At 41.5% G+C, this 144,179-nt stretch overlaps 2 protein-coding genes and 1 long non-coding RNA gene across 3 annotated transcripts in view; 2 read left to right on the forward strand and 1 right to left on the reverse strand.

Moving 5' to 3' along the window:
- The first annotated feature begins 2,451 nt into the window (after positions 1-2,451).
- Positions 2,452-74,972, forward strand: hectd2 (HECT domain containing 2). The gene is made up of 22 exons (XM_085182412.1): positions 2,452-3,009; positions 11,076-11,217; positions 18,044-18,182; positions 18,295-18,397; positions 18,558-18,647; positions 19,228-19,292; positions 19,577-19,622; positions 23,727-23,836; positions 25,574-25,722; positions 25,819-25,942; positions 28,462-28,558; positions 28,680-28,787; positions 32,013-32,145; positions 37,941-38,029; positions 45,030-45,094; positions 45,323-45,416; positions 47,715-47,789; positions 53,252-53,339; positions 55,617-55,723; positions 63,102-63,217; positions 64,058-64,201; positions 65,930-74,972. Exons 1-22 carry the CDS (start codon positions 2,926-2,928, stop codon positions 66,048-66,050), a joined length of 2,289 nt encoding a protein of 762 aa, XP_085038538.1. The 5' UTR covers positions 2,452-2,925; the 3' UTR covers positions 66,051-74,972.
- Positions 74,973-121,090: 46,118 nt separating this feature from the next.
- LOC146505848 (protein phosphatase 1 regulatory subunit 3C-B-like) lies at positions 121,091-123,523 on the reverse strand. The gene is made up of 2 exons (XM_085183127.1): positions 123,331-123,523; positions 121,091-123,048 (listed from the first exon to the last, which is right to left on the reverse strand). Exons 1-2 carry the CDS (start codon positions 123,342-123,344, stop codon positions 122,025-122,027), a joined length of 1,038 nt encoding a protein of 345 aa, XP_085039253.1. The 5' UTR covers positions 123,345-123,523; the 3' UTR covers positions 121,091-122,024.
- A 17,922-nt stretch (positions 123,524-141,445) lies between these two features.
- Positions 141,446-144,179, forward strand: part of LOC146505849 (uncharacterized) — a 10,638-nt gene continuing 7,904 nt past the window's right edge. The window contains exon 1 of the long non-coding RNA XR_014877639.1: positions 141,446-143,657. This is a non-coding gene — a long non-coding RNA (uncharacterized LOC146505849). The remainder of the gene's footprint in view (positions 143,658-144,179) is intronic.

Consider the following 144,179-nt stretch of genomic DNA (forward strand, 5'->3'; position numbering starts at 1 on the left):
AACAGACTCTGAGCTCGGAAAACAAACAGAGCTCGAGCCGACGGCGAGACTCGACCAATTTTAGAAAAGCTGGTGCCTGAAAGCTGCTTTCGCTTCCTCTACAAAAACAAACTGCTTGTCCAAAAAGTCCATTTTTACCCAGCAGCTGACCACCTCTGTGCGATGAGTGAAGCTCGACAGAAAGTTCTCCACTTCATGTTCACGTGTTCCTCGGGTTATTCTGTTGTCACGGGTAAGTCAAAGACGGGGACACAATATTAGGAACCTTACTTTTATTTCATTCAGATTTATTACAGGAATGTTGCCTATAACGCCTCGAGCATCATTGCTCTCCTTTAGCAGGTTGTAGTTGTTGTTGAGGAGCTTGAAAATGTTTGAAACCTGAAACACATCTTTAGTTAGTCACATAGAAAGTTTGCAGACTTCTACAGCTTTTCAACCCGGCTTTAGCCTGAAAAAGATGTGGGCCCGCCACCCCCAGGAGGGGTCGTACAGGTTCAACGCTCTTTGAATCAGTCAGAGATGGAGGTCCTCGAGGCCCAATCCATCAGTTCCAAACCGGCTGAAACACTAGTTCATGCATTTATTACTTGCCAGGCTGGACGACTGTGATTCATTATTATCAGGAAGTCCTAAAAACTCCCTAAAAATCCTTCAGCTAATCCAAAATGCTGCAGCAAGAGTCCTGACAGGGACTAGAAAGAGAGAGCAAAACGAGGTTTTGAATAGAATCAGGCCCCATCTTTTCTGAAAGTCCTCATTTACCGTATCACCCCAATAGAGCACTACTTAAAAGTAGAATTGGAGGCAGAGCCTTCAGCTGCACCTCTTCAGTGGAACCAGCTTCCAATACTTTTAATATTAGGCTCAACTTTCCTTGTGACAAAGCATATGGTTAGGGACCGATCAGGTGACCCTGAATCCCCCTTCATTACCCTGCAGTAGGTCTGGGTGTGTGTTTCGGTCAGCTGCAGCATTTCAAGCTGACATTTCATCAAATCAAGATGTTAACCAACTAAAAAAAGGATGATACAGAAGATGTGATTGGTTGGAGCTGCATCCACTGAAACTTAGCGTACACTTAAACCTATATTAACCTATAAATACAAGACAAAAATACACACTGTGGCACTCGGCTTGTCCCCTAAATTGCAACTGGCACTGCGAGGTCCCAGCAAAAGCAGCACGTTGTCACCACTAACCATATATTTCAGCTGTGCTTCGTTTGATACAAGCCTCAGTTGTCTGACTTTATATTGGCCTTGGAATAAAAGTGAGTGCAAAAGAGCAGAGCTTGCATTATGAGAATATCTGATCTAAAAATGTGTTCAAGGCTTTTCCAGGACCTGCAGAAAGACTGGAGCTGTTTTTAGGAAACCAGACGGAGAGTTCAGATGATCTCAAGCTTACCGAGAAAACCACACACACACACACACTCACACACACACACACACACACACACACACACACACACACACACACACACACACACACACACACACCAAACTTGAGGAGCTGTTCAGTTTCTTATGTTCAGTGAGAGTTGGCCTGTAGCCCAGATCCAGTTTCTCTAATTATGGACAGAAGTTAAATTGTGGCGGTGACGCAGAGTCTGCAGCTCCACACAGTCAACGCAGGAGGAATCACATGCTCCTTACTTCCCTTCAGCTTCCTTTCAAAACAAAAGTACCAGTATAAGTATACAATACATTTAGATGTATCATCAGAGACACAGATGCTCAGTGCTCACAGTGTGCCAGTTATTTTCTGACCACTTGTTTGATGTCCATAAATAAATCTCACAGAAAACAGAAATTCTGATAATAAGAAAATTAATGAGGAGAGAGAAGAGAAAAAAGACCAAACAAAGTGTGGGAGAGAGCAGGCAACAGGCTTTTATATCTCACAAAGAAAATGCCTTTAAAAATGTTTGAAACCCAAAAACAGATAAACGAGGAAATATTTTCTTTCTCGTTGAACAGATTTCTGTTCTACCAAGCAAAGGACAACATGTCCCTCCCACCTGCTGACGAAATAGCAGATGACGATTTTTTGACATAAATCACAAGATGATCACTTTATGTTATATAAATTAAATTATTGGTTTCTTAACTTTAAGCAATGTGATTAAAAACAAAAAATTAATGAATGCACTTATTTATGTAATAATTATTTTTAATTACGTATTTTCTATTCTTACTTTTTTGATTGGACCTTTTTTTGCAGGTATTATATTATATTGATTCTTGTTGCGTTTATATTTGCTTGAATTGCTTAGATTCACAGAGATCGTGAAAGTTTCAGCGCCAACATGTGTTTATTCTTTCGTTCTCTCTTCTGAAGCTCATGTTGCCCACTGTCCTGCCGTTATTTCCTCCTCTCTCTAGCTCTCTCTCCCGTGTGTGTGTGTTGTGTGTGAGAGAGAGAGAGAGCTGTGCTCTCCAGGCGCCTCCTCCTCCTTCTCCAAACATGGCGCCGGCCCGCAGCTGTGCTGCCTCCCCGTCAGACGACGCAGAGAGGGAGAGAAAGAGAAGAAGAAGCGGGTAGAAACTCGCCCCAAACTTTAGGAAAAAAAAACTTAATTTAAAACCAAACACTGCTTCGTGCTTTTTAAAGTACATCGGAGACTTTACGCGCCGCTTTTGGAGACGTTTACGCGTCAGGCTGTGCGCGTAACGGAAAGCCCACCTGTCCGACGAAGGTAGATTTCACTCCGTTTCTCGTAGGATGTGAATCTTCCTGATTTTTGTGAAATAACGGAGCAGAGCGAGCAGGCAGCCGGGGGACTCGGGGTCAGAGCTGGCTCTGCTTAAAAACATGTGCAGCCCTGCGACCAACAGCAGCGCAGAGGCTGTAGAGGAGTGAGTCTTTCCAGGGGACGGGGGAAAACGCAAAGCAACGTTTCCACTCTTCCACACTCGGAGGATGGATGGAGAACATTCTGCGCTGTCAGGAGTTGAGAGGGAGAGAGAGAGGCTCCCACCAATTTACAACAGCTCCCCTCCTGCTGTAAGAAACCCGCCTTTTATCTTTATCTACTACAACAGAGCGATCCCTGTCATCATCTGTTTGTTGCACAGAAAACATGTTTCACGCGCTACTGGTTGTTCTGCTGATAATGAGGCATATTCAAAAAAGTTATAAAAATAATAAGCAACGTTTGAACATTACAGGTAGAAATGTTAGACATCAATATCCGGTTTGAAAAAGACAATATATGAATTCAGGTTGAGGTTTTTCATGCATTTGCTTTAAAAAGACAAACCAATGAGAGGTTTTTAGGAAGCTGGTGCAGGTTCAGGAACAGCACTGGGGTCTGTGTGCCCTACTGTTACATTCAGGACTGATTGTTTGAGTTTTACTGTGTAATAATAGATATCAGGCGTTTTCATTGTGCATTTATTGTACAGGCAGCTTTGCACTCACACAGACTTTTCTAATAATAAAAAAACGTTATGCAACACAAACCACCGTAATTAGAGCAAAAGATTTTACTGCAGGTCATCACTGCATGAGTCTCTGAGCGTGCATCTTCTTTAATGCACTTTCACGTTCCACTTGATCCAAAATCATTTTGTAATAAGACAAAAATCTTCACTGTTTGTACTTCAGGAATCAGGTACATGGATGTGAACTTGTGTAAAGTCCCCTAAACTTCCTGATAGATAGAAAGGTGACATTTAACAAAAAAAGACGGCACTTTTGTTGCTTTTTGGAAAAAGTGATGCCCCTGCCTTACATAATGACGCCTGACTCCAGCTCTCCAGCAGTGATGTAATCATCCGAACACAGAGCCGGGCGCTCGCCTCGCTCGTTGGGCTTTTCACCGGCGTTGTGTTCGGTTTGGTTCTCTGTGTCACTCTGGAGCAGACTGGCGGGCTCGCTGGCTGCTCCGTTGATGTCATCTACATTGTGTCAGGGAGCAGGAATGTGCAGATCAGAAGGTTCGGGGCTAATAAACAGTCTGTCACTGCTGAGACCCACTCTGTCTGGAAATGCCATAAAGTGGCCGCATGCGCTTTTTTGGCCTGACTAATTCTGATTCTTCTTCAGAAGTTTTCTGGCTGCTTAGGCTCAGTGCGAGCTGCAAAGATTCAGGCTTCAAGTTTGGAGAAACAGCTCCTGGAGACAGTGGCTGCCATTGTTTTACCCACCAGTAAAAACAGACCAATTGAAGGCAGCTGGTGCTCACTGTTTTTATTTTTTACCTGATCCAGAATTCTTGTTTCTGAGAGTTCCCGATGATGAGAAAGCGTGTTGTTATCTGGAAGACTTTTTCCAGACCTCCAAGAGTTTGATGAGCTGATGGTTACTTAAGATTAAGTCAAGTAAAACCTGACTCAGCAGATTCATGGCAAACATGTTTTGGGTTTCATGCTTTGATTGTTGGGTTCTGCTGTTTTCTCTGAAAGTATTTTCAACGTTGGCTTATTGCATATAAAATCAGCCAAAATCTGAAATAAAGCCGGTTTAAAGGTTTTAATTCCTTGACTGAATAGAAACTCGACCTTTACATGTGTTACAAGTTGTGTTAATTGTTATATTGAGATTGAAATAAAAATAGTTTCTCTGGAGCTTCAGAGTTTAGCACTGTGAGCTCACAGGTGGACGCTCCTCCTGTTCTCCCAGGTTTGTCCTGGAGCTGGCTTAGTTCTCGGCTCAGGGAATTCTTAAACGCTTTGCTTCCAGGTTTAAAAAAATCTTTGATAGACTTCCGTTTATATGTTTCCACTCCACACAAACGTTCACAGCAGCATCTCTGTAGATGTAGACACACAGCATTTCCAGCATGTAGCCACACGGGTGTATTTGAGCATTTCCATCATCCATCTGACGCCGTCCACGATTGTTTTGATGTTGTTCAGTCTCCTTTGTCTTTGTTTAGCAGTTCAGTCGCTGGTAAGCAGCTAGGCCCCGCCCTTTATTCTTTCATGTTTTCTCTGTTGATCATTGCCACGGCAACGTGTTTCAAGTACCTGCTGATTGGCCTATTAAGAAAAGCCTTGAAGCATAAATTAAGTGGCACACGCTGAGTGCGATTTGATTTGCAGATGACTTTCCGAGAATGCCTTCGACAGACCTGGCTAATCCATCCATGATAATCCATAACCAGGGAATTCAGTTTAAAATGAATTACATGTGGATTTGAAGATGAGATTCCCAGTTTGCAGGAGAAAATGTTTGTCAGACAGAAATGCTTTTTTCTACAGATTGCCTGGGTGACATTCGTGTTTATCCATAGCAAACAGCCGGCGTGCTAACTGAATCTTCGCTGACAGCTCGCTAGAAATTGAAAGAGCAGCAGTGCTTCAGTGAGTGTGTCTGTGTTTGTGTTCATCTCAGCTTCAGACTAAACGCCACAGAAACTCTTGGTGTTCCCCTAGTTTCCCTTTAGCCCAGGGTGACATGGGGGCTTTCCTGTGACTTTGAAGACAACATGCCGGCTCTGAGCTTCAGGTTCTCTTTGAACACTCAGTGCACATCTGATTTCTGCGTCTTAAAGAAAGAGCTCAACTTTATTTGCTTTGCCACGGCAGACAGCGCGTCCTCAGCATAAGCAGGACTGATCATCAGAGCATGTGACCCCGGTGTAACCTGCAGTGTTTCACGTCACTTTATGGTATAATCTCAGCTCGCTTCACATCTCCAGCAAGGTGGTACTAAATAACAGTGTTGGTCAAGTTACTTGAAAAAAGTAATCAGTAACTAATTACTGATTACTTCCCCCAAAAGTAATCCCGTTACTTTAATGATTACTTATTTTCAAAAGTAATTAATTACTTAGTTACTTAGTTACTTTTAAAAAACACGATTTACAACCTGAATAGGTGATAAAGTGATAGATCTTTCAGCCCAATTCTACTTTTTCTACATAATCATCATACAAAATGTAATCAAATGAAAAGTCTATTTTTAAAACTTGTTTTATTAGTTTTAATCTTTTAACTTTATGCATCAAACAAAATTTAATTATATGCAACATTCTCTGACTGGAAGAAATTAGTTTAACATTAAACCTATTTCTGCACATTCCAGCACATAAAATAAAATATTTTGTGTGTTTACACTCAGTCTTTCAAATAGATGCAAGTAAAACACAGCAGAAAATAAATAAAGTCAAAGACTAGCGGTCCTGTTGCTCTATTTTCACCTGTAAAGCAGGAGTGGGGCAGGCGGAGGGTTACCCTGGTGCAGGTGTGCAGCGGTCAGTGGAAGAATCCGCGAGTTTCTCTGTGAGTTTCCCATTACGTCGTAGCTACTCGGTGCTTGTTTGGAAGTTTAGGGGTTTTTTTTTCGCTGTAAAAAGAAGTTTTCTTCCCACGCACAACGGACACTAATGTTTTTGTCACTTTTTATGGAATCAAACTCAAAGTAAGGTCAGTACTTCCACGCTTTAAACGCTGCACGCTCATACTCTCTCTGCACTCGATATATGATCCATTGTTGATCTGCACACAGCTGTTGTCACGAACGTCGCACTCGCTTACGTCACTGTCATGAGACATTCTCGCAAAAAATCACGGTTTTAGTAACGCAGTAACGCAGCGTTCCTACGGGAAAGTAACGGTAATCTAACTACCGTTTTTGCAATAGTAATCCCTTACTTTACTCGTTACTTGAAAAAAGTAATCGGATTACAGTAACGCGTTACTGCCCATCTCTGCTAAATAACGACGCTACTGGGAACTGTGCACGATTGCTAAACCAAAGCCAGCTCAGAGCCAGGCAGTACTGGGCCACTCTGTCAGTGGTTTGGGGAGTTTTTCTTCAGATATTGGCGCTTGGTGAAAAATACTAACGGGACTAATGCTTGCTTTATTTTGCCATGACCGGTCTCCAAACTGATGCCAGACTTGTGGTGATGATGCTGATGATGATGCACCAGAATGAGCTCACTGATCCTGCGAGTCATCTCGGATAAACGTCGGCTGCTCACTGGAGCTGATTTCAGCCTAAATCAACCCAAACCAGCTGACTTGAAGTTTAAATCTGGGATCCAGAGTCAGACTAACATCTGGTGCTGTGCTTCTGAAGCTCAGCCAGATGTGGCACCATTAAGCTGCACTTACTCAAACTTGATGAGGAACAATGTCTGTGTGTTTGGAAACCATTTCTAACAGACTGTTGAGTCTCTGTGTTCAGGAAGCAGACTGCACATCAGCTGCAGGTCAATCTGCAGGATGAGATCGTGAACTGAAGCATCTATAGCTGGTGTAAAGACAGTGCTTCACGTTTATATACAGTATATTAGACCTGATTAGAGATGAGCAGCTGACAGAGGCGAGGCTGAGCAGAGTGTGTGAGACACAGTCAGACGCTGAGCTCTTCGTGGCGTGGTTTCTCTCTGCATGACAGCATTTCCTCTCAGACTAAATGACCGAGCAGAGCCGGACACGACGGAAATCACAAGACTGCTGCTGAAGCCGTTTAATTACTGTCAGATGTGAAGCGGGATCTAGTTATCGAGAAAAGTTGAGTAGGAATGATTTGTTGACAGACTCCTTTCCTTGATCGAGTTGTTTATGCTGCACGCTTTCCGGGACATCACCTGTCAATCAGCTGGCGTGGGCGGGCCTGTGGCGATGATGAAAGAGTGAGTGATGTGGCTTCACTGGGAGAGGACTGTAATTATACACACATCACTTCTAAGGGAGGGATGTAGGAAAGCAGCTCTGCGTGAAGAGAACGGAGACGTTTACAGCGGCGCTTCGGTCTCTGTGAGGTCTTCATGTCGATATTTAGCATCTTAGTTTGGCTTTTTAGTGCATTAATTAGCACCATTTATGATGCAAATATACTTATATACAGCATATATATCATATATACAGCAAACTGATGTCAGTGTCGTTAATTTCATGAATATTTATCAACAAAAATGTTCTTAATGGAAACAGCTGAGCTGATAAATGATAATAAATGCAGGTAAAAAATGTATAAAATATCTCAACAGTGTCGTTGTTGTATAGGTCACAGTTATGGGATAGCTTGCCCACAGTTCTTGCCCATCTGCCGGCTGCTTTGCAACCCACCTCCACCTTTAGCTTAAGATCGTTTTTGATTCTGGGCACAAAAGCAGTGCTGAGCAGTCAGGCTTGCAGCGTTATACCTGTTTCCACTGTGGCCACAACATTTGTCTCTGGAGTGCTCGTTTTGGCTCAACCCTGTTTTATTGGGGTTTGCTGCTGATTAAAGGGGAAAATAGGTCTAAAGGAACCGTTCAAAAGATTTAAGTTAATGCATATCAGTATCTGTTTTTAAAAACTTTTTAACACCAAATTGTCCTCTGAAGATTGATAAGATAGAGTCCTTACAATGTTCTAGAGAGAAGCCCCAACAATAAGAAGATCCTTTGGAGATGACGGGGAGGAAGAACTTCCTTTCAAGAGGAAGAAATGGTAAATGGCCTGTATTTGTATAGCTAAGGACCCCAAAGTGCTTTACACAACCATTCACACACTGGTGATGGCAGCTACATTGTAGCCACAGCCGCCCTGATTTCAGTGTCTGCTTTTGTATTGCTGCATTAATTCTGGGTTTTCAAAAGGTGTTTGATCTGATTTGAGTGAAAAACCTGTTGCATCTCATTAACACTGTGGAACGTCTGAGCTGAGAGATGAAAGGGCACGTGTTGGCTCGTGTGTGTGTGTGTGTTGTACTACTTGTATTCTGTGTGTGACACATAAGACCAGTGTTGGGGAGTAACGGAATACATGTACCGCCGTTACGTATTTAAAATACAAAATATGAGTAACTGTATTCCGTTACAGTTACCGTTTAAAAAGGTGGTATTTAGAATACAGTTACTTTGTTGAAATAAATGGATTACACGGCGGTACTTCCCTGTTTCATATTGTGGCGGGTCAGGACTGTTTGGGTTTTGTTTGACAGCTACGTTCTGTTGTTCCAGGCGGCAGCGTTACGGTTGCCATGGTTACAGGGTGCCGCTCTCTCTCTGCGTGTTTCCTGGGTGAGAGAGCGCCTGTTGTTGTTGTGCTAAGCTAATAGGCAGAATGCTACAGGTATAGCTCTAAAGAATGTAGCATCATGGGCAGTGTAGTCCGTGCTGCAGGGAGAATGGACTGCCATACACGTTATGTGTCTGTGAGCGAGGGAGGGAGAAAAAGGAAAAGTACGAGCTGTCATCGAGCAGAAACAGGAGCTGGAAGCATGTAAATATAATAATAACCACTGCAGCCAAGAAGAGAGCCTGACGAGCCCAGCTGTAAGTAAGCTACTAAGACTCGACTGTACACCGTGTTCGTGTTTTCCTCTGAAACAATAAGTTCTGTTGGAGCAGCCTTTCAATGCCTCTCTCTGTCTCTGCTAGCAAAGTTGACCCAGACAACAAAGTAAAGCTAGTTTTCAGCTACGAGCCCGATACAGAACCCACCGTATTAGCCAGAGGTCCCTTTACTACGGTTCGGAGCCGCGGACCTTCAGTAACAGTAATAAATCACAGCAATAGTACATTCATGTAGTTGTAAACAGCATGATAATATATTAAGTAATCCAAAGTATTCAGAATACGTTACTCTCATTGAGTAACGTAACGGAATACGTTACAGAATACATTTTGGGGCATGTAATCTGTAATCTGTAATGGAATACATTTTAAAAGTAACCTTCCCAACACTGCATAAGACTGCACATACACAAATGAGCCACAACATTAAAAGCACTGCTGGGTGAATCACCTTGTTACAATCCAGTGTGCATTAAGAAGACCTCCTAACTTTGAGCCTGTTCAAATGGACTAGTTATAAAAATCTGAACCACTACCCAGTTGTGATGAATGGGGAAACTATCCATAGAGACCAGAGAGCATTTTTCTGTGTGTAAGACTGTAAACGTCTGTATTTCTACTGTGAAGTTGGGTATTTTTGCGTTGGGGTCTATTGGGACTGACTTTGGAAGCAGCCTCAAGTGGACGTTAGAGGAACTGCAGCTACTGGCACTCCCACATTACAGGCCTCACCCACAGCCCACAGGACTGTAAGCTGCCTCAGTAGCACAAGAGACACATGCAAAATGAGACAGGTGGTTTTAATAATGTGGCTGATCGTCTATGCCATCATCGTAATCCTTTTTTTTTTTAAATGTAGCATGTACCTGTTTTTCTGTTCTTTTTAGTGCTTTAGAGAAAATACCATGGAAAAACAACTGTGTGTGTGTGTGTGTGTGTGTGTGTGTGTGTGTGTTTGCGGCTGTCATGAGCGGCTGCTGTGCATCTGTTGAACTCTCCACCTCCTCTTCCTTCCACCTCTCGAGCCTCCTCTACGATCTCTTCTCTCCATCTGTTCTTTCATTTCCATTTCTTCACTGACTTCCTGTCTCATATCCTCCTTCATTTTTCCCCACTTTCTCCCATCTTTTCTGCATTACTTCACTTTCCCTCACTTATCCTTCTTTCCTGCTCTCTCTTTTCAACATGCTTTCTCTCCTCTTCTCATCTTGTTACCACATTTTTCTCATTGCACTTGTGGTTCACAGACACCCAAAACTCATCAAGTACCAAAACGATTAGAAGTGTGATTCATCACGGAGAAGTTCATTCACTCGGTTCAGGTCATGTTGTCATTGTCTGTTCATGCAGCTGAAAACCTGATTTCATGTAGAGGTTCTGACTCCAGAAAGAAAGAGCTAGAGCACCACTAAGTGCTGGTTTCTTGGTGTTATGGGTGAAATCTGGGCTTAAAACCTGGCCTAACCTGGATCATCTAGAAGAGATGAGATGGAGGTCGTGTCTGGTTTCAAAGGGCTCCGTAGTTCTGTTTTAGTTTGTATGTGATTGGATCTCGGAAAATAAACAGAGCTGGTTTTCCATAAAGTTTTGGAGTAAAAGGTTTGTGTGTGTAGCTGAAGTCATGTCCGGTAGTCTCTCACTAAAGCTGGCATCTCCACTTTGATTCTCCACGTTTCTCTCAAGGTGACGTTATGGAGTTACAGACTGAAGCGTTTGAGACTTCAGGACGGTTCAAAAAGATAAAACAAAGCAGGAGATAACTGGTCGGTTGTGTGTGCATGCAAAAAACCTTCTCTCCACTCGTCTTCATCATCGTGTTTTTGTGTGGTAGGGTCTGGGGCGAGGAGCCAAGCAGCCTTTTCCATCTCTGGGCACCTTCATCTCCACGCTCAGCCAGAGGAGGGACATGGCTGGACGTGGACTGGCTGGTGGCATCATGGGCAACTTGACCGGTAACCACGGACTCAGACACGGTGAGTTCAGACACAACTTATTATTATTTCAGCAAACAGAGTGCTTTTGCCCCTTTTCTGTCTTTCTTTGCACATCGAAAAAGGAAATTGAATCTAATTTCCCAAAATGCCGTCGCTATCGTCCATTCTGTGTTCGTGCCTTTAGTCCAGACCAGATTAGAGCTTTGGCTTTCAGGAAATGACACCGGACTCGAGCTTCATAAAACATTATGAGTAAAAATCATTTAAAAAACAGTTAAAAAAAAACCTCCATCCATCTTCTTCCGCTTAGCAGGCTCGGGTCGCGTGGGCAGCAGCCTACGGAGAGAAGCCCAGACCTGCCTGATCGTGGTGGAGAGGTTTGTGTGTCGCAGGGATCCCTGGACTTTGCTGTCTGGGGGCTTTTGCCACCTGGCAGGGTCTCCCATGGCAAACTGGTCCAGACAAAGAGCGATTCAGAAGAACCCTATGAGTAGAACACCAAGGGAACAGTTCACCCTTCCTGGGATAGAGTTACCGGGGCCCCGCCCTGGAGTCGGGCCCGGGAAGGGGGCCGAATGCGAGCGTCTGGTGGCTGGGCCTTAGTCCATAGGGCCCGGGCACAGCCCGAAAAGGGGACACGGGCCCATCAGCAGCCAGGACCGAATTAAAAACTGTTTTGGCAAAATGTGCCTGTTGAAAGAACCTGACTGGAGAAACACTGCTCTGTAAACCCGAACGCTAAAAGGATTTAAATAGGAGAATTATTTGGAGTTATTTGTTGCATTCTCCCTTTTTTCCATCATTTTAAGCCAGACTTTAAAAAAACGTGTAATGTGCATCTATGTTCCTGCAAGAATGCTGAAGCGTTCCAGCAGAATTAGACTGTTGAGCTGTCATTGGGACAGACACAGACATTCACACGGCACCACTGTGACAACTGATTCATATTAATGAAAAATATTTGAACTGACATAATAAGAACTTTACCACAGACATCATACAGACATCCAGAGATATGACACTCACAAAGCCAAACGATGAAGATGGTGTGATGTTGTGAAACAGCTGCTGCTACAAACTGTTTAAAACCTGATTTAGGGGCAAAGGTGCCAAACCTCTGAAGTGTTGATATGAAAGGTTTGGCTTTCTGCTGGCATATTTAGATCGGATTAAGTTTTGAGACTTGCTTCCAGAAGCACTTTAAATATTTGATTACGTGCAATATGCACTACTTTACTGCAAAAAACATTGAAACTCTTAGAGCTTTTAATGTTTAGGTTCTTCACCATAAAAGCAATTGTGAGGCTTCTCTGTGGGTTTAAACGTGTAGATGGAAACACTTTGCCTTTAGCATCTTTAGTCAAATTGAATTTTTTTACTTCTACTTGTGCAACAAGCTTTGCTCCGACTTCCTGTCGTCTGAATCGGCACTGCTTCATTCCAAAGCAGTAAAGCTGCTCAGTGTTTCGTAATATTGTTCGCCGCCTCTTTGCTCTCGTGGAAGCACCGATCCCCGTCCTCGTCTGCGATGTAATGATGTGTTACTTCCTCTGTTTACACTGTGCTTGATGTATGCACTCACACTCTGTTTATGCTGCCTGCAAATGATGACATCGCTACTCTGAAATGAAAAGCTTTGAAAAGGAAGAAGAGAAAAAGCTGTGCGGCTCTCGCAGTGTGAGCAGATCAGACGCCTTCACTAATAACGAGACACTTACAGACATTTTTAAGGGGTGATTCAGATCTCAGCTGACTCACAGTTGAAGCTCAAGTCATTTAGACTCAAGAGCTGGAAACAACTAATAATTACAAATGGTTTGTTCTCCTGCACGTGAGGCATAAAAACATGTTTAGATAAGCTTTTTAGTTTCTCTTACTAAATTAGCATCGCAGTTATCAGATTGCGAGCTTTTCTGCGTGGCTTTAATTACTTTTTCATTGTGAGTGTTTTGACGGTAAAGGGGATGCTGCTTCCTGTTAAAGGCGAGGTTGTTTTTAAATGCCGCGTGAGAACAGAGACCCGGCGGAGCACCCACCAGCCCACTTTGTCACCGCGGCTACTGATGCCAGAATAATTATACAAACCTCCGCCCCAAATGAAAACCATATGAAAGTGAAAACCATCAAGACGCACACATGAGATATTGTTGCATTCCTCGGGCCTGTTACAGTCGGCCAGCCTGCTGGATAATCACCACAATTTGCTACTTCATCTGTAACGTGTTACGGGTTTTTGTAGAGATTTGTCAAAATAAAAGTGGAGTTTGGTCTCACAAGGAACGCTGTTCCACTGCAGCATGATACGACTCAATGCAGTAAATATATAAAGTGGCTAAATTGGTTGTACAAAGTGCAAAAGTCTATTTTCTTTGTATGTACTTCTGATGAGCTTTCTCGTCATTTTTTAAAGTGGTCTTGATTAACAATTCTCGAGGCTTCTGCAGGTCTTCTTTGGACTTTGCTTTTGGACTCGTTTTCAGTCCCAGCCTGGTGATCAGTTTCAGAGAAGTGTCTGTTGAAACAATCAGATATAAAAAGTAGCTAACTTAACAGACAATATAGCAAAAAAATAAATAAAAAACAAATTTTAAATCAAATCTTTAGGAACTGTTTTACTTGTGGCAAAAATACATCATATGTTCCTGTTTCTTTTGCTAAAAATATGAAACATGTCAACGATATCACAGTGTGACTGAAACAACATTTTGCACCAATGCGGTGATTTCCAAAGAACTTTAGCTGCCATGTCTCAGAATCCTTAAAAAAGTTGTGGAAACTATTTTCAATTCAATTCAATTCAATTCAATTTTATTTATATAGCGCCAAATCACAACAAAAGTCGCCTCAAGGCGCTTCATAGATACAGAGAAAAACCCAACAATCAGATGACCCCCTATGAGCAGCACTTTGGCGACAGTGGGAAGGAAAAACTCCCTTTTAACAGGAAGAAACCTCCGGCAGAACCAGGCTCAGGGAGGGGCGGGGCCATCTGCTGTGATTGGTTGGGGTGAGAGAAGGAAGACAGGATAAAGACATGCTGTGGAAGAGAGACAGAGGTTAATAACAGATACGATTCAATACAGAGAGGTCTGTTAATACATAGTGAGTGAGAAAGGTGACTGGAAAGGAAAAACTCAATGCATCATGGGATTTACATGGAAGACCAATGAAGAAGTTTACATATCCACCAAATTGTAATAAACAGTAGTCATGTAGTCACGTTCTCACACATAGAGCAGGTAACCAGCAATCATATTTTGCTGTGACGTGACTGAATAAGAAGCTATCACTGTGCAACTTACCCCACAAACCAGGGTGCATGTCAGGTACAAGGTGCACACATCATCTCCAGTCTGATGCTTGCTTTGTTCAGAAAGCTCTGCAGCAATGAAAGCAGGATTTAATGGAAAGCACTTGAAAACACTTTGGGAAGATCTCTCTCACCCATCATCAAGAGACATCAAAGTAAACTCTGGAGAAAGAAAGAGAAGGAGGAAAAAGATGAATGTGACTCTTGTGATCAAAAGGTGTCATGGCAACAGATGCTTGTTGTTGTCAGCCCTGCGCTCAGTGATATACGAGCTGACAAAGCAATGATAATTAGGATGGTGTGAAGGAGGAAGGTGAGAGACGGGAGTGAAGATGGGAGGTGAGATGTAACAATATGTTCTTCTCCTTATTGCAGCTTTTTATTTCACTGAGGCTGAGAAAATCACAACGAGTGATGAAATCGAAATTTCTATTTGAAATCTACTTCTACACATTTTTTTCACTATTGGATTAATTACTTTTTCTAAACCAAGGATTTCTTCATTGTAGCATCTTTCCTCGCCCTCGGGACAAAATGCAGACATTTAGCTGTTCTGTTGGTGGATGAGAGGAGTTTTTCTGTGATGTAACACGTGCCCATCTCTGTTCTTGTGTCCCTTTTATCTTCTGCTTGCACAATCCTTCCACTTCTGCAGAATGAGCATCCACAATGCACCTGGACTGGCTGCGCCTGCCTATTGTTAGTGTTGGGATTGAGGCTAATTATAAAGAGAATGGATGGATGGTCATCAGTGTGGGAGGATAGATGAATGCATGTGTGTTATGCAGCGCAGCCTGGCCTCTGTGATTGCACACTGATTGGGGTTAATAGCTGTTGTTGATTAGTTTCTCTGTTTGTGGAGCTCTTTTACTCCCAGCACATATTCCCTACACCTACATGTTCCGAGAAACATTCAAAACAGGCCCAACGTCTGTTTTGCAGTTGTTGTTTTTATTTTCATTTTCACTCCATGTGTCAGTTTAAACGCTGTCGAGCTGCAGATCTACAGCTGTGATTTACAGTTTGTTTTTATTGAATCCACCCACCCACCCATCTTTATCCGTCCATCCCTCTTCATCCATCCATCCATCCATCATCAATCATCCATCCATCCATCCATCTTTATCCATCCATCATCAATCATCCATCCACCCACCCACCCATCTTTATCCATCCATCCATCCATCCATCATCAATCATCCATCATCATCAATCATCCATCTTTATCCATCCACCCCTCTTCATCCATCCATCCACCCCTCGTCGATCATCCATCCATCATTCATCCCTCTTTATCTATCCATCCATCCATCCATCCATCATCAATCATCCATCATCATCAATCATCCATCCATCCATCTTTATCCATCCATCATCAATCATCCATCCACCCACCCACCCATCTTTATCCATCCATCCATCCATCCATCCATCCATCCATCATCAATCATCCATCATCATCAATCATCCATCTTTATCCATCCACCCCTCTTCATCCATCCATCCACCCCTCGTCGATCATCCATCCATCATTCATCCCTCTTTATCTATCCATCCATCCATCCATCCATCCATCATCAATCATCCATCATCATCAATCATCCATCCATCCATCCATCCATCCATCCATCATCAATCATCCATCATCATCAATCATCCATCTTTATCCATCCACCCCTCTTCATCCATCCATCCACCCCTCGTCGATCATCCATCCATCATTCATCCCTCTTTATCTATCCATCCATCCATCCATCCATCATCAATCATCCATCATCATCAATCATCCATCCATCCATCTTTATCCATCCAACATCAATCATCCATCCATCCACCCCTCGTCGATTATCCATCCATCCATCTTTATCCATCTACCATCCATCCATCCATCCATCCATCTTTATCCATCCATCGATCATCAATCATCCATCCATCCATCTTTATCCATCCATCGATCATCAATCATCCATCCATCCATCCATCATCTTTATCCATCTACCATCCATCCATCCATCCATCTTTATCCATCCATCCATCATCAATCATCCATCCATCCATCTTTATCCATCCATCGATCATCAATCATCCATCCATCCATCCATCCATCATCTTTATCCATCTACCATCCATCCATCCATCCATCCATCTTTATCCATCCATCGATCATCAATCATCCATCCATCCATCTTTATCCATCCATCGATCATCAATCATCCATCCATCCATCCATCCATCCATCTTTATCCATCCATCGATCATCAATCATCCATCCATCCATCTTTATCCATCCATCGATCATCAATCATCCATCCATCCATCTTTATCCATCCATCGATCATCAATCATCCATCCATCCATCCATCCATCCATCCATCCATCTTTATCCATCCATCGATCATCAATCATCCATCCATCCATCTTTATCCATCCATCGATCATCAATCATCCATCCATCCATCTTTATCCATCCATCGATCATCAATCATCCATCCATCCATCCATCCATCATCTTTATCCATCTACCATCCATCCATCCATCCATCTTTATCCATCCATCGATCATCAATCATCCATCCATCCATCTTTATCCATCCATCGATCATCAATCATCCATCGATCCATCTTTATCCATCTACCATCCATCCATCATCTTTATCCATCCATCGATCATCAATCATCCATCCATCCATCTTTATCCATCTACCAATCCATCCATCCATGTTTATCCATCCATCATCAATCATCCATCCATCCATCTTTATTCATCTACCATCCATCCATCATCTTTATCCATCCATCGATCATCAATCATCCATCCATCCATCTTTATTCATCTACCATCCATCCATCATCTTTATCCATCCATCCATCATCAATCATCCATCCATCCATCTTTATTCATCTACCATCCATCCATCATCTTTATCCATCCATCGATCATCAATCATCCGTCCATCCATCTTTATCCATCTACCATCCATCCATCCATCCATCCATCTTCATCCATTTACCTTGGCCAAGACACTTCACCTACCGCCTACTGGTGTTGGCCAGAGGGGCCGATGGCGCGATATGGCAGCCTCGCTTCTGTCAGTCTGCCGCAGGGCAGCTGTGGCTACAACTGTAGCTGCCTCCACCAGTGTGTGAATGTGAGAGTGAATGAATAGTGTAATTGTAAAGCGCTTTGAGGGTCTCGAAACAGAGATTGCATTGCATAATTAATAATAATCTGCACATAAAACAAGATGTCTTGAACCAGATATCTGCTTTACATTATGAACATTTAACGAGCAGACTTGATATTATATTATGACCGTGATTAGGCCTTTGTGAGTGCTGCTATAGCTGAGAAAGCTTTCACTGTGTAGCTCACTAGGCTGAGAAGATGAGAGGATGTGGCTTCCTGTAAAATTCTACTTTGGCATCCAGTTTCCTTTTTAAACTCTTTTTTCGTTAAAGAACTCCTTAAGTCGTGTTTTCTGTGCAGATGGTCAGTGTTACTGAGAGCGTGCTATAGTTGAACTGGTTCCTCTTCTTTATTTTCCTCTCCTGCAGGGAGAGAGCTGCCTCCGATATGCAGCGATGTTCGTCAAAAGCATCGGCTCTCCATCGACACTCTTCCTCCAGAGGTCAAAGCTCCATTCCCCTCCGACCCCATCATCCCCCTGCGCACCAAGACTACCAAGGAGTTTCAGTAGGTGTCAGTTCGCTGGAGCTTTAAACACACTTTAAACATGCAGGAAACATCCTTAAATCAAAGGTAAAGAGGTCGGTCTCCGTCAAGTCTTTGGTGTGTGTTCTGCTAGGGAGGACATGGAGCGTGCCCTCCAATCAGGAGACTGGAGGGAGGTCCGGGAGTTTTACCTGACAACCTTTGACTCCTTCATAGAAATCAACGCTGCCTTCAAGGTATATCACACACAGAATCTGGTTCTCAGCGAATGGCCTGTTGTGAGAAAACACTTTTAAATGCTGGTAAAAATTTCACAGAACTGTTTTACGATGTGGTGCGATGGGAAAGCAGTTTTCACTAACTCTCTCCGTGTGTTACTCTGCCTTCGTTTCCCAGCGAGAGGCGAATGGATTGTTTAACACGATAGAGGACTCAGGAGTCAACACCAAGTTTGTCAACGCTGTTTATGACGCACTGCTCAACACGGTGAGACCACACCTTCAGACATGCTTACATACGCTCAGAAATGAGGAGAAAATACTCTGAAATTCTTCTGTTGGCTGTTTGCAATCACGATAGTTTTCCTTTAATCACATTTGAATGTAAAATATTTTACATCTGATGGGGCCTCATCAGCCAACACCTTGTGTGCAACTGCTGCAGCAAATCCCAGCAGTTGATCAACTGCTGGGATCAGCTTAAGGCTTTTCTGGGAGCTTTTAGGAACTGACTATAGGGAACGACAATACTCCAGCATAGACGTGAACTAGTTTTTTAGCATCACTCTGAAACAGGATGTTTCTAATTTGATCAGTAATGCACATATTAAACAAGGCAGTCATGGAGATTTTTTGGATGTATTAAGAGATATATCCTGGTCAAAACTGACTCCAGGGTTCCTCGCAGTAGTACTGGAGTCGTCCACACCTGGTGAGCGTTTTCTCAATTTAAAAGTAGAACAAATGACCTTCCTGTTGTGGTGAAGGTTAGATGAATATGCCGTTCAGTGTTTTTATTTCTCTTTGTAGGCCTCTGCACACTAAGCTTGTTTCGGTTGTGTTTTTAGCCTCAGGACATCCAGAAGTCAGTGCTGAAAGGGATCATTAACAGCTTGCTAAGGGAGTGGAAAGGGTGAGACGAGCTCTCTGCATCTTTGTGTTATCATGTTCCACTTATGAAGTTTACTATACATGCTTTTATGAAAGGAAATTATTAACATTTCATTGGTATTTTTCACATTCTAATCGCTGATGTTGGAATTCTTGTTCATTTATATTAAATTGTAGTAAAACAGCTTAAAGTAATACCTTGAATCTCGGTTTTGTACCTCTTTGCTGGTGTAATTATTTGTTATTGTGGGACTATTTGTTGACAGTGGCTCACTGTGTTCTGGGTTTTGTCTGTTCTTTTTTCAGGCCTCGGACAAAAGATGATCTGCGAGCTTACTTCATTCTCGTTCAGGTACGATTGTGGGGAGGAGCCAGAAGGCCGCTTACGGTGAACTAATCTTCATCACAAATCAGTGAAGAAATCAAATAAATGAGAACAGAGAGTACAGCTGATTAAGTCAGATACAGCATGAAAGTGGGAGCTAGAGTGTAGGTGGGTTGCAAAGTGGCTGACAGACTAAAACAGTGCGCCCTGTTGGCAACTTTTTGCTTAAACATGCATCATGTCTTGATGCATGTTCAATCATCCAGGTAAGGAAATCCCAAAAAGTAGATTCTGTTGATTTGGACATGTTTTCATTCAAGTGACTTCTTCACTATCTGCTACATCCAAATGAACAGAATCAGCTTTTGGGGATTGTCTGCAAACACTTGCTAAGAAACCACTGAGTGACTATGAAACTGCGACAGTAAAAGGAGGTTGTTCAAATTACCTGAAAGACCTTCAAAATAAAAGTTCTCCCTTTCCGCTGAAACCAGGATGCTTCAAAAGGCTTAACTTTTACTTTGACGGTGAATGGTCTCCTGTTCTGGTTTGTTCCGTTTCACAAGTGTTTGCAGTCGGGGTCTTCCATATAAGCTGTTGGTGCCTTCGAGCTACCGAAACAACAAGGTTTTCGGTGTAGCACTGTTTACCTCTTTGCCACCAGTTTTACGTAGCAACAGTCATCAAACGTTTACACATTTTTGTCCCCTAATAATCAGTAGTTACCATGGGCTCAGTGACTGGTTTTTAAGCCTACGTCACTGGGACTTGAGAACATTTGTTAAATTTGGTAGTTTTTGCCCATATTTATTCTTATTTAACAAAGACATTTTCATCAAAATGTTTTCTTTTTGAAATTTCCCTTTGCTATTCTTCTTAATCTTGCCTCTTGTTTTCATTCCAGTCTTCTCTCTTTTTGGGGATCTTTCTTTGATGCTATTTTTCATCTCGGTCTGTCTTTCGTTCTCTCCGTCCAGTCTGATTCCCATATATGGTTTTGGGGATCAGCATCAGATAAAGACAGCAGTCTACAGTAGTCCCACTGTGGTTCCAGCCTCCATCTCACACACACAGCTGAGCCAAACTTCTGATTTTGCTCCATTTGACTTTGAGGACTTGCCTCGTCTTTCAGCTCTCATGAGAACATAACCACGCACACACAAACACACAGATCGGGACTGGATGAGGTCATTTTGCAGTTGAGGACTGTTGGTTTCCTGCCTGGTGATGACTCTCCTTCCTTTATGGGCTCTGGTTGCTACAAATTCATCTCTTTTTCCCTTCATCTGTGCATTATAACCGTTCTCAGACTGAAGTGAGCTTTTCGGGATTATCTCACTCATTTTGTCATTTGTTATTACTTTTATTGCATCCAAACTTGTGCGCGTGTGGTCAAAGTGAAAGTGGGTCACTCTTGAGGAAAAAAAGTAAAGGAATAACAAGCGTTTAAATCCTACTTCAGTCAGGCTTTAGCCCTGCAGTTAGTTGAACGAATGAGAGATTATTGCAGTAAACCAGCCTTCTCTTACAAATATGAACCGTATGTTGAGCATGAAGCATTTTCAATGGAAAACTCAAATATTATGTTCAACTTGAACCGTTGTTTTGTTTTGTTTGAGGCCGTAATGAAGTCCACCAGGGCAGTTAACTCTCGTTTTCATTCTTTCATCTAAACAAATTTGTCTAGAGGGTTGTTTAAGGGTTGTTTGGATGCTTGTGGGAGACCCAGCAGATTCCCTTTAACACATGTTCCCAAATGAAAGGTTTAAGACTGGTGAGTAAATGTTCTAAAAAGTGAAAGGAAACACAAAACTATCAAAATAAGGGGTACTTTCCTCAAAAAAGGTATTTTCTTAGTAATGCAAACTAATGAGATATTTATGGTCACTTTATTTTATCTAAAAATGCACTCAACAACAGAAATAAGGAGATGAATAAGAAATAAAACAGGGAAAATATGCTTATGACAAGCATGCGGTAAAAGCCACTTGGTTATGGTTAGAACATGAATAAAGAATAAACTCCATCAGTCATATTTTCCCACATCATGATGCTCTTAAACTTATTTTATTTTATCCTATCAAGTAATAAAAGAATAAGAAACTCATGTTCCACAAACTTGACTCAGACTCTTGCTCAACACTTCATGGCTTATCCTGCTGATCTGAACAACACCCTAAACAAGCAGCAGTCCACTGGAGAAGGTCCACCTGAGACAGAATCTGCATGTAAATGCTCGTCCATAGTGTTCACAGTTAAAAAGCAGCCATCCAGTAATTGTTGTAGCTCAAGTTTGATGTTTTCCTTTTATTTCTATTCCGTGTTTTTATTGGTTGACTGTCGTCCATGAAAACAACACTGAAAACTGTCCTCTTATGGTCTCGCCTTTGACTTCATTATGTGATGAGTTTCTCTTTCTGTTGGAGTATAAAAGGTAGAAGTAGCCTTAAACTCTAAGTTTCAGAAAGAAGGCTTATATGGGCTATGCCCGTCGGCTAATGAATTGTGATTGACAGTTTGTGAACCAATGAGAATGCAGTTTAACAGTCACAGCCGCCTCTGATGACAAAATCCTCATGTTGAGGCTTCACGATGGAGCTTTGGAAACCAGCAGGTGAGGTTATTAACAAATGTACTGTTTTATTCCTTATATGAGTATATATAAATGAGTAAATGAGCCCATAAAGTCATCAGAAAACTGTTTACTGAGATTAGTCAGGACAGCTTTCACCAGACGAGCATGCTTTAATCCAGCAGTCCCCAATCCCAGTCCACGAGGGCCGGTGTCCCTGCAGGTTTTAGATGTGTCCTTGATCCATCACAGCTGATTTAAATGGATAAATGACCTTCTCAACGGTCGTGTCCAAATTCATGGGCTGCTTCCTCCTGAGACCGCATTTGTAGACCGATTACGTCACAGCGACGCGCCGAAGGCTGTCCAAATTCGTAGACTCCTCCGAATGCAGCCGACAAATGCGTCCTCCTTTTCCCCGAATTTGAAGGATGGGTCGGGTGTGTCCTTCTTGGCCTACCATATCCCAGAATTCACAGCGCGGCCCAGCCAAGCTCCAGTTTCCGGCAATGGCGGCCGCTACTAAGTTTTAAAATTACTCTTATTAATCTTTCTGGGCCACAAAATAAACTTTAAACATATTTTCAGGCGAGAATGTGGGTTAGCTCGTTGATAATTAAAAATGAACACAAAAAACGGAGAAAGATTTCGGGTCCATTTTCGATTTTCGTGCCGTGGCGCTGACAACTGGAAATACTCTGAATTAAGGGCGGGAGTAGATCGAGAAGGCTAGACCGTCCAATTCCATAGCCGTTTACTTCCGGCCTACCCGACCTCCTGAGGACCCGGCCCACATAGACCGCGAAGGCCGGGTCCTCAGGAGGATGCAGCCCATGAATTTGGACACGACCAACATGTCCTGAAGTTCTCCAGAGGCCTGGTAATGAACTAATCATGTGATTCAGGTGTGTTGACCCAGGGTGAGATCTGAAACCTGCAGGGACACCGGCCTCGTGGACTGGGATTGGGACCCCTGCTTTAATCAGTCAACTCAAATTAACCCTTTCACGTAGCGGTCACTACAGTGGACAGCTATTCAAAGGCTGTGTCCTTGTATTTGTGTCAGTGTTGATGGTATACTTGCACATAAACCACTACATAGGACGCTGATGTGTCACTCCATGCCCTGCCACCCAGTCAAAACGTATGTTGTCCACCTAAGTGGACGTGTAAAAAACGACATGTTTAAAAAAGTGAATTTCAAAAATGGTTAACATGGTTAACTACTACAAGTAAAATGAACATGTGGTTCATTACCTTAGCATGTTCCCAGCATAAATAACAGTTATTTGTAGTATATATTGACTCACATACTATTTAATACAAGACAGTACATGCATAAATGTTTACAGAGGATACCTTGAATTGTGTGCGTTTCCATGGTTGCCATGTGTGTTCACATGCATCCAGGCACTAAGTTGCTGCTCTATCAATTTGTCCTGTTAATGTCTCTGTTAGTAGCATCATGCAATACACTTGACATTTGTGTTACGATTTCTGTCTCAGTTCACATGTTGGATTCTGCCTTTTTAACTGTGTGTGTGTGTGTGTGTGTGTAGAACCCACAGTACTCAAGCACCAGCACCTATGTGATCTATGCTCACCTGCTCAGGCAGATCGCAGCTTTGTCTGAGGCTGACCATCACTTCCTGGTTCACTGGTTTAAAAAGTAAGTCTCTGTGCGTGTGCATGTGTAACCAGTTTGATATTGGTCTGCAGCCAGTAACAAATGGACCTCACTGCAGTTTAAATAAACAATAAAAATGTCAGGTATCATATTCTGATTGATGTCTTTTTACAGCGTCTATAAAGCTACAGAATATTTTCTTTGTCTTTACATTTGAATTTGTCTTTTACTGATTTTCGTCATCCACTCTGGATCTAAGGAGAGAGGATTTTGTATGTTAAAGAGATCGTACAGCCTTCTGTGGAAAATGTGGGATTTGAAGCTTTAAATAACTCGTGGATGTGTGGGCGGATTGGCTCTTGTCATCTTGTTTCTGCAGCAGGGTTAGCAGCTGATAAATTGTGAGATGAGAACATAAATTAGGCAACTACTCTGTTTAGTCTCACTTTCTTAATGCATATCACATACACAGTTTTGAGGTTTTATGAACCTCTGCTGTCGTTTGGTGCAAACCCTAAAATTTGACAAAACGCAGCACTCACATTCTTTTTACATCCAGCTTGGTTTTTGTCTTCAGCTTTGCTTTTCCTACTCTAATCAGCCCACACAGTGCGACCTGCGTGCCAACACTTTCCCGTCTGGAAAAAAAAGTTCAAATGTGTATTTGTGATTAACTTTCAAGTATAATAGAATTTTTCTACTTAAAAGAGTATGCTTAATTACTTGACATCCACCAGGTCACCAATAATCTGTCCACGAGTTTTGTTTTGGCAAAATGTTTCTAGCAAAACTTTAGAAACTGCAAGATGTTACATTTGAAATAAAGAGTCATACATCAGCTGTTGCATCTTTTTTCTATGTGACTGTTCCAAATAAGCATCATATTATATTTAAAAAGGGGGTCAACATAAGCCACACCCTACCCTAACCATAGGTGGGCTGCTAGTGACTGGCCGGATGTTAAATAGTTAAATATATTATATTATATATATTATATAAAATATGGAAAAACATCCTAGAAAAGTTTTATCAGGTCATCTTTCATTATATATTCTTTTGCTAAGAACACGTTTGGTGACTCTGTCAGTGACATACTACATGACTAAAACTGGTGCCAGGCAACATATGACTCAAATAGTTTATACGAGCAAGGAAATGGAAATCTCATTTCAGCTTTTTGTGGATGCTAACAAGGACACATTTGTTTTAATGTTTGAGAATCTGCTTGCAAAAACCCAACAAGCTGTAGTCCAAAGTTTTATTCAGAATAGCTGTAAAAAAAGTCTTAGATCCAGTCCTAAATTTTTCACAATGTCAACACAGTAATCAACAGTAAGAGATTAATAGTTATGGGGCTTATGAAATATTAAACTTCTCTCCAATAGAAAAAAAAGCATGTTTATTAATTTATAAATTTCTTTATCTTATTTTGTTCCTCACTGTCCAAATATAAACTTTGTCCAGCTAGAAGACTTTAAACATCACACACAGCCTGAAAGCACAAATGTAAACCAGCTTCTGTTCGTCTCCCTCTCGGCTTGAATGAGGAACATTTGAATTCATGCTGTTTGCGGTAATGATTTACTAGCAAGCTGCTTCAAATTAGAAGTTCTGTTTAGTTCTGCTCAGATCCAAAAACCAAACTTCTCCAAAGCTGCTATTATTTTTCCTCCTTGAAGTGTAAGCATCTATTTTTGTGCACATGTATATTTCAGGGTGCAGTTTGACTCTGCCAAGCCACCAGTATTAACTCCATGTATCTGTGTGTGTGTGTGTCAGACTATCTGCAAGGCGTTTCAGACAACTGGTAGAGCGCCTCCTGCAGTTCATCTCCACTCGCCTGTTTACAGCAGAACCAGATGAATTTCCTCCTCTGTCCAAGTGCGCCTGGTGGATTCCCTCTGCAACCAAAGTGCTCAGCCTCTTCAGTGAGTCTCTTGCATCCACAAACTAATAACATCTCGATGTCTGCTGCAGATGATTTCTGTCACATTTGACTATTATTCTTGTTTCCCTGTCCTCAGATGCAGCCAACAGTGTCTCCTCCCCTCCAATCATGTCCTTCACTGACTTTTACAACATTACTCTTGAACACATAGATTTTATGGAGGATTATAGGACCTGGCAGAACTATGGCAACTCAAATAGGTCAGTTGTGTTTTTTCTGTATACATTAAACTGTATGAATTTTCCATCTGGTTCGATCATGCTAAATCCTGATGCTTGCAATCATTAGTAAATCTAAAACTCATATCTTGCAATTAGGTTTGTTTTCTTTCAGCCAATACTGGACAAATTACCTGCCAAGAAATTTACCTGAACATGATTTTCAATTTAATCCAACACGTTCTCACTCCCAAAGCGTAACATTTTACGCTAGGTGACAAATCGTCAACATATTACGTTTTCAGCTACCCACCACGTTCCTAAATGACGACCTCGGAAAAATGAGAACCGTATGGACTCAAACTACACATGTTCGCTCTTTTTCTTCAAATTGCTTAGAAACACGCTATTTCACATCATTAAAGTCATGGTTAACCTCAGGAAAAAGGTTATGGTTAGGGCTAGGGATAAGGTTAGGTTTAGGGCTGGAATACAGGGCTGGAACGTCTATTACTGCAGGAGCGTCATTGCACTGGATTTCGGCCATAACCCGCCGTGTACCACAAGAACGCCGAAGGTCTCCTTTCGCGTTCCTCAGGAACGCTGCGGGACGTGACAAAACGTCGGCATGTTACGCCTCGGGAGTGAGAACGGGCTGATTAATCGCAAAATTTAGTGTTCACTTGAACCGTTCTTTAGAGCACCAAAGGCGATAGGATACATTTTACTTCCAGGACTTCATTTGAGTCATTTTGCAATTTAACAATAATCAACTTTTAGATGGACATGACCTTTTTGGTTAAGATATATATATATATATATATATATATATATATATATATATATAAAACTATCATATAGAAAGGGTATGATAGAGGGCTTGTCCTGGTGAAAATCCCGGACAAGCCCCCAAACATTTTCTTAGTCCATAAATTGATAATGTAGTGGAACTAATGGCATATAAGAAGGCACCATCTTGCTGTAATTCTATGAATGTTAAATGATGTAAATATAATTATAAAACACATAAGTTTGAACCAATTTTATTATTAGATTCAGGCTTCTTAACTAATATCTTAACTAACAAACTTTTAAAACCGAATCCAAAAAGTACGACTGCTTGTATCTTCCAACTCAAGTATTAAATAACAAAGAAATTGAAGGACCAAGGCTTACTGTAGTCGACACCAAAGCCAGCCATTCTGACCACATCTGGCTTTAAATGCATGCATAGGCTGATAAGGCATAACTGAAGGAATATTAGGTACCAGAACACTTTGAATATTTCTTTCTTTGTTTGTTGTTATGGGTTGAGATATGTTGTATTACCATATAGATTTGTAGGAATAATTTCTTGCTAGCATAGATGCATTTCTGTTCAAATCAAGCATCTTTACTGCAATTCTACATCCTTTCAAGCAGCATAATAAACTAATAAAACTTTGACATTAAATTTACACCACTGCATGTAATGAAATAGCTGACATCTCTCATTTTGGTGGGGCGTACCTCTTCGGTGACAAACGGGCGCAAACGAGACCCTGTTGTAATTTTGTATGTATTATGCAATTTATTTTCTTTCTTGTAGATCACTGAATATGGTAGTCAGCATGTGATTAGTTGAGTTGTTGCTATGTTACAAGTTTATGGTTGATTGCAGTAGCAGGTTATGCTAGAGCCGCTCATTTCTCATGGATACACAACTTTTCCACAAAGATATGTTCCTGAAAATACCAAAAAGGTAACATATTCTACTTTAACTTGTGATTCAAATGTAGTCATAACCCTGGGTTGCTCTATATAAGAGACTAAATCAATGTCATCTGGATTCAGATTAGTTGACCAATAATACAAAACCTGAATGACTCTGATTCACTTCACTTTTATTATTCAAATCTTCATCAGTTTAGTTTTGTGTAAACTAAACACTCAACAGATTTCAGCAATAAATAGAAAGCATAAAATGCTGCACTACTTTGTAGTGTAGTAAAGTATAGTACAGTATAGTAGTAATGATGGGATGATGAAATAGTCAGTGATGACTGATTTAGACTCGCCTGCAAATTCCTATTAGAATTGCCCCTCCACATTACAGTACATTACCCTGAGTAAGTGCTACTCATGACCGAAAGTCGTCTAACATCCCTTTGAAGATTCCTGGAAGTGAAATTGAGTATCTCCTCATAAGCAGAATGAAATAACGCTTCCACAGCTGCAGTTTATCCAGAACTATGGAAAGACTTGCAGAAGCCGTGAAGTTCATTTCACGCTGTGTCACGGCTCGTTAACGTCTCACAAAGAAATCTGGAGTTTACAGTTGAAATGACCGGCTCTTACAGCCTCTGGCTGGTGCGGTGGGGGATTTGTGGAGCTCATGTGGCTTGGAGGGTGTAGACTTCAGAGCCTGCTCATTAGGGTAAAGTATAGAATTTTGAAAACACTTGAAAGCTGGTCAGGAATGCAGTTACAGAAAGACATATTTATGAAACTGCTGATAGAAAAACACTAAGAAACTCTGCCTGAGAATTATTAATGATTCTTAATTTTTTCCTCTTTTTCAGGTTTTCTTTCTGTCAGTTTCCCTTCATCCTCTCGACGGTGGTAAAGAAAGCCATCATCCAGAAAGACTCGGAGCAACAGATGATCAGTCAGGCCAGGGTGAGTCGCACATTAACAAAGCCTGATTCCAGACTTAAAATGTTGTAATAAGGAAACACGGAGCAGGCAGGTTTGCTGAAGCTGCATATGAGCAACAAATGCTTGTGTTTTTGCTTCACAGCAAAGTCTGGTCAGTAAAGTTTCTCGCAGGCAGAGAGTGGACATGAACCTTCTGTTTCTCAACATTAAAGTACGACGAGCACAGCTTCTCAGCGACTCACTGGATGAGGTTAGTACATTCACAAATTTCAGTTTTTGATGTATAATCGTTTTACAAGATGTTTAAGCTGAAATATGCAAGTTAAAGCATGCAGTGTAGACCGGTGTCATCGGGGCGTTTATTAATTAGAAATAATGTGAATGTTGTCTGATCTTTAATGCATGAAAAACTGCCATGATGATTATTTATTTTTAAAAAAGAAAGATTAAAAAAAAATCTCCTGCAAATTCCCAATGATATCTTTCTGTTTTTTATCAGTTATTTTTATTCCAGTGCGAACTGGAATTTCTAAATTCAGTTTCTCTGATTTTGGTGCTTTATGCTTTATTTTTGGTGATTTATTTTTGGTGGTTTATTTTTGGTGATTTATTTTTGGTGATTTATTTTTGGTGGTTTATTTTTGGTGATTTATTTTTGGTGGTTTATTTTTGGTGGTTTATAAAGGCTGCTTTGGTAATCTTAGTAGAAAGTTCCTTTTAGGGGCAAATTCAGGGGGCAAATTGATAACATGTATGGCAGTTGCATGGAAACCTATTACTGATTACTATGTCTGATTTCTGATTTCTAAAAACAAATCTGGGAGCCCGTTAACCCATCAGCTGACAAACTAAGGGCACAAATACTAGCAGCTGTCTGAGCCGAGACTTCCTGATGTGTCTGCCAATCATAGTTTATGATCGTTAATAAATTAGAAAAAGCTAATAAAAACCTTTGTCCTCTTTAGACAATGCCCAGTGTTTTTGAATTTGAATTTTGGTAAATGCATTCTGTTTTTGCTGTCCATGTTATCAGTTTACCTGGTCAGTACCTGCTCAGACATGATTGGTTATTAAAATTAAGACAAACCAGGAACATTCATGTCCCTAAAAACTCATCCTTTGTCCACCATCTTTACACATATTTATATGCAGATATCTGAAGTGACTTTGAGCCATAACACACTGTGAAGTTACGTTTAGTGTGTTTTAAATGTCCTAATGCAATTTTAGTTGATACCGGAAAGCCAATCAGAAAACAATATGTTCTTTAGAAATACACAAGCACAGATTGGTGCAGGTTCAGTGTCATTTAATGACAGATGTGTTAATGTGCCGTCTCCACTGAAGTACTGAGCAAAGATCGTGAAAACAGAAGGAACCGAGGAGAATCTCATGGGTGTAAACTGGGATTTTTAGGACATCTGAGAGTTTGATAACAACCAAAAACCAAACAACAACCAAAGAATTTCTTAAAATGTTGTTTTAAGCAAGGGGGGGAAAATTGGAAACTTGTGATGTGGGAATGCTGGGAATATTGGCCAGTGAATATATAGACCCTGCCATGAGGATCAGCAAGTATGCCTTTAATGTTTTGCAGTCATGTGTCACCCTCAACCTCCATCAATCCGAAATGTAACCGTAAATCTGAGATAAACACTAAAATCCAAGTCTAAATTATGTGAAATGTTATTTTCTTCCTGCAGTGAGGTTCACACCAAATGTCTTTCATTTTGGTCTTTAATTGCTGGTTCGTCCCTGTGAAGATATTCAGTCTGCAGACACGGAGGAATACGTGATCACAGCATTTTCATACTTTCATTTGAAGAAACCATTTAGCAACTTAAGTAACAGTGTTTATGGGGAATTATAGCAGAGGATGCCATTTTTTACCAATGTCCCAAGTTTTTTTTTTACCCAGAAAATATTTCCGAATCTACTTATTTTCTACTGCTTCTGTCTGTAGCAGCAGTCTGAGCAGACCTGTGCCTAAAGCTCTTGTGGCGTTCTCAAGCCAGAAGAGAACCATAATCTCTCCATCATATCTGCACTGGAATCTTTCCCATGTTGGGTGTGACTGCAACACCTCCACAGGAGGCGTCCAGAAGCACCTGGTCAGCTGATCTGATTTGATGTGGAGGAGCAGCAGTTCTATTCTCAGCACCTCCTGAACCACTGAGCTCCTCACCTAGTCTGGGAGGCAGAGCTGAAAGTGCCTCTGCAGGCTCTTGCTTGCAGTTTTCATAATTCCTTTCATAACTCCTTCCCTCATCATGACCATAGATGTGGGTAGGAGTGTAGATGGACCCGTAAATCAGCTGCTTTTGTCATATCTCTCTTTACCAGAACAAATAGCATCCACATCCCAGCAGACACCGCAACCACTGGTCTGTCAATTTCCTGCTTCATTCTTAACCCACTCATCAATTCAATTCAATTCAGTTTTATTTATATAGCGCCAAATCACAACAAAAGTCGCCTCAAGGCGCTTCATAGATACAGAGAAAAACCCAACAATCATATGACCCCCTATGAGCAGCACTTTGGCGACAGTGGGAAGGAAAAACTCCCTTTTAACAGGAAGAAACCTCCAGCAGAACCAGGCTCAGGGAGGGGCGGGGCCATCTGCTGTGATTGGTTGGGGTGAGAGAAGGAAGACAGGATAAAGACATGCTGTGGAAGAGAGACAGAGATTAATAACAGATATGATTCAATGCAGAGAGGTCTGTTAACACATAGTGAGTGAGAAAGGTGACTGGAAAGGAAAAACTCAATGCATCATGGGAATCCCCCGGCAGCCTACGTCTATTGCAGCATAACTAAGGGAGGATTCAGGGTCACCTGGTCCAGCCCTAACTATATGCTTTAGCAAAAAGGAAAGTTTGAAGCCTAATCTTAAAAGTAGAGATAGTGTCTGTCTCCCGAATCCAAACTGGAAGCTGGTTCCACAGAAGAGGGGCCTGAAAACTGAAGGCTCTCCCTCCCATTCTACTTTTAAATACTCTAGGAACAACAAGTAGGCCTGCAGAGCGAGAGCGAAGTGCTCTAATCAACAAGATCTCTACATTCGTGGGCTCTTTCCCAACCTGGAGACGGTACTGCTCCTTACCATCTCTGTTAAAAAAAGAAGCGCTAACAAAGGGCAGCATTTGCTGACTTATTGTTAGCAATGCACAACTTCCCCTGGTGCTCTACAGGAGCCAAATAACCCATAATAATGGACCTGATACCCCAGATGTCTTAAGCATCTCAAACAGGGCACCATAAGAGCAATCGCACAGCAGTTCCACAAAGCAGATGCAGAACAGCTGGACACAATATTGCCAAGGCGTGTCAGCCAGGATAACCCCACATCAGACGCTTCAGGCGCTGCAACTCTTACCCATCCAAGGGGCACAAAGGTTTCTGCAACAAGTGTTTCTGCAATGCACTCTGAGACTAAATGTGTGTGTTTGTTTCGTCTCTTTGTCGCCGATAGCTGACGAGGAAGCGATGCGATCTAAAGAAGAAGCTGCGGGTGACTTTTGTCGGGGAGGCGGGGCTGGACATGGGCGGCTTGACGAAAGAGTGGTTCCTGCTACTCGTCCGACAAATCTTCCACACAGACTACGGTGAGTCGGGGTTTCAGATTGGAGGTCATTCACACTGAAATATGAGCTGCTGAGCTGCGAGTGTCCACAATCCAGCCTTCATCATGAAAATGGAAAAGCTTTTCTTTGAATAGGTCTCGAGGGAGCAGCTGAGAATAACAGATAAGAGAATCTGGAAGGTAAATCCCGTTTGATACCAAGTCGGTGGAAAGTGAAGCTGGATTTTATTATTGAAGTCGAGCGGAAAAAAATCGTATTTTTATTGGATAAAACGGAAAGTACATTTTTATTAGACGGAGGCCTCGGTGGAGGTGCTTTGTGAGTTTTCGGGTCAGTGAAACTGCAGCGGGAATAAGTGTCAGATGGCTGAGAAAAGTGGCCCGTGTTGGTTTTGGCAACGATATAATTAACCGTCATTTCAGTCTGGAAGAGTTCTTATTATGATGGTCGTCTTCTCTTGTTTCTCGTTTCCTTTTTGTCTGTTCTGGCTGCCTGACTGTAACTATCTCTGTTTGCCATTGCCTCTGTTTACACGATTTATTCCAAATCTAAAGCCAGGCATGGCTAAGTCACTCCTCATTACAGTGGCGTTAGGCTCTACAACGACCGGTAAAACTATCACACATCAGTAAAGTTGCTCGATGTGACAGCTTTAGAATAAAGACACCATTATTATTTAGATGGTTCAGCGTAAGCCTTGCTTTTCATGCGTGTCCCAAGTTTTGACTGGCTCTGTGTTCAGCCTCTCAGCTAGAACTTGTTTTTTTCCCAGTAGCTATTGGCAACTTTTCCCCAGTAGCAAGAATGCTGGACAATGGAACAGCTGGAGAAACTGTGGAAACTTTACTTTTCTTTCAGTAAAAGAAAGAACTCGCCACAAAAAAGGCAATAAAACGGAAAATACAGTCAAATGAGAAGGAAAGGCCTCAGGCAGGCGTTGACTGGACGGAGAGAGATCCTGGACACAAGAGGGTTCACTCCATTATTATCTCTAATGATAGGAATATGAGTATTTTTCCAATACTCTTGACTGATGTTGCAGGTATCACTTTCACCTTATAGTTTAACACTGATTCTGGAGAAGGATGAGTACTTCTAAGGCCTGTAATGCCTGTTAAAGCTGGCTGAAGGTGTCCAGTTTGTAAAATTGCGGCAGAGGGGAGACGGGTGTGACTGTCTGCTGTGCTTAAAACAATCCCTGCACTTCCTTTTCCGACACTGATTATTGTTTTTGTGTAATAGCTTATAGTCGTTAACTGTCAGCGTAGACTTCTTCACACTTAATATCTTTAGTGTCTTACGTGGTCAAACCAACGTCAGCAACCGCAACAAACAACCTCCTCAAGGCCGCTTCTTCCCCATCGTTCCACACGTTTAGCATCTACCTTCACATTCTTCTAAATTGGTCATTCATTGCTCCTCCTTTTATACTCATAAAAAGGCCATTAATCTCTGGCTCTCGTCCACAGCATGTCATTTATCCCAACCAATCACAGCAGATGGCCCCGCCCCTCCCTGAGCCTGGTTCTGCTGGAGGTTTCTTCCTGTTAAAAGGGAGTTTTTCCTTCCCACTGTCGCCAAAGTGCTGCTCATAGGGGCTCATATTGTCAGATTGTTGGGTTTTTCTCTGTATGTATTATTGTAGGGTCTACCTTACAATATAAAGCGCCTTGAGGTGACTGTTGTTGTGATTTGGCGCTGTGTAAATAAAATTGAATTGAATAGAGTTTATTTCTCAGTGGTATTGACGGGTTTTGACCTGCTGTTGTGTTTTGGCCCCAGATACATAAAACTGAATTGAGTTGAACTTGCTGGCTGCTCTGCCTTTCCTTTATAAGGGTCTGTGTCACCAACAGCTGAAGGAACCTGTAGTTCCTTGGCAACTTTCCACACATTAACTAAGATTACGTGGACCTTTGGTGGAAACGCAGCGAAAGACTCACTTCCATGCCCGCTGGTAATGTGGATAAATAAATCTTAAGTAAAGGGCTCAAATATTTCCCTTTGGAAAGGATTCAACAGTTTCCTAAAACAGCTGGAAAGTCTAGTTTTAAGCAAACGTGAAACAAAGTTGAGGAAACGGCACATTTTGGGGACTATTTTCAGTGGTGGATTACTACACGTGCGTGTGGGATTCACTCAGGACAAACTGCAGTGTCTGTTCGTGGTAATTAAAGCTCATGTGGCACAGCAGAGTGCAGCCATGTGTTATTCATAGTTCTTGGAGAACAGCAGCGCACAGATGCATGGGTTATATCTATTGTTGGTCAAGTTACTTGAAAAAAGTAATCAGTAATTAATTACTGATTACTTCCCCAAAAAAGTAATCCAGTTACTTTACTGATTACCTATTTTCAAAAGTAATTAATTACTTAGTTACTTTTTAAAAACACGATTTACAACCTGAATAGGTGATAAAGTGATAGATCTTTCAGCCCAATTCTACTTTTTCTGCATAATCATCATACAAAATGTAATCAAATGGAAAAGTCTCTTTTTAAAACTTGTTTTATTAGTTTTAATCTTTTAACTTTATGCATCAAGCAAACATTTAATTATCTGCAACATTCTCTGACTGGAAGAAATTAGTTTAACATTTAAACCTATTTTCTGCACATTCCAGCACATAAAATAAAATATTTTGTGTGTTTACACTCAGTCTTTCAAATAGATGCAAGTAAAACACAGCAGAAAATAAATAAAGTCAAAGACTAGCGGTCCTGTTGCTCTATTTTCACCTGTAAAGCAGGAGTAGGGTAGGCGGAGGGTTACCCTGGTGCAGGTGTGCAGCGGTCAGTGGAAGAATCCGCGAGTTTCTCTGTGAGTTTCCCATTACGTCGTAGCTACTCGGTGCTTGTTTGGAAGTTTAGGGTTTTTTTTTCTCTGTAAAAAGAAGTTTTCTTCCCACGCACAACGGACACTAATGTTTTTGTCACTTTTTATGGAATCAAACTCAAAGTAAGGTCAGTACTTCCACGCTTTAAACGCTGCACGCTCATACTCTCTGCACTCGATATATGATCCATTGTTGATCTGCACACAGCTGTTGTCACGAACGTCGCACTCGCTTACGTCACTGTCATGAGACATTCTCGCAAAAAAATCACGGTTTTAGTAACGCAGTAACGCAGCGTTCCTACGGGAGAGTAACGGTAATCTAATTACCGTTTTTGCAATAGTAACCCCTTACTTTACTCGTTACCTGAAAAAAGTAATCGGATTACAGTAACGCGTTACTGCCCGTCTCTGGTTATATCAGCCTTTAAACACATACACAGTGCTTCGTAGCGCCATACTTTCATTGTTGCTTTTGCTCTCAGTAAAAATCCTTTAATGTGAAGTCTCGATTGAACGCATTTATCACAAACAGTTATTTTATTCACCGCCTTCCAGCTGCGCTGTGCTGAGTTGCACATTTCACAAATGGTGGCGAGTTGGTGGTTTACAAAAATCATTTAGATCTCAGTCCAAACTGGATTTCTGTGAATTGTGAGGAAAAAAATTTCTCAAGCCTTTCTTCCTCCATTTTTCAATTCAACAAGTGTGTTTCCATCACTGCCGCTCCAACATTTCCCCTGACTGCAAAACGTCACGTCTGGGCAAAACCCCCTTTTTACAATATTGATATAGCATTTTCTCCAAGTTTCGGCCGCGTCCGTTCAGCATTTGTAGTTCAGTATGTTGGAATTTGCATAAAATATACTCGAGTGGAAACCAAGCGAGCGTCTGCTTGTGCATCTGCGTTTTCTGCTCTCTGCGTCTCCGCTCTGGTCAAGTTGTTCTTTCCATCGTCGCTCCATCTTTCCGCGGTCGTCTGTGTTTGTCGGTGCCAGAGGGACGTCGGCCCAAAGCAACACACTCAATGAAAGCTGTGTTCCCCTCATTAGCAGCACCGGGAAATCCCCACCTCTGCACACACACACACACACAGCTGCACACAGACAGGTGTACGCACACGCACACACACACACACACACACACACACACACACACACACACAGGCTCTTTTATACATGAGGTCTTTTCCATTTTGTGTGTTCAGAGATGTGAGTGGTCCAGATGTGAGTCTCCACTCTGAACAGACGGCTGCTGTTTCTTTCAGTCACAGCTGGAAGACTTTCAGCAGCGCTCGAGTCTCAACAACTTGTGTGTTTTAATGATTTATTTATTTTAATTAAATATTTAATATGCTTAGGACGTCAGCAGGGTGCTGCAGTTGCAGAGAAACTCTAATCAGAAAAGAGGTGATGTGACTGACATCCAGCAGATCAGCAGTGAAACAGCAAAGCTTTTCAGGTGGAGGCTAAAGAAGCGTGTGCTATGTGCACACCTACACATTACACCTGCAGCAGCTGCTCGACCACACAGAGCCACGAAGCTCCCAGTACACAGTTTGTATTCTGATGTTAGTGCTGGAGGAGGTTTGGACAGGTTCAGGGACAAGTCAGCAGAGCATTGGTGACTTTTGACATCATGCACACTTTGCAATAATACAGCTTACAGCTGATTGTGGAATATCTGAGAGGAAACTGGAGGTGAGGGGGGGTGATGGACTGCCATTGGACTGTCCTGGTTGACACACCTCTACAACATTGAATGGAAGTTGGGGACAGTGTCCTTTCCTTGCTGAACTGCAGAGGCGCTCACCCTTTGAGAACTTTGAGAACCACTAAGAACGGTGCATGGCCGTTCTTAGTTGGTGGAGCGATTTGTCTGGTTAATTCCGATAACGAACGAGACTCCGACATGCTAACTAGTTACTCGACCCCGTGCGGTCCGAGTCCAACTTCTTAGAGGGACAAGTGGCGTTCAGCCACACGAGATTGAGCAATAACAGGTCTGTGATGCCCTTAGATGTCCGGGGCTGCACGCGCGCCACACTGAGTGGATCAGCGTGTGTCTACCCTTCGCCGAGAGGCGTGGGTAGCCCGTTGAACCCCACTCGTGATAGGGATTGGGGATTGCAATTATTTCCCATGAACGAGGAATTCCCAGTAAGCGCGGGTCAGAAGCTCGCGTTGATTAAGTCCCTGCCCTTTGTACACACCGCAGGGGCAGGGATAGCTCAGTAGGTAGAGTGGTGGCCCCATGATCGGAAGGCCGGGGGTTCGACTCCACTGAACGGCTACCCTGAGGTACCCCTTAGCAAGGTACCGTCCCTACACACTGCTCCCCGGGCGCTGCATTGGTGGCTGCCCACTGCTTCACTGGGTGAATGGGTTAAATGCAGAGGAGTAATTTCCCTACAGGGACTAACACACACAATTCCCTTGGAGGTGGTGCACACCCTCTGATCCCCCTTCTCACAAATTCCAAATGTGCATTTAAAAATTGCACATGAGGAGTAGATGCGAACCAACCTCTAACTCTGATATAGCTCAGTGATGAACCAGGCACTCATTCAGCATCGCATTTCAACTTGCAGTCCAGTCGATACTTTCCCAAACCGCGCTGTTTGGTTTCTCCGCTTGTGTTCAGAGTGACAGCAGTGCTTTTGATTTCAGTGCAGTTTTACTGCTACTTTCTAATTCAACTCAACCTAAATCCCTTTTTCCCCAAGTTTGAACAGTTGATTGAAAGTCCTGAGTTGAAAACTTTATGTGGACACTTTTTAATTTAACAGGGACTCACAACTACATGTACCACGTGTCTTTTTTCTTCTGTCTTTTCTTCTTCAGACCCTCTGTTTGTCGTAAAAATGACCTTTCCTCTTTCTTTTTTTTGCCTCCATCACTTCCTGTATCCTTTTTCTACCAATCAAATGTATCGAATTAAATAAATGTTCAATCTAAATGTAGTACTTTCATTTTTTTTAGGGATGTTTACCTACATGAAGGACTCACGCTGCCATTGGTTCAGCAGTTGGAAGTGTGACAACTACTCTGAGTTCCAGTTGGTCGGGACTGTATCCTTTATGAAGAACAGCAAACATCAGGGTATGTGCGAGCTTTAAATGTTGTTTAAGCGCTTTATAAATGAGCTCTTTGGAGGTCTTAATGAGCCTAACGAGGTCGCCTACGTTATCCGGTTCAAGTTAAAAGAAGGACAATAATATTTGTTTTTGTTTTTTAATGAACGTGCATCGGAGCAGTTTGTTTAGCACCTGCCGCCCCTCCCACGTTAGCGTTTTATTTCATTGTTTTCGTAGCTGCAGAGCAGTTTCACAGCATCTGCTTTTCTGCTCCAGACAAAACTGCTGAGTGTTTCTGGGAGGGTCGGACTATAAATGCGTGTAATGTGCAGACGGGCACAAATAACCACACACACGAGCTTTCCTCGTGCACCGCCCTCTGACGTAGCGAACACTCCTCCGTTTTAAACCGCAGACGAGAAAAAGATACTATAATGTGTGTGTTTAGGCTGCGGGTCTGCACATGTAACAAATACGCCTCGCTCTGTGGAGGCTTTTTCAGCGCAGCACATAAAATCGAATCGACGTGGTCAGAATCATTTTTCCAAAACAAGACCTCAGCAAAGAGCTTCGTAACAAATACAAATAGAATCACAGCAGGTTTGTGTGTTTTTAAATAATAAATCATATTAAAAAAGTTTTTATCACAGACTGTAAACCAAAAATGGACACAGCCTAATATAGAATTACCTTAACCCTTTAAAGCCGGTCGGAGCGGGCACGTTCTGTTTTGCATAACTATTTTTAAATCCCGGTAGCTCTGCAACCACGTGAGCTAGCGCAGTAATTTTTTTTGCATATGAAACTGGAGGAGTTGTACTTACATCTTCTGCCATCAGCTTGTCCTCGGTCACAGTTTCCTTCCACATATAGCTTTGCAAAAACTGCATAAAAAGCACTTGCAGGAACAAAAACATAATATTCCAGAAACACGCTTTGCCGATCCGATCAGCTGTTCGTAACACTTCCTATGTTGGAATAGACGTCAGCGCGAACTTTTGCATGTCCGCCATGACCTGCCCGAAACCGGAAGTGACGTCATTTTCGCGGAAATGTAGGTTTTTTTTACTATCAGGGCCTCATGAGCCTATACTGGTGTTTTTAAAAGTTGTGTTTGACTTTATGACTTTCTGTGTGGTTTCTGGGATGCTTAGGACTCATATTGCACTGCTGGAAATAGTTTATTTTGATGCATATGCTGCTTTTTTGTAAATTTGCACTATAATATTTATTTTCGTTTTTCCTGCAGTATATAAAAATTGGTGTATTTCAAAAATAAAACTATGAAACTATGAAATAAATTTCCTGTGGTGGGAAACTATTTTGTGCAACTTTTTTGTATTTACAGTTTTGAGGGATAAGCCTCTTAAATTTCTCTAACTAGAAATATATGTTAAAAAAACAAAAACGATTTTCAATTTTTTGTAGTTTATTGCACTTTTTTGCAATTTATGTAATTACTATGCACTTAATGCAGACATATTATTAAAATTTAGGCTGTAATGGTTGTATTGATGTATATCAACTTGAAATGCTCCCAAAAATGGCTCCACAGCATGTAAAAATATAATATAAGCTCTGGCGGACTTGGTTCTATGGTAGGTCTTAAAGGGTTAAACCTGCTTTTCATTGGGCAGCAGAGGGCAGAGTTACATGATCAGCCCAGTTATAATAATGACCAGCAGGGGGCGCTTCTTTTGCCTTCCAGTTATAAATCTGTGACCTCAGTAAACAATTCCTTCATGAGTTTTTGGTTCAGTTGCTAGTTTGAAGTTTTACTGATACAACTTTGTAACCGACAATAAAGCATGGCATGCTTTATTGAAGACTAGACATCACTACTTCTGTCTTTTATATACAGTCTGTGTCATTAAGTCAATGCAAACGTTCAGTCAGCAGTGAAGCTCATCACTTATCCTTCTGCTTCAGCCTGAAACGCACCAACGATCAGCTGTTTTGTTCCTGCTGTTTCAGGGTTCTCAAAGCGTGGCTCGCGGGCTACAGGCGGCCTGTAAGTGCAACAAGTACAGACGCACTACAAGCTTTTCATTCATCCACAGTTAACATCATACAGGTCAATCTGAAACAAGTTAACATTCGTCTTCAGTTTCAGGTCAGGAAATTTAACAGCAAGCTGTTCAAACAACAGAACGTAAACCAGCACAAAAAAGACAATTCTGAACATAAACCACGATCCTCTGAGCAGATTACAAACTCTAATGAAAGGTTTTATGTTTCCTGCATTAATCACATGTTGGCTCCAGTCCTCAAAGATTCTGGTCCAGTTTCTCTTCCCTTTTGTAATAGAGTTACTACAAAATGCACTTCTTCTTCTTTGTCTCCTACAAACTCTGTTCATGCATCGACTCAACCACTCGCTGAGTTTTCAGGCACATAATTGCCGTCTGAGTTTAACTCGCGAGCATCATAGTTTCCATTCGCTGCGAGTAAGTACGCAGAAGTCACAGGAAGGTGGACGTGGTGCATGGTGGGAGCAGAGTCCAGGCACTGCAAGTCCCCTCTGTGGTTACGCTTTAACAACAGAAGCACTTTAGTTAAGGTCGGGGAAGGATTGCAGTCTGGGTTAAATACAGTAAATACAACACACCGTTTATTCCTATTAAGCTCAACTACAGTGAATGAATAAATAATGTGAATACAGTATTATACACAGTAAATCCATCTGGATGCTGTTTTACAAGACTGGGTGTTAGTGTGTTAATGTGAACTTTAACAATTAAATACATTTTTTGCTACATTGTATCCGACAGCTTTCTGACTCCAGGCAGCTGCAACTTCCCGCCTTTTTTCAGGCTGTTGCAGCAAACTGCACCGTGTGTAGCTTGAAAGCTGCCTGTTCTCCAGTCTGAGGGCTGAGATTAGCTTCAGTTTTTCACTCAATTTAAAATATTTTCAGTTCATGTGAACATTCCTTCTTTTTGACTCGGCCCCACCTAAAACAGACCTGCATATTTTTGCATTGTTTCACTCACTCGTTACACATTCATGCACAGCACAGCCTCCCTGTGGCCGTCTTATTATTATCATTCTTCTCTCCTCAATGAAAGTTTATGTGCGTGTGTGTGTGTGTGTGTGTTCATAGAGTTCATGTGTGTGTAATATGTGGCCAGAAAGTGATTCAGCACTTCGGGCTCAGTTACGAGCCAGCTGGGGACTGTCAAAAGGTTACATAACCTAATAGCTGCCGTTCCTCGCCAGGTTAGTGTGTGTGTGTGTGTGTGTGTGAACATAAATGTGTTTATTGAGTCGCACACTGGGGATCCAGCGTTCAACATCAAGTTCCCATAAACGTAAATTTTTGGGATGAGGCAGTCTTCGGTTACGGCGGCGGTTAAGGTCAGAGTACGTCTTCAGTAAACGAGTCGTCTGTAACGAGGGAAACATAAATGTGCAGTTGTCGAATCAGCGAGCGAGCAGAAGAAGAAAGAAGTGGAAATCTGTGTACTTGCACGTGTGTGTGTGTTTGCTGCTGGGTGTTTTTTGCATGTTCCACATGTGCGTCTGTGCTGGGAGCTAATTCATCTGTCTCCCTGGTGATTGTGTAGTCGCCATGGCAGCACCGCATCATTACGGATATGTGGCAGAGGGCAGGGAGAGAGTGTGTAACAGAGACTAAACAGAGGGAGAGAAGTGAAAGGGAAAGTGGTGCAATGATAGAATATAAACAGATGTAAACAAAGTGGAATAAACAATGACGAGAAAGAGCGATGAAGTGGGACACGCGGAAAGATGAAACCTAATTTATCTGCCAGAACACGAGGCCGAAACAAAGTCCAGCTGCTGTTGAGTTACATGTGCTTTTATACACACTATACATGTTTTATTTAAAAATCTTTTTGTGTGTATATTAACAATCACAGAGACTAATGCAACTGCTGTTTCACTTCACATCCCTAATTCATCAGTGCTCAGATCATTATTTCACTTATGTTGTGTTTAGTCTTTGTTTCTGGCCACACAGTGAAAACCACGCTGCAGAGGTGCTCAGAGTAACGACTTAGCCCCCATATTTATGAGGCACAGCGTGTCACAAACAGAGAGGGAGAGAGATGATGAAAATAAAAATATACATTTTTCACCCTGTCGCACGGTGCAGACCAACGGGGACATCCTTACAGTCTTTGGGGGTTCCTGAGAGCCTGGAACATCCCCCGAGGACGGCTTCCTGTTTGGGTTGAATAACAAATATGAAAAGTTATTAATCTGATGTTTGGCAGAGATTATTTAAGCCTGAATTTGGTGAAAAAAGATCCATATGTGGTAACGAATCATATTATTTTTAATGACCAAAAAAGAGAAAAATTAATAACTGGAGGAAAATCATATCTCGCTTAAAACTATTAGAATGTCATTATTCTACCTTTGGTACCATGTTGTAATAATTACAATAATTTGTCTGCAAGAAGAAATTATGTAACAATAACACAAAAAACATTTTCAGTTTCATTTGGAGACCAGCTGCAGATTAAGCAGTGAAAGAGTTCAAATCTGTGTTTTTTATGATGATTGTTTGTTTGTTTCTCTGTTTTTTGGGTTTGGACTTCATAACCAGTAGAGGTGGGAATCACCACACATCCCACGATACGATATTATCACAAATTTTTAAAATATTTTGCGATATTCAGATTCTGTACATAAAGGTAAACTTTATCAATCATCATTTTCTCTAATATCAAAGTCTCACACTCAGTCTTTCTCTCATTTCAGTTTGATTGTTGACAAACTGAACGGTTTGTATTACAGTCTAGTCCAACTTAACTGAATCAACCATCTGGTACAATTATAGCTATTCTGAACTATGCAGTTTATGAAAACTATGCAGCCCCTTCAGCAACTGAAGAATTTGAAAGGAAATTAAAACAAAATATAATTTTACATTAAATAAAAAAGTTTTAAACTTCATTAAAATAAAACATGTCTTAAATTAAAATAAGTAAACTGTCATGTTTATTGCTGCCAAAAAAACAAGTTAAACACATTTGGACAGTGAAGGAATGTCAGGATTCTTGCTCAGAAAAAGGATCAACATGCTCTGAAGTCAGAGCACAAAAACCTTTTTGTAACAAAATATCCATTTCTGCTGTCCCTGTATCCATACATTATTAGCAAACAAAATATCACCATGCTACACAGTATCGATTTTTTCCCCACCCCTAATAACCAGGAGGATTTGTGATCGAGCAGTCATGTGCACATGTGGTTTGCGTGGATACCATCAGAGCAGAGATGTAGGCGAACAGAAGAGGCCAAACTGCATCGTTTGTGTGAACGAGTTAAAACAGCATTTTCTAACCCTGGCTTTGGCGTGCAAAACATCTTTTGTTCAGCCCTAATATTGCTGCCATCATCACACCCTGTAAACCTTTCTAAAGAGATCGTTTGCAGACTGAGAGTCTTTGTGTGAGGAGACCAGCATGCGACGGAGGCGGCCTCTGTGTCAGCTGGTGTGTGCTAATTTAATTGAAGCTCCCTATGTTTTGTGTTAGTCGTCACGTACTCTGATCTGTGTTTGGTAGTGAAGTTACCGCAGAGCAGCGGCAATGCTGCGCAGCGCTCCGAGTATTCCTCGTCAAGGTTGTGACATAAAACCTGATCGTTTATCCAGCACATCCTGCTAACTTATCGGTAACAGAATTAATGTGCAGATTGTGACTTTGTGCCTCGTTGTGCTGCGGCGGCGATGAGAAAACTCTGACTTTAAGGACCCGAGAAGGAAAAGGAAGGAAGGAGAGAGAGAGAGAGGGAGGGATGGGGAGGGTTGTGAAACAGAGTGGGCATGGAGAGGTGGATAAAGAGATAAAAGACAGAGGGAGACAGCTTTATTCATGCCTGTCACATAAAGTGTCGATTTATGAACCAGGGCTGCTAAATGCTTTAAGGTGTGTGTGTGTGTGTGTGTGTGTGTATGCGCACAGAGAGGGATTTATTTATTTGCATACATGTGTGTCACCTGCCTGTAACAGTGGTCTTCACATCACAGACGCACACACTCTCAACCTACACGCACAATTACACCACATCTGGTCGCCACATGTGGCAGCTGTGAGCAGTTTGTGAGTGTGCAGGGCCGCCGCCCTTCACATAGAAAATGAAGAAAAAAATTGTTTGACCATGTGACATTCACAACGTGAACTCTCCATCACCTCCACACACACACACACACACACACACACACACAGAGTTGACATCGTATCGTTTGCTCTGCAGGAAACAGAAATTTGTTCTTTTGTTAATTAGATTAATTGTGATATTAGATATTGTAAATGTGCATAAATGAAAGTGTCTGAGAGCTTCGTGTTGGCACAGATTAAACGCTCTCGCCTCCATCTGAGCTGCAGTTTTAGCTGCAGGCTTCTCTCCGTTGGCCGATCAGGGTTTCATGATGAAAAGTGAAATGTTTGTTACTGAAATATAAGTTAATATTGCTGCAGGCCCAGAGGGCAGCTCCTCCGACAGAGAGGTGCTCTTGTTGGGTTTGGGAATATAAATTTGAACCTTCTGCACGTTTCCCTGCAGGCTCAGAACCCCAAAAGTTGTTTCCTGTTATATGAAAGGCTCGTGTAACCATTAGCATATTTGCAGTAAACAATGAAGGGCACAGTTTGTTTTCCCTGACCTTCCCTTCTGCTAAAATTTAGGTGACTGTTCATAAGTTCAATTTGTTGGTTTTATTTTATTTTTTACAGTAATTTCACAGTTTCGCCCACATTCAACACTAAACTAAACATTTTAACTTGTATTTTCGGGTGAAGTGGACATTCAGGATGTTTAAGAGTGGAAATATCGATCAGTCAATCTATGAATTAAGTGACATTTGTATAGCAGAAAAATACAAAACAGATATACAATAATAGACAACTTAAAGTTAATAATAAAGATGAAAATAAACTTCCCCCCGAGGACTGAGAGAAGCTTATTTTTACTTTGCGTTACATTATCGTGTTGTTTCCTCCTTAACCTCTTGTCTGATCAGCTGATGGGCTTAGCTGTTTACAACAGCATCGCGCTGGACATCCACTTCCCTCTCTACTGTTACAGGTGGGTGCGTTTCCATTCCTTTTACCTCAACAGCGTTTCTTCTTCTGCAGAATCTAAAGTGTAACGCTGCCGTCACCTCACAGCTGCAAAAGCTTCCTGTGCACGAGTTGCAGCTACTCGTAGAGATGCTGTGGAAACTTTTGCTGATGTTTCAGACGCCACAATCCAACATTTAGAGGGAATAATATGAAGTAACCTGTAATAATTGTAATTCTTCTGTTCTTGCAGGAAGCTCCTCACACCACCCACTGTACCATGTGACCAAAATGCCCTCGTTGGCATGGCAAACGCCACCCTGGACGACCTGCAGCAGATCATGCCGGTAGGTATTTCATTTACACGTCTTCTGCTCTCTAGTTAGAGACTCTCAGCTTGATTGTGCTCGATGGGACTTGTCCTGTGTTTGGACAGGATCATCTTTCTCTTTCTTTTCATGCTTTGGAAAAGAAGGTAAACCCTCAGCACATATAGGCTGTGCCAAAGGTACTTTTTGTAAAAGTGGCACAAAGTCGTGTTTTAAGCTGGGAATGCTGGTTGGGTTGCACTACACTAACACGTTTAGGTTTTTCTTTTCTTAAAGTCACATGTAGGAGCTGTTAAATTGCGCTGGAAAACTAAACTCTTGTAATGTTGAACCACTTTCACGCTTACATTTCTCTCGCCCGCCACTAGAGGGCGCCAGAGTTAAACTTATGAACTTTCTGGCTCGCCTTCACCCTCTTCTTTCCCATAATCCTTCTCTTTGAGGAGTCTAAATTTAACTCCATGCATTGTTTTATGATTGGGATTAAGTGATTTAAGTGCCCTCGTGTAACTTTCACAAAGTGCTGGGTTGTCTTTTCACGCAGTGCACCAGCCCACAGCTGTGCATGCTCATTTTTCATAGATTTTCAAGATTTTTTTCGCTGTGTTTTCTTTGATTTGGTCAAATTCACATGCAACTGTTGATGTAACAAATAGTTGGAAACTTTAGCTTCATTTGCCGAGTGCTCCCCCCAGTTTCTCTCACACCTAGTTAGTAAATTACTCTTTGGCTTACACACACTTATATAAAGTCTATCACACACGCAGCTTTGGGAGTTGATAGTAAAGCATACCGAGGGTCTGTGGCTTCATCGGTGTGCTGTCAGAGGCTGTTTCCTGGTTTCTTTGTAAACAGTTCACATCGCACAACGTGGCGAATGAATCACAAAAGATATGGAACATGCAAAATGTTACAGCCGCCAAGTGGTTGGTGGTTAATTTAGTTTAGTTTGCAATAGCTAATGTGTTAGTTAATGGAGCTGTACTTGTTGCTTTTTTGCAGATGTAGACATGCAAAGTTGCAGATGTTCCTCTGTTTAGAGTGTTTGATTAAGTTGCAGTAGCCTCCATTAGTTGCATGAGTCGCCAGAGTTACTGATATGTTAAGATACAGAAGTTGCTGTAGTTCTTTGTGCACTGATTGTAGTTGTCAGCACAATTCTTGCAGGTGTTGCTGCAATTTCATTAGTTTGCTTAGTTGCAGTAGTTTGTGGTGGTTGGGTTAGATGCAGAATGGTTGAAAGCTTCGCTGTAGATATCGGTTCATTTGCAGATGTTGCCACAGTAGCTGCATGTGTACTTGTGTTTGCATAGGCTGAGTTGATTCAGTTGCAATAGTCACCATGTCAGATGCAGTTCCCTGTAGTTGGATTGCTTGCAGTTGTTGCCACAACAGTTCCAGGTGTTGCTGGAGTTTGAAGATGCCATGTTTAGTTGCAGGTGTTGCTGTGGTTTGCTTATATCGCTGCACTTTTTAATGGTTGGGTTAGTTGCAGAAATTGCCATGTTAGCCACAAGAGTTGCTGTAGTTGTTATTTTAGTTGCAGTTTACGTGCAGTTTAGCTGCGACTTCAAGAGATAATAAAGATGTTTGTCATTCGTTTGTTCATTCATACGTGAAGATCGTGAAACATCTGACGGTCAGTCCGAGTTATCCGATACACGAGCTGCTTCACATCCAACACCTTCGTCCTCACGAAGGTCAAACCTCTCCTTTGTAGTACACACACACACACACACACACACACACACACACACACGGGTGCTATAACTGTCCCTGTAGTTGTGTAACAGCAGGAAATCAGATATAGTTTGAGGCCTGAGTTGATGCTGGAACCATAACTCTGTGGGATTCACCGTGTTTGCCTCAGAGCGCCTTAAAACTGTAAAATCAATCGTAAGTAAGAAGGACGATGACGTGACGACACAAAACACAAATAAATGTACTGATTAATTACTTCCGTGCCATCTCGGGTCTTCTTTGTCCCCACACTACTGATTTCAGAGTCATTATTCGCAGCTCAGCAGAGCTTTGATTTATTGCTTCTGAGGTATGTCGACGTTTTGAGGTGGGGCACAGCCAGACTAAACTCATTAGAGCTCAGACCTCAGGCGAACTGCGTGAGACATTTGTCATCCTCGTGTTCTGTCAGAAGAGGGTGTGTTAAAAACGCTGCTTCATTCCTAACCTGCAGTCACAGAGTTTTCCCTCCAATCCATCAACACCAAACAAAAGCTGTGACTTACAGAAATGAAAAATGCTGCGACTCATTCACGCGTTTCCTGATTCTGACCTCTCGACCTCTCGTGTCTGCAGGAGCTGGCTCACGGTTTGGGAGAGCTGCTAAGCTATGAGGGAAATGTGGAAGAGGACTTCTACCTCACCTTCCAGGTAAAACTCTTCTTTTAAAGCAGCTTGTGTAGGATTTGCTGAGCGGAGTCAACAGTGCCCTCTGTGGCCACCAGTGGTAACTACAGGGTTCTGCTACATTAGGCTACTAATTAAAAACTGGTTTTAGAGACAGTTCCTCGTCTCCTGTTGTGCGCTCAGTTGCATCCAACGATCGTCCGAATTGTTGTTGGGAGAATGAAAATGAGCCAGAAAAGGCAACAGAACAGCTAACATGGCTGACAGTTAGCTTAGTTAGCTACTTCGTTAACCCTTTAAAACCGGTCAGAGCAGCACGCTCTGTTTTGCGTAACTATTTTTAAATCCCAGTAGCTCTGCAACCACGTGAGCTAGCGCAATAATTTTTTTTGCATATGAAACAGCAGGAGTTGTACTTACATCTTATGCCATCAGCTTGTCCTCGGTCACAGTTTCCTTCCACATATAGCTTTGCAAAAACTGCATAAAAAGCGCTTGCAGAAACAAAAACATAATATTTCAGAAACACGCTTTGCCGATCCGATCAGCTGTTCATAACACTTCCTACGTTGGATAAGACGTCAGTGCGAACTATCGCATGTCCGCCATCAGGGCCTCATGAGCCTATACTAGTGTTTTTAAAAGTTATCTTTGACTTTCTGACTTTCTGTGTGGTTTCTGGGATGCTTAGGACTCATATTGCACTGCTGGAAATAGTTTATTTTGATGCACATGCTGGTTTTTTTTTGCAAATTTGCACTATCATATTTATTTTCGTTTTTCCTGCAGTGTATAAAAATTGGTGTATTTCAAAAATAAAACTATGAAGACACTCAAAATAAATTTCCTGTGGTGGGAAACTATTTTGTGCAACTTTTTTGTATTTACAGTTTTGAGGGATAAGCCTCTTAAATTTCTCTAACTAGAAATATATGTTAAAAAAACAAAAACGATTTTCAATTTTTTTGTAGTTTATTTCACTTTTTTGCAACTTATGTAATTACTATGCACTTAATGCAGACATATTATTAAAATCTGGGCTATAATGGTTGTATTGATGTATAGCAACTTGAAATGCTCCCAAAAATGGCTCCACAGCATGTAAACATATAATATAAGCTCTGGCGGACTTGGTTCTATGGTAGGTCTTAAAGGGTTAACTTCCTGCTGCACAGCATTGCATTCAGTTTGCTTTCAGCACTCATAACAGTTCAACCCAAGTTATAAGAAGCCAATCTTGGGCTTTGAGAAAAAGAGGAGTGGTAATGAAAGTGATGTGACTTGTCCTCGTTAAAGCCGTTAAAGTTACTTGCTGTTGTGTTACAGCCCTGAAGCTCAGAGATTTGTGATGTTGAATAGCTTCTGCTCCCCACATGTTTCCACTCTTGCAAAAGGTGTGAAAACGCAGAAATGCCACTTGTATAAAATCTGACAAAGACTTTCCTTTGTTGTCCTCTTGGATTGACTTCAGCTGTTAACTGTAATTGAATAAAGGTGTAAATGATGACCTGGCTGCAGGATTTTATTGATTCCGGTTGTTAATGATGTGAAAGAGACCTCACAACTGGAAACTTTCCAAGCAGCTATTGTTAGAACTGTTATATTCACACAGTCACACACCACAGACATCGAGATTAAAGCGTATGAAGGTGGCGACAGACAGCTGTGACTGCTCTGGTAATTTTAGAGCAGTGGGTGACCTGGATCGGTTCCACCGATGACGTCGTCCAGCCAGGAAGTCAAATGTCAAACACAAACTACGAATGAACGTTTATTTCACAACTTCAGAGTAACAAAAATTTAAAAATGCAGTGCTTTCTTGGTACAGATGTGTCTGAAACTGTGTAGATTGATCTTTTTAAAGCATCCGCCTGTGATGACAAACACCAACACAGAAGTGCTAAATAGCCACCAGAGGTTGGCCCTAACGGGGTCATTCCCCCACACGCTCGCTGGTTAAAATCCCCCAGTCTCAGAGGTTAAATCAACACGCGTCCCTACAAATAAAAACGTTCATTTTTTACGATATACTTGCCTCAAGGCAACAATGTCGCTGCTTTCTGTGCATACTCGTGTTGTGGATGTCAAATAAGATTTCCCAGCAACCAAGTAAGTGTGTGTGCGTGTTTGTGTGTGCATGCACGGGTCAGTCTGTGTGTCTGACACTGACGCCATCCTGTGTGGAACCTCGTGGAGCAGCTGCTGGTGGATGTGGAACAGAGGTGGATATCACATTTCTGACATTTGACTTTGGAGTAGTCCATGCTCCTGACACACACACACACACACACACACACACACACACACACACACACACACACACACACACACACACACACACTCTGACCCTTGGCTTACTTAGGTTCCTCAGACCTGACTCGGTGGTCCACTCTTCCTCACTGTCACAAGGAATGACCCTGACTGACCAATCACATCCTTTCCTCCCGCCAAAGTTCCATTTCCTGTAACTTAGTAGTTGAATATTTATACATCCTGAAGCTCGCAGGTTCTCCTTTGGGGAGCCAGTCCCTGCTCCAATCCCCCGATTGAAGTGATCAGCTGGGTGTGAAACGCTGAAGCTGCCTCAGAACGAGACGATGAGCTGAATGAATGAAGTGTGTTGGAGGCGAGAGAAAGAAAAGTGCTGTGTAAGGTTACCCTGAGGCAATGAACCCCAACACTCTCTTATTAAATAAATAGTCAAATTTATTATTTCAATTCAGACACTGAATATAAACTTCAGGTGAAGCATGTATATGAATTGTCCACCCCGACTTCAAAAGTCAAATTATCTTCTACTGCTCATTTTCTTGGGTAGCTGCATCTCTTAAAAGCAAAAAATAAATTAACTAAATTCAATAAAATCATTTAATTTACTTCAACAGGATCAAAAAACCCGTTATTAAAGGAAACATAACCTCAGAACCCTCTTCCTGTTTAGATCAGCAGATGTAATCACCTGCTGACTAACAGGATGCTCACAACCACCTTTCATTTTCCTGGAATATGCACAAAAATATATTTGTTCATCAGTTTACGCACTGACTTAAATATCAGATTACTGCAAACAGATTACAGAGAGGTTGCAGTGTGAGTTTTAAAGCAGCGGTCTCCAACCTTTTTTATGCCCGACAATATTTTCATGGACCGGCCTTTAAGGTGTTGCTGATAAATGCAACAAAATAAAACTAGTACTGGTACCGAAAAAAGAAGATTTATTCATAACACACGTGAAAAGACCCAGGAAAACAGAGTTAACGATAAAAACGATAACAAAATAACGCTGAAAACTGATAAAAACCATGAAAACTAAACATTTCACACCTGAGCCTCAACTCTCGCGGCCCGGTACCAAACGACTCACGGACCGGTACCGGTCCGAGGCCCGGGGGTTGGGGACCGCTGCTTTAAAGCCTGTGGAAACAATTTAAAATGAGCTCTTCCTGCTGAACTATGCATTTTGTAGCATCTTGCATATTTAGCGAACAGTCTGGTCGTATCAGGCTGCTTCGTGCTCTCTGTCGGGGTTAAAGGTGAAGCTGGAGCATGTGTGGGAAGAAAGAGTCTGCAAACAGCAGAGAGGAGGTGTTATTTCAGCCCGGTGTGTCAGCTCGCTGTGAGCTGCAGGCTGGTCACAGTCGCTCGTCTGTGTGCTACACATGAACTCACTGACTTACAGTTTGCTGGATCAGTTTCGTTAGCTCACTGTGTCCTATTTTTGTATGTTTCTACTTCAATGTATTCCTTTCACTGCATTTATACCCCTCTGTAAGCAATGCTGCGGGCTACACCGAAATAATAAATTCTCTACGGTAACCATAGCTGTAAACCCGAAATAAAAGTGTATTTTTAAACAGCCTTTTGGGGATGATGAGGCACACAAGCACAACTATTACATACTGTAAAGGCAGTGAGTATGTTACCTTATTGGCTCCCTGCCTTTACGTTTGACTTTTGGCTTTTCTTAAAATCTCTCCGGGAGAACCAAAACATTAAAAAACTCATCCACCCATTGAAAGCATCGACAGGTGAGGTAACAGCACATCAGGGGTTATTTCATTTCAAAATCAGCTGTAACAGTCGATGTGTTGGAACCAGGAAAAATGTCCAGCATCAGTGTCCGAACAACTCTGACAGTCTCACTGTGAATGTGTCAGAGCGTCTACGAGGCGACAGGTGTTGTAGGTCTTACTGCTGCACACTGAGCTCAAGGATTATTTGTGCCGGAGGATCATTATCAAACCTAAGAGCTGCTGCAGCCACAACAATGGACGTGTGAGTGTGAGTGGAGTAATGAATGAAGGGTACCTCACATTTTTCTTGTGCATCATGTGGACAGTCAGGTGCTGATAGACCTTGAGCCCTGGCTATTTTGACATGCACATATACATTGCTGCTGATCACGTACACCAGTTTGTGGCCGCGGTATTCCCTGATGGCAGGATAATGTGCCCGGGTACACTCTGCACATTGTTCAGGAGTGATCTGGAGGACATGACTAAAAGGTGAACGTGTTCACGCAGCGTCCAGATTCCCCAGAGCTCTATCCCATTGAGCATTTGTCGGATATTCTGGAAAAACAAGCTGCAGGTGAAGGTGCAGGTGAAGCTGCAGGTGAAGGTGCAGGTGCAGGTGCAGGTGCAACCTGGTCTGAAAATGCAGGAAAAATGAGACCTTTAATATTGTGAAACTTGCTTTACCAGCTACTTATCACACATGGTGATATGACCCTGAAGACTTACTCAAAATGTACTTTTCTAAGTTTACTCCAGTTTTTAATCAGAACCAAATCAAACATCCCGGGTACCAGCACTTATTCATATCCTCTATCCTCTAAGCCATTAACATGGTATTAAAAAGCCGAGCCAATAACAAGTTTTCCTGTTGAAGACACTGTATGATATATCCCATTATAGAAATTAAATAGATTTGCTAACAGGTTTTAACAGAAGCTTTTTAACAAGTTATGAGGGCTAAAAAAAGGCCCAATCTACCCACTACTGTGTACTTTGAGGACATGACAAATTTTACATGGCTTCATGAAATATGTTGGAGCAATTGGACAAAAATCATCTGATTCTAATCAGATGGGAACTTTTCTTCGATTTGATGATGTTTGTATTGAGCGATCCACGACGAAACCACAACATGGAGACGATGAGTTTTTGTGTGCCGTTTGTTGACCTAGCTCGCTGACGTCCTGGATTCTTGTCCTCGCATCAGATTGCCAGGAAATTCATTGTTAATCTTTCGTTAAGTGAAAGTAACCACTATCTGAAAAACAAAGAGAGCGAGACCGGTGAGCACGCCGTGACTGCCTGGTTGTTGTTTTGGCAGCCTTGGCTGATATGGCCGCTGATTTGAAGCAGAAACACATTCATGGTCTAAAATCAACTCGATGTTCCAGTGCCGGGGCTTTCTTCACTGATGGCCTACGACAGTTTGTGCACCATTGCATGTGTGATGTTGATTTTTGTGCGTTTCAGGTGTTCCAGGAGGAGATGGGCGTGGTCAAATCCTACAACCTGAAGCCTGGAGGAGACAAAATCCCCGTCACCAAGCAGAACAGGAAGGGTGAGTCCACACTGCAGTCACCATTGGCAGTAACTCACCTCCAAGGCAACAAATATTCTCACTGGCCCTCAAAGAGCCTTTTGTACCCGTATGAACCTGCGTCCTTAACTGCAGTCCAGTACTCGTACCTTTAATTGAGGATGAACTGTACTGCAAAACTGTGCTGCATATGATACTCACCTTCTGAAGTATGAAACAGAAAATCAGACAGCCAAACACTGAAGGGCACAGTCATAATAGATAGTAGTAAGTAATGGTAGTAAATTTGAGACGGAGTCTAGGGTTTAGAGTTTAGTAACTTTATAAGTTACCGTACAACTTGGCAGTTTGACCCTAGGTGATAAATTCATAGTAAACAGTACACAGCGTAGCCTCTGAACTGTGGAAGTAATAAAAGGGTGGTGGTTGCACTCCTGACCTGATGCCCTGAACTTAAACTGCTTCCTTGAGATCACAGATACGTCCACACAGCGATCAAAATAGGACATTTAGAGAGTGATCCAAATATATTGCTGAAAGCAATCCGGAGGTGCACAAGAAGATGACCTTGAGAGGAGATATGGTTTTTACCTTTTATGTGCAGAGTCACTGCCCTTAACCTGACCTTTTACACAGCTACAAACTATAGCACTCGTAGGGATCCTAAGAATATCTTCAGGACACCTCTAGTACACATTTCTGCAAAGTTAAGATACAAAATTGATTATTAGACTAAGTTTTGATAGCTGTATTTCTTAGATCACAAAAACATGGCGTTTGCTCCAAACTTTTGAACCAGTAACTATTGGTTTGAACCAATAACCATTGGTTCAAACTGTTGGTTTGAACCAATAACTGATGGTTCCAAAAGTTGGTTTGAACCAATAACTATTGGTTCAAACCAATAGTTATTGATTCAAACTGTTGGTTTGAACCAATAACTATTGGTTTCAACCATTGGTTTAAACCAGGAACTGTTGGTTTGAACCAATAACTATTGGTTTCAGCCATTGGTTTAAACCAGGAACTGTTGGTTTGAACTGTTGGTTTGAACCAATAACTATTGGTTTCAACCATTGGTTTAAACAGGAACTGTTGGTTAGAACTGTTGGTTTGAACCAATAGTTATTGGTTCAAACCAATAGTTGTTGGTTTGAACTGTTGGTTTGAACCAATAACTATTGGTTCAAACCAATAGTTATTGATTCAAACTGTTGGTTTGAACCAATAACTATTGGTTTCAACCATTGGTTTAAACCAGGAACTGTTGGTTTGAACCAATAACTATTGGTTTCAACCAATAGTCATTGGTTCAAACTGTTGGTTTGAACCAATAACTGATGGTTCCAAAAGTTGGTTTGAACCAATAACTGATAGTTCAAACTGGTGGATTGAACCAAGAACTATTTGTTCCAACTATTGGTTTGAACTGTTGGTTTGAACCAATAACTATGGGTTCAAAAGTGGGCAAGAACAGGGAAGGAGGCAACACTCCTCTCCTGTTCTTTTATTTTAACAGTGTGTTTTGTGACTGTGCTCTTCTCTGTGGCTGACGGACCAACAACACAAGCAAGAGTGACTCACATTTCCCACAGTGTTGTAAAAAGCCTCCATCTGGCAGCAGATGCTTTCTGCAGGTAGACGAGTGTCTGCAGTTCTCTACCGTCTCCGTGATCTCCCAGAAAACTACAGTGGCAAACCACATGGGAACCGTTAGTGTTGGCAGCAAATTCAGTAGATGCTGAGACCATCATCTGATAAGCATGCAGCATAAGAAGCTGGATGTAAAATCAGCAGATCGGTTCGGATGAGCATTCGCTGAATAGCTGGAAAGATATTTCAGCGCTGGGCTGATGGATTCATATGAGACTCTGCAGTCTCTGAACTTCATTTAATGCAGTGCACTTAGTGACGAAATTGTTCCAGTGTGAAATCAGCTCTGTGATCCAACATCCTCATTATTGTAAAGAGAGCTACTGTCCTGCCGTCTTTAAGAGTCTCGAGTGTGTAATCCTGAGGAACAACTTTATTGCGCCTTCTGTGCTCTTTAACTCCATGTGAGCAGTGAAACCTGGCTCAGGTAAAAAGCCTCTTTGTTCCTCCTGGGGGGCTAAAGTCCAGCTGAGCACATCAACTCTGCTTCTCTTATTAAACTTGATTTTCCATCCAGTGGCTCTTGTTGGGGTCCGGGCCCACTCGTTACCAGCATCCCTCTCGCTGTGTTTGCTGAACGGAGGAGCCAAGGCTGAAGGGCAAATGTTTGTAATGGAAATCAAACTGTTTCTTCTCTTTCCACAGAGTATGTCCAGCTCTATGTCGACTTCCTGCTGAATAAATCCATTTATAAACAGTTTGCTGCCTTCTACCACGGCTTCCACAGTGTGTGCGCATCGGACGCACTCATGGTGAGTCTGCTACAAAATGTGTTATTTAAAGATCAATATGCTTTATCCTTATCTTAACCCTTTAAAGCCGGTCGGAGCGGGCACGCTCTGTTTTGTGTAACTATTTTTAAATCCTGGTAGCTCTGCAACCACGTGAGCTAGCACAATAATTTTTTTTGCATATGAAACCGGAGGAGTTGTACTTACATCTTATGTCATCAGCTTGTCCTCGGTCACAGTTTCCTTCCACATATAACTTTGCAAAAACTGCATAAAAAGCACTTGCAGCAACAAAAACATAATATTCCAGAAACACGCTTTGCTGATCCGATCAGCTGTTTGTAACACTTCCTACATTGGAATAGACATCAGCGCGAACTTTTGCATGTCCACCATGTCCTGCCCAAAACCGGAAATGACGTCATTTTCGCGGAAATGTAGTTTTTTCCCATCAGGGCCTTAAAAGCCTATACTGGTGTTTTTAAAAGTTATGTTTGACTTTATGACTTTCTGTGTCGTTTCTGGGATGCTTAGGACTCATATTGCACTGCTGGAAATAGTTTATTTTGATGCATATGCTGCTTTTTTGCAAATTTGCATTATAATATTTATTTTTGTTTTTCCTGCAGTGTATAAAAATTGGTGTATTTCAAAAATAAAACTATGAAGACACTCAAAATAAATTTCCTGTGGTGGGAAACTAGTTTGTGCAACTTTTTTGTATTTACAGTTTTGAGGGATAAGCCTCTTAAATTTCTCTAACTAGAAATATATGTTAAAAAAACAAAAACGATTTTCAATTTTTTTATAGTTTATTGCACTTTTTTGCAATTTATGTAATTACTATGCACTTAATGCAGACATATTATTAAAACCTGGGCTATAATGGTTGTATTGATGTATAGCAACTTGAAATGCTCCCAAAAATGGCTCCACAGCATGTAAACATATAATATAAGCTCTGGCGGACTTGGTTCTATGGTAGGTCTTAAAGGGTTAAGCATTTCTTAACATAGACTCTTACGCAAAGACACACATCCATTCCCTTCCACCTGATCATGGCACCTTTAAAATATTTCTCTGTCACATTTTAAACATTCAAATTAAACTGGAGGGAGATAGAACAGGCCAAACTGTGCACACCATCCAGTGAAGGGCTTCTCAAAATACCAGTTCTCTGTTTGCTTCGAGATAAACTGTATAAATTTGCTGGAGAAACAATTCAAATAGTGCCAGTCATGTAAGATTTATCGCTTCCTGAGCAGCAACCGTGAAGGAAAGAAAACCCTCATGCGTTGATTATTTTTTGTGTTAGTAGGACGTTTCAGATTATGGAGCCAAACCCACAGTCTTTCTTACAGGTAGAGATAAAGCTGCCCAGTTTGACCCCCGTTTATCAGCCGAGTCTGAATCTGGGTCAGACAAACGAGTCAAACTGTAAAGAGTAAAGTGGCAGCAGGTCTCAGGCTTGCTGATAAGAACTCGCTCCACTGGCCTCCTTATATCAGTTTGGGAAAAAACAGCATGCGTCCCGTGTCCGTGTGCTTTTCCAGGAACGTCTCTATGATGGTTTTGATCATTTATGATTAGTTTAGTGATATATACATTTCAGTTTACGGTCACTGTAGGACTGGATTAAACCTGCTTGCTGAGCAGGTGTTTGGTTTTGTTGTTTTTGGAGTAGCTTTTGCATTACAACAAATCGGAGTGCACAATAAGGAAAGTTACATCACTGGGAATCCACACACACTGATGTGGAAACACTGGCCTATCTCATCTTTGCTTACTGCACTTCTTATGCAACTAATTTTACAGTACACCAAACCTCTAGAGCTCTTCTTGTCTTCTTTAAACTTACAATAAAACATTAACAAGTCAGCCAAACTATTCCAAGACTCGTCAGTCTAATCAGAGATACCCAGACCTCCAGATGAGCTTCCAGCTCTTCTGGAGGTGAGAGACACAAACCGTCCAGTGTCCTTGGCCTGCCTCTTGAGTGGACATGCCTACACCATCGTGTCTTTCTCTTTCTTTCAGCCGAATGACTGAGTTTGTCACCTTCTCTGGTCCAGAGTTCACCTGGAATAGGGTCATGATGAACGTTAAAGATGAAAAATAAAGCATGAAAATCACAGACAGTGGCTGAAAGCGCTGTGTGCAGCTCTCTGTCTGCCAACACAGCAGAGACGCATGTTCAGTCTGTAAAGCTGAACCCAGAGAGCTCATTTCCATCGATGGTATCTGTCATCTTCTTCTTTTGGCCACTATTTACAGCACCACGCATCGTCACCATAACAGACCGTATGATGACAGACTGCACCCAGAATCCACCTGTCAGTCTCTCACTTCACACGCCTATTCTGTCACGTATAAGACCCAGAGATACTCCTTCACTCCAGCTGAGTCGTTAGAAACCAAACTTGGTTTTCTTTGAGGTTATTATGCAGAATAAATCACTTTCATGTTTCTCGTCACTTGGACTCGATCATTCTCTGAGCAGCATAAAGCTTGAATTGATGCACGTGGGAGAAAATTAACTTTGAGAATGTCCGAACATCAGAACGCCTCTTTGGACCACAGCGTTGGATAACCCGATCGACTTCCATCCTGATCAATGCAAATTGCTCACATTAACCCTTTGAAGCCGGTCAGAGCAGCACGCTCTGTTTTGGGTAACTATTTTTAAATCCCGGTAGCTCTGCAACCACGTAAGCTAGTGCAATAATTCTTTTTGCATATGAAACCGGAGGAGTTGTACTTACATCTTATGCCATCAGCTTGTCCTCGGTCACAGTTTCCTTCCACATATAACTTTGCAAAAACTGCATAAAAAGCACTTGCAGCAACAAAAACATAATATTCCAGAAACACGCTTTGCTGATCCGATCAGCTGTTCATAACACTTCCTACGTTGGAATAGACGTCAGCGTGAACTTTCACATGTCCGCCATGACCTGCCCGAAACCGGAAGTGACGTCATTTTTGCGGAAATGTAGTTTTTTACCATCAGGGCCTCATGAGCCTATACTGGTGTTTTTAAAAGTTATGTTTGACTTTATGACTTTCTGTGTGGTTTCTGGGATGCTTAGGACTCATATTGCACTGCTGGAAATAGTTTATTTTGATGCACATGCTGCTTTTTTGCAAATTTGCATTAAAATATTTATTTTCGTTTTTCCTGCAGTGTATAAAAATTGGTGTATTTCAAAAATAAAACTATGAAGACACTCACAATAAATTTCCTGTGGTGGGAAACTATTTTGTGCAACTTTTTTGTATTTATAGTTTTGAGGGATAAGCCTCTTAAATTTCTCTAACTAGAAATATATGTTAAAAAACAAAAACGATTTTCAATTTTTTTGGAGTTTATTGCACTTTTTTTGCAATTTATGTAATTACTATGCACTTAATGCAGACATATTTTTAAAATCTAGGCTGTAATGGTTGTATTGATGTATAGCAACTTGAAATGCTCCCAAAAATGGCTCCACAGCATGTAAACATATAATATAAGCTCTGGCGGCCTTGGCCTTATGGTAGGTCTTAAAGGGTTAAGAAATAAAGTAAATGCAATTTGTTCAGCATCTGTTATTTTCCCGGCATGATGACTTTTATTTTATTTTGTTAAGCTGTTATCAACACTGACAAAGTAAAAAATAAAAGCCTCGTCTTTCTGAGCTGACTTCCTAAAAGCAGGTAGTGAAGTTTTGATGTGCTGACGTGAGTTTGACCTACTTCTGCTTTCTGAGTAATCCTTTTTTCAGTTTTTCTGACATGACTCTGACTCTTCCGTTTACTATCGCTCTTTGAGTCACGTCCACACCCGCTGACGTTTTGTGTGATGAGACAGCCCTACAGTATTTTTGATGGGGGCGTGTTTGGCTTTGGGGGTTTCACACTTTGCGTCTTTGTGCTGAGTATTGATGGAGTTTCTAGCAGCTAAGTGAGCTGGGTCACATGTCTCAAGATCAGTTTGTTTTCCTTCGTTCTTTGCGGTTCGCTGTTTCAGTCTTTGTCCTGCACAGACAGGTCAGGATGAGGCTGCGTGCTCATAAGTTTATTTTTCATTTATAGAAAATAAAGTGAAACTTTCACTGGATTCCTGTGAAGTTGACTGTTTGACATATTGGATGCTATCAGCTGCTGAGCTCTGACGAGACTTCCTGTTTGAGCTTCACTCACCGCCGTGGTGTTATGTTTTAGTGGAAATTTAGAGGAAGCTGGTATGTGGCAAGGCTGCTGAGCTTCTGTATAGTGACATCAGCTCTGTGGGTTAAAACATTTAGACTTCCAAGGTTAAAATGTCAAATTCTGCTTATTAAATGGAAATCTGTTTTTAATTATAGAGATTTAGTGAAATATGTTGTTTTTTTAATTCAGCGAAAGCAGTGAATGCATTTACAGTTATGCAGCTTGGTGTTGCTGTAGTTTTCATACATTTAAGGTAATTTCTATTCGCTGCATTGCAAACTTTTTTATGTTACATATCAGGCTGCAGCCAACCAGAGACAACGTGGCCGACTATTCAGTACGGCCACCACAATATCAGACTTTACTTAAAGATCACTGTGGCTGAGGAAAAGGTGCAATAAGAATATTCAAACTTCTTCTATCAGCTATATCCATCTATAACTTTATTTGGGGGGGGGTCATAGAAAATGTATTAAACTCAATAAAATAAGATAAGAAATACTTGATTTATCCAAAAAGGTTATTGTGAGATATCAGTCAGTTGCATACAAAAGAGTGATGCGGTCAATCAATCAAAATAACGAGCTTCAACAAACATATATTAAAAACCTGTTCAGCTGCACGTCCATAAAGCGATGCAGCGATCAGTGCATCCGTTAATCATCCACCACCGTTCCTCACAGCCGCAGGCCTTTACAGCCTCTGCGTCAGCTGATGGATGAATCCAGCCGTGTTGATTCAAACTGCAACAGCAAAGACAAACTCCCTCCCTCAGCGAGTAATATGGATGCATTCCAGCAGCAGATAATTCAATATCCAGGCCACAGAGGTGTTTTCCTTTGTTCTAACTGGCCTGCTTTTACACCACTTTTTAGCCACAACTAGTCAACACTAATCCCTTTAGTTTTCTTCTTAATACCTGAAGTCACGCAGTAGTCCGGGAAGTATAAACGAGTTATTGCAACACTCTATGAAACACATCAAACTCCATTCACTGTGGTCCAATCAGCCCATTTTATTGCCCGAAAACCCAACGATCGCTGGAACAACTCCAGCACCGAGACGCCATCGTTCCCTCCACAACTCGCTATTAGAGATACAAAAACTAGTAGATCTGTAGGATTAGATACAGAAATGAAACTGCACGTTATCACTACTTTTAAATATCAGTAAGTGAAACCCTTAATCCTCTAAAGTTTGAGTTAGCTGTTTGTGAAAATTACCACATATTCCTTAACTATTATTTGAATATTAGCTCAGTAGTGTTTTGGGTTTTCTGTTTTTCAGCCACTGGTGCAGAGATTTACCCGTATGGTTATTTTAATGGCTGCAAACCAGCCTGAACTGGTTACGTATTTGTAATATACTATGTTTCATCACATTCAGCTAACACAGCGTTTGTGTTCTTGTCGAGTAATAGCCACACCTTCTTTTCAGCACTCGTGAATCTCTGTCCCGTATCCTGCTGTTTCTTCTGTTTGTCCAGGTGTCTTTGAACAAGTGTCTGTCCCCTTTTTTAACTGATAGAGTTAAAACTGCCTCCTAGACAGTTTTCCATGCTGTCAACAACCCCTCATCAAAAACAGCAACTTTCCAAACTTCTGTTCTTTCTCATTTCAGACCCATTTCTAAGCTCCTTTACTGCCAAAGGTTTTAGAGAAAGTCGTTTATACCCAACTACATTCATGGTTGGATTTAACAGGCATTGCTTTCTAAGAGTCCCTAATGACCTGCTTTTAACTGTACATCATGTCATTCCTCTGTCATGGCTTGAAATATGTAAGTATAATAAGAATTAAAGCTACAGATTCCAGTCATGTCTGTCAGAGTTTCTCTTCTCAGAGATGTACAATCATGGTAAACGTCCTCAACCTGAACAAAAGCAAAACCGAAATGATTTTCTTTGGGCAGCCAAACCAGATCACAGCGCTGTTGGTCCTTTAGTTTCTTTGTGTGATCTGTTCGATAGTGCTTTAAAATTTGATTTGTTGCTACACTAAGACAAGTTTCTTCCAACTAAGGGTCATTAGAAAGGTAAAGGGCTTCCTCCTTCCACATGACTTTGAGAGAGTAGACCTCTCGCCTTGATTATTGATCAGTTCTCACTCGCTCGCCTTTTAACGGGAAGAAACGGTGTGAGCACATTACACTTGTACTGGCCTCCCTACACTGGTTTCCAGTCCATTTCAGGATCCGGTCTGGGTGTGTTGACCCAGAGTGAGATGATTAGTTCATTACCAGGCCTCTGGAGAACTTCAAGACATGTTGAGGAGGTCATTTAGTCATTTAAATCAGCTGTGTTGGATCAAGGACACATCTGAACCCTGCAGGACACCGGCCCTCGAGGCCTGGAGTTCCTACCCCTGGTTTCGCACCACTTTAACTCTATAATCCTACCAGAGCGCCGAGGTCCAGGAACCAGCTGCTCCTGGACCTCGGTTTAAAGCAGAGCGGAGCCTTTTCAGTGGTGGCTCCTAATCTTTGGAACAACTTCGAGCCGCTCAGTCTCTCAATCGTTTTAAAACCTTTTTTTCTTGCTTGCTCTCAGGTTCAGTTGAGCAGAATATTTGTTTTATTTTGTCTTTAGTTTATATTTATCGGTAATTTAGGGACTGTTTCCATTTAAACCTGTATAGCACTGAAGAAACAGAGTTCAATGTAAGCTCAGACTGCATGAAGAGCAGTAATAAGAACAGCTGAGCAGCTCCAGCCCACATTCATATGAATGCATCAATCGATTTAATTGGATAAGACTGAAATTCATGTAAAACAGATGGACGTCATGATCAAAAACTTCCAGTCTTTCTCTGGCTGTGGCTGGAGGAGGCTGCATGAAACTGGATTTAGACCAAACACGTTCACACTTGTAGCCCAAAGTGTGACGAATCATTGCAGACACGTCAGCATAGTTTGAAGATGAGGCGACATGTTGGTTATTGACCTAATGTGACTTCCTGTCCAACATCATGAACAGAACAACCTTCTGCTCAGTTAGTTTGTATTGTTCAGCCAACACCAACTTTAAGTAACTTTAAGCCTGAACACAAACCAAAGTGGAAGGAAGAAGGAAACTACCCACAGCTTACAGCCGCACCCATGTGTGAATAATTGGTGTTGTGTTGAACATCAATGTGGGAAAACAAACACAGCAGCTGAGGTTTTTCTCTGAATCGTATATCATTTGTGTTTTATCGTCCGGTGTTTGCAGTTGCTTCGGCCTGAGGAGGTGGAGATGTTGGTGTGCGGGAGTCCGGAGCTCGACATGAGCGCCCTGCAGAAAGCTGCTCAGTACGAAGGATACGGCAAGACCGACGCCACCGTACGGTACGACCCCAGCACTTCCTGTTTACTAACACTGCTGTGCAGGAAGTCCACACATACCTCACACTCTCTGCTTGGACAGAGAACCATGGAAGTTTTCCATGCACACATTATATAATGTGATGAGATCAGCGCGCCCGTTAAAATGTTACTGTTGCTTTTTGACTTTTATTGGCGCTGCAGACCATAAAGTGGAATTACGGCCCTTTTTGTTTCTCCTCAGCTCTGATTGTTTGTTGAAATAAGGTGGAAGTAACGTGTGCAGGGTGCAAATGTTTGCTTTGGATTCGTTTTCTTGCAGGGTGTAATTATCACTTGTTTTTCTCACACACACACACACACACACACACACACACGCACACACACACACAGGCCTTTGTTTTTGGCGGTGAGGGAGGAAAATGCCGCAGATATTGTAACTCACAACTGACAAGCAGCTGCAGGCCTGTTACACAACTGCAGTGCTGTCTGCCTGCAGCAGTTTCAGAAATTCTTATTAGTGTTTGTCTGATTAAAGTTTCATTTTGCGCTTTGTTTTGTCAGCTAATATTGGTGTCTCCACCACACAAATAAAGATTGCAATAATCATATAAATCATGTCACACGATCTAACTTGAAGGATACAAGCAAGTAAGTTTGGACGGGAGCAATGCCAGGGTCAGTGATCATGATATTCATTTTTCCTTTTTATTTTATTGATTATACTCTCTGTAGTCACTGCTTGAATGACAGCGAGCATCCAAGTGCTTCTTTTCTCGTTTGAACCCTTAGAGAATCCACTTCCTCTCCGAGTCTCTGTAATTGATTTGTTTATTTTATTATATGATCTTCGCGCTGTTGCAGATGTTTCTGGGACGTGGTGTTGGCCTTCCCTCTGGAACTGCAAAAGAAGCTCCTCCACTTTGCCACAGGCAGCGACCGCGTTCCAGTTGGAGGAATGGCCGACCTCAACTTCAAAATCGCCAAGATCGATGTCCCGACCGACTGGTAGGTTTTTAACCGGTCAGAGCAGCACGCTCTGTTTTGCGTAACTACTTTTAAATCCCGGTAGCTCTGCAACCACGTAAGCTAGCACAAAATTTTTTTTTGCATATGAAACCGGAGGAGTTGTACTTACATCTTATGCCATCAGCTTGTCCTCGGTCACAGTTTCCTTCCACATATAACTTTGCAAAAACTGCATAAAAAGCGCTTGCAGCAACAAAAACATAATATTCCAGAAACACGCTTTGCTGATCCGATCAGCTGTTCATAACACTTCCTATGTTGGAATAGACGTCAGCGCGACCTATCGCATGTCCGCCATGACCTGCCCGAAACCGGAAGTGACGTCATTTTTGCGGAAATGTAGGTTTTTACCATCAGGGCCTCATGAGCCTATACTGGTGTTTTTATAAGTTATCTTTGACTTTATGACTTTCTGTGTGGTTTCTGGGATGCTTAGGACTCATATTGCACTGCTGGAAATAGTTTATTTTGATGCATATGCTGCTTTTTTGCAAACTTGCATTATAATATTTATTTTCGTTTTTCCTGCAGTGTATAAAAATTGGTGTATTTCAAAAATAAAACTATGAAGACACTCAAAATAAATTTCCTGTGGTGGGAAACTATTTTGTGCAACTTTTTTGTATTTACAGTTTTGAGGGATAAGCCTCTTAAATTTCTCTAACTAGAAATATATGTTAAAAAAACAAAAACGATTTTCAATTTTTTTGTAGTTTATTGCACTTTTTTGCAATTTATGTAATTACTATGCACTTAATGCAGACATATTATTAAAATTTGGGCTATAATGGTTGTATTGATGTATAGCAACTTGAAATGCTCCCAAAAATGGCTCCACAGCATGTAAACATATAATATAAGCTCTGGCAGACTTGGTTCTATGGTCGGTCTTAAAGGGTTAAAAAACTGCCATATTAAGACTCGGACTCGGACTGCACGCTGTCAGCTCTGACACATAAAGCACACGGAGCAGTCCTCAGAGCTGTGTGAGGTCTGCACACTTGACTGCAGGTCTGCGAACAAACACAGACACTTTGAACAGTTTACATAATCAGTCGTTAAGAATAAATCGAGTGTCTTGAACAGACAAAATTGTTTCATTTCCATCCTCATTTTTCGGGTTAGTTCGAGCGTTTGAGCCGCTCGGCTGAAACTCCCTCGGCCGACTCGCTGCAGGTTTCGGTTTGTGGAGCTGTTTACATAAGACTCACTGTTGAACTTTAACAAACTCTGGATCTGGGTCAGGAATGAGCAAGCTGGCCCTCTGCTGCTCCCACACACACACACACACACACACCTTTAATCTCTAACAAACACACTCTAAAATGTTTCCTTAATTGTTTCCTTTTCTTTGTTCCTTTTGTCGAAGCACCGGGAGCTGATGGATAAATAAAGCTGTGTGGGAAAATGCTAACAGCTCTGTATGTATTGGGCTGTATGATATTAATTATGGAGGCATTCGATGATCAACTTTGGGATTAACATGTAGGTTTTTCTGGCTCACTCTGTCACACTTTGTAGTTGTTAATTAGAGACTTTGTCATCTGGAATTATTGCGTTTGATCTCCCTTTACAAAGTGTTTTTGTCAGAAAAGCATCATGTGAAGAAAGTATGAGTGCTGCTGTGCAGAGGCGCTCTCCCTCAGTGAGGCTTCACTCTTTATGTCTCACTGTATAACTCTGTTTTTCTTGTTTTCCTCTCTGCAGGCTGCCGATCTCTCACACCTGTTTCAATCAGATCTGTTTGCCTCCGTATCGAACCAGGAAGGAGCTCAAACAGAAACTGACCATTGCCATCTCCAACGCTGAGGGCTTTGGCCTCGAGTGACTAATCTGCACACACAAACTCCCACATATGCACACAGACTGTTTGCAGTGCTATCTGAAACTTTTTCCGCAACGCGTCTGAGATCGGAAAGGAAATAAGTTGCTCGTTGCGAGTCAACACGTTGAACGACTTTCTTATGAAGACGGATTCATCGATGGTTCAAATCTGCGGCGCACGAGATGGAAGCTTTGCCAGGAAAACAGCTGCAGAGAAACTCCAGAAATGCTTTAGTTTGTGCGTGGACTCATTCTGTGATTCAACAACTCTTTAAGCACTTTAGTTTACTGCATGCTTACCCACCACAGAATACAGTGAAGGAGGCGTCTGTTCAAACCTAAATTCATCCCAAACGTTCAGCCAGATTCATAAAGAACAAACTCCAGACAGCGAGAGAACAAAGAGTCCTGAGTGATGATGGCTAATGTCAACACCACGGAGTCGGTCTGGGATTACACGAAGGGCCGAGATGCTTGGAACAGCTGAGCTGCCGAGTGGCTGGATAAATAGACGCAGACAAAAATGGTTATGCTTTAAAGACAGACGCTGATCTCTGCAACAGAGCAGCAGAGCAGCATTAAATCCAAACAAAAGGCGAAAGAAAAGTTAATGCAGGAGAAACTGCCCTGCAGAAAATCACAAAGCACGAGAAATACAGGTGAACATAACAGAAACAATACACTAATAAAGAAATGACTCAGAAACTACTGACGAAACAATAACGATGATAAAAGGCCAATAAAAAACTAATCCTAATGGGTCCTAATGGCTAATGTTTGGTCACCTTTAGGTTTGACCCAGAAGATGTAAGGCTGTGTGTGCTGGAGCCCCTGAAAGGGATGGTGTGGTTAAACTATTCCCATGTTTCTGCCAGCAGGCTCCACATTAGCTAAAGTCACACGAGTGTTCGCCCTGTGGTAGCTAGGATGGGCCACATACACCCTGAACTGGATAAGCAGAAGAGGATGGATGGATGTGCCATCACAGACCGTCTCAAACTGCAGTTAAGGTGTTGAGGTTTCAGGGACGGGTAGACCTGTGCAGGGCAGTGCAAAGGGATGCTGGGAGCTTGGTATACTTGCCAAGAGGAAAGCTGTAACTAGAGGATAAGATGGAGTAAAGTAGGACCCTAAATCTAACCTCGGGGACAGCTGTGCAATGACAGCTGATCTATAAATCATTTTGCATTGTTTCAGAACTTTTACACAATCCTGTAGATACCAAACAAAAAGAAACAGAACTGTCTTACTATCAGAATTTCATATATTTGCAGGTCCGTGCCACTGAAACTGTTATATTTGTTCCCTTAAACCTTATATAACTAAAAACGAAACATCTCTTAAAGGTTGCTGCTTTCTTTGGGTAAATATTCAATTTTTAACCAATGACCTGCTGTTCGCCCACCACTGAACATTTACTTTGGAGAGGCTCTGGCCTAACAGGAAGTTCACTGAGGATTTGTTCGGCAGCATCACGCTCCTGAGTACTCATCATTTAAACATTTACATTTAAATCAGGTAAAAGTAGAAAGTTGTTTCGGGCAGAAACACCTCCGGAGGGGAGATTAGTGTCAGTCCTGACTGAGGCATTTGAAACGTGTTGCATATGGTTTTGTTTGGTTTGCACTGTGAGGACTTAAAGCTTTGCTGGATGTGCTGCCGTGAGATGTACGTCGATCGTCTTGTGAACAGTGTTTCGCTTGTTTTTTGACATTGCCGCCTGTTTTATGGCTGCAGCAGTTCTTTGATGACGCAGTTAAAGCTGAGCTGTTGATTAATATTTGTTTTCTTTTTTTAATTTTGGTTTTCTTCTTTTGTTTTCATGAGTGACGGCTGCCCTCGGGCTGAGAGCCGGCCTGTAGCCGAGGGCCGACAGATTTTATCACAAAGTCGTCTTTGTGCCCGAGAGAAACAACTCGAGTTAAGCACCTCTGTCTGACATGCACTGCTCGTTCATTTCCTTATCTCGGACACTTATTTAAATTGATGAAAAAAGTCCTTTCTTGCCACCAGCATCATAAACGTTTCAAAAAGTTGGAACTTTACGACTCGCTTGTTTCCACATCCAACAAACATTGGAATTAGCTTCATCCTTGGGTTAAGATTTGGTATCCAATGGGTTAAACTTGGGGGTAAGAGGCCTGGGAAAGCACTGAGTTCAATGAAACTGCATGCCCCTCCACCCATGCACAGAGTGGAGCAGTGGCTGTCACTGAAAGCAGGAACAGAGCCAAAATCTGAGATCCATCATCGAACAGAACCAAACGCAGCACTGCACTCGGGTCCTGAGAAACGCCGAGTAACTGTTGATGAGATTAGTATGAATCTTTAGGTCTACACCAAAACCTCGATTTGTGTTAACCCAACATTTGACAGACACACAGATTCACTGAAAAAAGATCTGGTTATTAGGTGACTCTGTTCTCTGGATGTCAGGGTTCATTCTGTAGTCGAGATGAGGTTATTTTGAGGCTTTGGAGCAGGAACGGGACACTGTTTTACTCATTGTGTTCACATGCCCATGAGTAATCAGGTATTTCAGAGAAAATGTTTAGTTTAACTTTATCAGTAGTGGAAAGTGACCCATTTAGAGCTCAAGAGGCCGTTAAGTGTCAGTTTCCGAGCGGCGAGGATTGATTTATATTTAAAATTTACAGCACAAGAGATTCTTTGAAGACTTTTTGATCTTCCTAGAAAGAAAATAATGTGATTTTTCTTCCCTGCATAATCAAATAGAGCCATCATCATTTCCATCACGAGTGCAGTGCTGCTGTTTTTCCCCAAAGTGGTGTTTACAGTGTAACAATGACTCTGCAGTTGTTACGTTGTAGCCTCAGTTCAAGGGAGCAAAGTTACTTTGTAAGGCCTTAAAATTGGTTCACTGCAGAGTTTAATCAGTCGGGTAAAAAGCCGGTTGGCATCCAGACTCCCTGCTTCTTTAACTTTGTTGAACTTTTTTGGCTTCGAAGCCTCTCTCTCCTCTCTCTACAGCTGGGCGGCGGTAATTCCAAACCCCCAGCGCTCTCTTATGCAATGTTACCATGGCAAAATGTCTGAAATCCTAAAGAGACACTGAAGTAACCAAGCAACAGCCGAGCAAGCCGTATGGGTGCGCCATCCAAACATCAACCTAATCTGGGTCAGTCTTTCACACTCAGCTATAGGGTCTGAGAAAGCCCCTGACGCAACAATGGGTCCTTTCTGTCGTTTAATGAGCAGCCGGAGCCAGAAGAGGCAGCCCGTCTCCAAGCATCTGTTGGAGAAGGCCTCCGCGGCACATTTGCATCACGTTAGCCGCTTTGCTAAATACAAAAAAAGACATATCGGGAGACGGGAACTGAGAGGAACGTGGACGTCGGGGTAAAATGATGTCACTCAAGTGTCTTCCTGAAATGTTGATTTGACCCGGGTGTGTTTTACGTGAATAGGACCAAACTGTGTCAGGTTATGCAGTGGAGACAGCAGTGCAGAGACCTTCTTGAAAATCAGTTTGAAAATAGTTCAAACCAATTCAAAGATTTGTTGCGGTGTAATAATTTTCACGTCCGATATGTAAATAAGTGCAGACGCCACTTAAAAGGTAAAGTCTCGTGTTTGTTTTCACAGGGAAGGTGTCACATGTGTTTATCTTTGTTTTGTTGGGTTTTATCATGGGTTGACTTTGCATGACTCATATTTGAAACCTATCATGCTTTTCTGCTGCCCAAATCTTCCGTAACATACTGTGTTTGCTCCACAAGTAAAAGCCGATGAAGGCTCGTCTTTATCCAGAAACTGGCCTCCTGAGTTTTATTTTACTTCATGCACATCCTGGTGTTCAAGCTGGCAGCTGAACAGACCACCACATCCTCCTGCAGCTTCTCGCTGGGCAGCCGGATTACTTTAGCTGAGGTTTTGTGGCTGCAGCAGAGGAGCTGCAGATCAAGACCGGTAACTGACCCCGAGGCGAGCACAGCTTTTAGGTCACAGCATCACAGCGCAGTGCAAATTGTGGCTGCGTGATAATAAGTGTCTGTCAAGTGCAAATAGCTCTACTTCAAATTTGAACAAGGATACCAGCAAACCTGACTCATGAGCGGCGGTGGTGAAGCATTCAGTTTGGCTTCAATCTGAAACTCTCAGATATGCGGTCAGGTCCACCAGGTTTAAATCAAACAACTGAAGTGCAGATTTTCAGTTTAATTCAAACATTTTAACAAATAATGCATCAAAGTTTGGAGCCCATGGACATCACCAAATGATGCTCGTCCTCTCTTCAGACCAGCTCCACTGGCAGACACATGAAATAACGTTACCTCCTGTTGTGTTCGACAGCTTCAGGTCTTTCAGGCCTTTTCATGTTGATTTGGCCGCTTCTGAAGTTTCTGCTTTATGTCTGATATGTTAACTTTGTTTCTTCATCTCAATCATGGTGTCCCTCACCATCGTCAGCGTCTCTTTGGAGCTCTTACCGAGAGTTCAAGCAGCTACTTTTGAGCCTCTGAAAATGAATAGATTTAAAAACCTGGCCAAGATGGACAGCAGTATGATCATGACAAGTACATACACACCAATCAAAGAGTAAAAACTAAAACACAGAAACAACCAAGTTCATAGGGGTCAGTATTACGAAGCCCCGCAGGGGACATGGGAGAAAAAATAATTTAAGACGGACTTTTGCGGGATCTCGCAAAACAAATTCGGGATCTCGCGAAACTTTTGCGAGATCTCACAAAAGTTGAATTCCAACAATGGCGGCAGCTACTTAGCTGTAATATTCCTCTTTCTGGGTCACAAAATACACTTTTAAGATATTTTGAGGCGTGAATGTAGTTGTGTAAACGTCAGATACCCGCTCGGTTTACAAGACATCACAAAAGTGCTCCGACGTTTTCGGAGATCTGACACCCACTAGCTCGAAGCTAACGGGAGGTCGAGACCTACTACAGCCGGGAGGAACACCGCTTTCCCGGCACATCGTGCCTCGACCTCCCGGTCGGCTTCGAGCTGGCGGCCTCCGAAGAATGCGGCTAAAACGTTTGCGAGATCTCGCAAAAGTCCGTCTTAATTATTTTTTCTCCCATTTCCCCTGCGGGGCTCCGTACAGTATCAATCAAAGATGAATATCGTGGCAAAACGACTTGGTTTACAGAATTAAAATGATGAATAACTGATGTAATCGTCCAAAAACATATGAACCATATGTAACCAGAGATGGGCAGTAACGCGTTACTGTAATCTGATTACTTTTTTCAAGTCATGAGTAAAGTAAGGGATTACTATTGCAAAAACGGTAATTAGATTACCGTTACTTTCCCGTAGGAACGCTGCGTTACTGCGTTACTAAAACCGTGATTTTTTTGCGAGAATGTCTCATGACAGTGACGTAAGCGAGTGCGACGTTCGTGACAACAGCTGTGTGCAGATCAACAATGGATCATATATCGAGTGCAGAGAGAGTATGAGCGTGCAGCGTTTAAAGCGTGGAAGTACTGACCTTACTTTGAGTTTGATTCCATAAAAAGTGACAAAAACATTAGTGTCCGTTGTGCGTGGGAAGAAAACTTCTTTTTACAGCGAAAAAAACCCCTAAACTTCCAAACAAGCACCGAGTAGCTACGACGTAATGGGAAACTCACAGAGAAACTCGCGGATTCTTCCACTGACCGCTGCACACCTGCACCAGGGTAACCCTCCGCCTACCCCACTCCTGCTTTACAGGTGAAAATAGAGCAACAGGACCGCTAGTCTTTGACTTTATTTATTTTCTGCTGTGTTTTACTTGCATCTATTTGAAAGACTGAGTGTAAACACACAAAATATTTTATTTTATGTGCTGGAATGTGCAGAAAATAGGTTTAAATGTTAAACTAATTTCTTCCAGTCAGAGAATGTTGCAGATAATTAAATTTCTACTTGATGCATAAAGTTAAAAGATTAAAACTAATAAAACAAGTTTTAAAAAGAGACTTTTCCATTTGATTACATTTTGTATGATGATTATGTAGAAAAAGTAGAATTGGGCTGAAAGATCTATCACTTTATCACCTATTCAGGTTGGAAATCGTGTTTTTAAAAAGTAACTAAGTAATTAATTACTTTTAAAAATAAGTAATCAGTAAAGTAACGGGATTACCTTTTTGGGGAAGTAATCGGTAATTAGTTACTGATTACTTTTTTCAAGTAACTTGACCAACACTGGATATAACTGTGACTAAGATGAAGTGTGATGGTGAACAAGTAGCTGTTTATGCACTGCTTCACCTCCACGCCCCAAACACACAAACACGCCTCCTCTCTCCTTTTCTCTCCTTAAGTTCAGACACCACTTCGCACTGATGTTACTTTTTTCTCATGCATATTTTTTCCTGCCCTTTTGTTGTGCCTCTCCGCCGTGGTGAGGCGGCCCACATTGATGCCGGGAACAAGAGATCTTATCGTTTGCTAAACAAACAGAAATATGTAGGCCATGGCCGGCACGGCTTTGTTACTAAATAACCAAACAACAGTCCACCATTATATTTTTAATAGGACTCCCGTCTGGCTGAGTCTGCAATTTTCTCCCCATTCATGTTCAAAAATAAGCGCACAAATTTGCCAAGTGTCTGGACAATGACCTTAAGTTAGCCCTCTGTTTTTTATGTTAGCGCTGCTTCCTGTGTGGATCAGCAGAGCAACCTTGATGATTCCTTCTTTCAAACTAAGTTCATCTTTTCATTGATCTGTTATCATCGTAACTCCACACGACTCCACAGCAGCGTGGAGGAGTGGCTGAGGCGGTGCAGTCATTGGTGGATTGTTATTGACACAAACCCTTTTTTTCAGTCAGTCTTCGTTTCCTTGTTTTTGTTTCCGTGCAGATTATCCCGGCTGGTTTGTCCCAGTTTAGTCTCTGCCAGCGGTCAAGGTGCTGATGGGAAACCACTGACACTGCAAGGTTCATCGGTAGCTCGCTCACAATGTAGCGCTCAAAGCTTCTTGCTAGCACTAGGCCTACTTTCCTTAGTTTGTTCCCTGTGCCATTAGCAGAGCAACATGGAATAACATCGCTCCATTAAACATTTACCAAACGAGCTTCAAGCCAAACTTTAAACGATACCTGTGTCAGATAAGATGGTAACTGGGTCACATTATAAACTCCTGCTGTGTCCTGGCTGATCATGAGGACACACACTTCTTTGGGTCGGGTTACTTTCATGCTGATGTCGCGTGGCTCTCTCCCAGCATGGGACTGCCTGTAAAAACTTCAGATTGTTTGTGATGATGTGATTTAGCTTAGATCTGAAATGACAGATTAGTAGAGGTGGGAATCACCATACATCCCACGATACGATATTATCACAATACTTAACGCACGATACGATATTATTGCAATTTCTTAAAATATTTTGCGATATTCAGATTCTGTACATAAAGGTAAACTTTATCAATATTCATTTTCTCTAATATCAAAGTCTCACACTCAGTCTTTCTCTCATTTCAGTTTTATTGTTGACAAACTGAACGGTTTGTATTACAGTCTAGTCCAACTTAACTGAATCAACCATCTGGTACAATTATAGCTATTCTGAACTATGCAGTTTATGAAAACTATGCAGCCCCTTCAGCAACTGAAGAATTTGAAAGTAAATGAAAACAAAATATAATTTTACATTAAATAAAAAAGTTTTAAACTTAATTAAAATAAAACATGTCTTAAATTAAAATAAGTAAACTGTCATGTTTATTAAACACATTTGGACAGTGAAGGAATGTCAGGATTCTTGCTCAGAAAAAGGATCAACATGCTCTGAAGTCAGAGCACAAAAACCTTTTTTGTAACAAAATATCGATTTCTGCTGTCCCTGTATCCATACATTATTAGCAAACAAAATATCACCATGCTACACAGTATCCATTTTTTCCCCCACCACTACAGATTAGTCCCTCTTCACACTGACACAGGACATTAAATTAGAAACTTGAGTGAGGCGTGACGTCAAGCTGCCAAATGTGTTGCAAAAGGCAAAAAAGAAAGAAAGGTGATTATAGCTTTGCAGCACCATGACTATAGACTTTTTTTATTTTGTTGTGAGTGAAGCAGTCACAATGCAATTATTACTTTCTGCAAGTTAAAGGCGAGCCTCCTAATTTGAACTCAATATTTAATTCTCAGGCTCTGCTGGAGAAGCTTTACATGAATCAGGTGAAAATAATCCTCATTATTTCATACTTGGTTCCCTCAGTTCATCGTCTGTCTGAAACAAGCTGTTTAGTTCATCCTCATTTAGGAAAACTTCATCCAAATGGCTGCTCCACATAAAGAAAGATCCACTCCCACTGAGAAAGGAAACAGTGGCTTTACTTTACACCGACTTCATTCTTGGAGACTTTAGCCACGTTTGACATGAAGAGCACAAAAGGAGACAATTCAATTCAATTCAATTTTATTTATATAGCGCCAAATCACAACAAAAGTCGCCTCAAGGCGCTTCATAGATACAGAGAAAAACCCAACAATCATATGACCCCCTATGAGCAGCACTTTGGCGACAGTGGGAAGGAAAAACTCCCTTTTAACAGGAAGAAACCTCCGGCAGAACCAGGCTCAGGGAGGGGCGGGGCCATCTGCTGTGATTGGTTGGGGTGAGAGAAGGAAGACAGGATAAAGACATGCTGTGGAAGACAAACGGCATAAAATGGAAAAATAAATCTTTGGGAAAAAATATCTTTGTAAAAATTGAATTTCATGCATAATTTGTCATTTTGTGTTTAATATCAATTATATGGAGATTTATACAAAGTCAAATTCATAAAGGTAATTTAAACCAGGCTTAAACACCCACGTTTCACTCATACACAGTCCTGATCAAAAGCTGATAAATGGCAAAAAAAATTATATTTTGCACGGTCGGATCTTAACAATGTTCACAGTCGAGCTTCAACACGCAAGAAGAAGAAACGGGAGTGAGACGAAACATGTTTTTGAGCGTGCAATTTATTGAAAACTATGCTTACACTGAAACAGGCAAAACAAACTTTGGATCAGCTGTAAAACCGCCTGTTTCTCTCTCTCTTTAAGTATCCATGTCTAAAGTCCTGTTACAACGTAGACATTTACATATATGAGTCCTTAAAACAAGTTTGATCTCCTGAGCTGAGATGAGCACATTTGAATGTCCAGTTTAGGAACTCCTCTCGTATCTTTGGCGTTTTTTGGGCAGAAAAACCATCGAGTCTGACGGAGCCTGGAGGAACAGTCGCCGGCAGATCAGATTGACATCAGCTTATTTCAGTTTAACTTGGCTACAAACAGTGTTGAGCTCTGGCAGGTGGACAGCTTTTCACCCACTAAACACTCGACACTTTGTTCAGCACAGAGCGAGAATAAAAAAGGAAAACAACCTTTCCATCATCCAAACAGGGGAAGGGTAAAGACACTGACCTGTTTATCGTCTCTGCTCGGCCATTGACCTTTTTCATCCAGTGTCAGCTCCTCGCCAAAGTGCATTTTGTAGATGAACATTAAACATGGCAGGAAAAGAAGAAAGAAATTCTAAAACTGTCTTTTATGTAGACGCTCTGCTGTGGAGGAACAAAACTGCCAAAAATATTCACAGAAATAAAAGAAATATGGGCGATAATTAATTTTGAAAACATATTATTCACATAAAGCAGATCCGCACGACAAATTTAGGAAAGGAGAAACATTTAGGATTTAATGGAAACACATTTAAGGAGGAGGGGGTTGGTAAATAACTGGTGATTAATAAGTTAAACAATAAAATGTAAAATTAAATAAGAAAAATTGACAAAACACATACTGCCCATGACGTTCTGAAATGTACTGAAAGCACTGTTGAACAAAATAAATAAGCTTTTAGATAACATTGAATTGTGCTTTGTTTTATTCTATATCTATTTATTGAGTGTTTTTCAAGTATAATCACAGCATACATTTTCCTTTGTTTATATAAGTACATTTTCAACTCACTGGAGTAAGAATTGTATGATTACTCAACAAGAATATCCTTGTTTGGTGAAGGCAGAAAAACATGGTATTGAAACCAGAATTTCTTCGTCAGACTTCCAGGATTATCCTAATTAGGTGAACAAGAAGAACCAAGTTGGCAGAACTTGTAAATCTTAGTTAAGTCAACAACAGTTGCAAAAGTTGAGAAAACTCAAAAATCTCTTGCATCATGTTGCCTTGAAATTTTAAGTTTTCTCAACTTTTTCTTTTTTACAGTGTGTTTGTTTTTGATTTAAGAACCAGATCACCAGAGGAACTTTGGCTCGATCATTCTTGTCCAGATTTCTTTGGTTTCCGTCTCTATTCTGATGCTTTCACAGTTAAACAGTGTAGAAGAATTTTCCGATCTCTTGTTTCTGTGAGGTCATGCACAGTGAAGTCTTTTTTTAAAAACACAACGATGGAGCGTCTGCAGACTTGCAGCCGCTGTGTTTTCTATTATTAGAAGAAAAACCTTGCATAGGTCGCATTCCAGCTCCTTCTTTAGACTGAAGATAACGAGGTGAGTTTGCTTTATTAGGATCGACGTGTAGAAGGAGACTTTGGAGACCTTCAGTGGCACATGACGCCAACTCTAATGTTCATATGATGTTTGGTTTAAGTCTTTCACATTTTGCACACTGGGATAGTTGACAGTTCAATTACATCCAGATTAGTTGATTCATGGCAGCTGTGGCTGAAATTAATCTGGTTAGCGATTGCTCAGATCAGTCAAGTGTTACCAAATTAAAAGCTTTTATTGTGCAGAAAGGCAGAAGATTTAAAGCAACAGCCTGTAGCTCTTTGATCTCTTATCTTATTTTTATGATCAGGGTTTAATGTTAAAGCATCTAATGAATGGGGCCAGTTATGAATTTAGTATTGCACCATTCTTGTCTGGGAAAATCCTTCTAATTGCTATTATTTAATTATATTTAGGCATTGATTTGCTTTGATTTCTCCCTGCAGGGTTTCTTAATGAGCTGCAGGTGAGCTGCTTCATCAGCTGTGCTTCTGAACGAGTCTTTTCTGGAAGCTAATTGGCAGCAGCTTCCAGCAACTGGCTTTAAATGTCCGCCTGGAATATCTGCAGGTTGGTTTTTTTATTTAGTTTTATCATGTGGGCTGTATAATATCAAAGGATTGGTGTAGGACATGAGATTGTGCACGGTTGTGGAGCCTAGTCATGCGATTTCTCCTGTTGGAGCAAAGATCCAGGTTTTTTTGGTTGGCCCAAGTGCCGGTCATCAATGGTAGAAAGGTACAAAAGTCTGATTTACCAAATTTCCCCTTGTGGGACAATTAACCCTTTAAGACCTACCATAGAACCAAGTCCGCCAGAGCTTATATCATATTTTTACATGCTGTGGAGCCATTTTTGGGAGCATTTCAAGTTTCTATACATCAATACAACCATTATAGCCCAAATTTTAATAATATGTCTGCATTAAGTGCATCGTAATTACATAAATTGCAAAAAAGTGCAATAAACTACAAAAAAATTGAAAATCGTTTTTGTTTTTTTAACATATATTTCTAGTTAGAGAAATTTAAGAGGCTTATCCCTCAAAACTGTAAATACAAAAAAGTTGCACAAAATAGTTTCCTACCACAGGAAATTTATTTTAAGTGTCTTCATAGTTTTATTTTTGAAATACACCAATTTTTATACACTGCAGGAAAAACAAAAATAAATATTATAATGCAAATTTGCAAAAAAACAGCATATGCATCAAAATAAACTATTTCCAGCAGTGCAATATGAGTCCTAAGCATCCCAGAAACAACACAGAAAGTCATAAAGTCAAACATAACTTTTAAAAACACCAGTATAGGCTCATGAGGCCCATGAGGAAGTGTTACAAACAGCTGATCGGATCGGCAAAGCTGTTTCTGGAATATTATGTTTTTGTTGCTGCAAGCGCTTTTATGCAGTTTTTGCAAAGTTATATGTGGAAGGAAACTGTGACCGAGGACAAGCTGATGGCATAAGATGTAAGTACAACTCCTCTGGTTTCATATGCAAAAAAAATAATTGTGCTAGCTCATGTGGTTGCAGTTCTACAAGGATTTAAAGCTCTGATCGGCTTTAAAGGGTTAAAGGATTATTTTATTTAAAGAAAACATTTGTGGAGAGGAGTATCACTGCATGTTGTCGGGGCTTTCTCTTTGCAGGACTGGATATAAAATTGTAAATGAGGTGCAGGCCTGAAGAAAAGCAGCCATCACTCCCAGTCAACACACTGAAATCTGCTCAAAGTCACTCAGGTTTATGTGCAAGAGTCAATTAAAACCACAGAGAGATTCCAAACTTAAACTCTCTACAAATGAAACCTAAGGTGCTTTTTTAAATTCTATTAAGGCATCTAAAAAATAAATTCTATGTTTATACCCACAGAGTAAACAGAGTAAACAAAGACCGGCAGCAGTGGAAAGTCCCCGAAAAGAGGACAGCAATGCTAAAGAAATCAATCCACTGCAGCACAGAGACAGATGACCTACAACCTGTCAAACTCTACAAGTTTAGCACAACCACTCTGACACAAAAGCAGTTTAACAATGAGGAAAAACATTGACTAACACAATTCATTACAAACGCGTGACAGCACCGACGTTTTTACGGGCGTCATCGTTCTAACATTTTGGATGTTTTGGAAGTTTCCATCACTTGGACATAAAATTTTCTCTGTTTGAAGCGACGTGACTTTTCTCACGTTGTCCCAACATTTATTTGCAAAATAGTCCAGAAAGTTCAGGGGTCGTTAACATTGGCAGAGATGACATAATTATATAACCATTTTTCCATCGTGGTTTATTTTCCCACCTGGAGTGCAGCTCTGCTTTTTTAAATTCATCATTTTTGTCTTTCTATAAGAAACATCAAATAGAATAAAGACTATTTTATAGCTTTAAACAAAAATCTTTGAGGCAATGTTAGTTATATAATGACTGTCAGCTAGCCAGGATCAATATTAGCATTGATTTGTTATTCCTGATTAGAGTTTCAACACACTGGCATACTGCAAACACAAAACTGTGCAATATTTGCGCCTACAAGGGCCTATAAGGTCTCCAGACATGATGCAATGACACTGTTTGTAAATGTCTGCTGACTGACCCTGAAAAACGACGTGAAAAGTCAAATCTAAACTTTCAATATGTTTCGTGTGCTGAGTCCTCAGAGCCTCCGGGTATTGTTCTGTGAAACATACAACATACCTGAGTCCAGTCTGACTCAGGTGTGAAGCCCAGACGGGCCAGGTAGACTGACAACATCGGAGTTTCCCGTCCATAGTCGTGATTCACTTCCACCTTTATTGTGAAACAATCAGAGCACAGTCACAGGTCAAAGCTGAGATTTACTTTGAAGGCTGATGTGCATTAGTTTTTTTATTATGTATTTAGTTACATGTTTAGTTTGTAGTATGAAATAAAATCATTCTAATTATGTAAATAACTTTCAAAGGAAGCTAAGCTATATCATGGTCGTCTTATTTTCTTGTATTTCCTTTTCTCTGAACTAATAAATAAATAGTGAACAAAGTGAGTAATGTTACATCACACACATGCGACAGTTCAGTCGTTTATTAAAAACACCAGTTTAGTAACAGCATCAGTGCCAAGATACGTTATACTGTCAGGCAAACGTCCTGCAATGTGTTTGATGAGAGTGGGGAGACATGTTTTGTATTTTAGTCATGCAGCGATCATACATGGAAAATTCTCCAACGTTGAATAACTCAGAATTAATTATCAGTGAGATGTTTCCACATGAAAGTGTGAAAATGGGCTGAAATCAAAGACGAGTAAAACTGGAATGGAAACTGAACGAAGTCTGGGTTAAAGGTAAAACTCCAAATGTGCAAAGGTTTGATTTGTTTTTTTAATAGGTGCCTTTAAAGACCCTCAAGGTCACCTTACAACAGTACAAAAAATAAATAATAAAAAAACACGAGGTAAATGGAAATATACACAAAACAAGCATGAAAGTATAAAAGTATAACAGCTAAACACGGTAAAAATAGACTAAGATGGAATCATGATGAAGAGTATGCAACACCGAAATAAAACCTGGGACAATAAATACTGATTTCTAGTGATGCACCGATACTGGTATCGGTGCATCACTAGAAATCAGTATTTATTGGACTCATGATGCCCAGGTTTTATTGGACCTATTTTTATATGGACCGATACCGATACCGGTATCGGTATCGGTCCATATAAAAATAGGTTACCGATACTGGTATCGGTATCGATACCGATACCGATACCCGATACCGATACCGATACTGGTATCGGTATCGGGGCCGATACTGTAAAATGTGTGTGTACTCATACTCGTAAAAGTTAACCGATACCATGAACCGATACCAACTTATTTCATTAGTCAGAGGGTGGCTTGTCATTTCTGTTGTAGTTTTTTAGATTGGCCACTAGGGGGACATCCCGCGCTAAACAGGCACAGGGTTAGGCGAGTGAGACTGGCGGCTCCAGATAAAAAAGAGAAACTGGAGGCTGCTGTAGCTAGGCTAAACAAAATGTCAGCAGTGTGGAACAGCCAACTTTAACTCAGGTTTTGGAAAAGCGATGAAAAATGTCAAGAGAAAATCCACGGGCAGTGTGTGTGTGTGTGTGTGTGTGTGTGTGTGTGTGTGGTAGAAGTATCGGTTTTTGTACTCAGTATCAGCAAGTACTCAGATCCAAGTATCGGTATCGTATCGGTTTGAAAAAATTGGTATCGTTGCATCCCTACTGATTTCCAATAAATTCTGTAGTTTTTCCTTCACTGGGGAAAAACTACAGAATCACCTGTTTAGGTTTATAGCAGGTATTAGTTTAAACGGGGTAACAGTCGAGTCGCCCGAGTACCTCAGGGGCTCGTGGGTAAAGAAAGGAGGGTTGGTGTGCAATCTGCTGTCAGTCTGCACTGGTAACATGTGAGCGCAGTGGCAACATCATATTTTTTGATCATAGTGTGCGAGCTGTAACATGTCATGGCGAGAGGGTGGCCCGCAGAGATATACATGGATCTCCATTCTAACACAGCCTGGCAACAAGAAAGGAGACACGGTCAGCTGATCGTAGCTGATCAAAAACAACAACAGCAACTGGTTACAGTGGGCTTTTTAACCCATCAATCGATTTTCTGCCACTTATCCTCTTCCAGCACTTTCGGGAAGACACCTTTCCGGTGTATCCTGGGTGGAACATTCCCAAAACACCCCAGCTGAGGGGCAACCCAGTCAGCAGCAGAAACTAGTCAGCCAAAACTACCTGGTTCTTTCAATGAGGAGGATCAATGGCTCTGCTCTGAGCTCCTCCATAATCACTGAGAATACTAGTTAAATTGTCCATTTGAATCTTACTGTTTACACTGTAGTGTAGTAGCTCTGAGCTAGCTAGCTAACTTGCAGCGGTGTTGCAGCAGCAGAGGGCGCGGTCGCCTACTCACACATGACGACGTGCATTTTGCAACTGCTGTTCATCCTGACTATGTGAACACATCTGTGCACGCAGGGAGTGAAAGTGTGAACGACTCAAGGCGAACGCAGGTTAGTGGAGGCGTGGCTGAGACACAGTTGGTGCCGTTGTGATCACATTCCCAGCATGATGGGAACGGGTGGAGTGAGTGATGTTGTCCTGCACATTTGGATTCACTGTGACACAGAGCGCCCTGTTCATGCTGTGATCTCTGCTTCAGGTTAAAGTATGAAACTCCTGCAGTAGCACCAACACAAGTTGCTGAACATGAGACTGTTTTTAAAGTTTCCCATTCTTGTCTAAAACTGAACACGACTGCACAGAAAGTCGGTAAAATGCAGAAAGCTGTGTGAGTGTGTGGCAGGAAGCCTTCTCCTCACCAGGACACACTTTAGCACCATCACACGCTCTGCTGATCCTTTCGCTGTGAAGTTGCCGTAAATTACTTCCTGCAGGCGGCTGTCCTCAGACAACCCTGGAAACCTTCAGCCTCCAATGTGTGTACATGTGTGTCAAGTAGGACAGACTGGCTTGTTTGGGCCTGCAGGGAATAAAACTGCACATTATGAACTGTTTGTGTGAAGGAAATCCAAACAATGGTATTCATTTATCTCCTTATATGGGAAAAGATTTGCAAAAGGAAAAAAACATCATTTTGCTTTGATAGATGAAAATATTTCTAATGTTTTAAAGTTTTTTGCACCTATTGAAGAAGCTGGGAAACCTTATAATAAACTGTATTAAATCTATAAAAGTGTTTATTCACGTCTTGGTCAGATTACTGCATCATGAGCTTCCTGTGTCCAGGAAAAAGCAGGAACATTTTTGTTTTTAAACCCACTTTTCTCACAATAAAGTTTGTCTCTGAAACTGCGCCCAGAGCTCCACAAGCTCCTGTTGTTTCTGCTCCAGATGTGAATAAACGGCCTGCGTTGTGCAGCGAGGGCTCTGCCCAGCCGTGGTTTGGAGGGCTTTCAGGGTCTGACTCGACAGATTCACAGACTTCAACAATGCGGTTCAGTGCAGGATAAACAAGTCCTGGCACAGAGCGCTGTTACATAAGCAGCTCTCCAGCTTCGTCACTTCTTCCTCATCACGCTGACGGGAGAGTCCTGCAGAAACAGTCTTCATCTCCAGACTGTTTAGGTTGGAAAGTGAGTCTCGTCAGTTAATTAAGTGGTTTCCAATAGACCACAGAAAAGTCCCAGAGACTCAAACATTGTATAATAACACCTGTATCAGGTTTGGGTTCTGTCACATCCAGAGATCAGCACTGAGTGCTTGTTAGGGCTCGTGTGGCACAGTTAAAGTCCTTCATGTGTTCATGTGGAGCTACGGTTTTGGTTTATTTTTAAAATTGCTGTAAACTAACCCGGTCACGTCTCCAGACATGCATCCATGCAGGCAGGCACAGAACAAACTACCAAAGCCACAGAGCAAACATGCAAACTGCACAGAGTGGCTCCGAATCACCACGAGATTGGAACCCACAACCTTCTTCCTGCGCTCCAGTTCATGTCAGATTACATCTCAGAGTAACTGAAACGAATCTCTTCATCATGTCTGTCAAAAGATGTTGGAGCATTTTCAGTTACCTAATAAACAACACGTCTTGCTGTGCCGACAGTCTTCTATGAAATGAGTATTTACACATTCTTATCCCGTGAAGTCGGACACTGCCGCTCAGTTCAGCGCCGCTCGGTAATAAGACGAGTTTATATAATTAAGTGCAGGAAAACAGACAAAACTATAGACGGGAGAGAAAATGAAGGGATGGCACAGAGTAAACACAGGTTTATCAGCCACGTCCTGTTCTTGGTTTTAACTCCCTGATATTTTTTTGTGGCACTTCTTGTGGTTTCTCTGTGGTTAGCACCAACATTGCTTGGCTGGGTTGAGCTAAAATGAGGTTACAATGTGAGTTACTGGTAATTTTAGCATCGCTCTTAGTGTCAGTCACCATATTCCTTTCACTCCCAACACTCAAGTAACGATTTACTGATATGACGCATGCAGCGTCTTTAAAAAGCAACCTGAGACGGCCTGTCAGGTAGCATCAAAGCTATAGCTAGCTCAGAATTCATGCTATAATCGGCAATAGCGGTCAATGCTCCGATTTAAGACCTGCGAACTCTCTCGTTTCTTCCTCGTCACTGTAACAAACAGTGCTGCCAACTCCTCAGTAAGGAAAATCGCTATTGGCTGTCCTAAAAGTCGCTAGAAGTTGCTAAGTGATGTCATCACCTAATTTGCATAATTGGTCATGCTAATGTAATTGTAACCTACGCTGTTGGAGAGAGAAATAACATCGTGGAAGAGACATAAAGTGAGTAAAAAACGTCCTAAATGCATTTAGAGTTTATTTAGAACTACAAATTAAATTTCTTTTAGCAATTATTGTTTTTTTTAATGTCACAATTCCAACCCTGCTCCTTTATCCGGGCTTGGACCGGCAAAAGTGACCCGAAATAGGCACTCTGGTGGAGTTACTTTGTGTGTGTGTGTTTATAAGTAGTCTTAAACCTTGTGATCCACAAAACAGCATAAGAGTAAAAGAAGAACTGACTTCGTTACAGCACCCGCTGCTTGTTGAGAGTAAAAGCGATATGCGCTTTCACGTCTTTTTTTTAGCGACTTTCTTAGAAAAAAAGTCGCTAGGGGGTCTGAAAACTCACTAAATATAGTGACAAAGTCACTAAGTTGGCAACACTGGTAACAAATGCAGCCCCTCAAACAGGTAAGGAATATTCTTTGAACGTGTTTCTGGTGTCATCATTTCATGCAAATGCCCCGCCCACGAGACAATGTCAGTATCTTAGTAGTGATGTGCGGATCGATCCTGAAATATCGATTCCTCCGATACCAATCATTTATGTTCTAGAATCGATTCTCACATTAAAATATCGATATTTTGGTAATTTAGGATAAATTTGTAGTTTATCATTAACAGGAACACAGTGGAAAGAAACTATAACATTCGGATTGTCTACATTCAAAGGAACTACTTCCTCTTCCGCCTTCCATAGTCATGTCCGAAATAGGCTGTCTGTCTCGCAGCCTTGTCGTGCGCACGCGCAACAATGGCTGAGCGTAATTGGAGTCATGTGCGAACCTATTTTACCTCCACAAAAACTGACGTGGTTTGCGATACATGTGGCAAAAACATGAGGTGTTGTGGCCACACTAGGGAGACATTCAAAAAGGCTGTGGGGGTGGTGGGGGGATAGATACATTTTACAGTGTTTATTTATCGGATAAAATACGTTAAATGTCCGGATACAGCGGGGGTGTCCAAATTCAGAGGCTGCTTCAACCTGAGGACCCGGCCTTCGCGGTCTAAAGAAAGCCGAGTATACGTCACGAGCTCCCTCGGTGGAGTGAAACTCTGCTGTCTGCTCCTTGCTATCTAAAATATAACCGGGCGCTGACGTAAACTCTCGACTGTCTCACACTTCTGTTTAATCAGTTTTATGTTTGACGTTTATTCAGCTGTGTGAAAACCCCGGAGGAACCCTCCTGAGGGATTAATAAAGTCAAATTTAATTGAATCTAATCTAATAACTTTAATCTCAGCCAAACTGATTTACTCAGGAACAAATAAAACACTGAAAAAGCCAAACAATAACATTTTTAAGTTATCAAAGTGGCTTATATATCATGTTTAACCCGAGTAGCGAAAGACCTCGGGGGTTTGAAGACGATGTGTCGATGGGCTCAGATATTTGAAGGTTACACAGCTACATTCTCACCTGAAAACATGTTAAAAGTTTTTTTGCGACGCAGAAAGAGAAATAAGAGCAATATTAAAACTAAGCAGCTGCCGCCATTGTTGGAAACAAGTAATGTGATGTCCTGTAATCATTATGATGCTATAATTTGAGATACAATAAATAAAATAAGTTTTTGTACAAAGTATCGGATCAGTATCGTCGATACCACCCTGAATATTACTTGGTATCGGATCGGAAAGGAAATCAGTGGTATCGCACATCACTATATCTTAGTATCTGATGCAAGAGGAGAGCTATCTTACTCACCCCTCATGTAAACAATATCTATGCCAGATATCCGGCAGTGAGCATAACTCGGACTGCAGACTCTGAGGGCAGGGGTGGAATGAACGAAGGTAGACACCAGCTGGCAGAGGTCATGGCAGTGTGTCAGCTAGCCTCTGCTTTAGCAGTCCGGGGTTTCTTTTATATTACAGACAAGTTTGCACCATTTGATCATTTTTTAGGATAACGTTTTAATATTTTAAAGTGTTTTATTCTATTTAACCTCACCATCAATAATGTGTGAAGATTCAAAACGACTGTAGTTGTTTATTAATGTAGAGAGCTTCATCAAGTCCAACCACTGACCATAAATAAGTGGACTAACTCATCCGAATCGCTGTAGATGTAAAAACATCAAACATTTAAAACATGTAACTTTGCATCGTACTTTAATAAAACAAGCACAGAAAAGTGAAATTAATAAAAGTAATTATCTCTCTTGGCATCATGTTTACATCCATCATGAGGAGAAGTTCTACAGCCACACCCCCAACAATCTGATGGTAACCAGTATCTTATATTCATGCTACAGATGCTCATGGAAGCTGAAGTAAAGCGTGACCAGTTAAAGTGCAGGCTTCAGTTACTGTGTTCTGATCAGGCCGGAGCTCATGACAGTCTGCAAACAAACACGCTGTCCCTCCACAAAGACATCGTGTTCCTCCATGATATGCTGCTACTGTTTATTTTTATGCTTCAGGGCGGATGACCTCTAATAAGAGAAGGTGTTGATTAAACTTGAGCAGAGGTTAGCACTGCGCTTTTCTGTTTGCATGTTTCAGCTGCAGAGATGAAACTGCACGACCTCTTTAACCTTTCTAAGGTGAAAGTTCTCTCAGAGGCTCGGGAAATACAGTCAGGTGGGGTATTTTCAATATTCAGATTTCAGGCGTGTTTAGAAATTTGTGGCACTGCTTGAGACGCAGAGGAAATGACAGAAATGAAGAAGTTAAAATGTTTTTGTTTCAGTTTTTCTCCTTTTCATTTGAAGCTCTGGGGCATCGAGAAGAACTGATTTTTTGAGCAGTCAGGGAGGAGTTTCTTCTTTCCTCAGCTTCATCTGACCTGCTGCACTCATCAGAGGAGGAGGAGGGGATGCATGCCGCAGCATTTTAAAGTTGCATTATTTCCCTTCACCCCACCTTCTATTGTCACTTCAGAGAAATATAATATTGCACATTTCCGCCTCTTTTGTAACTGTTGCCGAGTGTTTCTTCAAGGCAGTGCCGTTTAAAAAGAAATGCTGATGTCTAATTTTTAAAAAAGTAAAATAAATAAAATCCTCCTTTTGCCCCCGTCTGTGAATCAGGCTGCAGCTTTAAGGTCAGTGTGTCAAATGAATGCAGGACAAACGGACTGCGGGCATTCCTGAGAATGATGGACATCAGGGAGAATTTACGGCGTCTTGACCTGCTGACCTCAACCTTCATCAAGACAAAATAACCTGCCACACACAGATACATGCCTATAATAACCATGCTCTTTTCTAATTAAGCTCATCAGCAGCATGTTGGGTCATGTGGTTTATTTTCAGGTGTGACAGGATCTCCCATCCTCCTCCACACGTGACAGTAAAATGGCAAAGAAATGCATAACAAAATATTAAGATTTGTCAATGTCATTCAAAATCTTCATAACAGAATTACATTTTACATCGAAGCATACGAAACAGATCAAAATCAGAGACAACATGTAGGCCAGCTGGTTTTTTGCAGCCTGCAGAACTAAAACAAATCCAGGGTCAAGAATGACACAGTGATGTTCTTGGTTTTCTGCTGCAGGCTGAAATGTTCAGGTTTGTTTGGTTTCTGCTGCTGGTGTCTCTTTGTTAGAAAACCAGTATAAAGTTATTTATTCCTCTGTTTCCATGATTGTTATCCTCACTCATGGAGAAAAAAAACAGTATCCAGTATCTCCATCTGCCATGTAATAATTGGCTTTTCACTTTTCACATCATTATTTGAAACCTGCAGATTCACTGCACGTGCTTTGGAGTTTGCAAGTGTTTTGGAGTTTGTACGTGTTTTGGAGTTTGCAAGTGTTTTGGAGTTTGCACGTGTTTTGGAGTTTGTACGTGTTTCGGAGTTTGCAAGTGTTTTGGAGTTTGCACGTGTTTAGGAGTTTGTACGTGTTTTGGAGTTTGCAAGTGTTTTGGAGTTTGCACGTGTTTTGGAGTTTGTACATGTTTTGGAGTTTGCAAGTGTTTTGGAGTTTGCAAGTGTTTTGGAGTTTGTACGTGTTTCGGAGTTTGCAAGTGTTTTGGAGTTTGCAAGTGTTTTGGAGTTTGTATGTGTTTTGGAGTTTGCAAGTGTTTTGGAGTTTGTATGTGTTTTGGAGTTTGCAAGTGTTTTGGAGTTTGTACGTGTTTTGGAGTTTGCAAGTGTTTTGGAGTTTGCAAGTGTTTTGGAGTTTGAAAGTGTTTTGGAGTTTGTACGTGTTTCGGAGTTTGCAAGTGTTTTGGAGTTTGCACGTGTTTTGGAGTTTGCAAGTGTTTTGGAGTTTGTACGTGTTTTGGAGTTTGCAAGTGTTTTGGAGTTTGCAAGTGTTTTGGAGTTTGAAAGTGTTTCGGAGTTTGCAAGTGTTTTGGAGTTTGCAAGTGTTTTGGAGTTTGAAAGTGTTTCGGAGTTTGTACGTGTTTTGGGGTTTGCAAGTGTTTTGGAGTTTGCAAGTGTTTTGGAGTTTGCACGTGTTTTGGAGTTTGTACGTGTTTTGGAGTTTGTACGTGCTTTGGAGTTTGCAAGTGTTTTGGAGTTTGCAAGTGTTTTGGAGTTTGAAAGTGTTTTGGAGTTTGTACGTGTTTTGGGGTTTGCAAGTGTTTTGGAGTTTGCAAGTGTTTTGGAGTTTGCATGTGCTTTGTCTCTAGGGGCCACCGTAACCCTGCAGTGTTTTTATGCTTTATTTTTTTCTCTCCATTATCACTCCAACAAAACTGCCCAAAGACTCGATTGGTAAGTAGCTCGATGTAGGTAACCAACCTTTCAGCTGATTTCACTGTTGGCTGCGGTTCATCTCAGGTTAACGGACCAGAGAGAAAAATAAAAGTATTTATGCAACACGCAAAAGTTGTTGTGCATGTAAGGTCACGATCTCAAGGTCTGTTTCATTTTGCAAGACCTCCCTCGGTATATTTCCGCGCTTTGTTTGCATCTGGCATTGTACCAATGCAAAGACTGTGCAATCATAAAATACACAGACACACACACACTGGTTTATATGCACTTCTGATACAATGCAACACCTGCTCTGCCATTACAACATTCAGACTTGTGAAAGTTTGGTTAATTGTCATGAACTACAAACCCTGGCACCGACACAACAATGCTATCAACACCACAGCAGCAGTCTTCACAAAACTCTGCCATCTAAAGCTGGTTGGTTTCATACTGAAAACAAACTGTTTTACATTAAAGGTATTCATCGCACTTTGACAGATACTGTGTCCACTTTTCAACAAACTGATGCACAGTCTCGCAAAATGCAAAATACTAAACAGTTTGTGGTTCTCTGCCTTGGAAGATCAACTGTTCCATTTAAGCCTTGTTCTCCAGAATAGATCTATTTTTCTTCTTGGACACTGTTAGGGTAGCTTTGCATGATTCAGTTCAAAGTAATCCTTAATGCTGGATCGTGCTGCAGCCCAAAGTTTCTTTGCTGACAGTATCAGGTCACAGCTGAAGGTTCTGCACTTTCATCCAGTTTCTGACCCAGTAGGTTTGAGTTTAAACTGATTTCTACAATAAACCTTCTGGATATTTCCTCACATATAGACCCTTTTTCTTGCCCACCTGATAATAATAGCCAACCTAAATCTATTAAAGTGGTTCTACCTGACACCTTCCCACGGCAGATACCACTGTTTTAGATAATTACAGGTTAATTTTCAAAGTGCCATTCATTTCCAAAATCCTTGGGATTTACTAATGATATTTTAATGCACTTGGACAAAGGTGAGAATACTTCACTTGCCTGTTGTCTTTGATACCAGTCGTGCCATCCTTAGTAAGAAATGTGCAGGCATCATTGGCAGTGCTCTCAACTGGTTTTCATCATCTGACAAATCATTTAAAACTCATGTGTTCATATATATGGCCCTTGGTCATGTAGTTTATGGTGTTATGGAATCTCCGTTGCTATTGGACAGACTCACCAGTGCTATGCAGATGATACGCAGCTGTACTTAATATATTCAGCAGCCTCTCCTGCCTCAGTGAATGCTCTGCGATTACTAATTCAATGTATTAAAAATTTCTGGACCTTACTCCTGGCAGTGAGCATAACTCGGACTGCAGACTCTGAGGAGAGGGGGGCAGTCAGTACCAGCCCTGCTCACCGAGCCTGAGAGCTCCAGTCATTTTGAAAAGTGTTATAAAAGTAAAGTTATTTCTTACGTTGCTGACCTAGAACAAACTGGAACAAATCCCCTTCTGGTCTCGTGCTCTCAGACTGCTGCCTGTGCAAATCTTTTTGCTTTTATAAAGAATGAAAGTTTCTTCTGCACCGCCTTCACTTTCCAGACCAGAAAGCTGCTCCATCTTTTTTATACTGTATATGGTCATTTACATTCATAGTCATGACATTACATTCACAGCTCCTCCCCCTTTAGGCCCCTCCTCCCTTCAGCTGACTCAGTTTGCACAGCAGTGTTGCTTGTACAGACACTCACATGGTTATTTGAAACTGCTCAAAATGAACATCCACGACATGAACGTCACGTCTGGTTTCTAAAGTTTGTACTGGAAACCAAAGCTCGTGAAAAATAGCCTCCTGATAAGATATTCATGCAGATCCTTCCTCTTTGGCGCTGCTTTTCCCTTTTCAAACTTTAGATCACTCATAATATTATTAATCACTTCACTTCAAATTATGCCATCTGATGCATTTAGAGGCCAAAAACACAGATTTCTGCTGTGGAGCCGGCAGACTGTGTTTACCTGAGCGTCCGCGCAGTAACATGTTGGTAACATTACTCTTCAGCTGAGGATCAGAGCGTTCGTGTGCAGGAGGGCGAAATGACGTTCATATCGCTGGAATGAATGGAATGAGTTTGTTGTGATGGGAAGAGATTTACTCATCGTTTGTGACTCAGTGCTCGAAGCAAAGACTTTCCTCTTTGTAGAGAGAAACTGGATGATTCTGCTTCTGCCCATCCTCTGGGATACCCACGATTTCATCAGCAGGTGTGCGTGAGGTGAGTAAATGGGAGTTTTTCGCATGACCAGCGTTCAGCCTGGCCGTGTTGTTGTGTAACCGCAGACAGACTGAACGTCTTTTGCGGCAGGAGTCTTCTCTCTCCAAGCAGACGTAATCGGTTTAGCAGTGATTACACTTTGATGCCGTATTTTGTCTGGAAAAAGAATTTCAGAGATTCATTTGCAAGAAAATCACATTACAGAAAATAAATGGATCGTTACAAGATTAGACATGAAGCCTGATGTGGTGTGACTGAGGCTTTGGTTTTTCCTGATCATCCAGGCCTGCACTTGTTTGTGAATCCCAGTAACAGCACTTCACCAACAATCATGACATTTATGTACTTAAACCAGGAATTTATTCCCCATAATCTTGTAGCTGTGGTTGAATTATCAGTATTATGACTTTGTCTAGTTGATTCATTTGATCCACAATTATTCTGTTTATTGCGAAAGTCTTTCAAGCCAAAAATCCATCAGGTCAATTAAATTCTGAGCAGCTCGAGCTCAAAGCTAAGGCTACATCCAGACCTACACGCAGCTTCTTCGTTTGGGCCTTCCGTCCACATGTAAACGGCATTTTGAAACACTGAAAACAGAGATTTTTAAAAACCCTGCCAGGGTGGAGATTTTCAAAACCTCGGTTTTTGCTTTTACGTGTGGACGAGGAAAACCGAGATTTAGTCGCACAACATCAAAGCTGTGCGCCACGTTATTGTTTACATGAGAATTTCTACAATGATGGAGACAAAACTTCTGCTGTTAATCTATCTGCAGCTTTCACACACAGTTACTGTCTCTGTATGTAGAAAGACTGCTTCTATGCGCCATCTTTGTTTACTCTTTCCCTCCCAGGCTTGTAGACTTCTGATTGGCCAACATTTCTACACGGGATTATTTCACCACCTGTTTTGTTTCACTTTGTTTTTTGTGTTTACATGTGGATGGAGATATTTTTCAAAACTACACGTGTGGATGGGATTTTTTAAAAGAAAATGAAAACTGAAAATCTGTTTATAAGAATACCCGTGGACGCGTGGACGCAGCCTCCACACAGACTGAATCAGAGCTGAAATCAACACTGCTGTTCTTCTTTACTGCTAAACGAAGCACTGCTGTCCGTGTACAACTTACAAGCTGCTCTGTTTGTTCATTCATATATATTTACATATTGCACTAGTGTGCACTAGTATGTCCTGTACATGTAGCTGTAGCTGATGACAGAATGAAAGCTGAAGTATTTTCGTCTTTTTCCTCTCCTGTAAATTGTTTTCACTCACACTGACCGTCCTACAGGGACGTAGGATTTACTTACCCGTGGAAAAAAGTAGGATTCATGTTACATTTTGTTATGGAGCTCCACATCAGACTGGATAAATGTGACACCTCCAGGCTCAGCAGCAGGTGATGCCGTAGCATCGCAGCCCCGTCAGAGCTCTGCTGTCAGCGGCCCAGGCTAAACTGGTCCTGTCAGTTGAGTGTGTGAGGCTGTCTTTGATTAGAACTCATTAATCGTTGGTCGGCGTGGTAACAGGATCATTACTGACAGGGTTTGGTCCTGTTTGGCGCTCACTGTGTGAGAAAACTGCCTGCAGACAACAATGGCATTTTTATCATCGCTGCCAGTCGACATGCTTCAGCAGTCGTGATGATGCGGGCCTGACAGTCGTGGGTGAACACTGGACCTCAACCACTGGTTTGAAACTGTGCTTTTAACAGTGTGCAGCGTGTTCATGAACATCTGCACTGGTAAAACTAAATAAATTTCACATTTGCAGCTTGTTTCATCAGGTTACCTTCATGAGTTCCAGCTTTTGTGGTTTTGCCTGTTTGGATGTGAGCAGGTTGGAACATCGTTAAGTGAAGTGCATGCACAAAATCTGCATAATTAATTTTTCCAAAACACCATCTGCTATCACGTGAAGTCGGTACAAACTCAGCTGTCTGCACAAGTTCATGATTGTGCAACATTAAAGGACCATTTTAACCCTCGCATGCTGTTCTCATTCTGCACAACACATCTATGTAGAATCTATAAATAGATTTTGATGTCAGAAAGGATATCCATTCATTTATTAATAATACAGAGAGCAGGGAGACGGGTTTTAGGTTCTATGTTTTATAGAGAAATTATCATTCAATACATTTTATCTAACAAAAAACACCCATATCAGATATAATGATTCAGTGATGTTGTGGTCAGAGAAATCATGAAGGAAGCAGGGTGGAGGAGGAGACATGGGATATAGGAAGCAGGATGCAAAATCTGGAAGCCTTGCAGTGGGCTGTCCTTGGACTGGGCGGCCACTCGGTGCATGTTCCAAAGCTGGACTGAAGGAAAGGGAATCTTGTGGCTCTCGTGGCAGCCGCTCAAAGCTCACAGGTTCACATCTTTATTTTTATCACTGCAGCTTCCTCTCATGCTGGCAGACTGTGTGAGAGGAAGCTGCAAGGCAGGTCCTGAGGGAGGTGGAGGAAACAAGCGAGAGAATCCATGGACGTGGAAGGAAAACTCACTTTTACAGCCCAGAGGAACATCATCCACAAACATAAGTTTAAAACACAATTTATATTGTGCTGTGCTAACATCTTGCATCTCTTCATATTTTGCTTCCAAGGATCCAAAAGTTTTAGCGTGAACAAAAGCTGAGATGAACCAGGGTCACAGCTGCACACAAGACACAACTTGGCAATCAACAAACTTTAAACTGTACCTTTGTTACCAGCAGCCAGTCTCAGGAAAACATTTGTTCCCATTTCTTTAGCTGAATCCATGAAAAAGAGCCATCATAAGACAGTTTAACTTGAAATATGATTTTTCCACCAACAAGGTGATTCCCAAAAGTTATTAGCCAAACGCTTTGCATCTCTCAGCGCAGTGTGAAGAAGTCAGACAGGCCTAAAAAACTGTCTACATAGATGAACTATCTGAAAATCATGTTCTTAAGAGACAAGCAAAGACTCAGAGATGCATCTGGCCCTTCAGTCGATCCATGTTCACATATCTTCATCAGAAATGGTCTCAGCTGGTTGTCAAGAAGCCAATCCTGCTCCTCACATACAAGGTCTTAAATAATCAGGCCCCATCTTATCTTAATGACCTTGTAGTACCATATCACCCTATCAGAGCACTTCGCTCTCGCTCTGCAGGCCTACTTGTTGTTCCTAGAGTATTTAAAAGTAGAATGGGAGGCAGAGCCTTCAGTTTTCAGGCCCCTCTTCTGTGGAACCAGCTTCCAGTTTGGATTCAGGAGACAGACACTATCTCTACTTTTAAGATTAGGCTTCAAACTTTCCTTTTTGCTAAAGCATATAGTTAGGGCTGGACCAGGTGACCCTGAATCCTCCCTTAGTTATGCTGCAATAGACGTAGGCTGCCGGGGGATTCCCATGATGCATTGAGTTTTTCCTTTCCAGTCACCTTTCTCACTCACTATGTGTTAATAGACCTCTCTGTATTGAATCATATCTGTTATTAATCTCTGTCTCTCTTCCACAGCATGTCTTTATCCTGTCTTCCTTCTCTCACCAACCAATCACAGCAGATGGCCCCGCCCCTCCCTGAGCCTGGTTCTGCTGGAGGTTTCTTCCTGTTAAAAGGGAGTTTTTCCTTCCCACTGTCGCCAAAGTGCTGCTCATAGGGGGTCATATGATTGTTGGGTCTACCTTACAGTATAAAGCACCTTGAGGCGACTGCTGTTGTGATTTGGCGCTGTGTAAATAAAATGAAATTGAAAAAGCAAAAGGCTTTTGATTTAAATCAACAGTTTGTACGCAGGTCAGACGAGACGTCAGACTGAAATAAAAAAAATAAAACAATGTTTTTATGAATAAAATGCACTTTTTTTTAATCACAGACTATAATTAGGAATTAGTTTTAAAAGGATGCAGAGCTCGCTGTCACCTGATGTGAGCTGTTCTCATTGTACTGCCTGTTTCTGTACAGACTCCGTGGCATCTCCAACACAGGCTCAGCGAGTTCTCGGCATCAACAGCAGGATGTACTTTATCTGCCCCCCCTTAAAGAATTTTCATCATTTTTTCCGTCTTTTCCCGTCTGTCTTTCACCCGTCTAACGCTCTTCGTCACCAACTCGTCCCTTCTCACCTCCTCCATCTTCACCTGCTCTGCCACGACAGTTTTTGACCTTTATCTCACATAGTCCAGGTCACGTGCTCATGTTTCCATCTCACGTCCACCTGTTTGACTTCTCTGAGTCAGATTTATCACCTGTCGACAGCAACAACAGTCTGCACTTATATCCGCGTGTTGCTGTCTCTTTTTACACCAAAGGCTGAACGTACGTGAAAGCACGTGCCGCTTTATAGATTTTATGTTCGGATCAAATGTTTGGACATTTAAAAAAACGTATTTATGGCGTTAAAGGAAATCTTCCTGAAACTGTTGAAAAGTTACAGCAAAAGCTGTATAAAAAAGCTGTCAATAAAAATATATTTAATCATCAAACTGATTGAAAAGGATTTGGTTTCAGTTCTCCTGTCATTGAGTTTCCTTCCTGCTCTGCGTCCTCTTCCACTGCGTCCTGGACTCATGTGTCAGCACCGTGTTGTGTGACTTTCAGCACCGTTGAATCAACTCGGCTTCAGTCTGCACCTGCTGTGGCTGAAGGATCGACAGCTCGAGCGTCACAATGAGCTGAATGTCCTCTCTAATAAGCTCACTGTTCCAAATGTCCTCACAGTTATATTAAGCATCATTCATGGTCAGCTGGTTACGCTATGTTCAGAAAGTTTAAACGTTCATAACAAAGTGCTTAAATATATTTTACCTCAGTCTTGCTTCGGCGCTCGTGAACAAAGCCAAAGAAATCACAGCTCTGATCTCCTGCAGAGTGAAGAGGTGATGTGATGCTAATGAACATGGTCGTTAGAGCGTTAACTGCTCGCAGCGCTACACGGCGTACGTACGAGCCTCAGCACCCTCATTAGTGCTCATCATTTGACTACAAAATCAAGTGGACCTCTGAATCTCCCTCTCCTTTGGCACTTCACCTTTGACCTTTTGTTTTTCATGCGTATATTATGTGGGACATGAAGGAGGTTCAGACACTCGGTGTGTGCACACAGGTTTGCTTGTTGGCTGAATGAAGAGCGGCGACTGATTTGGTTGCACATCTGCCATTAACTGTCTCTCCTGCCGTGTTCATTTCTGTTTTTTGTCATCTTCATTTCGTTCACGCTAAGCGTTTGATGCTGTCCCTCAGTTCATGTCTTGTCTGAAAGAAGCTTTTTAGCCCTCCGACTTCAACCCTTTAAAGCTGGTCGGGGCGGCACGCTCTGTTTTGCGTAACTATTTTTAAATCCCAGTAGCTCTGCAACCGCGTAAGTTAGCGCAATAATTTTTTTTGCATATGAAACCGGAGGAGTTGTACTTACATCTTATGCCATCAGCTTGTCCTCGGTCACAGTTTCCTTCCACATATAGCTTTGCAAAAACTGCATAAAAAGCACTTGCAGCAACAAAAACATAATATTCCAGAAACACGCTTTGCTGATCCGATCAGCTGTTTGTAACACTTCCTACATCCATCAGCGCGAACTATCGCATGTCCGCCATGACCTGCCCGAAACTGGAAGTGACGTCATTTTGCGGAAATGTAGTTTTTTACTATCAGGGCCTCATGAGCCTATACTGGTGTTTTTAAAAGTTATCTTTGACTTTATGACTTTCTGTGTGGTTTCTGGGATGCTTAGGACTCATATTGCACTGCTGGAAATAGTTTATTTTGATGCATATGCTGCTTTTTTGCAAATTTGAACTATAATATTTATTTTCGTTTTTCCTGCAGTGTATAAAATTTGGTGTATTTCAAAAATAAAACTATGAAGACACTCAAAATAAATTTCCTGTGGTGGGAAACTATTTTGTGCAACTTTTTTGTATTTACAGTTTTGAGGGATAAGCCTCTTAAATTTCTCTAACTAGAAATATTTGTTAAAAAAACAAAAACAATTTTCAATTTTTTTGTAGTTTATTGCACTTTTTTGCAATTTATATAATTACTATGCACTTAATGCAGACATATTATTACAATTTAGGCTGTAATGGTTGTATTGATGTATATCAACTTGAAATGCTCCCAAAAATGGCTCCACAACATGTAAAAATATAATATAAGCTCTGGCGGACTTGGTTCTATGGTAGGTCTTAAAGGGTTAAGGCCGGCCTCTTTTTAAACCAACTTTCCTCTGACTGGCTGCTCGTCGTGATTAGAACAGCAGGTGGGAGTGGCTTATCAACTCTCTCTTAAAGTGATTTCAGAACCCAAATGCAGATTCCTGACACTGAATGTAAGAGAAAAAAAACCTTTGAGTCCAAAAGCAGGTAAAAACAAAATATCGGGGAAAGTACAGAAATGGACCAACCAAGAGGAAAAAAAACAAAAACAGGGAACACTGGCGTTAAAGTAAACGTCACAGGAGGAAGATGCGGAGGGAAACAGATGAAGTGTTCAAAATGCAAATTTCAAAACCACTGGATGATGACACAGTGACTATGGCCATCTTTTATATACAGTTTTTGTGTCTGAAGGGAGGAGACGTCCCAAAAAGATCCAGTTAAAAATTAATGCAAATTTTTCTAGTTAAATAGAAGCATTAGCTCTGCTCACCTTTAACTCTGACAGTAACTGATGACGTGTTGTGGAGAAACTGAGTGCTCACATTGTGGATATGCAAACTTATTCTGGCGCTGAGTGGTTTGATGAGGCCTTTGGAGAACGCCACTCTCATGACCTCTGGGTTGTTCGAACTCACTTGGACTTTTTTCAGACTCTGAATCTCAGACAGCAAACACAACAAGACCCCATTAAAATCTCCTGTCATGCACAAACAACAGTGCTGCACATGCACTTGCTGCCCACGCGCAATTACTAATGGATGCCTGTTTGCAGCGTCAGTTCATCAGAGTAAAATATGATCCCTTTGAGTCTGCTAAATGCAATAAATGCACTAATGTGGTCATTTTATGCTCATTTTATAAATCCCTACTGTTTGAAGGTAACACAATAGCTTTTGCTTGTGCAAAACTATTTTAGGGCTAGCAACAAAAAAAACCCTGCTACACATGCTGCTCTGAGTCTGTATTTAAACAAGGTTGAGCCGAGGTCGCAGCTCTCAAAGCCTCTTTATTGCTGCGTCACTCTCACTGTCAGCCTCTCCTTACATTTCCTTTCCCAGACCTGGAATCTCTCTGCTCCTATCACTCTCCGCTCTCTCATTACCCCCCTCTCCTCTCGAGCCGTTCACGCTCTCATAGCGTGGATCTGGCGTGGCATCGCTTTACAGCTGCAGCTACTTCTGCAGCAGAGGCCCAGGAATAGCTGCTCTTCATTCCTATTTGAGACTCGGCTTAGGAGACGGTGCATTATGATAAAAATGGTTCCACCGTGGTGACACGTGAACATGTGCAAGATGTTCAGATGCAGCAAAAAGCGCTGGTGTCATTTACATTTTATTAGATCCAGAGAGTGTTTGCCACAGTGTCTATATTTAAGTAGCAGTACGGTGTGGATGCAGTGACAGGACGAAGTCAGTGAAGATGCATCAAGTTAGTTAGGCAGAGAAACATCGAACATCCACAGCTGAGCAAACCTGAGTTCATTTACAACTACTGCTCTAAACATAGACTGTATATAAAAAATGGAGGTAGCCATGTTGATGGTTTCTGCATGTTAAAGCATCAACATCAGCATTTTATTGTTTGAGCCACAGCCATGTTGGTTTTAGAGCCAGAAGTGACCATATTTGGTGCTCGGACCATCGCGTGTCTGCCCCGTCTGTCAAACAGGAAATTACATTATTTTCGTGGTAAACTTTTTCAAAGGTTTCCTGGTATTCATGTTTTACTTTATGCCTTTCTGTATCGTTTCTGGGAGGCTTCGAACTTAAATAATAAGGATTTATTTTGATGCTGTTTTTTGCAAATTGTGCACAATTATATTTATTTTCATTTTTCCTGCAGTTTACAAAAAATTCTGTATCTCAAAACTTAACTTATGAAGTTCCAAATAAATTTCCTGGTTGGAACTATTTTGTGCAACTTTTTTGCATTTACAGTTTTGAGGGATAAACCTCTGATAAGTGTAAAAAACAAAAAACAACAACAAAAAACAAAAAAACAGTTTATTATTAGTCATTTATTATTAAATATACGCTGTTTAGGTTTAAAATATCAATATAATCTCACCCGACGACGGCTTCAGGCTGTGTGGCTGTAAAGGAACTTCCTGCAGCCACCTTTCTATTTTAAGTGTGTTTAAAATGCCAAAATAAATGATTCATGCAGTTTTTCTCTGATTGAGCTGCAAGTATAAATTATGCATTTTATTACTTGATCAGTGAAAACAATGACTTATAGTTTATGTGCAGCAAACATGGCTGAAATAAATCCCTGTGGACGTCTCAGAGCTGGAAACTGTGTGTTTTTCACTTCAGTGTAGATGTGAGTGCAGCTGCTGATGCTGCTCAGCCGTCGACACCCTGACTGAGACCAATGATTCCATCAGCCGGACTCTTCGTCAGTCAAATCTGATGAGGAGCGACTCAGAAAGAGCTTATTGGAAATATAATCAGAGATTTACTGTAAGGAGAGTTTGGCCAGCTGAAGAGACTATAAAGCCCACCTGGATCTGACCACCAGGCGATGGTTCACGTTTCCTCTCAGACACGAGTCTGATTGTCCTTTAACAGCGGCGCCTCAACCTCTGAAATAAATGAACTCCACTCATTAATAATCCACAGATGATGTTTCCATGTGTTAAATGTGTCTCCACCCACTTTCTATCAATGTTTGTTTATCTTCTGGTGCTTTATTTAAAAATCGACGATCTCTTCTGTTCCACGATGTTACGGCGCCGCGTGACTCTGATTCCACAAAACAAGAGAGGAAAGAAAAGCTGACAGGCAGAGGCAGGAAAAACTGACAACGGGAAGAACTGAGTGGCAGCAGCGTTTAGTTTCAGGGGAATACTAATCAACTTTTAATGAGTCATTTTGTTTTCTTTCTTCTTTTTAAACTCACATATGTATACATATACACTGTTTTTTATTTTATTCTATTTATTTAATTATTTATTTATTATTTATTTATTTTCCGCCTTCGTTGTATATTGGTTTCTCTTCTTCTTACTTTTGCACCTTTGTGGTTCAGCTACCCAATTTCGCTGTGCAAGAAACTGCACAATGACAATAAAAAGCTCTAAGTCTAAACGTACTTTAATGAGTTTGAGGTGAAGAAAAAAATGCAGATGTGAAATGTAAAAAACGAGGTCAGAGATCAAATGTTTCAGAATTTGAAGAATAGTTTTTAAAAATAAAAACAAAAATAAAAACATTTTTCTTTGACCTTGAAGAGTTTCAGAGCAGGAGTAGAGCGCAGACACGTGGCTGGAATAAAGTGGATTCTCAAGCAGGCTGAGAAAGATTACACAAACACTTACTGTGAACTTTGGATTTATTCTCTTGCTTTTAGTTTTTTTTTTTTTTACTTTTTTTACTTTCCTGTTTCCTCATTTACAAAAAGGTTCTATGTTTGTTTGTATGTTTGTTTGTTTGTTTGTTTGTTTGTTTTTTTAATGGCTCCAGAATCTAGTTCCTGTTAGAGTCAAAACCATCTGAACAGTCTCGAGTCTGTCCGTGTGATTGACATGGTGAGATAATGTAGCAGAGAAATGACTCACACACACACACACACACACACACACACACACTGGCATTAATAAAGAAAGAATGAATGTATAAATATCTCTTCTTTGCTCTTCTTTGCTGAGTCGTTGTTACCACGTCATCATTTTTCATGCTTTTCATGTGTAAATAATCACTTAAAGGAAAATAAATAAATAAATGACAGACAGATGCAGCATCACACGCTGGACTCCACACAGGATTTAACACGTATTCCTAATAAATAAACTCAGACTTTCAGACTTTGGACATTTGAATCTTTAATCTTCAGGCCTGCATGTTGAAGCCTGAGAAGAAATCAGGTCGTGCCTGTGACAAAGAGGTCAGAGGTCAGGGTCATAGCAGTAAACAAACTGCTGTATGGATGTTGAAATATGATGTGTGGCTACTTTGCATGAGTGAGTGCTGCACAGATTTGTTTACATGTGCCACACTCACACACTTTTATCAGAGGATGCTGATCTTCGTCTGGAGTTTATGAAACTGTGATTGTTTGAATCATCGCTCGCTCGAGTGCACATGATGATGTAAAACCTGCGACGACACAAACACGCAGCAACACTTCTGTGTGCAGTCAAACACACTTGTGTTTACGGTCAAACAGAGCTGCAGCACTGACTACTGTCCATGAGATCGATGCAGAGGTGAGAAGTGCCGTATTGATTTTAACAGATAGTGACTGTTTGCACGGCGCCGTCACCTGAGAGGAAGCTCGTCAAACACTAACGGGGCGCAAACTTCATCCCGACGCGGACCTCTGACCCCGCGCTGTTAACCCGCAGACACGCAACACGGCACGTGTCACAGAGTTCATCGCTGGCTGCTTGTTGCACGGCAACACGTGTGCGCTGAGGCAAAGCAAGCCCATAACTGCACCTGCAAGTTAGTTTGGTCATGTGATAAATTTCAGGCAATCAAAAAAGTTGCTGAAGAGACAAAAATCAGCAAAATCACAAATAATAATAATACTAAAAAATAAGAGTTTTGATGGCTGGGTTTAGTTTTGTGTTACTGTGTTAGCATCAGTGGATGTTTGTGGCATTTTGCACTGTTAGAAATAATAATAACAACATTTATATCTCCACGTCTTAGCGTAAGCTTTTATTTTCTAAAGATAAACTCATACTGTGTTTGTTTACTTTTCTTCTTTCTTCCATCTCAGATTAGCACAGTTTTACAACGGTTCGTTCTCAGCCGTCTCCAATTTGCATAAAAATTTATGGTGCAAAGTTTGAATGTATATAAAGAGTGTTGTGAAGTTTTAGCCTCATACACACGATCAGACTTTGCAACATGTACACATTTTGTTTTTTACATGAATGCACATGAAAATCCTGAAAAATTGAAGATATTTTTGTCTATATTATAATATTTTCATTGTCTTGCCAGACCAAGTTTCCAGTGTTCATGCCATATACACTTACACTGCTGCAAAACATTTTTATCAGTTTAAATTAAAGTACCAACTGGAAACTGCAGAATATTATTCAGTATCTGCAGAGATTTTGGGTTGTTTGTCATATTTACTCAAGTCAGCATGAAAATAAAAAATGTTTTGTGACTCAGAATGTTTGAAAATATTCTCTGTGTTTCCCACATGGAAAAGATATTTATAAATCTTATAAAGTTTGTATCTGTCTTGTGTTAATGTGTATGAAAAGCATACAAGAGTGAAAACAGATATAAGAACCCTTGAAAAATTATACAAATGAAACTTGTATGTTTTGAATACTTACTAAAACAATATGAAAGTAAAAAGTGGCCACTTTCATGAGTAAATCATATAAACCTTCAATGATTCGTTATATGAAGTAGGCCACATCTGATGCAAGTCTTTTATAAGTTTTTTCTATTTCTTTTTCATTTGGGTTGTTTTTGAATTACTGTGAAATATAACTATAAAAGTGTGAAACTCATAAATATTCAGAAATTGTCTTTTTTGTTTGTGTTTCAAATATGTTTGTTCATATTTCAGCCAGACAGTTAGTGGATATTTTTTATGTATCTTTACCCAAATACAGGCCCTGATTCATTTTGATGGTCAGAAAGTGGATATTTCAGGCTTTTTATCTGTTATAGTTTTATATCTATATGTTATAGCCTGAAAACGGGTCGATGGACTATACTGTAAAAAAATGTCATTAAAAAAACAAAAAACAACCTTTGACCATAATCAAAGAAGCAAATCAGAGATGGTTGAACATGTCGATGGAATAACCCAAAGTAATAAATTATTTGTAGGAAATAGCTGCCATGTGCCTCCCTGAGCCTGGTTCTGCTGGAGGTTTCTTCCTGTTAAAAGGGAGTTTTTCCTTCCCACTGTCACCAAAGTGCTTGTTCACAGGAGGTCATATGATTGTTGAGTTTTCTCTGTATCTATTACTGTACGATCTACCTTACAATATAAAGCACCTTGAGGTGACTGTTGTTGTGATTTGGTGCTATATAAATAAAATTGAATTGAATTGAAAATAACAGACGTCTTTTACAGACCTGCAAAGTTCAGATCAGGCAAAAGGCCAAAAAAACTGATTTGCTTCCTACTTACAAATCAGATCTACGCTGTAACCAGAACGCCTTTTTAACCCGACGCAGCAACCTTTACGTAACCTGCCATGTATCTCACGTCAGGTCGATGCATAACCAGAGCGACTTGAACGCTGCGGTGCAGCGATGAAAGCTTAAGAAGTTTAGGTTGTGTTAAAACACACTCATTCACAGTGACCATCATGCTGTTTGACAAATGATGAGATGGGAGTTACACGTGTTTCTGACTAACACCCCGACGAGGCGTGTCACAGATAGACACATATTAGTGTGCTAACATTATGATGGCTATGCCCATCTTTCATATACAGGCTGTGTTTTCACAGTCATGTTACTCTTATCTATTCTGAGCAGAAGCTTCTCAATAAATGAGTAACAGCTCGGAAACTTCCTCATTTCTGCAGGGACTCACTGTTACTCTCCTCTGTGTGTGTGTTCTACAGTGCTGTATAACATGGCTATTCAACTACGAAGTTAGTTGGGCCAGATTTTCAAACCGAGGAATTTATCTGGGCCACATATTTTTTTGCAGCCAGTAAGCAGCAGATCATGATCAATGTCAAACCCACACAACTGTATTGAAAAACAAGTATTTTTTTTTTATTCCTTTTCCCCTGTAAATCTGGTGACCTCACAGATGCACACCAAAAGGTCCATTTTTTTAAAAAAAGGGGAACTATAACTAAACTATATTTTGTACATTTGAAATAATAATAATAACAAAAAAACATTTTGATAATTCCCTTTCAAATTAAAATAAATATTTCGCTGACCACTCACTTTTCCTGCCATGGATGGAGCCCCATCTGTCACAAGTATACAGACACGCTTCATATCCAGTGTCCCTCTAACGGTAGTAAGCCGAGCAATTTCCCATCCAAAACACAGACATATACGCACAACTGTGCATTATCAGTTCTGTCTGTGATCTCCTGCTATAGATATTACATCACTTTTCCTCAGGTCATCTAACAGCATTTCAAACTCGTCTGACGCCAGAACTTCAACTCTACGAACTGTCCTACAGGGGCACGTTTGTAATAGCAGATGTCACACTTACTTTAATTTTTTCGTCACTTATCACCGCATCCACCACGGCCAGCATGCAGTATTTCACCGTTTCAGAATCTGTGAAAGGCCTTTTGTTCTTCGCCAAGAAGCAAACACGAAGGGAAGATGCTGCAGCTCTCTTGGGCTGTACAGGACCCTCACCATGGTAGTAAGATTATTAAACTCGGTAAAATGAATAAGTATTTGTCAGTCCAGGCAGGGTTAAACCGACAGTTTTCATTGTCAATTTTGCGCTTTTGGAGTGAGAAAGACATGCTGTTGTTTAATATGTTTACATCACGGTGCATTGTGGGTTAAATATTGCTAGGCTACTAGGAGTGTTGCATTCGCAGTCTACACTACGCTGTAGGAATTTTTAATTTTTAAATTTTAAAAAATTAATTAATGAATTAATTTTTTGCGTTTTCTCTGTGTTTCTGCCAGGACCACAGGCAGGGCCACTCGCAGGTTGCCTCTGGGCCGCATTTGGCCCGCGGGCCGCCATTTGAATAGGCTTGCTGTAGGGTGTCAACACTAAACAGTGGCTGTAGAAAATAAGTGAGACGTGAAGATCAATGATCTTTTTGTCAGCATTCAACTCGTGGCAGAACTTGTAGTTTTCTTGTGAAGACTGGCTTAAAGGTTGACCTACATTTGTGCACTCACCTTCACAGGAGCATCGGAAAGAGCTGCAAACACAATACTGGCATAACATGACCTTTAACCCTTTGCACGCAAGCCATTCTTTGACATTTCCATCTGAAAAAACATCTGAAATAATCCTTCTTGTTTTTCCAATGAGAACTAAAATGGAAAAATAAGACTCTTATAGGGATGAGACAGCAACGCAGGTGTTCCTGAAGCTGCAGGAGGTCAAAGCTGACTGGGCAAGAAACCAGAACAGTGAAGTTTGGAGCTCAAACACAGCGTAAGGATGACGAGTTGTTGTTGCTGATGACAAAATAAATCCAGTTTATGTCCAAATAAGAACTAAGAGAGTTCACTTTGTCAGATATAACACAATCCGCTTACACACAACAATCCCTGTGGTGAGTGTGATCACGTCTGCTGGTGTTGAGCCTTTCTACAGATTCTTCAAATCTGAGCGAGCACCGAGCGCGCTGCCACGGAAATGTGACATTCACAGAGAAACACCTGGATCCCCCCACTGACATGACCGCTGTGGGCAAACCTCCACCCGCCCCACTACACAGTAAAAAATGTGCAAATAGCAGAAAGAGATTATAAAGATGATAAATTATAGGAATTATAGGATTATAGGAAATGTGTGGTGATGTGATGTGTGTGAGAGTCCAGTCCTACACCTGGTTCAGGGCCCGAATAGCCTGGGGGAAGAAGCTCCTCCTCATTCTCTCTGTTTTGGCCTTAAGGGAGCGGAAGCGCTTCCCAGACCTCAACAGTGAGAAGAGTCCATTGTTGGGATGGGAGAGGTCCATCATAATCTTCCTAGCTTTGGACTTGCACCGCTTGGTGTAGATGGACAGCAGGTCAGGGAGCTCTGATTGAATGATGCGTTCGGCTGAGCGCACCACTCTTTGCAGATCTCGTCTGTCCTGCTTGGTGCTGTTCCCAAACCAGGTGCAGATGTTTGCCGTCAGGACGCTCTCGATGGTGCAGCAGTAGAAGTTCTTGAGCACCTTCAGTGGCAGATGGAAGTCTCTAAGTCTTCTGAGGAAGAAGAGACGCTGACGGGCTTTCTTAACCTGGGTGTTGATGTGGCAGGACCATGACAGGTCCTGAGTGATGTGGACACCCAGGTATCGGAAACTGTCCACTCTCTCCACTGGCGCCACTGATGATGAGGGGTTTGTAATTCCTCGCCTGCTTTGTAGTGAAGTCCACGATCAGCTCCTTAGTCTTGCTGATGTTTAGGAGGAGGTTATTCTCCTGGCACCAGGTCTCCAGGTTCCTAATCTCCTGCAAGTAGGCCGTCTCGATGTTGTCGGATTATTTATTTTTGCTGTGTTTGCATCTATTTGAAATGTAATGTGGTTGGCGGACTGCTGTGCCCGTGCACCACCTCTCGCTGCTGCTGTGGGTGATGGGGTGTTCCTGATAAAAGGCTGTGTTCCCTGTAGCGCAGCATTATGGCTGAGGCAGGACTAGTCTTCGTGTCCTCCTTGCCTGAGCTCGCCACAATAGGTTTAAACGCTAAACACATTTCTTAAAGTGCATATAATTCAATTTTTGCTGGATGCAATGTGCATAAAGTTAAAAGATTAAAACACATTTTAAAAAGAGACGTTTCCATTAGATTCAGTTTTAAATGATGGATTGTGCAGAAAATGTAGAATTGAGCTGGAAGTTCTTCGGCTGTATTACATATTTTGGTTGTGCATCATGTTTTTAAAAAGTAACCAAGTAATAAAATAACTAATTATTTTTGAAAATAAGTAATCAGTAAAATAACGGGATTACTTTTTCTAGGAGAAGTAATCAGTAATTACTTTTTTCAAGTATCTTGACCAACACTGTCTGGCTCCAAAAGGAAGAAGAAAAAAACACGATAGCAGCCTGACTTTGCAAACAGGGATACGAGACCACACGAATGAAATCATCTGTAGAATCCAGTAAAAATGACCACTGTGCACTCGTGCAAATGAATTTATGTCTCTGCTGGACTTGAATTGAATAGGAATATGCAATGGGAAAAAACTGGATGCTTTGTGGAGGAGCGTCGCGCTGTGGGACGTGTTCCTGTGCCTGAATATCCCCCAGGCAGCATCTCTGTTTATCCCATTTATTACAGCGATGCTGATGTCAGGACTGTGGAGCAGCGAGTTTCAAAAGCCATCACACACTTTCTTAAAAAGTGCATTATGTAACTGACCTTTTATAAAAACGCTCATTGAGCCACAGCAACAATCTTCCACCCTGCTTTCATCTGGTAAACTCAAAGGTCTGTATCAGGTTCATACGGGAGTTTCACTAACATCTGTTTGCCATAAATTCATAAGTGTGTACACACAATCGCAAAAGCAAACTAAAGTTATTACTTTTAAGCAAAGAAGTCTTGCTTCTTCTGGGGTTTGTAAAAGCCAGGAGCAATAATATCTGCCTACAAACCGAACACAGAGGTCTTTTATCACGTGTGATGCTCGAGCGTGAGCCAGCGAAGTTCTGAAACAGTTTAAATCTGCAGCATGGAGCCGCGCTCAGCACTGCAGAGCTGCTCCGGTAGCGAAAACAACACTTTGTAGCAGAATTTGGTGACTGTTCAAGACCACAAACCTCGTGTAGCCAAGTTGATCTGTGATAAGATTCAATTTGAAACTTGAAAGCAACAAATTTCAAACCGGGGGCGTTTCCCAAAATCTGAAAGCCATTAAGGTCGACTTAAAGGAAAGCCTGTGACCCTCATACCCACCGCACCATGACTGCTCCGGCAGGTTCTGTGACGAAGTCAGGAGGAAACAAGAAGGTCTTTGTTGCCATTTTTCTGTTTTTGGACAGCACAGCCGAACCTGAACAGAGAGCCCACTGTGTTTGTGAGCTCCTGGGTGTGGCGCAGCGGTGACTTTGCTTTGTGTCACGGTGCAGCTGAAGCATTTTAAAGATGTTCTAATCATTGTTTAAGTGTTTGCTGTGCTCTGATGGTGAAGACTACAGCGAGGCCGTGCTCAGAGAATGTGGAAATGAAAAAAGGTGCCATGGCGTAAAATCAGGGATGTCGAACTCCAGGCCTCGAGGGCCGGTGTCCTGCAGGTTTTAGATCTCACCCTGTTTCAGTACACCTGAATCAAATGATTAGTTCATTAACAGGCCTCTAGAGAAGTTCAGTGCATGTTGAGGAGGTCATTCACCATTTGAATCAGCTGTGTTGGATCAAGGACACATCTAAAACCTGCAGGACACGGCCCTCGAGGCCTGGAGTTCACCTGTGGCGTAAACCAAGGAAAACTGAGTGTTGGTTCAGCATGTTGTTAGCATGATCGTGGCCCACTCCTTAGGAATTTAGCTGGTGTGACGAGGTTTTCCTCAGGAAATGTGGCTCAGACAGAGTTTCCCATATTGCAGCACCAACACGCAGGAATAAAACAGGACATTTGTTCGACTGTTTTTCTTTCTACCTGCAAATAACTGAAGAGCATTGCTGTAACAGCACTGTGCTTACTGAGTACTGTACAATGATACATTACTGTAATACTGAAAAACATTATGTTATGATTATAGTTATCTCTATAATAACTATAGAGATAACTAATCTTAAAAGTAGATATCTCTACTTTTAAGATTAGGCTTCAAACTTTCCTTTTTGCTAAAGCATATAGTTAGGGCTGGACCAGGTGACCCTGAATCCTCCCTTAGTTATGCTGCAATAGATGTAGGCTGCCGGGGGATTCCCATGATGCATTGAGTTTTTCCTTTCCAGTCACCTTTCTCGCTCACTATGTGTTAACAGACCTCTCTGTATTGAATCATATCTGTTATTAACCTCTGTCTCTCTTCCACAGCATGTCTTTATCCTGTTTTTCTTCTCTCACCCCAACCGGTCGCAGCAGATGGCCCCGCCCCTAACTGAGCCTGGTTCTGCTGGAGGTTTCTTCCTGTTAAAAGGGAGTTTTTCCTTCCCACTGTCGCCAAAGTGCTGCTCATAGGGGGTCATATGATTGTTGGGTTTTTCTCTGTATCTATGAAGCACCTTAAGGCGACTTTTGTTGTGATTTGGCGCTATATAAATAAAATTGAATTGAATTGAATAGTAAGGCATTAGCAGTGTTGCTTAAAGCGAGCGTCCCTAATAAAGATGTCAGCAGACTGGGACTCGTTCCTGCTCGTCATACACAGATTACGTGATGAGCGTCTGTGGCCACTCTCACATGTTTTTTAGGCTGCTGCTATTAAAATCTCCACATCCTGCATGTGTATATACAGAACATGTATATCTGAGGTGAAATTAGGTTGCAAAGACACACATGCATGTGTGTATCTTCACACGTTAGTGCATTTGTGTTCTTCTTGTTTGTTGGTCTTTGCTGCACATTTTCAACAGTGACTCTATTGTTTCAAATGATTTTGTTCCCTCTGCAGTTTCACACAAAGCTCTGGATTCTTGTGTAAACACACTTCTGTTGCAGTCACTGACACCTGTAACACGTAGTGTGTTTTTATTCCACTGTGTGTATTTCTGACTTCCTCGTTTTTTATCGTCATGTCTCTCGAGTGTAACATGAGTCACAACTCGCTGTGCTAATCTTAGCATTTCCTGCGTTTGTATTTGTGACTTATATGTTGTCTTGTGTGTGAACTTGACTTTTTGTGTTGAGACAACCTCGCTGCTGCCTTCATGATTCAGAGGCGGAGCTTCAGCTACATCGAACAGCTCTCTGTGGTTAACCACTGTGACGCTCTCAGAGAAAAGCTTAGGCCTTAAAATCACCTATAAACCTCCTACATGCATAAATAAATCCCTGCTTTTGTGTTTCAATATAAGCATTTAGAAAGTAAAACGTCTTAAATGAGCAGTTTTTCTGTGGGAATTTTGCATTGAAAGACTAACAGGAAACTAGCAAAGCTGACAAGCATCACCACAACGTTTCATAAATGTTTTTCATGAATACACTTCATAAACATCATAAACACACAGCAAACTTCCTTTTTTTAAATGTGAGAGGAAAGATGACGTGACACAGTGACCTGAATATTTATAGCAGTGGGCTCTGGGGGGATGTGCTGACTTTAACTCGAGGCACACCTGCAACATTTTTACTAAAACCTCTAAAACTTAAGACAGTTGTTTGTTTTTAGGTTGTTTTGGGTAACATCCAAGATTTCTCTTTCTTTTGTTGTAGTTATTGAAAATGTCTTGTATTTCTAATATTATTGTTGTTTAAAAGATCAATCTTTACTTTCAGTGTGAACATGAACTTCAGCAGCGTCCCTTCTGAAGTATCATTTGTTGGTTTTGGTGTCTTTGCAGTAACAAACTGACTCGTTTGCTTCTTTTGGCAAGTTTATTTGTATAGCACAATTCAACAACAAGGTGATTCAAAGTGCTTTACAGAGACATTAGAAACAAAAACAAATAAAAAGCATGATTTAAAATTGATTAAAACAAGCAAACAAACTAACTAACTAATTAACAAACAAACAAAACAGTATATAAAATCAAAACAGATAAAATCAGTAGTTAAAATGTAAGTTTTGAATTTGGTTCAAACTAAAAGGCAAACGAGTCACAGTAAGAGAGAAAGTCATCGGGCAGTGGGGCAGTTTGCAGTCAAGGGCAAACTGAGAAATGAGGAAGGGGTTTCTGTGTCAAGTGCAGGAGTTCAAGTATGCTGGAGTTGTTGCTGTGTGGGGGAGGGTAGAGCAGTGCAGTGAGCTGAAAGCTATATCAGCCTGCTGGTGAAGAAAGAACTGAGGTTAAGACAAACCTGCTGGTTTACAGGTCATCAGTGTTGATCAAGTTAGTTGAAAAAAGTAATTAGTAACTAATTACTGATTACTTCCCCCCAAAAGTAATCCTGTTACTTTACTGATTATTTATTTTCAAAAGTAATTAATTACTTAGTTACTTTTTAAAAACACGATTTACAACCTGAATAGGTGATAAAGTGATAGATCTTTCAGCCCAATTCTACTTTTTCTACATAATCATCATACAAAATGTAATCAAATGGAAAAGTCTCTTTTTAAAACTTGTTTTATTAGTTTTAATCTTTTAACTTTATGCATCAAGCAAACATTTAATTATCTGCAACATTCTCTGACTGGAAGAAATTAGTTTAACATTTAAACCTATTTTCTGCACATTCCAGCACATAAAATAAAATATTTTGTGTGTTTACACTCAGTCTTTCAAATAGATGCAAGTAAAACACAGCAGAAAATAAATAAAGTCAAAGACTAGCGGTCCTGTTGCTCTATTTTCACCTGTAAAGCAGGAGTGGGGTAGGCGGAGGTTTACCCTGGTGCAGGTGTGCAGCGGTCAGTGGAAGAATCCACGAGTTTCTCTGTGAGTTTCCCATTACGTCGTAGCTACTCGGTGCTTGTTTGGAAGTTTAGGGTTTTTCTCACTGTAAAAAGAAGTTTTCTTCCCACGCACAACGGACACTAATGTTTTTGTCACTTTTTATGGAATCAAACTCAAAGTAAGGTCAGTACTTCCACGCTTTAAACGCTGCACGCTCATACTCTCTCTGCACTCGATATATGATCCATTGTTGATCTGCACACAGCTGTTGTCACGAACGTCACACTCGCTTACGTCACTGTCATGAGACATTCTCGCAAAAAAATCACGGTTTTAGTAACACAGTAACGCAGCGTTCCTACGGGAAAGTAACGGTAATCTAATTACCGTTTTTGCAATAGTAATCCCTTACTTTACTCGTTACTTGAAAAAAGTAACGCGTTACTGCCCATCTCTGCAGGTCAGTCTACATGAAGATAGGAGAAGAGAGAGAGATTGAGCTGGAAAGGATGTGCAGCAGGTTAGGATGATTAAAGATAGAGATGGAAATGTGCTAACGAGTGAAAGGAGCTTGTAGAGAAGATGGGAGGAGCTTCTAAATGAAGAAAATGAGAGAGAGCGAGGATGGAAGACAGTTAGCGAATTGGGAAGCTTTAGTGACTCCAAAGGGACAGCCAGGGTGAGCCACACCATGCTGATATGAGAAATAGTTTCTTCATGATGAAGGTGGGGATGGACAGTCTGAGGTCAGGCAGGAGTCTCTGTGGACTATGATGTTGCTAACATTGAGATCTGTGCTGAGAGCAGGGAACAGGTGGAAGGTGATGTCTGGAGGGTGTCTATGTGTGAGGAGGTGGAGGGTCATTCATCCTACACAACAAAAGAAATCAGCTGAGGTGGTTCGAGCATCTGACCAGGATGCCTTCTGGGTCTTTCAGGGGCATCAAAATGGGAGGAGACCCCATAGCACAGTGGAGAGATTATTTCCACCGGCTAGCTTGGGGACACCTCGTGGCACCTCCAGAAGAACTTGCTCTCGGAGGAGACAGGAGATGTGAGCATCTGTGCTTAGATGGCTCCTCCTGTGACCTGGGCCAGCAGCAGATGGAGGAATAATGAATGAGGAATGCTCTGATAGTTATTGAGTCAAACATTGGTTTCCTTACGATTCCTGATCCAGGACTTTACACGGATCCAGTTGGAAGATGCAGTAGTGAATCATTAGGTCGTGATAAGTTTAAACCTAACTTTTCATTTTGTTCCTGAGTTGATCCTGATGAACTGGTACCTTTGTACCAGCCTGTCATTCAATGAAGAACTAAATGTTCCTGTAAAACTGGATGGTTTCTTTTATAAACGCAGCTCTGCTGCTAAAGTTTTACAGCTTTTAAAATCAAGAAGATGATCACAGAGCAGCAGGCGTGATTAATGTTCACACCAGCAGTGTCACAGTAAAATAAAAATAGTAGAAATATGAATTTTATTGTGCACTCATGAACGAAGCTGTGTACGTGATGTCTCCACATGTAATCATATGTACACTGATACATGTGGAAGTCGTGCACGTGCAGGCCAAACAGGAGGAGGTGATAATGACGCAGTGAAGCGCACGTAACACCTCACACCTGGCTCCGCCCTCTGTATAAATACCCTCCTTCTGTCCCCCATCGATGAACACGATCAGTAAAAACTAATCAAACACACGCCGATCCAAACAAACCTAACACCGTGCGTTCTCACTGGCTGCTTATCGTCCAGGTCATGAACTGAGGGGATGTTCTATCTCGTGACCTTTAAACTTAGCATATGCTAACTATTTACAGACAGTCAGATACACACAGGAAGGCTTATATGCACACACAAACTTGTATATCTCACTGTGCAGTACCAGTGTTACCTTCTAATTGAGCACAACTACACACCCACATCACCACCCACCTGGTCACCCAGTTTGTTCTGTTTGTTTTGTGGAGGAACAGCGTGCACCTCTTGTTTTTGTTCTGCAGTGTCAGCCTGCACGTTTCATCTCTGCTGAGGCTTGTCTCCTCGCACAGCAGTAATTATAGATAACTATATATGTCTTTGCTTCTTATTCTGTATCAGCTTGTTCATTCGTCTGTTTGTAGGAGAGCTGTTGTAAGTCTAAAGCCATGGTGCAGTCTGATTTAGCACACTGGGCTGGTTTCAGGGAGCCTGATGATCAAAGTGAACGCACTCTGTAGCCAAAAAAGACGTTCACTCAGTAAATGCTTTGATAATATGCAAGTTATCAAAAATGAAGCCAGTTCAGAAATACTGGGCCCTTCAGTTCCTCTAATGTTTACTTGAAACTGGATCCAGCAATTAGTCCGTGCCCACAGACTCTCACGATCACATCAATATTATAAGAAAAGAATGAAGAACTGAAAGGACTCCATGTGTTTAAGTATTTCTTTTGTTGGTTTAAATTACTAGTTAGACATTTAAATGTCTAGTGGCACACGAGACTCTCTAAGTCACTTACAACACCCATGTAAGCTGTGCGTAGGGCGTGTGAGGGGTGTGAATAAGATCTGGAAGATATTGGAGTGTCGAGTCACTGAGAGCTGTCATCTGCATAAAAATGAACCGAGATGAGGACTGACTGTTTTTACATACTTTATGCCCTTATCTGGCTGTTCTGAAGGCTTTTTCTCCCCCCTCTCCCATGAAACACAAACACCTGGAGTCTCTACACTTCAGACTGAGCCACTTCTGTCCTTGATTAGCATTTGTTGTATTCATATAGAGCTTTTCTAGTTTTATTGACCACTCAGGGTGCATTTAAACCTGGAGCTACATTAACCTTGTTCCAAAGATATTCAGATGTTTATCCTGTCCACCTAAACACTTTGCATATGATGCTTCACAGCAGTTTAGAGTCTGGGATTAGCTTAATATGCACGTCTTTGGACTGTGTGAGGATGCCAATGCAGACACAGCGAGAACTAGCAGAGGCCACATCTGAGGGCCCCCTGTTTACCAGGAGACTCCAAAGCTTTTGAAGTGAGCTAGCTGGTCAAATGTGTTTGATTTATATTGAGAACAATCAGACGAGGTGGAAACCGAAGGTTGAAAGGACTGATTTCATCTCTTCACGTCTGAGAGGTTTGGATTTGTTTTTGTGGCCTTACTGTCACCTTCCTGTCGTGTCCATTGCATGACTTCTGTCCACTCCTGGATGTGGTGTGTGTTCATATTTGACCAGCACTGGACTCTGAGCTGCACGTGAGCTCGGCCACACATTTCATAACTGCTAGTGAAACTATATGATAATGTAAACAACGTGATTGTGTAACAAGAGCATTACGTTTTAATAAACACAAAGTTACGCAGTGGCATTAACAAAATTAACAAAATCAAAATTTTAGTAAAAGAATGAAGAATTCAATTCAATTCAGTTTTATTTATATAGCGCCAAATCACAACAAAGGTCGCCTCAAGGCGCTTCATAGATACAGAGAAAAACCCAACAATCATATGACCCCCTATGAGCAGCACTTTGGCGACAGTGGGAAGGAAAAACTCCCTTTTAACAGGAAGAAACCTCCAGCAGAACCAGGCTCAGGGAGGGGCGGGGCCATCTGCTGTGATTGGTTGGGGTGAGAGAAGGAAGACAGGATAAAGACATGCTGTGGAAGAGAGACAGAGATTAATAACAGATATGATTCAATACAGAGAGGTCTGTTAATACATAGTGAGTGAGAAAGGTGACTGGAAAGGAAAAACTCAATGCATCATGGGAATCCCCGGCAGCCTACGTCTATTGCAGCATATTATTATCAAAAGAATGACTCTGTGTAACCAACTAGTATTTCTTATCTTTAGCAACTTTAATGTCCAATGTTTAAAGATTTAAATGTCTAATTAACACATCACTCTCTAGAGGAAGGAGACAGAAACTAAAACTACTTGTTTCATGTAGATGATGTCAGGTATAATCCACAAAAGGATTATTATCAGCTATGAACGGTCTCTCGTCTGAGAGAACCTAAAAACCAAAAGCTGGAAATGAGCATCATTAAGAACAACATGTCTGTGAAGGTTCTCAGTCATCCAGGTCATCGTAGTCAAAGGAGCTTGCAAAGAAGCGTCTGGACTTCTTTAAGTTGCTTGAAGACGTTTCACCTTCATCCAAGAAGCTTCTTCAGTTCTAAGGTCAAATGGTGGAGAGTCCCAGATTTAAACCTAGTGGGAGTTTCCCCCCACAGAGGGACAAAAGGACCCCCTGATGATCCTCTAATCGCCTGAGCCAAGGTGTGAAACTGGGTGTGGGTCCCAATCAGCCAGCGTTTCGGGTGAGCTCATTGTGAAACCTGGCCCCACCTTATCATGTGATTTCCTGAGGTCAGATGGCCCAGGATGTGAGTGGGCGTTAAGGCGTCTGGGGAGGGAACTCAAAACTGGATTATAGATGGCAGACAGTTGGTGTCGTAAACCACCGCCTCTGTTCAAAGATGGTCGCTCACAGTGGACATAGATGCTTCTTTCACTCCTCTTTCAAACCATCTGTCCTCTCTGTCCAAAATGTGAACATGGCATCCTCGAAAGAGTGACCTTTATCCTTAAGATGCATCTTAAGTGCCCTTTGTCCTGTAGGGGGAAACTCCCACTAGGTTTAAATCTGGGACTCTCCACCATTTGACCTTAGAACTGAAGAAGCTTCTCGGATGAAGGTGAAACGTCTTCAAGTAACTTAAAGAAGTCCAGACGCTTTTCTTTGCTCCTTTGATTAAGAACAATAGTTTCTTCACTTTCACCAGGTGGACGATGAGGCCTCAGACATAATGCAGTGATGTGGATTAGCCCGAGCCCCCTTCTTCAGTCCTCGTTCTCCCTGCAGCACTATTGAATAATCACTGTCCTTGAAAAGCTTTGCACCTGGTTGAACGAGGCATTTGTGTTGTTTATACCAAGGCTTACGCCAGTTTCAGTGAAGAGTAAAGTTGTCTTCAGCACAAAAGCCCTGCAGGCAGGTGGATAGAAGCCACTTTGTGTTTTTTACATTTGCATATAAAAGGTCCAGAGCCTTGTCTCCCCTCCTTGCGCCATTAGCAATCATTCAAATGTTATCAGGAGCAGAGAAAGACTGAAACCTCCAGATAAGCCTTTGAATGCACCTGGCTGTTTTCTAACCTTATATTAAAACACGTTACATCCCACACTGCTTCTGTGTTGGTGGAGAGTCATCTCATACTAACTGCTAAGTGGTCAGTGGCCCTGTTGCATACTTGCTCCAAGATGGTTCTCCTGCAAGTGTGGGAGGACCAAAACTGCAGTTTTCTGACCACTTGATGCTGTCACTAAAAGTGAATCACTCCCCTCTGACTTCCACGTTAAAATGCCAACTTTACAACAGGAAAAACATGTTTATAGCCTGACACAAAACCACTTTTGTATCCCTTCATCAAGGGAAAAGGTGTCATGTTGATGGTGATGTAACACCACCTGGATACTGACACAGACTGACTGACAACCAGACTGTTTGTGCAACTTTAAACGGAAACATCTGACAAACAAAATGATTTGCTGTGAGGTTACTAACAGACCATGGAAGCGGTTTGTGCTACAGTTTTAATGAATGAAACTTGGGTATTTTATTAATATGTTTCTTGGCAAACATCAGTGCTACACCCATACAGCCATACATCACTGTAAATCCAAATCTCAGATACCTTTGGCACTAAAAACCAACCTGGTACAAAGGGTTTCTTGCCAAAACAGCCCTGATCCATCGAGGCATGGACTCCACTAGACCCTAAAGGTGTGCTGTAGACCAGCGGTCCCCAACCCCCGGGCCTCGGACCGGTACCGGTCCGTGAGTCGTTTGGTACCGGGCCGCGAGAGTTGAGGCTCAGGTGTGAAATGTATAGTTTTCAGGGTTTTTATCGGTTTTCAGTGTTATTTTTTTATCGTTTACTCGGTTTTCCTGGGTCTTTTCACGTGTGTAATGAATAAATCTTATTTTTTCTAGTTTTATTTTGTTGTATTTATCCACGACACCTTAAAGGCCGGTCTGTGAAAATATTGTCGGGCATAAACCGGTCCGTGGCGCAAAAAAGGTTGGAGACCGCTGCTGTAGACCTTTGAAGTCCTGTAAGCTGAGCGGCGGGCCTCCGGGGATCAGATTTGTTTGTCCAGCACATCCTACAGATGCTGGATTGGACCGAAATTTAAGTCAATATCTTAAATTTGTTGTTATGCTCCTCAAACCATTCCTAAACCATTCTGTGCTGGGGTGCATTATTCTGCTGGAAGAGGCCAGGTAACACCATCACACTGCCTCTGATGGCTTGCCTTCCTCCCATAGTGCATCCTGGTGCCAGGTGTTCCCCAGGTAAGCAACACACACATCTGGCCATCAGCGTAAAAGAAAGTGATTCATCAGACTGGGCCACCTTCTTCCAGTCTGATTCTTTCATGCCCTTTGTTGGTGTACAAAGGGCATGAAAGTGCCAGCAGGACCTTTTTTGGCAATTTGAGCTCCTGTAGCTCGTCTGTTGGATCGGTCCACACAGGTCAGCCTTCTCTCCACACATGCATCAGTGGGCCCTGTGTCTGGGTCACCACTGTTCCTTCCTTGACCACTGCAGGCTGGGAACGCCCCACTACAGCTGCAGTTCTGGAGATTCTCACCCAATCAGCTGACCAACACAGTTTGACCATCATCAAACTAACTCAAATCCTTGTGCACGTCCAATTTCCCGCACCAAACACATCAACCTTGAGGCCAAAATGTTCACTCACTTGCTCCCTGATATATCCCACCCACTGACAGGTGTGTTATTGACATCACCCTTCAGTGGTCTAATGTTATGTCTGATTGGTGTCCAAGATGTATTTTGGGCCCAGGGGTCCACATCACTGGAGGTTATACAAATACTTTTATTTTAAACTTCAGGTATTGATGTTTTTCCTCATCAAAATAAACATGTTTGTTTGTGGATCATAACAGATGGATGATAATATTTGGTGGGATACAGTAGTAGCATGTTTTGAAAGCAGACAGGAGGAGAGCAGAGGAGGACAGGAGAAAGAGGAAGGAGACACCTTACGAGTGGAAGGATACTTTAAATATATTATTGTTTGGCCAAAAATGCATAAAAATCTTCAAATTCTGTCTGACATGTCCTGATGTCTACTTTGCATTTTTCAGCAAGTTAATTCACTATCTGATCACAACTCTGTCCTGCACCTGAATGCATGGTTGATTTTTGTCCAGTCAGAACATCGTGGTGCAAAGCTGTGCTTAGTAATCAGTTAGCATCGAGAGGGTAATAAACGTGTTATAGAGCGGTTATGCAGCCATTCAGTGTATAAGCTTGATTTGATTTGATTAGTAATTTATTTCAACATGTGAACAATATACAAGTACATTTAGAAAAGAAAATAAGAAAGAAAAAAAAATACTATACAAATTACATACAAAAAAAATTATTAATTTACATGTTGAAAGGGAAGAAGTAAACACTTATTTAATCCCACCCCTTTGCCATAAATTATCAGTTAATATTTAGTCAGCTTCTTTACTGATATAATTTGTAATAAAAACAGTGAACAGATTTCTGATATACTATAATATCACATCATGAGTTGTTTTGTTTGTTTTTTTTTAAATAGAGACATTCACTTAATTTCAATATTTTCCTTTTCTTTATAGTTCGAGAAGATCATATTTTTATAACTCTTTTTGAACAGTTTTATGTTTGGACGTTGCTTTAATTCCATATTCAGACTGTTCCACAGTTTCACTCCATGAACAGAAACACAAAAGCCTTTTCTTGTCGTACCTTCATTGTTTTGAAGTTACAAAAACCCCTTAAATTATAACTTCCTTCTTTCAAAAAAAACATACTCTGAATATTACCTGGCAGTTCTTTATTTTTTGCTTTGAATAGAATTTGTGCTGTTTGGAATTTCACTAGATCGTCAATTTTCAATATTTCAGACTGCAAAAATAGTGAGTTTGTATGTTCCTGTAACCTGCATTGTGGATGATTCGAATTGCTTTTTTTTGAAGAGTAAAAAGTGAATTTAATGTGGTTTTATAGTTATTGCCCCAGACCTCTGCACAATAGCTTAAGTATGGTGAAACCAGTGAACAGTATAGATTATGAAGTGATGTTCTGTCGAATACCTGTTTTGTCTTGTTTAGTATTGCAATGCTACGTGATACTTTGCTGGACTTACTGTTTGGGCTCTGCTGTAACTGTGTATCTAAATTTATCATAGAAGTTAGAAATGATGGAGAAAGACTCATAATAAAGTGCAGTCGCGCTGATGATAAAAAATTCTTTCATTTTTATTTACTCGCTTGAATTTACCACGTCTGCCGAGACAGAGTGCAGAGGAATGTAAACAGGAAAACCAAATGAAGAAAAGGAAATGAGAGCAGGCCGTGCAATAACAGGGAAGACGGTGACGGCGAGCGCAGGAACCTACATTCGTACACAAGCGGAATGAAAAGCTGGCGGGCAGAAAGAGTTTTTGTGATGATCCTTCAGGAAATTACAGGTTTAAAAGGAATGTGGATCCACGTGCCAGCAGGTGGAGGAGAGCTGGAGTCAAGTCACGATCAAAGCGTCGTCTCAAGCTGATCCTGGATCAGCTTTTCAATTTGTACGCAGCAAAGCCCACAGTGAGAAATGCAGCAGCAGGGTGGTGATTCTTAAGGAGACGTCCAGGTCAGGTTCAACAGTGAAGGTGCACAGATCACTCAGCACAAAGAAAAAGAAAGCTCCACACAGTACATGCAGAGTGGGCTTGAGTTCACACATCCACTCAGTTTGTTTCAGAAGGATTTCAAGAAATCTGACAAACTGCGTCTTGTAAAGAGTTTTTCACACTTCACAAAGTTGCATTTTCTCTTAAATTTAGAACAAAATCTAAAACATTTGGCCTTGAACACGTCAGAAACACGGTGTATAACCAGAAACTCACTCCGGATAGGATCACCTAGGCCTCCAGTAACAGTCTGAGGAACACTTGGATACTTTTTGAGGAGGATAAGCTACAATAAGAACAACTGGATAACAATAATTTGATGAGTCATGGGGTAAAAACATGACTGTCTTCATCCATGGCATGTCACATGTCTGTATCGTGCTTTGAGTAGAGAGTTTTCTTATACACATGAAAGCTAAAGATGCACTCCAAGAGTTGAAGCGTGATAAAGAGAGAAAACATTCCGGCTTCACCCTGATCCAGCCCGAGGACTTTCCTTTGTGCATGCCAGCCGGTCACCATTCTTCCTGCTGAATATGAATCCAGCACGAGCAGCCGCACGGACAAGTGAGACGAGGGAAGCGAAATAAAGCCCGAATTCCTGCAGGCAGCTGAGGCGTGTTCTGTTTGTAGTCCGAATGTGCAAGAAACGCATCTGAAATCTGTCACATGTCCTGAACGCAGCTGAGCAAATTAAGGAAGCTGTTATCTGAAACTGAACCTTGCACGTGTGACATAATGCATGCACGAATGCTTTATGTAGATCAGTGAGGACTGACCGGTCACTGTGATTAAGCCGGCTTTAACTAAACTGTCTCTATGGGAAGACTTTTAGTGTATAAAATGTGTTAAATCCATCTGATGTGACAGAGACGGATTTTTAAAGTAAAACTATAGAAGAAAATCAGCTATTTACTTTATTTATTTACAACTATTTACTATGTTGCATATAATAGTCTTGCCGTACTTTCCCTTCTTGTTTTGATTGAACAAAAGCCCCGCCCACTCCCGGTATATGCACGCATAAATTATTCATCTCGAATGTTTGTAAACACAAGCTTGTTTCTCTGCTGTGTTTACAAACATCAGTTATGTAATTGAAAGTATTAAACTATTAAAAATATTTATGAGATATTTAAAACCAGCCTATTAATCATCTTTATGAGTTGAGGGTTTGAATTCCTGTGGTGCACACTGCTCACTTTTATACTTGTTGGCATGTAAACCATGTTTTTAGGAGTCTTCAGTGTAATTGCATGAAAGACTGACTGGAAACGAAACCAGAGAGAAGCTACTGGGGTTATGTTTTTGTCCCCAACACGTGTAAAAGCTTCCAGCGTTTGTTTCAAAAACAGGTCTTTGGACATTTTAGCACAAATATAGAAATTTATTTCAAAAAGGAAATACATAACGACGTGGCGCGCGTCGGCAACGCACGCCTTCAAGTGATACACAGAATGCCGGGCACAGAGCTTTCTTCAGCGAAGAAAACACACAAGCTGTTTCAAAACCGAAAATTCTTGCTTCCAGCCACACGTACTGTACACTCATCTTCGAGAATTGCACTTCTAAAAGCAAACATTCGCTCTTACATCATCTCTTTCTTAACATACCAGAACCACAGACGTTTCCAAACTTCTTCCCAGTTCGAAGCAACCACTCACATGCAGCGACCTTTCTTGACACACAATAGCAGCTCACTTCCATCATATTACCACTCAAACACTTTAGCAGACAAATATGTGCAATTTACACGGAGGGAAAGAAAAGGGCATGACTTAAATATTACAGTTTAGCCATTTTTAATGTCCAAACGTTTAGTTTAGTGTGCATTTTTCATTAGCAACGAATCAACTGTGTTTTCTGTAGTAGAGAAGCATAGTTGCGCCATGCGCTCCCCCTTCAATATGAAGGACTGGATCAGCTCCATTTACAGATATCACATTATTAGGGACATCTCAATCAGTGCTTATGTTACCCAATCCGTCAGGCCCTCCAAAGGGGGCTCCCCATTTATCTTGGCTTGTACAAATAATGTGTATTTTAGTGGGCAGGCACAATGAGAAGGCACATGAATATTTTACAACAGGAAACCCGAAATATTCGTCGTTCTCCACCCATATTTCATCAATCATTCATCATTGTCCTCAATCGTTACAGCAAAAACCAGGTCAGTTGAGAACATGCTTCAGTTTAGTCTCTGGCTGCGAGTCAACCACAGCTGGTTCGTACTGAACGCCCTGTCAATGTCTGTTTGTCTTCTTCTGCTTAATGCCAGTTTAGCAAACATGCTGCAGGTTTCACCAATAAGGCACGGTGTTATCGATCTGACCCCAGCTCTGCCAGCCGGGAAACAGTCCGCTGGACATGCGTGGGCTGCCGAACTGATCGAACTCCAGCTCCACTAACTTGACCCCCTCGTTTTTCTGCTCTGGGGGCTTTTTCTGCTCAGCAGAACCGACGGAGGGCCGAGTGTTCAGGTCCTCTCCGTTCCAGCCGATGTGCTTGAGCGCGTAATTCTTGCCGTCATTATTGTCCCAGAAGGTCTGACCCTGGGTTTTGAAGCAGATGCAGAACTCCACCCGATTATGCGGCGGGATGAAGCAGGGCAGCTCCAGGACGAACGCGAAGGTGTCGTTGTCCTGGGAGCTGTACACGTTGTTCATGAAGGTGCAGTCGATGTCGGTGAAGCTGACCCACGAGTCGTAGGTGACGCGCACCGCAACTGTCTTCTCAAACCCGATGTTCCTGACCTTGATGGTGCCCGTGAGCGAGCGCTCCTGCAGGGAGCAGTTCTCCAAGCAGACCGAGTTCTGGATCAGGCGGTTCCGGAAGTCCAGGTAGTCGGCCGAGGGCTGCTTGAAGTCTAACGCCAGGCTGCGAACCGAGCTGATCTTTAGATCCATTGTAGCCGTTTCAAGGTCTGTCATGTCGAACTGCAGCTCATCTGCGATTGCGTCCAGGTGCTTGCTCTGATACGGCTCGTCGTCGAATTTGGAGAAGACGTGGATGACGGTGAGCGACATGCCCTTTGTGTCTGCAAACACCACTTGCTTCTTGCCGGCCTTGCTGTTGTTCCAGCCCACGCAGTTCCCGTCATCTTTCTGCTGGTTGCTGAGGCAGGGTCGCAGAGGTTTGTAGAGCTGCTGTTTGCGGTTATGGGTGCTGGACAGGTTCACCCGGTTCTTGGCCCTCTGCAGGTCCTCATAGTGGCTGAGGAAGCCTCGAAGAGGAGGCGGAGAATGGCTGATGTAGAACCGCATAGCCACATCCATCGGCATTACTGGGCCGGGCATCGCTGATGGACTGAAAGATCTGAGCACACTGACGGAGGGGAAAGGGGGAAGGAGAGGTGATGAGGGAGAGGATAAAAGATCAGAGAGTTAAGAAAGTTTCAGGGAGATGAAAAGAGGAAGACAGGATGCCTAATCCAGACAAATATCGCTTAACTTATCAGCTTTCAGCTCTAGTTTGATAAAACTTGTTAGCATGTCGCCAAAAATGGTTGTAAAATCCATCCAGTTTCTAAATAGCTTAACTTTATGCACAGTGACAAAAGCGACGCATCTATTAATGCTTTCCTTGTTGTTTGTCAGTTTGGCTTACCTTGTAGCACTCATGGAATAAAAATAGACGGCTCCGAGAAAAAACAAAGTTGGTTTTTAAGAGTTCTCAGTTTGACTTTTGCAGTTTGCAGAGCAGCTTTTCCTACGAGTGCATGCTGCAGTCACTCCCCCTCTTCTTCCTACTGTCTCGCTCTCTTCCCTCCCTTTCAGTGCCTGTGCTGCTCAGCTCTCAGGGATTTCAACTGCCACATAGAGATAATTAGCATATCCAGTCATATGGTTCCTGAAACAACCAATGGGAAGTAAGTGGAAATCTAAGTCAGCCAATCAGCTTGAGTTTGACCTGGCTGTCAGCCAGCTGATAGGGGCGTGTGGCCCTGCATGGGCCTCATGGTTCAGATGCCTCTGCCTGTTGCCTCAGCTGCTATTTGAGAAACATGATGGACCCCTGCTGGTGTTAGCGATGACTACTCACTGCAGAGTGCAGCATATCCCCCGTGGCTCCTCCTTATCATGGCTGGGATTCCCTTTACGTGCCACAGCAGGGTTATTCGTGTAAGCAAACGCACCGAGAGGAATCTTGAAACCGATATCTGGCTTGTTTAATCCAACACAGGGATCCTTTGTTATATATTTTTATATAATACAGAATACAAGCAAATTGGAAAGGTGCTGTTGCAAGGCACCGTCTCACAGTGTTTGGTACTTTTGCCCCAGAGTTTCAATCAGAGAGCCTGAAACAGGCTGGGTATAAAAGATGGACAAATCTGTAGTGATGTTTCCAAGTGTGTCTGAAGTTCTTTGGTGCTGTCGTTGTTTTTTAAGGGCAGCTTAATGTCAGCTAACAGAAAAGCTGCATTCAGACTGTGTGGGTACATTGCTGTGACACAGGCACGATAATTAGTAAGAACGTCACACATCAAAGCTGAGGCACCAACAGCTGCGAGGTCGGTTTTAGTAACTTGAATTATCCGAGGCGAGGCCTGCAAGTGGGAGAGAAAAGAAAAGAGTGACAACAAACAATATAAGATTAAAATCACAGCACTGTGACGCGTGCGGTTATTGTGATGTCCGTAAGCTGATCGTGTCGACACAAGTCTGGTAATGCTTGTTTGAGCGTAAACTTTATTTATTGTGTCATCAGTAACAGGAATATTGCCCAAAACAGCATTTGTGACATCTCTGAGAGCTTTGACATGTTGCTGCTTTAGACAATTGTTGTGGGTCACCCAGTTGACCTCCCCTGCTAAAGCCGAGAGACTAGCTTCGTTTTTTTGCTGCTGGTTGCAGCTTGGGAATAACTACAGATAATAACATTGTTTTTCTTATGACAGGTTTAGAAGTGTGAAAGTGAATTTGAAAGATGCCAGTGTTTGTTAGTTAATGCCATGCAGCACCGTAGCTTCGACTCTTTACCTAAACCTAACCGTTGGTTTCTCATGTCTAGGGATGGGTACCGGTATCTGGTGCCATGATGGCACCGGTTCTGACATAAACGGTAGTAACCAGACCGGAAAGCAGCGCACATTTCGGTGCTTTATTTTCCTGAGCTGTGATACACTTTAGATTCTAGCCAATCATTTTACGTTTCCGAGGATAGTAGGCGGGTCCAGGTACAGGAGTTAGCAACATCCCCCAAAAACCCGAAGAGGAGAGTCCTGGCCCCTAGCCCTGCCAGTGTAGCAGAAATGATGAGGATGATGATGCAGCAGCAGCCGTTCTTCTCTGCGTGAGTAGCTTAATGTTGTTCGTGTATAATTTATGTTGAGTAGGCTAACCACGTTATTACATTAATGCATGTAAGGTGAACTAGCAAACACCATCATAGCTACATGCGGCTGTCTTACTACCTTCACCCTGACCAAAAAGGCTAAAATGACCAAAGAAAAAGTGGAAAACGGGGTTTTTTCCATTGTTTAAGCTGCTTCCAGCCAAGAGTGATACCATATATGCCCCATAGCTGCAGAAAAGGCTAACATTGTTATCTTTTTACAAAATAACAGCTGAACATGAGAGGTTTTTGGACCAATTTTGTGTTCTCCATTCTTTAGGCACCGGTTTGAGCACCGTTTAAGCACCGGCACCGTTTCAAAAGTACCGGTTTGGCACTGGTATCGGATAAAACCTAAACGATACCCATCCCTACTCATGTCTGAATCAAAAGACAAAGTTTTACAAAGTGTAGCCATGAAATGTGGACAGAGCAGAATCATGTTCATACTGTAGCTTTCATAATCGTACTGACAGAGACGTGTTGAGAAAGGCTCACAAAGAGTATCTCTGCTTCCTCGTACTCACAGTTGTTGCTGTTTTCACTTCCAGACATTTAGACAGAGATGCTATTTTTAAAGCTTTATCGATTTTTCAGCCGTGGGTTAAACATTACCATCTGAAAGTTTGATTAGACCCATCAAAAAAGATTTTTATTAAACACAGAAATAGCTAAATTAATACGGGCTAATGGCTGTATTCACGTTTTGGGGTTTTTTGTTATCGTTTGGGAGGAAGGTGAAAATTTGTAAACTCTGCTCGTTCCCGAGGCCACAGTGAACCAAAATTAGGGGAAAAAAAACCCTATTTGAACATGCTCCATCCACCTCAGTTCTCCAGATTCTTCCGAACAAGCCGAAAATTAAAGATCTGACTGCCTTCTTGCCTTCATCCACCTGTAGCTACATTGTTACAGCACAAGAGAAAACAGAGTTTCCAATTAGAGCGATGCATGTTTTCCTGTGTTCTTCAGGTCAGAGGGCAGGATTCCTCCTGAGGCTGAGGGGTCTCCCCCCCCTTTACACCGCCTGTGCACGTCTGAGTCTCCTGCAGAGAGACTTTAGACTCAAAGTGACATCCACGCCACTTTCACATGGACAACAGACAACAGACACTACTTATCGCAGCCTTGTCTGTCTGAAAGTCAATATTGACACGGCCTCGGGATTGCATAATCAGAAAATAGATTTCTTTATATAGAAACATCCAAGTAAATGTGACAGATGGAAAAACCCAAATAAAGTGCTATAAAGAAGGCGATGAAAACAGTTCAAATAGCAGGTTTGCATAAGAGGTTAAATAAAGTTATTAATATGGTTTATTTATAAAGATTCCTGAAAGTGTGACGAGCACATGTGACTTTTTTTTTTATTCACATCAACCAAAGAAGATTTTATTCATATTTTCACTCAAAAGATAAGAGAGCATGATTGTTTGGGCGTGCTCCGTTTGTGGTCTCGATGCAGCACGTTGTGTTTTGACTCTAATGATCATGCAGTGATCATGCCTGAGCTGCAGCTCTGTGAAGACAGTTCAATATACCCGTCCGTTATCTGTTATTGCCATAACATGATATTAGAAAAGACCGAAGAAGTCAAATATAGAAAATAGACTGAAGGTAACTCGGCTGCTGCTCAGTTACTTTTAGTATCAGTTATCTTTAGTCGAGTGGCAGATCAAAAGTTTAGGACCACGTGCAAACGTGTGGATGTGTCAGGTAGTCACACTGTCCTGATGTTCTGACTGCAAAGGCAAACTAATGTTCCCTTGTTGAACTGCATAAACAGGGACCATCATCGACCATCCTGCGTCTCCCCCTGATCTAAATCCAGTCGAGAACCTTTGGGGATGGATGGCGAGGGAAGATTACAAACATGGACAACAGTTCCAGACAGGAGACACCTTCGTGCGACCGTCTGCACCACTTGGAGAAACGTTGCATCAAACATGCTGCAAAGAATAATCGCAGTGAAGCTTCTCATTACTGAGTTTGTTTGGAACTGTTTCTGTTTTCGGGGCAGTTTATGGGTTTTTTGGAGGTGTGGTCCTAAACTTTGGATCAGCTGTAAAACAGCCTGTTTCAGTTTAAGCATTGTTTTCAATAAATTTCATGCTCAAAAAATGTTTTGTCTCACTCACATTTCTTCTTGTTGCATGTTGAAGCTCTACCTGGAACCTTGTTAAGATCCAACCATGCAAAATAGGATTTTTTGCCATTTTTCAAACAGTCTTAAACTTTTGATCAGGACTGTATAAAAACAGAATTCAAACACTGGCTTAGTTTGTGTAAATTAATAAACAACATTTTAATAAATTGTATCTAAGGTCAGCAAGTACACATAGCTGCTCTGTTTTAGCTTATAGAACAATAAAATATTTTACTGCCAACAGGGAGAAATCTAATCAAGGAGTAAAGTTGCATCTACGAATCTATATTTATTACTGATCAGGGAAGCACAGAGACACTATTAAACCCTCATGTTATCTGTATTCAGCAGTCTGAGGGATCTTCCTAGTACAGCAATGCTGCTTTAATTAGAACTCGTTGGTGATTTTTACTCTCTATGACCTCCTCCGGAGCAAATTAGGTTCACAGTCTAGAAGTAAACCACTGAAAAGCCAAAGTTAACCCTGAAGTTGAGACGAAATCCTCATTTGAAGAAAATAAAGATTAAATTAATAATATCACAGCGAGCCTGCAGCTGTACAAGCTCATATTTAGGTTCAGTCACATTATGAAAGAGGCGGAGGGGTCGACTGTGTTACCGCTCTCCTTCAGGTGAATATTTTGTGCTTAAACACAAGAAACTGCTACAAAGCCAGCAGTGAAGTTACTGGCTTGAATCTGTTTGTGAGGCAAACACAAAGTGCTAAGTCATCACCGGTGTGCTGATCATTAACCAGTGCAGAGCACATTCAAATCACGGCAGCTGGTTGTGGCTTCCAGCGTGAGCGAGAGATGGAAACGATTCTGGCAGGAGGAGTGAGCGGCGTTACAAACACACAGCTGATGATTTCACCAACTCTGGACTCGACCTGCGTTCCTGACACGTGGCTCAGATGATACCACGCTACTGCTCAACACTGGTCTCATTTTGATCTTCATCTGTTACAGATCTTTACATATCATTACAGATATGTTGTTTAATATGAATTCAACCTAAGTGTGCGAAGCTGAATTTGTAGCAAATGCCCCTCCTGTGTTCCAGTGGTTTGTGTTATCCAGTGTAAAGATAATCACGTTAAAACGCTAAATGAGAAAAAATAACTTCCCCAAAACGCTGACAAAGCTGTCACATAATTGCTGTGTTGATTAGTTTGGTGACAAATTTGGCTCCATGTTTTGCAAGCCGCTCTGCAACCCTCCTCCAGTTTTGAGTCAGTCAGTGTCACAGTCAGAGATCCGATTACTTTTTTCAAGTAACGAGTAAAGTAAGGGATCACTATTACAAAAACGGTAATTAGATTACCGTTACTTTCCCGTAGGAACGCTGTGTTACTGCGTTACTAAAACCGTGATGTTTTGCGAGAATGTCTCATGACAGTGACGTAAGCGAGTGCGACGTTCGTGACAACAGCTGTGTGCAGATCAACAATGGATCATATATCGAGTGCAGAGAGAGTATGAGCGTGCAGCGTTTAAAGCGTGGAAGTACTGACCTTACTTTGAGTTTGATTCCATAAAAAGTGACAAAAACATTAGTGTCCGTTGTGCGTGGGAAGAAAACTTCTTTTTACAGCGAAAAAACCCCTAAACTTCCAAACAAGCACCGAGTAGCTACGACGTAATGGGAAACTCACAGAGAAACTCGCGGATTCTTCCACTGACCGCTGCACACCTGCACCAGGGTAACCCTCCGCCTACCCCACTCCTGCTTTACAGGTGAAAATAGAGCAACAGGACCGCTAGTCTTTGACTTTATTTATTTTCTGCTGTGTTTTACTTGCATCTATTTGAAAGACTGAGTGTAAACACACACAAAAAAAATTATTTTATGTGCTGGAATGTGCAGAAAATAGGTTTAAATGTTAAACTAATTTCTTCCAGTCAGAGAATGTTGCAGATAATTAAATTTTTGCTTGATGCATAAAGTTAAAAGATTAAAACTAATAAAACAAGTTTTAAAAAGAGACTTTTCCATTTGATTACATTTTGTATGATGATTATGCAGAAAAAGTAGAATTGGGCTGAAAGATCTATCACTTTATCACCTATTCAGGTTGGAAATCGTGTTTTTAAAAAGTAACTAAGTAATTAATTACTTTTGAAAATAAGTAATCAGTAAAGTAACGGGATTACTTTTTTGGGGAAGTAATCAGTAATTAGTTACTGATTACTTTTTTCAAGTAACTTGACCAACACTGGTCACGGTGCCTGCGCTCTTCGTGCACAAAGGTACGTAAGGCCCACAGCGGTCAGCTGGGTGGAACTTTGACTGAATTAAACAAACACTCCTCACTGGCACGCTTTTCTTTGTGAGTCTGTGGACAATTGATTTCATGCTCAGCACTTTAATTCCATTCATTCTGTTGATAACTTGCTGAAGTGTCATGTAGTATTCATAAGCAGCCACTTTACAGTACAGTGGGTGAAAGGATTGGGTGAGCTGAATCAGGCTGAACTGAGTGGACTCACAGTGATACTGAGATGAGAAACTTTGGTTTGCATCTGGACTTCTTGAAGTTTCTTGAAAACATTTCACCTCTCATCCGAGAAGCTTGTTCAGTCCAAAGAGCAATTTGGGCTGGGGGACAACCCTCTTGGGGACATTTCATTTAATTTCTTTTCTCTGCTACTGACAGTAAATTTTCTCCCTTAGGAAGAACAGGAGAAATCGCAGTAGAATTTCAAAGTTTTCCATCAGATGTGAAGATAACAGGGAGATTGAGACACGTTCCCGACCACAGAGCGAGAGAGAGCAGCAAACAGGAGAGAGCTTATGACACGCTTGGCTCCGGTGTGATTCCCGGGCTGCCAGCTGGCACTGTTAGTCTTCACGTACGGCACGCAGGCAGAAAAGGGATCAGGAGAGGCTATCAGCCATAGTTAATGGCCAGCAGTCATCACATGACGCAGACTTCTCTTAAGATGCTGACAGCTTTTGAGGTTATGTATGTTTAAGAGGCTTAGGTACAGCATACCTGCATGAGACCCAGAATAAAAATAGTCCTTGTTTATTTCATTTTGAGACTCAAGTTCAGTCACATGGTCAAGTGTAAAAGGAGTCAGGGTTTTTCTTCCCCTATTACTTAACCGTAACAACTTCTTCAGTTTGTTTCGAATTAGAAATGCAACCTAAACTGTATAAATTGGCTTTTTATTGCTGTCACGGCGAAATAAATCAACAAATGTGAGGCAGGAATGCTGCTCCAAAAGCAGGTTAGTCCTTGAAGAGTCCAACGTTAGAATCAGGAAGAGGATCAGTTTCCATGTTGGCAGGCCTGTGTAACTGGGGCTTTAACATTCTTCATTTTCCCAGCGACATCATTTTCCCTCACAGCCGGTGAGGCTACATTCTTTAGAGCTATACCTGTAGCATTCTGCCTATTAGCTTAGCACAACAACAACAAAAAGGCCTCTCTCACCCAGGAAACACGCAGAGAGAGCGCGTCACCCTGTAACCATGGCAACCGTAACGCTGCCGCCTGGAACAACAGAACGTAGCTGTCAAACAAAACCCAAACAGTCCTGACCCGCCACAATATGAAACAGGGAAGTACCGCCGTGTAATCCATTTATTTCAACAAAGTAACTGTATTCTAAATACCACCTTTTTAAACGGTAACTGTAACGGAATACAGTTACTCATATTTTGTATTTTAAATACGTAACGGCGGTACATGTATTCCGTTACTCCCCAACACTGGCCATCGACATCATTTTCCCCTCACAGCCGGTGGCGCCAGACAGTCGTCATCAACCCGAGTTCTCGGCCTGTGCGATTGCGGCCTTATTCACCTGACCCTGCGTCCTCACCATCATCGTTACACGTCCAAAGTGGCAAGTTAATGTCATGTGATTTGTGGTCACATGTCTAAAGAAAACCCTAATTACTCAATGGACCAGATCGCAGAAACTGGGAAAGAAAAGTAACTTGTGATTGGTTAGATTTAATCCACGACGGATGGATGGAATATAGTTTTAAGTGACCATGTTAAACACTGTGTCCTGGATGGTTTTTATAAGCTTCTATAACTCTGCCAGCGCTACCCTCACCCTCTGTGAAGCTTCAGTATCGTTATCAATAATGGAGCAGTAGTCCTTACACAGCAAGAGCTTTCCTTTGAAACAGTTGCTCATTTCTGTACATTTTTTTTTTTTTTTTTTTACTTACAATGACTTTATTGCACTATATAATTTTCCAATCAGTGTTCAGGAATTCTCAATGGTGCATTTAATCGTTAATAAAGATTCTGCTCACGCTCTGAAACAACACATAGCATGAAGTCTTTTGATCAGTCCGTGCAGCTAAAAGCCGAAGTGTTTTTTATACAATATAGATATAAAATGCAAATCACTGTTTTTGTTTTATTTTTACACATGTATTCAGGGCGCAGTTGCTGGGTCACGTCGCTGGTCCTCTGATCTGGATTTTGCTTGTCACTGGATGCCTTGTTGGCTGCAGTCTGGTATTTGCTTGAGTGGCGTGTGTGAGTGATATAATGAGCCCAGGCTGCACCAAGGGGCTCCATCCCCAGATAATATGGCAATTAAAAACAATTAGTTTGACTTTCCCGGCGTGATTACAGAAATTTTCAAAGTGTTTTGCAAATGACTTAATTCCTGTGGAAGCAAGGAATCAAAATAGACCTGGTTTCTAAGCAGTGGTGACACATCAAATAGATAAACTAGACCTGAAATGCGACGGTGAATTCTGCTCATAGCGTTGCCAGTCGGCTGCTGGTGAAACCTCGACGCTCTTGAACAATGCAGTGTGACGTCACTGGACAATGACAGAAATAGAAGCACGCATTAGTGCTAAGACCTGCTGAGACATGCAGGCACATCAAACGGGCCACTCGATCCCAAATGGAGCGAAGACCTTTGACGGCTTTAGATGACAGAGATATTACAGGAGAAGGACACAGGATCTGACATTTTAATTCCACTTTATAAGCAACATGAATCCCATTATTACTCAACACCTGAGCAAATTCATCAGCATCAGCACTGTTGCTCGGGGATTAGCCACATGCACCTGTACGAGCGCGCACGCCAAACAACTGCAGCGGCTGCAGGGGCAGAAGGCTCATCACTCTGCAGGAACATCAAGCATTTTCAAGCACTTAAGTGGCAGAGTTTAAAAATCCAGCAAAGCTTTAAATGTTTAAATATTTGGAGAGAAATGGGACTAAAGGGCCATGTGTTGGTTTAAGAGAAACTCTTGAATGCATCACTCAGAGGTAAATAATTAATGCTCAAAGAAAATTTAAAACCATTACTTTTATTGTTGGACGCCAACAGACACATTATATGTAAATAAATATTTAATAGGAGCAGCGAAGCAAACACTCAAAGCCTGGACGAATTAAGTATTCAGTTTAAATCGGATTTACAGGATTGCTGCTAAAAACAAGGTTTAACAGCTGCCTGACAGTTTGTGGAGCCTTTTAAAGGCTCTGTTATCACTTCTTAAATGTGGGCTGACCTTTAACTCGCAGTTATAAACAGCAATAACACTGATGTGTACCAAAAGAGTTCACTACGAGCTACTTGAATTCATCATTTCTTTCATTTGTTCCCCCGAGAGTGGGCGTCCTGCAGAAATCACACCATGAGGTGGAAAGGAGAATATCTTTGTTCATGCAAAGCATGATAATGTAAAGTAGAACAATATTCTTTGGTAGCATGAGACAAAACTTGTAAATCATTAAATTGTATTCAACCGGAAAACTAAACTAAATACCAAAATAATGTGAGTGTGTGTGAGACTCAGATCACCTTGTATGACTTTAAGGTCCGATTAGTCGTATTTTTGACCGTACAGCTCATCTTACAGAGGCAACTGCCGGTCTGTTCTCAAACACAGGCAAACACAGCAGCAACATACTCACATTTCCTGTGAGACCTGCACTGTTGCCACAGCATGAGTGAGAGATATTTGAAAATGCTTGGCAAGTGTCAGAGAGTCAAAGCCAGCAAGTCCAGCCAAGTGTAACTGGTCAGAAGACCCTGACCGATGAAGGCGTCAGAGGTGAACGTTAATAACCTACAGGTTCCCCTTAGTTCTACTAGATCATGACTTATTTTACAAGACAAAAGGCAGACATCCATGACCTGAAGTGTAGGAGTGGCTGGGTGATGTAACAAGATAAACCAACAAGAGAATGACTGAAAAACCCAATAATAAAAAGTAATGGTTAACCTGAGACACTGCTGCGCAATCTGAAAAAGTTTAGCTGCTTCAAACACAGGCATATGATTTCACTTTTTGTGTATTCTGAGGGTGATCGTGGCTCAAAAGTTGGGAGTTCGCCTTGTAGTCGGAAGGTTGCCGGTTCGAGCCCCGGCTCGGCCAGTCTTGGTCGTTGTGTCCTTGGGCAAGACACTTCACCCGTTGCCTACTGGTGGTGGTCAGAGGGCCCGGTGGCGCCAGTGTCCGGCAGCCTCGCCTCTGTCAGTGCGCCCCAGGATGGCTGTGGCTACAACGTAGCTGCCATCACCAGTGTGTGAATGGGTGGATGACTGGATGTGTAAAGCGCTTTGGGGTCCTTAAGGACTAGTAAAGCGCTATACAAATACAGACCATTTACCATTCTGTCAAAGTTTTCTGTACTTCTGATGGAAAAATCAAATTACATTATATAATACAGAAATTATGGCAATTCCAAAGGAATCTTTTCAGCAATCTTTTCTTCCAACAGACTGGTTGAACCTATGGAAATATGTTATATATTATAAAGAAAGATTGGTTTCCTATGTAGATGTAAAAGCAAATGCATTCATAGTTTCCTGCAGCTGCAGCTTTGACCCGAAGCATCAAACCTAATGAAGATACTGAAACAACATCCATCAGTCCGTTGAATTTGAGTGACGCAAAACAAAAGCAAAGCCCAGGGCTGGTAGATAGATCCACTATCAAAATAGTGATTTTTATGAGTAAACTCTGGCAGCTATTTAGCAGCTCTGCAGGTAAATGCAGGTCATTGTCTTTGCGTTTGTCTTGGCACAAAGTCGTAGGTGTGTCTGCAGCAAACATGACAATGTGCATTTTTGTGTTTTTGTTATATGTTAATAAACGTTAATCTGACCTCTTTTAATACAGATTAGGGGATTGCTGTTTTAAAGCTGTTGTAATCCGAGACACTCTAAACACAGCAAGCACGACTGCGCATCATGGCACTGATAGAGCAATGAGCCAACTTAGCCTTTACAACGCTCGTCTCACCCGACTTAATCCTGAGTCTGATTGCAGATGTCAGTTCCAGTCAGACCAGATTGCTTACGCAGGGAAAATCTTTAATTAATTCCTAAGCCAACAGTGGGTGGATTATATTCTTAAACTTAGTTACAGTGCTTTCAGAAAGACGTCTACTGTGATAACGTCTACTCTCCACTGCTGTGTAATCAATTATTGTACATTTAAATGTTATATTTAGGTTATACTTTTACTAAGGAGCCGGGGCTTTACTAATGGCATAGTTCAAGTAGTGGCCACGGATGGGCTCATTGCACATGCGTTGACTATCCCAGATGTGAAGCTTCAGGGGCGGAGACCCCGAATGGGTCCCGCCCCCAGACATTGACAGCAAAATAAAAACAAACCTTGGTGAAGTCAGTCAGTGAGGACTGAGGACTGTGACACTTTTGGTTATTGGCCCTAAAGAATCCCTACTGAAGAGATACTGTCGAACAATTTTAAAGATCTTTCCTTTCTTACCCGTTTATCTTAGCACAAATTCAAACTTTCTTGAATCTATGGCACCTGAGGCTTAAGGCATCTGTTGGTGTATGTGGTCGAGTGTCTTGCTGTGAGAATTTCCTAAGCCATCAAACCTAATCTTGTCCAAAGAATCATCAGGATGCAATCTGTCACTCCAAATAGCGAACCACCAGAAAGATGCCATCTTGGTTTGAAAAGGCCTAATCAACCAGAATAACTGACAACACCTGCACAGGTATGCAGAATCACCAACCGCTTCAGCAGAATTGCCTGTGATGCATGATAGAAATTCAAACCTGTTGCTCCAATTGTCACACCCAGCTGCTGTTTTCATTATAACCTCTGGATTAACTTTGAATGATGATCTCTCTTGGTTGGCTCCAGTAGCCTGCTTACACTTGCTCTGGATCTAACATTAGCTTAGAAATGGAGTCCACTAATCACTAATGCCACCAAACAACTGCCTGCCAACCCACCAGACTCCGACACAAATTCCACATCCAAAAAGTGACAAAGCAAGCTGGGGTTAGCTCTCTAGCTGCTATGCTGGGTATCAAGTAATTAGTTCACATTAGCAGGTGGGCTAATCATTATCTTACACTTATCCAATTCAAGGTCATGCTGCCCTCATCAGAAAAACGGCCTTTAACAAATCCCATCTGGCCAAACACACTGATGAGCGCAATCGAGAGGGGTATTTCATTAATACCCCATCAGCTCAAGCTTCAAGGCACAAGCTGATGGCCGGACCTTGTCCTTCAGGATTTTCTGGTGGAGAGTTCAATGAATTACATTACCATCAATTATATCAAGCCGTTCTGAAGCAACAAATCAGCCCCAGGCCATCACACCACCACCACCATGTCTGATTGTTGCTACGATGTTCTTTTTATGAAACGCCGTTAGTTTTACCCCAAATCTAACGGGACTCAAACCTTAACAAATTCAGTCCACAGAATATTTTGCCAGATGTTTCGGGAGTCATCCTGATGTTTCTTTCTTGTGAGATGGGCCTATGTGTTCTTCTTGGTCAGCACTGGTTTTCCCTTTGGGACTCTCCCAGGCTGCCGTCTTTGCCCAGACTCTTTCGTGTCGAATCATGCACTCAAGGGCGTAGATTTGGCATGGACGGAAGGGACGTGTCCCCACCAATATCCAGCGATTATTGAATTGTCCCCACCAATAATTTGATCTCAGAAAAACAAAACCGATAGAAATTAAAAAAAAAAAAAGCGATCTGTCAGCGTCTCATTCACCCAGCGGTGCAGAAAGAGTTAAATTACGTCCTCTACTGGAGTCCTACGTCATGTGACAAATATGGCCACTGTGATTGGCTGAGCCTTTCAGGGAGCTCTGTTTAGTTTTAGCAGCGGCAAATCTGCGCTGCGAGGACCTGCAAGGAGGAGGATGGCAGCAAAAAGAACCTGCATATAAGAAAGTATTTTTCAAAGAAACACGTAAGTGACTTAAAGTCAAGTTCACTCATAAAACCTGTCCATCATAATAACGTTACAGGCTATGCTAGGTAATACATGCCAACCCTCCTGTTTTTTCTCGGACAATCCCGAATTTCAGTGCCCCTCTTATTACTCTTTCTGGGTTGCAAAATAAACTTTTAACAAATTTTCAAGCGAGAATGTAGCTGTGCAAACTTCAAATATTTGAACCGGGGAGAACAGCAAACTCCCAGCACATCGTTTTAGGCTTTGGCCCACATCAGTATAAAATTGTATGTAACCATGAATAACGTGTTACCATGTCCACCAGCAGAGACTGGACAGTATAGATGTAAAACAAACATGCCAGCAGTTTATCTCAGTTAACGAGAGGAGCAGGCATGTGTTTGGCTGCTTCACATAGTGGACATTGAGTTGTTGTGTGGGGCATGTAGTCCATGTCTGTTGCTGTAACAGTAGTTCATGTTTAGAATAAAATATCCCAGCTCACTGAGTTGATCGGGGCAATAGTGCCTAAAATGTTGCATAATTTTGCTGAGAGATCTTTTACTTTGTGGTCATCTTAGATGGACATAAACCAGCAGGTCATTCAGTGTTCCCTTAGTGCCAAAGTATAACAGATGTTGGTGTACTATAACTGAAGTAATGTTGTTAAGTCCTTAAAGTCATATTCTTTTATTGTCATGACTGTATTTGAAGCTATTTTTATTTTTGTATGATACCTGATTTATATGGATTATGGCTGAAGTAAACTAAAGCCTAAAATACTTAGTCAGTCATTTGTTTAATAGTAATTTAACATTATATAATTCACATATAAAACTATGAATTGTGATTTTAAATGGTTTAAAAGCAGGTAGAATAGCATAAGTAGGCAAGTATGTTTCTCCTCTTTTTTTTATCAAGAAGCAAAGACAAAAAAGAAAAAAAGAAACAGGGCAGGGTTCGGTGGTTGAATCATCCGTCCCCACCAATGCCAAAACCAAATCTACGCCCTTGCATGAACTCTAACTTAGCTGAGACACATGTGGCCTGCAGTTCTTTTAATGTTGTTGTGGGTTCTTCTACAGCCTTGGAGTAGTTTTGTGAAGGTTCGCTGTTCCAGGTTTTGCCTATGTGTGGATAAAAGGTCTCACTGTGACTTAGAAAGGCTTTGTAAGCCTGACTTCAATTTGTTTCTTGGGACGATGTTTCTTTGGCCTCAGTGTGGCAGTGAAATTGATATCAGCTTTTCCAAAAACTGTGATTAATTGCAGGTAATTAATGGCGTAACAAAGGGAGCCAATTACTTTTACCATATAATCTTTTAGATTCAGATACTAAGGTTTGTATTTCTCTTTAACCTTTCACACAGGCCCTGTTGAACTATTTGAAGAAATGAGGTCAGTCCTGGCCCCACATACATGCACAAACATTATGCATTGTCCACTTATATGTAGCTCACTCTATGTTGGAAAATTTTCAAACACAAAAGTCTGTAGGACACACACCTACACACACACCTACACACTCTTGGATTTTGTCACCTCATGCTCAGGTGGTCCTGAAATAAACAGGCAGCTGTCCGAGGCCAGAGAGTAATCTGACTGATGTTTGACCAATGTTGCAGCTTGTGTAAATATCATGACAGCGGCGTGAGGGACTGACCGCACAGTAGCGGTCATTACAGGCCAACGCAGAAGGATAACACAAGGTCAACAAGTCTGTCTGCTCCATGTTGTTATAGCTAACTACAGCTAAAACACTTTAGCTAACCAAAATTAAATACAAACACACAGGAAGTGTTTTATCTTATTCTTTATCAAAACCAACGTAAGCATGCATTGGTTCGTATATTTAAAAGGTGAAGCCACTCTGAAAATTAGCTTAAGCTAAAACAGATCTAAAGATGTTAGCTGAAAACAAAGTTGCACTAATAATGACTTTGAGAGTGCTGTGAATAAAAACAGAGCATGTTTATTGTTAAGTCTGAGACATTTAGTCAGTTGAAGGTCCAAAGGTTTCTTCATTTGCCAAACTCAAACAATAAAAGCGTTATGAATGGTCCGTATTTCAACAAAATGATTAGCGTGGTTCCTCTTTTAGGTGCTGCAATAAAGTTAACGTCCATGCATCCATGAAGAAGAAGGTTTATGAGGTTTAGCAGCTAAAAAAAAAAGCACAAACAAAGAAAAACAAACAAAAAAAAATTAAATATCAGCGATGTTTGGAAGGTGGTAATGATGTGCTACCTGGTGGTGGCTTTAGAGCCACATTAGCCTGGTATAAACACATTAGCACAGATTTCATTACTTCCAAACAGCTTTATTTAAGCCCCGTTGGTGTGGTTGCAGAAATAGTTAGGACTCTTTCTAAAGGTGCACCTTGCTAGCTCACCCAGTCTCACGCCCCCTAGTGACCATTTGAAAGAATGCAGGCTTAAAGCACTTCCACTTCCATACGGTGTTTTAGGAAGTGGTCGAACATGAATTCACACTTTACAGCTGATCACACAAGACTGAAGTGTGTTTGTAAGCAGAGGAAAGATCTACGGCCCTTTCACGTGTCACTACGGGCACAAAATAGAAACGTATGCCTCCAGGGGGATAAATATCTTTCACTTTGGGGTATTGGTGTCACTCAGACATTATATAACTCTCCTGCTCACCGGCTGTTCAGTTTCAGGTTTGAGTGTTTTAAAGTAAATGAGTAGCCAGACTCGCTGGGCCCATTTGTCACAGTGAGAATGAGACCAAGTCCTCGATCATGTCTCAACCTTTGATGGAGAAAGAAGACTGATGCAAGAGCTCACAGATGTGTGAAACGCTCCACTTTTCACGCTGTTATCAGGAGAGCAGCCACAGTTAAACAGGACCGTCAGAAAGGGAATAAGGCAGGTGATGAAACTAGTGAATAATTAACCACACGCACTGTTGTAAGAGTGTATAAATGACTGCTATATATGCTGACATAAATGACTGCTATAAACCTGAATGTATAAAACTGAAGGAGCTGATCACCTTTTCTGTTCCTATATGTGTTTATATTTGACTCTTTACTAGTGTACCCCCCTCCCACCCCATGACAGCCCATCATGACCTCTTTGCAGTTAAAAAAATGGATGCATGGACAGACTAGGGGTTTTCTGTCTCTCCCTAAATCCCGAGAGTTTTTTTTGTGCCGTGATCTCACGGTGACCTCTGGTGGTGAAATTTGGCTTCATGCATTATCTGCTGCTCAGAATATTGTCTTCACATCATTTTTAACTTACCGTTTTCAGTAAGATTAAACAAAGTACACAGTAAATTACTTTGCATGTGTCAGTTTTAAAGTGGACATGAAACACTGCATATATCAAAGCATCAAAGGTTTAACGCTGCCTGTGAAGCTTTAAGGAAGAAGTGTTTTAGAACAGTTTTCATCATCGTGTGTCAGTAGAGAGCATCGCGTCACTGGGTTGGTCGTTAATTTAAGCCTCTGAGAAGCAACTAAGTTTATGTTAGTTAACTAGTGACAGAACCAATGACTCGGGGGAGAAGAAGGAAATTAAGTTTAGTCTAAACTGCTCGGATGTATTTGAAATTTAAAAAGAAAAACCTGTCCTATCCGATAAAATGGTGCTGATTGCACTTTGTGGACATCAGCTGATTCCACCTCTCAGTACACCTGACCAGTGGTCCCCAACCCCCGGGCCTCGGACCGGTACCGGTCCGTGAGTCGTTTGGTGCCGGGCCGCGAGAGTTGAGGCTCAGGTGTGAAATGTATAGTTTTCAGGGTTTTTATCGGTTTTCAGCGTTATTTTGTTATCGCTTTTATCGTTTACTCGGTTTTCCTGGGTCTTTTCACGTGTGTTATGAATAAATCTTCTTTTTTTCAGTACCGGTACTAGTTTTATTTTGTTGTATTTATCCGCGACACCTTAAAGGCCGGTCCATGAAAATATTGTCGGGCATAAACCGGTCCGTGGCGCAAAAAAGGTTGGAGACCGCTGCACCTGAGTGACTGAAGCATGAGACTAAAACAGGCTCTCCTCTATACTGTGTTTATTCAGGAAGTGCTCCACAAACCCTAATGTTACAGCTGACAGGTGGATTTTCCCATTTCAGTTTAGTTAGCCAACAGTGAAGAACCACTTACTGCTTAAGAGACAGAGAGTAAAGTGGACAGACAACCTTGGTTTTAATAGAAAACTCATTGTTGTAACCTGGAACGGTACAAACGAGAATTGATTTTTAGTTTTCCACTGGGTTCTGTTGCTAGTTAGTTAACATAAACTAATGTAGGGGGTCTGTCAGGGCATCCACACAGGCAATAATATAATAATAAATTTTATTTAAAAGCCCCTTTCAAGTCATCCAAGGACACTTAACAACAGAACAATGACAACGAAGAACAATGGAAAACAAAAAGCACAAGATAAAATAAACAATAAGTTCACAGTGAATATGCAGATTTGAACAGATGGGTTTTAAACTGGGGGAGAGAACCACTGCTTCTTATATCTGGGGGCCTCACTACCAGCTTTTAGCTCTGCTTCCCGTGGTGCTGAGGCGCAAAGAAGGCACAGAAAGCTGGATAGAAGAAGAAGATTGAAGTGTTTAAGAGATCAGGAAGGTAAAGTGGAGCGAGGCTATGAAGGGCATTGAAGGTGAGCAGAAGAAGTTTGGATATTATCCAGAATTTCACAGGGAACCCGTGAAGGTCCTGAAGAAGGGGGGAGGGGGTCTGGTAATAATGCAGGCAGCAGAGTTTTAAACAGTTGAAGCTTATGGAGGGATTTTTGGGGGAGACCATGAATTCAAACAGTCCGTGTGGAAGGTAACAAGACTGTGGACAAGAACGGACGCAGACGTGGTGACGTTATCTGCACAATATATAAAATATGCACAAGAACAACACTGCCAGTGTGTACTGTGTACATTAAAGGCAATATTATACAGACAAGACTGAGCAGTACTGTTCAAAAGCTGTGAATTATTCCTCATTTTCTGAAGCAACAGTCAGTCAGAGCTTCAGGTTTTCTGTTGTTTAGAACCTTATTGACAGTCCTATGAGTTCGTTTATTCAGAAAATGCACATTTTCCATCATCATTTGCAATGATAGCGAATTTCCTGGAGATGGCAGTAGAGTGATGGACAAACATGAGAGGCCACACTGATTTAAAAAAACAGCTAAAAACAAAAGTAATTTATCTTCTGCCCAGAAGATTCATGGACGTGCTTGGAAACGCTTCATTACTGAGTTGGTGATAAATGCAGGCATCGTTATGTGAGAGCAGACATGGAAGAAATCTGCTGGTGTGAAGAAAACAGTTATAGTTTCCTCCCACTGAAGGAGCTCATTTATTCTCTAATAAAACCCCAGAACAGTTTGAACCTGTGCATCAACTCTAAACACTGCCATCCACTCGCTGCTTCCAGGTAATGAAATCATGAGACAATGAAAAATGATTTCAGCTGTTTATCGGAGAGGTTACGTTGCATATCTTTACCATGTTTCCACCTGTTTTCTGTTTCACAGACAACCTTCTCTGCGTTTCAGCGCTGCTGAATGAAGTAACCCTGAAGTATCTGCAGCTCGGAGCTCTTTGAGTTCTCTGGATGCTGAGGAAAGGTGCTTCAGTGCTTCCTTGATTACCTCCTTCACCTGAGGATACACTGAAGTGTCCTTCATCAAAGTCATCAAAGTCATCTAAACTGTCCCACAAACCAACTCTACGCTGCTCAGATAAAATCTGATTCTTATGCAAGAATTCCTGAAAAATATATAAGATTACGAGCTTGTTTAGACTACTTCAGTCTGTTTTAGTTACGTCTCGTGCTTTACTGCAGCCTTTAGGACTCTGCATCATCCCTGCAACAGGAAATAGGTGTTTAGCTGATAAAGATTTCTTATCACTGGTTAAACTCCTGATGTAATTACACTTTTTTCCCGTTCATTCAGAGATAAAACAGCTTCTAACTGCTGAATTCCCCAGAAAAGGATTTACCAGATTTCTTGAAGGACAAAGGAGAAATCTGTTTCCCAGAACGTCTCTGTGACTTCATCTGCAGCTCACAGGAGTGTTGGATTTGTTTGGCAGTGTGCGTGGAGGTGTGTGCCCACAAAGGGAAGAGGAAAAATGAAGAGTGCAGAGACAAAGCTGAGGAAGAAAAGCAGAGCAGGGAGCTGCCAGACCCTCGCTGTGCCCGAGTCCTCGCAGGCAGGCCGCCAGCGTCCAACATGGGGGGTCTCAGCGTCCCGATCTATGGAGGATGTGACCCATGCTGCTCCCTCCTCTGTGTGTGTGTGTAGTTCAAGGACAATCAGGCCACTGTGGAGATGTGAAGTGGGAGAGGTGATTATGATGTGGAGCGAGACATGAAAAGGCTGCAATAACAGCCCATCAACCTGATTACTCTTTCCAGTCTGGCTTTTTATGACCTTTAGAGTTTCTCTGTTTAACTGTGTCTGCTTGAGACCTGGAGGAGGTCCGGCAGAAGACCTCGACTATGTGGAAGAAGGTTAGTGTGTCAAATATAAAGCAACTCCTGTGACTTGATTCAGTGCAACGCTTAAGTGAAGACACACACAGTGAATAAAACTTCCATTCAGTTTAGGTTCCAGACCAGCGTCACAGCTTTGATTTAATTTAATGCAATTTTATTTATACATCACAACAACAGTCGCCTAATGGTGCTTTATACTGTAAGCTAGACCCTACAATAATACATACAGAGAAAAACCCAACAATCATATGACCCCCTATGAGCAGCACTTTGGCGACAGTGGGAAGGAAAAACTCCCTTTTAACAGGAAGAAACCTCCAGCAGAAGCAGGCTCAGGGAGGGGCGGGGCCATCTGCTGTGATTGGTTGGGGTGAGAGAAGAGCTCCATATGCAACAAACTGTCTTGTGGTCAGGTCTCCATCACTGTTGTTTGCTACTTCCTGTTTCATTTTGCTAGTCTCTTGTATCATGTGTGTTGTGTTTAGTTTTGAGCTCCCTCGTTAGTTAGATTCTGTTCACCTGTGTCTTGTTTTGCCCAGCTGTGTCCTCTCTCCTAAATTACCTCATGTATGTATTTAAACGGTTTTCTGCAGTGGCTTTTTGTGTCATTGTATCGAGTGCAGGGGAACAGTCAGGCTAACTTGATGAACAAAAACTCACCTTTATTCAGTCAAAAGCAAAGCAGTAGAAACAGAAAATCCAGTGATCCAGGTGGAGAAGATAGACTGAGGCTGACAAGCAGGAAAAACTGTTTGATGCAGGGAAGCCAAGATAACTGAAACAAGGAAGTGAGTACACACAAAGTAAATAACTAGACCTAAAAATAGACCAAAGGACATAAACAAGAAACCAATCTGAGGTCCACTTTATCTTCACCTCCACTTAACAAACATGCATAGTTTAGATTGTGGAGGAAGCCAGCATTTCGTCTGTCACCTGCTCGCTTTGACCCATTTAGCTGAACCTCTTGAACTTTGTAGTTCATGTTTATTTAGTATTTTGAAAACAGTTCTGCTTTTTGCTAATTTTGCCTGCTTTGTCTGAAATGAGCTGAAAGTGACCTTTTTTTTTCTTATCGGTTAATAAGCAAGGCAAGGCAAGTTTATTTGTATAGCACAATTCAACAACAAGGTGATTCAAAGTGCTTTACAGAGACATTAGAAACAAAAACAAATAAAAAGCATGATTTAAAATTGATTAAAACAAGCAAACAAACTAACTAATTAACAAACAAACAAACAAACAAAACAGTATATAAAATCAAAACAGATAAAATCAAAACAGATAAAATCAGTAGTTAAAATGTAAGT

This window comes from Neolamprologus multifasciatus, chromosome 13, assembly GCF_963576455.1.
Source record: "Neolamprologus multifasciatus chromosome 13, fNeoMul1.2, whole genome shotgun sequence".
NCBI lineage: Eukaryota > Metazoa > Chordata > Actinopteri > Cichliformes > Cichlidae > Neolamprologus > Neolamprologus multifasciatus.

Coding starts and splice junctions, on each gene's coding strand:
- hectd2 (XM_085182412.1), top strand. CDS start 2,926: ATGGATGGAGAACATTCTGCGCTGTCAGGAGTTGAGAGGGAGAGAGAG. Junction 23,837..25,573: donor CTGGTTCACTGGTTTAAAAA/GTAAGTCTCTGT, acceptor TGTGTGTGTCAG/ACTATCTGCAAGGCGTTTCA. Junction 47,790..53,251: donor ACTTCTACCTCACCTTCCAG/GTAAAACTCTTC, acceptor TGTGCGTTTCAG/GTGTTCCAGGAGGAGATGGG.